The 144,179-nt window shown below is 42.3% G+C and overlaps 1 protein-coding gene across 1 annotated transcript; it reads left to right on the top strand.

Moving 5' to 3' along the window:
* Positions 1–45,223: 45,223 nt before the first annotated feature.
* On the top strand, positions 45,224–100,505 carry LOC310791996 (uncharacterized protein; the record flags this gene model as incomplete). Its single annotated transcript, XM_083653679.1, has 10 exons — positions 45,224–45,284; positions 73,972–75,911; positions 83,746–83,912; positions 84,036–84,246; positions 84,628–85,350; positions 85,441–85,556; positions 91,595–91,632; positions 92,817–92,910; positions 99,156–99,193; positions 100,378–100,505. 10 exons carry the CDS (start codon positions 45,224–45,226, stop codon positions 100,503–100,505), a joined length of 3,516 nt encoding a protein of 1,171 aa, XP_083509805.1.
* Positions 100,506–144,179: the final 43,674 nt, after the last annotated feature.

The following is a 144,179-nucleotide window of genomic DNA, read 5'->3' as shown; positions in this document are numbered from 1 at the left end:
GACACCAGAGAGGCTGAATACCGCACTGAGTCAATGCGGTCTTAGCCTCTCTGGTGTCAACACTCTGTCTGATTTTGGATTTTTTTTTTTTTTTTCCAAAATCAGACTTGACACCAGAGAGGCTGAATACCGCACTGAGTCAATGCGGTCTTAGCCTCTCTGGTGTCAACACTCTGTCTGATTTTGGATTTTTTTTTTTTTTTTCCAAAATCAGACTTGACACCAGAGAGGCTGAATACCGCACTGAGTCAATGCGGTCTTAGCCTCTCTGGTCTCAACACTCTGTCTGATTTTGGATTTTTTTTTTTTTTTATCCAAAATCAGACTTGACACCAGAGAGGCTGAATACCGCACTGAGTCAATGCGGTCTTAGCCTCTCTGGTGTCAACACTCTGTCTGATTTTGGATTTTTTTTTTTTTTTTCCAAAATCAGACTTGACACCAGAGAGGCTGAATACCGCACTGAGTCAATGCGGTCTTAGCCTCTCTGGTGTCAACACTCTGTCTGATTTTGGATTTTTTTTTTTTTTTTCAAAAATCAGACTTGACACCAGAGAGGCTGAATACCGCACTGAGTCAATGCGGTCTTAGCCTCTCTGGTCTCAACACTCTGTCTGATTTTGGATTTTTTTTTTTTTTTTTCCAAAATCAGACTTGACACCAGAGAGGCTGAATACCGCACTGAGTCAATGCGGTCTTAGCCTCTCTGGTCTCAACACTCTGTCTGATTTTGGATTTTTTTTTTTTTTTTTCTAAAATCAGACTTGACACCAGAGAGGCTGAATACCGCACTGAGTCAATGCGGTCTTAGCCTCTCTGGTGTCAACACTCTGTCTGATTTTGGATTTTTTTTTTTTTTTTCCAAAATCAGACTTGACACCAGAGAGGCTGAATACCGCACTGAGTCAATGCGGTCTTAGCCTCTCTGGTGTCAACACTCTGTCTGATTTTGGATTATTATTATTTTTTTTCCAAAATCAGACTTGACACCAGAGAGGCTGAATACCGCACTGAGTCAATGCGGTCTTAGCCTCTCTGGTCTCAACACTCTGTCTGATTTTGGATTTTTTTTTTTTTTATCCAAAATCAGACTTGACACCAGAGAGGCTGAATACCGCACTGAGTCAATGCGGTCTTAGCCTCTCTGGTGTCAACACTCTGTCTGATTTTGGATTTTTTTTTTTTTTTTCCAAAATCAGACTTGACACCAGAGAGGCTGAATACCGCACTGAGTCAATGCGGTCTTAGCCTCTCTGGTGTCAACACTCTGTCTGATTTTGGATTTTTTTTTTTTTTTTCCAAAATCAGACTTGACACCAGAGCGGCTGAATACCGCACTGAGTCAATGCGGTCTTAGCCTCTCTGGTGTCAACACTCTGTCTGATTTTGGATTTTTTTTTTTTTTTTTCAAAATCAGACTTGACACCAGAGAGGCTGAATACTGCACTGAGTCAATGCGGTCTTAGCCTCTCTGGTGTCAACACTCTGTCTGATTTTGGATTTTTTTTTTTTTTTTCAAAAATCAGACTTGACACCAGAGAGGCTGAATACCGCACTGAGTCAATGCGGTCTTAGCCTCTCTGGTCTCAACACTCTGTCTGATTTTGGATTTTTTTTTTTTTTTTTTTCCAAAATCAGACTTGACACCAGAGAGGCTGAATACCGCACTGAGTCAATGCGGTCTTAGCCTCTCTGGTGTCAACACTCTGTCTGATTTTGGATTTTTTTTTTTTTTTTTCCAAAATCAGACTTGACACCAGAGAGGCTGAATACCGCACTGAGTCAATGCGGTCTTAGCCTCTCTGGTGTCAACACTCTGTCTGATTTTGGATTTTTTTTTTTTTTTTCCAAAATCAGACTTGACACCAGAGAGGCTGAATACCGCACTGAGTCAATGCGGTCTTAGCCTCTCTGGTGTCAACACTCTGTCTGATTTTGGATTTTTTTTTTTTTTTTTCCAAAATCAGACTTGACACCAGAGAGGCTGAATACCGCACTGAGTCAATGCGGTCTTAGCCTCTCTGGTGTCAACACTCTGTCTGATTTTGGATTGTTTTTTTTTTTTTCAAAAATCAGACTTGACACCAGAGAGGCTGAATACCGCACTGAGTCAATGCGGTCTTAGCCTCTCTGGTCTCAACACTCTGTCTGATTTTGGATTTTTTTTTTTTTTTTTTCCAAAATCAGACTTGACACCAGAGAGGCTGAATACCGCACTGAGTCAATGCGGTCTTAGCCTCTCTGGTGTCAACACTCTGTCTGATTTTGGATTTTTTTTTTTTTTTTCCAAAATCAGACTTGACACCAGAGAGGCTGAATACTGCACTGAGGCAATGCGGTCTTAGCCTCTCTGGTCTCAACACTCTGTCTGATTTTGGATTTTTTTTTTTTTTTTCCCAAAATCAGACTTGACACCAGAGAGGCTGAATACCGCACTGAGTCAATGCGGTCTTAGCCTCTCTGGTGTCAACACTCTGTCTGATTTTGGATTTTTTTTTTTTTTTTCCAAAATCAGACTTGACACCAGAGAGGCTGAATACCGCACTGAGTCAATGCGGTCTTAGCCTCTCTGGTGTCAACACTCTGTCTGATTTTGGATTTTTTTTTTTTTTTTCCAAAATCAGACTTGACACCAGAGAGGCTGAATACCGCACTGAGTCAATGCGGTCTTAGCCTCTCTGGTCTCAACACTCTGTCTGATTTTGGATTTTTTTTTTTTTTTTCAAAAATCAGACTTGACACCAGAGAGGCTGAATACCGCACTGAGTCAATGCGGTCTTAGCCTCTCTGGTCTCAACACTCTGTCTGATTTTGGATTTTTTTTTTTTTTTTTTCCAAAATCAGACTTGACACCAGAGAGGCTGAATACCGCACTGAGTCAATGCGGTCTTAGCCTCTCTGGTGTCAACACTCTGTCTGATTTTGGATTTTTTTTTTTTTTTTCCAAAATCAGACTTGACACCAGAGAGGCTGAATACTGCACTGAGGCAATGCGGTCTTAGCCTCTCTGGTCTCAACACTCTGTCTGATTTTGGATTTTTTTTTTTTTTTTCCCAAAATCAGACTTGACACCAGAGAGGCTGAATACCGCACTGAGTCAATGCGGTCTTAGCCTCTCTGGTGTCAACACTCTGTCTGATTTTGGATTTTTTTTTTTTTTTTCCAAAATCAGACTTGACACCAGAGAGGCTGAATACCGCACTGAGTCAATGCGGTCTTAGCCTCTCTGGTGTCAACACTCTGTCTGATTTTGGATTTTTTTTTTTTTTTTCCAAAATCAGACTTGACACCAGAGAGGCTGAATACCGCACTGAGTCAATGCGGTCTTAGCCTCTCTGGTGTCAACACTCTGTCTGATTTTGGATATTTTTTTTTTTTTTTCCAAAATCAGACTTGACACCAGAGAGGCTGAATACCGCACTGAGTCAATGCGGTCTTAGCCTCTCTGGTCTCAACACTCTGTCTGATTTTGGATTTTTTTTTTTTTTTTCCAAAATCAGACTTGACACCAGAGAGGCTGAATACCGCACTGAGTCAATGCGGTCTTAGCCTCTCTGGTGTCAACACTCTGTCTGATTTTGGATTTTTTTTTTTTTTTTTCCAAAATCAGACTTGACACCAGAGAGGCTGAATACCGCACTGAGTCAATGCGGTCTTAGCCTCTCTGGTGTCAACACTCTGTCTGATTTTGGATTTTTTTTTTTTTTTTTTTTTTAATCAGACTTGACACCAGAGAGGCTGAATACCGCACTGAGTCAATGCGGTCTTAGCCTCTCTGGTCTCAACACTGTCTGATTTTGGATTTTTTTTTTTTTTTTTCCAAAATCAGACTTGACACCAGAGAGGCTGAATACTGCACTGAGTCAATGCGGTCTTAGCCTCTCTGGTGTCAACACTCTGTCTGATTTTGGATTTTTTTTTTTTTTTTTCCAAAATCAGACTTGACACCAGAGAGGCTGAATACCGCACTGAGTCAATGCGGTCTTAGCCTCTCTGGTGTCAACACTCTGTCTGATTTTGGATTTTTTTTTTTTTTTTTCAAAATCAGACTTGACACCAGAGAGGCTGAATACTGCACTGAGTCAATGCGGTCTTAGCCTCTCTGGTGTCAACACTCTGTCTGATTTTGGATTTTTTTTTTTTTTTTCCAAAATCAGACTTGACACCAGAGAGGCTGAATACTGCACTGAGTCAATGCAGTCTTAGCCTCTCTGGTCTCAACACTCTGTCTGATTTTGGATTTTTTTTTTTTTTTTTCCAAAATCAGACTTGACACCAGAGAGGCTGAATACCGCACTGAGTCAATGCGGTCTTAGCCTCTCTGGTGTCAACACTCTGTCTGATTTTGGATTTTTTTTTTTTTTTTCCAAAATCAGACTTGACACCAGAGAGGCTGAATACCGCACTGAGTCAATGCGGTCTTAGCCTCTCTGGTGTCAACACTCTGTCTGATTTTGGATTTTTTTTTTTTTTTTTCCAAAATCAGACTTGACACCAGAGAGGCTGAATACCGCACTGAGTCAATGCGGTCTTAGCCTCTCTGGTGTCAACACTCTGTCTGATTTTGGATTTTTTTTTTTTTTTTTCAAAATCAGACTTGACACCAGAGAGGCTGAATACTGCACTGAGTCAATGCGGTCTTAGCCTCTCTGGTGTCAACACTCTGTCTGATTTTGGATTTTTTTTTTTTTTTTCCAAAATCAGACTTGACACCAGAGAGGCTGAATACTGCACTGAGTCAATGCAGTCTTAGCCTCTCTGGTCTCAACACTCTGTCTGATTTTGGATTTTTTTTTTTTTTTTTCCAAAATCAGACTTGACACCAGAGAGGCTGAATACCGCACTGAGTCAATGCGGTCTTAGCCTCTCTGGTGTCAACACTCTGTCTGATTTTGGATTTTTTTTTTTTTTTTCCAAAATCAGACTTGACACCAGAGAGGCTGAATACCGCACTGAGTCAATGCGGTCTTAGCCTCTCTGGTGTCAACACTCTGTCTGATTTTGGATATTTTTTTTTTTTTTTCCAAAATCAGACTTGACACCAGAGAGGCTGAATACCGCACTGAGTCAATGCGGTCTTAGCCTCTCTGGTCTCAACACTCTGTCTGATTTTGGATTTTTTTTTTTTTTTCCAAAATCAGACTTGACACCAGAGAGGCTGAATACCGCACTGAGTCAATGCGGTCTTAGCCTCTCTGGTGTCAAGACTCTGTCTGATTTTGGATTTTTTTTTTTTTTTTTCCAAAATCAGACTTGACACCAGAGAGGCTGAATACCGCACTGAGTCAATGCGGTCTTAGCCTCTCTGGTGTCAACACTCTGTCTGATTTTGGATTTTTTTTTTTTTTTTTTTTTTAATCAGACTTGACACCAGAGAGGCTGAATACCGCACTGAGTCAATGCGGTCTTAGCCTCTCTGGTCTCAACACTGTCTGATTTTGGATTTTTTTTTTTTTTTTTCCAAAATCAGACTTGACACCAGAGAGGCTGAATACTGCACTGAGTCAATGCGGTCTTAGCCTCTCTGGTGTCAACACTCTGTCTGATTTTGGATTTTTTTTTTTTTTTTTCCAAAATCAGACTTGACACCAGAGAGGCTGAATACCGCACTGAGTCAATGCGGTCTTAGCCTCTCTGGTGTCAACACTCTGTCTGATTTTGGATTTTTTTTTTTTTTTTTCAAAATCAGACTTGACACCAGAGAGGCTGAATACTGCACTGAGTCAATGCGGTCTTAGCCTCTCTGGTGTCAACACTCTGTCTGATTTTGGATTTTTTTTCTTTTTTTTTTTTTAATCAGACTTGACACCAGAGAGGCTGAATACCGCACTGAGTCAATGCGGTCTTAGCCTCTCTGGTCTCAACACTGTCTGATTTTGGATTTTTTTTTTTTTTTTTCCAAAATCAGACTTGACACCAGAGAGGCTGAATACCGCACTGAGTCAATGCGGTCTTAGCCTCTCTGGTCTCAACACTCTGTCTGATTTTGGATTTTTTTTTTTTTTTTTCTAAAATCAGACTTGACACCAGAGAGGCTGAATACCGCACTGAGTCAATGCGGTCTTAGCCTCTCTGGTGTCAACACTCTGTCTGATTTTGGATTTTTTTTTTTTTTTTCCAAAATCAGACTTGACACCAGAGAGGCTGAATACCGCACTGAGTTAATGCGGTCTTAGCCTCTCTGGTCTCAACACTCTGTCTGATTTAGGATTTTTTTTTTTTTTTTTTTTCCAAAATCAGACTTGACACCAGAGAGGCTGAATTCCGCACTGAGTCAATGCCGTCTTAGCCTCTCTGGTGTCAACACTCTGTCTGATTTTGGATTTTTTTTTTTTTTCCAAAATCAGACTTGACACCAGAGAGGCTGAATACCGCACTGAGTCAATGCGGTCTTAGCCTCTCTGATCTCAACACTCTGTCTGATTTTGGATTTTTTTTTTTTTTTTCCAAAATCAGACTTGACACCAGAGAGGCTGAATACCGCAGTGAGTCAATGCGGTCTTAGCCTCTCTGGTGTCAACACTGTCTGATTTTGGATTTTTTTTTTTTTTTTTCCAAAATCAGACTTGACACCAGAGAGGCTGAATACTGCACTGAGTCAATGCGGTCTTAGCCTCTCTGGTCTCAACACTCTCTCTGATTTTGGATTTTTTTTTTTTTTTTTTCCAAAATCAGACTTGACACCAGAGAGGCTGAATACCGCACTGAGTCAATGCGGTCTTAGCCTCTCTGGTCTCAACACTCTGTCTGATTTTGGATTTTTTTTTTTTTTTTCCAAAATCAGACTTGACACCAGAGAGGCTGAATACCGCACTGAGTCAATGCGGTCTTAGCCTCTCTGGTCTCAACACTCTGTCTGATTTTGGATTATTATTATTTTTTTTCCAAAATCAGACTTGACACCAGAGAGGCTGAATACCGCACTGAGTCAATGCGGTCTTAGCCTCTCTGGTCTCAACACTCTGTCTGATTTTGGATTTTTTTTTTTTTTTATCCAAAATCAGACTTGACACCAGAGAGGCTGAATACCGCACTGAGTCAATGCGGTCTTAGCCTCTCTGGTGTCAACACTCTGTCTGATTTTGGATTTTTTTTTTTTTTTCCAAAATCAGACTTGACACCAGAGAGGCTGAGTACCGCACTGAGTCAATGCGGTCTTAGCCTCTCTGGTGTCAACACTCTGTCTGATTTTGGATTTTTTTTTTTTTTTTCCAAAATCAGACTTGACACCAGAGAGGCTGAATACCGCACTGAGTCAATGCGGTCTTAGCCTCTCTGGTCTCAACACTCTGTCTGATTTTGGATTTTTTTTTTTTTTTTTCCAAAATCAGACTTGACACCAGAGAGGCTGAATACCGCACTGAGTCAATGCGGTCTTAGCCTCTCTGGTGTCAACACTCTGTCTGATTTTGGATTTTTTTTTTTTTTTTCCAAAATCAGACTTGACACCAGAGAGGCTGAATACTGCACTGAGGCAATGCGGTCTTAGCCTCTCTGGTCTCAACACTCTGTCTGATTTTGGATTTTTTTTTTTTTTTTTTCCAAAATCAGACTTGACACCAGAGAGGCTGAATACCGCACTGAGTCAATGCGGTCTTAGCCTCTCTGGTGTCAACACTCTGTCTGATTTTGGATTTTTTTTTTTTTTTTCCAAAATCAGACTTGACACCAGAGAGGCTGAATACCGCACTGAGTCAATGCAGTCTTAGCCTCTCTGGTCTCAACACTCTGTCTGATTTTGCATTTTTTTTTTTTTTTTTTCCAAAATCAGACTTGACACCAGAGAGGCTGAATACCGCACTGAGTCAATGCGGTCTTAGCCTCTCTGGTGTCAACACTCTGTCTGATTTTGGATTTTTTTTTTTTCTTTTCCAAAATCAGACTTGAAACCAGAGAGGCTGAATACCGCACTGAGTCAATGCGGTCTTAGCCTCTCTGGTGTCAACACTCTGTCTGATTTTGGATTTTTTTTTTTTTTTTTCCAAAATCAGACTTGACACCAGAGAGGCTGAATACCGCACTGAGTCAATGCGGTCTTAGCCTCTCTGGTCTCAACACTCTGTCTGATTTTGGATTTTTTTTTTTTTTTTTTCCAAAATTTGACTTGACACCAGAGAGGCTGAATACCGCACTGAGTCAATGCGGTCTTAGCCTCTCTGGTGTCAACACTCTGTCTGATTTTGGATTTTTTTTTTTTTTTTCAAAAATCAGACTTGACACCAGAGAGGCTGAATACCGCACTGAGTCAATGCGGTCTTAGCCTCTCTGGTCTCAACACTCTGTCTGATTTTGGATTTTTTTTTTTTTTTTTTCCAAAATCAGACTTGACACCAGAGAGGCTGAATACCGCACTGAGTCAATGCGGTCTTAGCCTCTCTGGTCTCAACACTCTGTCTGATTTTGGATTTTGGATTTTTTTTTTTCCAAAATCAGAGTATTGACACCAGAGAGGCTGAATACCGCACTGAGTCAATGCGGTCTTAGCCTCTCTGGTCTCAAAACTCTGTCTGATTTTGGATTTTTTTTTTTTTTTTTCTAAAATCAGACTTGACACCAGAGAGGCTGAATACCGCACTGAGTCAATGCGGTCTTAGCCTCTCTGGTGTCAACACTCTGTCTGATTTTGGATTTTTTTTTTTTTTTTTCCAAAATCAGACTTGACACCAGAGAGGCTGAATACCGCACTGAGTCAATGCGGTCTTAGCCTCTCTGGTCTCAACACTCTGTCTGATTTTGGATTTTTTTTTTTTTTTTTCTAAAATCAGACTTGACACCAGAGAGGCTGAATACCGCACTGAGTCAATGCGGTCTTAGCCTCTCTGGTGTCAACACTCTGTCTGATTTTGGATTTTTTTTTTTTTTTTCCAAAATCAGACTTGACACCAGAGAGGCTGAATACCGCACTGAGTTAATGCGGTCTTAGCCTCTCTGGTCTCAACACTCTGTCTGATTTTGGATTTTTTTTTTTTTTTTTTTTCCAAAATCAGACTTGACACCAGAGAGGCTGAATTCCGCACGGAGTCAATGCCGTCTTAGCCTCTCTGGTGTCAACACTCTGTCTGATTTTGGATTTTTTTTTTTTTTCCAAAATCAGACTTGACACCAGAGAGGCTGAATACCGCACTGAGTCAATGCGGTCTTAGCCTCTCTGATCTCAACACTCTGTCTGATTTTGGATTTTTTTTTTTTTTTTCCAAAATCAGACTTGACACCAGAGAGGCTGAATACCGCACTGAGTCAATGCGGTCTTAGCCTCTCTGGTGTCAACACTGTCTGATTTTGGATTTTTTTTTTTTTTTTTCCAAAATCAGACTTGACACCAGAGAGGCTGAATACTGCACTGAGTCAATGCGGTCTTAGCCTCTCTGGTCTCAACACTCTCTCTGATTTTGGATTTTTTTTTTTTTTTTTTCCAAAATCAGACTTGACACCAGAGAGGCTGAATACCGCACTGAGTCAATGCGGTCTTAGCCTCTCTGGTGTCAACACTCTGTCTGATTTTGGATTTTTTTTTTTTTTTTCCAAAATCAGACTTGACACCAGAGAGGCTGAATACCGCACTGAGTTAATGCGGTCTTAGCCTCTCTGGTCTCAACACTCTGTCTGATTTAGGATTTTTTTTTTTTTTTTTTTCCAAAATCAGACTTGACACCAGAGAGGCTGAATTCCGCACTGAGTCAATGCCGTCTTAGCCTCTCTGGTGTCAACACTCTGTCTGATTTTGGATTTTTTTTTTTTTTCCAAAATCAGACTTGACACCAGAGAGGCTGAATACCGCACTGAGTCAATGCGGTCTTAGCCTCTCTGATCTCAACACTCTGTCTGATTTTGGATTTTTTTTTTTTTTTTTCCAAAATCAGACTTGACACCAGAGAGGCTGAATACCGCAGTGAGTCAATGCGGTCTTAGCCTCTCTGGTGTCAACACTGTCTGATTTTGGATTTTTTTTTTTTTTTTTTCCAAAATCAGACTTGACACCAGAGAGGCTGAATACTGCACTGAGTCAATGCGGTCTTAGCCTCTCTGGTCTCAACACTCTCTCTGATTTTGGATTTTTTTTTTTTTTTTTTCCAAAATCAGACTTGACACCAGAGAGGCTGAATACCGCACTGAGTCAATGCGGTCTTAGCCTCTCTGGTCTCAACACTCTGTCTGATTTTGGATTTTTTTTTTTTTTTTCCAAAATCAGACTTGACACCAGAGAGGCTGAATACCGCACTGAGTCAATGCGGTCTTAGCCTCTCTGGTCTCAACACTCTGTCTGATTTTGGATTATTATTATTTTTTTTCCAAAATCAGACTTGACACCAGAGAGGCTGAATACCGCACTGAGTCAATGCGGTCTTAGCCTCTCTGGTCTCAACACTCTGTCTGATTTTGGATTTTTTTTTTTTTTTATCCAAAATCAGACTTGACACCAGAGAGGCTGAATACCGCACTGAGTCAATGCGGTCTTAGCCTCTCTGGTGTCAACACTCTGTCTGATTTTGGATTTTTTTTTTTTTTTTCCAAAATCAGACTTGACACCAGAGAGGCTGAGTACCGCACTGAGTCAATGCGGTCTTAGCCTCTCTGGTGTCAACACTCTGTCTGATTTTGGATTTTTTTTTTTTTTTTCCAAAATCAGACTTGACACCAGAGAGGCTGAATACCGCACTGAGTCAATGCGGTCTTAGCCTCTCTGGTCTCAACACTCTGTCTGATTTTGGATTTTATTTATTTTTTTTCCAAAATCAGACTTGACACCAGAGAGGCTGAATACCGCACTGAGTCAATGCGGTCTTAGCCTCTCTGGTGTCAACACTCTGTCTGATTTTGGATTTTTTTTTTTTTTTTTCCAAAATCAGACTTGACACCAGAGAGGCTGAATACTGCACTGAGGCAATGCGGTCTTAGCCTCTCTGGTCTCAACACTCTGTCTGATTTTGGATTTTTTTTTTTTTTTTTTCCAAAATCAGACTTGACACCAGAGAGGCTGAATACCGCACTGAGTCAATGCGGTCTTAGCCTCTCTGGTGTCAACACTCTGTCTGATTTTGGATTTTTTTTTTTTTTTTCCAAAATCAGACTTGACACCAGAGAGGCTGAATACCGCACTGAGTCAATGCAGTCTTAGCCTCTCTGGTCTCAACACTCTGTCTGATTTTGCATTTTTTTTTTTTTTTTTTCCAAAATCAGACTTGACACCAGAGAGGCTGAATACCGCACTGAGTCAATGCGGTCTTAGCCTCTCTGGTGTCAACACTCTGTCTGATTTTGGATTTTTTTTTTTTCTTTTCCAAAATCAGACTTGAAACCAGAGAGGCTGAATACCGCACTGAGTCAATGCGGTCTTAGCCTCTCTGGTGTCAACACTCTGTCTGATTTTGGATTTTTTTTTTTTTTTTTCCAAAATCAGACTTGACACCAGAGAGGCTGAGTACCGCACTGAGTCAATGCGGTCTTAGCCTCTCTGGTCTCAACACTCTGTCTGATTTTGGATTTTTTTTTTTTTTTTTTCCAAAATTTGACTTGACACCAGAGAGGCTGAATACCGCACTGAGTCAATGCGGTCTTAGCCTCTCTGGTGTCAACACTCTGTCTGATTTTGGATTTTTTTTTTTTTTTTTCAAAAATCAGACTTGACACCAGAGAGGCTGAATACCGCACTGAGTCAATGCGGTCTTAGCCTCTCTGGTCTCAACACTCTGTCTGATTTTGGATTTTTTTTTTTTTTTTTTCCAAAATCAGACTTGACACCAGAGAGGCTGAATACCGCACTGAGTCAATGCGGTCTTAGCCTCTCTGGTCTCAACACTCTGTCTGATTTTGGATTTTGGATTTTTTTTTTTTTTCCAAAATCAGAGTATTGACACCAGAGAGGCTGAATACCGCACTGAGTCAATGCGGTCTTAGCCTCTCTGGTCTCAAAACTCTGTCTGATTTTGGATTTTTTTTTTTTTTTTTCTAAAATCAGACTTGACACCAGAGAGGCTGAATACCGCACTGAGTCAATGCGGTCTTAGCCTCTCTGGTGTCAACACTCTGTCTGATTTTGGATTTTTTTTTTTTTTTTTCCAAAATCAGACTTGACACCAGAGAGGCTGAATACCGCACTGAGTCAATGCGGTCTTAGCCTCTCTGGTCTCAACACTCTGTCTGATTTTGGATTTTTTTTTTTTTTTTTCTAAAATCAGACTTGACACCAGAGAGGCTGAATACCGCACTGAGTCAATGCGGTCTTAGCCTCTCTGGTGTCAACACTCTGTCTGATTTTGGATTTTTTTTTTTTTTTTCCAAAATCAGACTTGACACCAGAGAGGCTGAATACCGCACTGAGTTAATGCGGTCTTAGCCTCTCTGGTCTCAACACTCTGTCTGATTTTGGATTTTTTTTTTTTTTTTTTTTCCAAAATCAGACTTGACACCAGAGAGGCTGAATTCCGCACTGAGTCAATGCCGTCTTAGCCTCTCTGGTGTCAACACTCTGTCTGATTTTGGATTTTTTTTTTTTTTCCAAAATCAGACTTGACACCAGAGAGGCTGAATACCGCACTGAGTCAATGCGGTCTTAGCCTCTCTGATCTCAACACTCTGTCTGATTTTGGATTTTTTTTTTTTTTTTCCAAAATCAGACTTGACACCAGAGAGGCTGAATACCGCACTGAGTCAATGCGGTCTTAGCCTCTCTGGTGTCAACACTGTCTGATTTTGGATTTTTTTTTTTTTTTTTCCAAAATCAGACTTGACACCAGAGAGGCTGAATACTGCACTGAGTCAATGCGGTCTTAGCCTCTCTGGTCTCAACACTCTCTCTGATTTTGGATTTTTTTTTTTTTTTTTTCCAAAATCAGACTTGACACCAGAGAGGCTGAATACCGCACTGAGTCAATGCGGTCTTAGCCTCTCTGGTCTCAACACTCTGTCTGATTTTGGATTATTATTTTTTTTTTTCCAAAATCAGACTTGACACCAGAGAGGCTGAATACCGCACTGAGTCAATGCGGTCTTAGCCTCTCTGGTCTCAACACTCTGTCTGATTTTGGATTTTTTTTTTTTTTTTCCAAAATCAGACTTGACACCAGAGAGGCTGAATACCGCACTGAGTCAATGCGGTCTTAGCCTCTCTGGTCTCAACACTCTGTCTGATTTTGGATTATTATTATTTTTTTTCCAAAATCAGACTTGACACCAGAGAGGCTGAATACCGCACTGAGTCAATGCGGTCTTAGCCTCTCTGGTCTCAACACTCTGTCTGATTTTGGATTTTTTTTTTTTTTTATCCAAAATCAGACTTGACACCAGAGAGGCTGAATACCGCACTGAGTCAATGCGGTCTTAGCCTCTCTGGTGTCAACACTCTGTCTGATTTTGGATTTTTTTTTTTTTTTTCCAAAATCAGACTTGACACCAGAGAGGCTGAGTACCGCACTGAGTCAATGCGGTCTTAGCCTCTCTGGTGTCAACACTCTGTCTGATTTTGGATTTTTTTTTTTTTTTCCAAAATCAGACTTGACACCAGAGAGGCTGAATACCGCACTGAGTCAATGCGGTCTTAGCCTCTCTGGTCTCAACACTCTGTCTGATTTTGGATTTTTTTTTTTTTTTTTCCAAAATCAGACTTGACACCAGAGAGGCTGAATACCGCACTGAGTCAATGCGGTCTTAGCCTCTCTGGTGTCAACACTCTGTCTGATTTTGGATTTTTTTTTTTTTTTTTCCAAAATCAGACTTGACACCAGAGAGGCTGAATACTGCACTGAGGCAATGCGGTCTTAGCCTCTCTGGTCTCAACACTCTGTCTGATTTTGGATTTTTTTTTTTTTTTTTTCCAAAATCAGACTTGACACCAGAGAGGCTGAATACCGCACTGAGTCAATGCGGTCTTAGCCTCTCTGGTGTCAACACTCTGTCTGATTTTGGATTTTTTTTTTTTTTTTCCAAAATCAGACTTGACACCAGAGAGGCTGAATACCGCACTGAGTCAATGCAGTCTTAGCCTCTCTGGTCTCAACACTCTGTCTGATTTTGGATTTTTTTTTTTTTTTTTCCAAAATCAGACTTGACACCAGAGAGGCTGAATACCGCACTGAGTCAATGCGGTCTTAGCCTCTCTGGTGTCAACACTCTGTCTGATTTTGGATTTTTTTTTTTTCTTTTCCAAAATCAGACTTGAAACCAGAGAGGCTGAGTACCGCACTGAGTCAATGCGGTCTTAGCCTCTCTGGTGTCAACACTCTGTCTGATTTTGGATTTTTTTTTTTTTTTTTCCAAAATCAGACTTGACACCAGAGAGGCTGAATACCGCACTGAGTCAATGCGGTCTTAGCCTCTCTGGTCTCAACACTCTGTCTGATTTTGGATTTTTTTTTTTTTTTTTTCCAAAATTTGACTTGACACCAGAGAGGCTGAATACCGCACTGAGTCAATGCGGTCTTAGCCTCTCTGGTGTCAACACTCTGTCTGATTTTGGATTTTTTTTTTTTTTTTTCAAAAATCAGACTTGACACCAGAGAGGCTGAATACCGCACTGAGTCAATGCGGTCTTAGCCTCTCTGGTCTCAACACTCTGTCTGATTTTGGATTTTTTTTTTTTTTTTTTCCAAAATCAGACTTGACACCAGAGAGGCTGAATACCGCACTGAGTCAATGCGGTCTTAGCCTCTCTGGTCTCAACACTCTGTCTGATTTTGGATTTTGGATTTTTTTTTTTTTTCCAAAATCAGAGTATTGACACCAGAGAGGCTGAATACCGCACTGAGTCAATGCGGTCTTAGCCTCTCTGGTCTCAAAACTCTGTCTGATTTTGGATTTTTTTTTTTTTTTTTCTAAAATCAGACTTGACACCAGAGAGGCTGAATACTGCACTGAGTCAATGCGGTCTTAGCCTCTCTGGTGTCAACACTCTGTCTGATTTTGGATTTTTTTTTTTTTTTTTCCAAAATCAGACTTGACACCAGAGAGGCTGAATACCGCACTGAGTCAATGCGGTCTTAGCCTCTCTGGTCTCAACACTCTGTCTGATTTTGGATTTTTTTTTTTTTTTTTCTAAAATCAGACTTGACACCAGAGAGGCTGAATACCGCACTGAGTCAATGCGGTCTTAGCCTCTCTGGTGTCAACACTCTGTCTGATTTTGGATTTTTTTTTTTTTTTTCCAAAATCAGACTTGACACCAGAGAGGCTGAATACCGCACTGAGTTAATGCGGTCTTAGCCTCTCTGGTCTCAACACTCTGTCTGATTTTGGATTTTTTTTTTTTTTTTTTTTCCAAAATCAGACTTGACACCAGAGAGGCTGAATTCCGCACTGAGTCAATGCCGTCTTAGCCTCTCTGGTGTCAACACTCTGTCTGATTTTGGATTTTTTTTTTTTTTCCAAAATCAGACTTGACACCAGAGAGGCTGAATACCGCACTGAGTCAATGCGGTCTTAGCCTCTCTGATCTCAACACTCTGTCTGATTTTGGATTTTTTTTTTTTTTTTCCAAAATCAGACTTGACACCAGAGAGGCTGAATACCGCACTGAGTCAATGCGGTCTTAGCCTCTCTGGTGTCAACACTGTCTGATTTTGGATTTTTTTTTTTTTTTTTCCAAAATCAGACTTGACACCAGAGAGGCTGAATACCGCACTGAGTCAATGCGGTCTTAGCCTCTCTGGTCTCAACACTCTCTCTGATTTTGGATTTTTTTTTTTTTTTTTTCCAAAATCAGACTTGACACCAGAGAGGCTGAATACCGCACTGAGTCAATGCGGTCTTAGCCTCTCTGGTCTCAACACTCTGTCTGATTTTGGATTATTTTTATTTTTTTTCCAAAATCAGACTTGACACCAGAGAGGCTGAATACCGCACTGAGTCAATGCGGTCTTAGCCTCTCTGGTCTCAACACTCTGTCTGATTTTGGATTTTTTTTTTTTTTTATCCAAAATCAGACTTGACACCAGAGAGGCTGAATACCGCACTGAGTCAATGCGGTCTTAGCCTCTCTGGTGTCAACACTCTGTCTGATTTTGGATTTTTTTTTTTTTTTTCCAAAATCAGACTTGACACCAGAGAGGCTGAGTACCGCACTGAGTCAATGCGGTCTTAGCCTCTCTGGTGTCAACACTCTGTCTGATTTTGGATTTTTTTTTTTTTTTTCCAAAATCAGACTTGACACCAGAGAGGCTGAATACCGCACTGAGTCAATGCGGTCTTAGCCTCTCTGGTCTCAACACTCTGTCTGATTTTGGATTTTTTTTTTTTTTTTTTTCCAAAATCAGACTTGACACCAGAGAGGCTGAATACCGCACTGAGTCAATGCGGTCTTAGCCTCTCTGGTGTCAACACTCTGTCTGATTTTGGATTTTTTTTTTTTTTTTTCCAAAATCAGACTTGACACCAGAGAGGCTGAATACTGCACTGAGGCAATGCGGTCTTAGCCTCTCTGGTCTCAACACTCTGTCTGATTTTGGATTTTTTTTTTTTTTTTTTCCAAAATCAGACTTGACACCAGAGAGGCTGAATACCGCACTGAGTCAATGCGGTCTTAGCCTCTCTGGTGTCAACACTCTGTCTGATTTTGGATTTTTTTTTTTTTTTTCCAAAATCAGACTTGACACCAGAGAGGCTGAATACCGCACTGAGTCAATGCAGTCTTAGCCTCTCTGGTCTCAACACTCTGTCTGATTTTGGATTTTTTTTTTTTTTTTTTCCAAAATCAGACTTGACACCAGAGAGGCTGAATACCGCACTGAGTCAATGCGGTCTTAGCCTCTCTGGTGTCAACACTCTGTCTGATTTTGGATTTTTTTTTTTTCTTTTCCAAAATCAGACTTGAAACCAGAGAGGCTGAATACCGCACTGAGTCAATGCGGTCTTAGCCTCTCTGGTGTCAACACTCTGTCTGATTTTGGATTTTTTTTTTTTTTTTTTCCAAAATCAGACTTGACACCAGAGAGGCTGAATACCGCACTGAGTCAATGCGGTCTTAGCCTCTCTGGTCTCAACACTCTGTCTGATTTTGGATTTTTTTTTTTTTTTTTTCCAAAATCAGACTTGACACCAGAGAGGCTGAATACCGCACTGAGTCAATGCGGTCTTAGCCTCTCTGGTCTCAACACTCTGTCTGATTTTGGATTTTGGATTTTTTTTTTTTTTCCAAAATCAGAGTATTGACACCAGAGAGGCTGAATACAGCACTGAGTCAATGCGGTCTTAGCCTCTCTGGTCTCAACACTCTGTCTGATTTTGGATTTTTTTTTTTTTTTTTCCAAAATCAGACTTGACACCAGAGAGGCTGAATACCGCACTGAGTCAATGCGGTCTTAGCCTCTCTGGTGTCAACACTCTGTCTGATTTTGGATTTTTTTTTTTTTTTTTCCAAAATCAGACTTGACACCAGAGAGGCTGAATACCGCACTGAGTCAATGCGGTCTTAGCCTCTCTGGTGTCAACACTCTGTCTGATTTTGGATTTTTTTTTTTTTTTTTTTTTTAAATCAGACTTGACACCAGAGAGGCTGAATACCGCACTGAGTCAATGCGGTCTTAGCCTCTCTGGTCTCAACACTGTCTGATTTTGGATTTTTTTTTTTTTTTTTCCAAAATCAGACTTGACACCAGAGAGGCTGAATACTGCACTGAGTCAATGCGGTCTTAGCCTCTCTGGTGTCAACACTCTGTCTGATTTTGGATTTTTTTTTTTTTTTTTCCAAAATCAGACTTGACACCAGAGAGGCTGAATACCGCACTGAGTCAATGCGGTCTTAGCCTCTCTGGTGTCAACACTCTGTCTGATTTTGGATTTTTTTTTTTTTTTTTCAAAATCAGACTTGACACCAGAGAGGCTGAATACCGCACTGAGTCAATGCGGTCTTAGCCTCTCTGGTGTCAACACTCTGTCTGATTTTGGATTTTTTTTTTATTTTATCCAAAATCAGACTTGACACCAGAGAGGCTGAATACCGCACTGAGTCAATGCGGTCTTAGCCTCTCTGGTGTCAACACTCTGTCTGATTTTGGATTATTATTATTTTTTTCCAAAATCAGACTTGACACCAGAGAGGCTGAATACCGCACTGAGTCAATGCGGTCTTAGCCTCTCTGGTGTCAACACTCTGTCTGATTTTGGATTTTTTTTTTTTTTTTCAAAAATCAGACTTGACACCAGAGGCTGAATACCGCACTGAGTCAATGCGGTCTTAGCCTCTCTGGTGTCAACACTCTGTCTGATTTTGGATTTTTTTTTTTTTTTTTCAAAATCAGACTTGACACCAGAGAGGCTGAATACCGCACTGAGTCAATGCGGTCTTAGCCTCTCTGGTGTCAACACTCTGTCTGATTTTGGATTTTTTTTTTTTTTTTTCCAAAATCAGACTTGACACCAGAGAGGCTGAATACCGCACTGAGTCAATGCGGTCTTAGCCTCTCTGGTGTCAACACTCTGTCTGATTTTGGATTTTTTTTTTTTTTTTTCCAAAATCAGACTTGACACCAGAGAGGCTGAATACCGCACTGAGTCAATGTGGTCTTAGCCTCTCTGGTGTCAACACTCTGTCTGATTTTGGATTATTATTTATTTTTTTCCAAAATCAGACTTGACACCAGAGAGGCTGAATACCGCACTGAGTCAATGCGGTCTTAGCCTCTCTGGTCTCAACACTCTGTCTGATTTTGGATTTTTTTTTTTTTTATCCAAAATCAGACTTGACACCAGAGAGGCTGAATACCGCACTGAGTCAATGCGGTCTTAGCCTCTCTGGTGTCAACACTCTGTCTGATTTTGGATTTTTTTTTTTTTTTTCCAAAATCAGACTTGACACCAGAGAGGCTGAATACCGCACTGAGTCAATGCGGTCTTAGCCTCTCTGGTGTCAACACTCTGTCTGATTTTGGATTATTTATTTTTTTTCCAAAATCAGACTTGACACCAGAGAGGCTGAATACCGCACTGAGTCAATGCGGTCTTAGCCTCTCTGGTGTCAACACTCTGTCTGATTTTGGATTTTTTTTTTTTCTTTTCCAAAATCAGACTTGAAACCAGAGAGGCTGAATACCGCACTGAGTCAATGCGGTCTTAGCCTCTCTGGTGTCAACACTCTGTCTGATTTTGGATTTTTTTTTTTTTTTTTCCAAAATCAGACTTGACACCAGAGAGGCTGAATACCGCACTGAGTCAATGCGGTCTTAGCCTCTCTGGTCTCAACACTCTGTCTGATTTTGGATTTTTTTTTTTTTTTTTTCCAAAATTTGACTTGACACCAGAGAGGCTGAATACCGCACTGAGTCAATGCGGTCTTAGCCTCTCTGGTGTCAACACTCTGTCTGATTTTGGATTTTTTTTTTTTTTTTTCAAAAATCAGACTTGACACCAGAGAGGCTGAATACCGCACTGAGTCAATGCGGTCTTAGCCTCTCTGGTCTCAACACTCTGTCTGATTTTGGATTTTTTTTTTTTTTTTTTCCAAAATCAGACTTGACACCAGAGAGGCTGAATACCGCACTGAGTCAATGCGGTCTTAGCCTCTCTGGTCTCAACACTCTGTCTGATTTTGGATTTTGGATTTTTTTTTTTTTTCCAAAATCAGAGTATTGACACCAGAGAGGCTGAATACCGCACTGAGTCAATGCGGTCTTAGCCTCTCTGGTCTCAACACTCTGTCTGATTTTGGATTTTTTTTTTTTTTTTTCCAAAATCAGACTTGACACCAGAGAGGCTGAATACTGCACTGAGTCAATGCGGTCTTAGCCTCTCTGGTGTCAACACTCTGTCTGATTTTGGATTTTTTTTTTTTTTTTTCCAAAATCAGACTTGACACCAGAGAGGCTGAATACCGCACTGAGTCAATGCGGTCTTAGCCTCTCTGGTGTCAACACTCTGTCTGATTTTGGATTTTTTTTTTTTTTTTTTTTTTAAATCAGACTTGACACCAGAGAGGCTGAATACCGCACTGAGTCAATGCGGTCTTAGCCTCTCTGGTCTCAACACTGTCTGATTTTGGATTTTTTTTTTTTTTTTTCAAAAATCAGACTTGACACCAGAGAGGCTGAATACTGCACTGAGTCAATGCGGTCTTAGCCTCTCTGGTGTCAACACTCTGTCTGATTTTGGATTTTTTTTTTTTTTTTTCCAAAATCAGACTTGACACCAGAGAGGCTGAATACCGCACTGAGTCAATGCGGTCTTAGCCTCTCTGGTGTCAACACTCTGTCTGATTTTGGATTTTTTTTTTTTTTTTTCAAAATCAGACTTGACACCAGAGAGGCTGAATACCGCACTGAGTCAATGCGGTCTTAGCCTCTCTGGTGTCAACACTCTGTCTGATTTTGGATTTTTTTTTTATTTTATCCAAAATCAGACTTGACACCAGAGAGGCTGAATACCGCACTGAGTCAATGCGGTCTTAGCCTCTCTGGTGTCAACACTCTGTCTGATTTTGGATTATTATTATTTTTTTCCAAAATCAGACTTGACACCAGAGAGGCTGAATACCGCACTGAGTCAATGCGGTCTTAGCCTCTCTGGTGTCAACACTCTGTCTGATTTTGGATTTTTTTTTTTTTTTTCAAAAATCAGACTTGACACCAGAGAGGCTGAATACCGCACTGAGTCAATGCGGTCTTAGCCTCTCTGGTGTCAACACTCTGTCTGATTTTGGATTTTTTTTTTTTTTTTTCAAAATCAGACTTGACACCAGAGAGGCTGAATACCGCACTGAGTCAATGCGGTCTTAGCCTCTCTGGTGTCAACACTCTGTCTGATTTTGGATTTTTTTTTTTTTTTTTCCAAAATCAGACTTGACACCAGAGAGGCTGAATACCGCACTGAGTCAATGCGGTCTTAGCCTCTCTGGTGTCAACACTCTGTCTGATTTTGGATTTTTTTTTTTTTTTTTCCAAAATCAGACTTGACACCAGAGAGGCTGAATACCGCACTGAGTCAATGTGGTCTTAGCCTCTCTGGTGTCAACACTCTGTCTGATTTTGGATTATTATTTATTTTTTTCCAAAATCAGACTTGACACCAGAGAGGCTGAATACCGCACTGAGTCAATGCGGTCTTAGCCTCTCTGGTCTCAACACTCTGTCTGATTTTGGATTTTTTTTTTTTTTATCCAAAATCAGACTTGACACCAGAGAGGCTGAATACCGCACTGAGTCAATGCGGTCTTAGCCTCTCTGGTGTCAACACTCTGTCTGATTTTGGATTTTTTTTTTTTTTTTCCAAAATCAGACTTGACACCAGAGAGGCTGAATACCGCATTGAGTCAATGCGGTCTTAGCCTCTCTGGTGTCAACACTCTGTCTGATTTTGGATTATTTATTTTTTTTCCAAAATCAGACTTGACACCAGAGAGGCTGAATACCGCACTGAGTCAATGCGGTCTTAGCCTCTCTGGTCTCAACACTCTGTCTGATTTTGGATTTTTTTTTTTTTTTTTCCAAAATCAGACTTGACACCAGAGAGGCTGAATACCGCACTGAGTCAATGCGGTCTTAGCCTCTCTGGTCTCAACACTCTGTCTGATTTTGGATTTTTTTTTTTTTTTTTTCCAAAATCAGACTTGACACCAGAGAGGCTGAATACCGCACTGAGTCAATGCGGTCTTAGCCTCTCTGGTGTCAACACTCTGTCTGATTTTGGATTTTTTTTTTTTTTTTTTCAAAATCAGACTTGACACCAGAGGCTGAATACCGCACTGAGTCAATGCGGTCTTACCCTCTCTGGTCTCAACACTCTGTCTGATTTTGGATTTTTTTTTTTTTTTTTTTTAAATCAGAGTATTGACACCAGAGAGGCTGAATACCGCACTGAGTCAATGCGGTCTTAGCCTCTCTGGTCTCAACACTCTGTCTGATTTTGGATTTTTTTTTTTTTTTTTCCAAAATCAGACTTGACACCAGAGAGGCTGAATACCGCACTGAGTCAATGCGGTCTTAGCCTCTCTGGTGTCAACACTCTGTCTGATTTTGGATTTTTTTTTTTTTTTTCCAAAATCAGACTTGACACCAGAGAGGCTGAATACCGCACTGAGTCAATGCGGTCTTAGCCTCTCTGGTGTCAACACTCTGTCTGATTTTGGATTTTTTTTTTTTTTTTTTTTTAAATCAGACTTGACACCAGAGAGGCTGAATACCGCACTGAGTCAATGCGGTCTTAGCCTCTCTGGTCTCAACACTGTCTGATTTTGGATTTTTTTTTTTTTTTTTCCAAAATCAGACTTGACACCAGAGAGGCTGAATACTGCACTGAGTCAATGCGGTCTTAGCCTCTCTGGTGTCAACACTCTGTCTGATTTTGGATTTTTTTTTTTTTTTTTCCAAAATCAGACTTGACACCAGAGAGGCTGAATACCGCACTGAGTCAATGCGGTCTTAGCCTCTCTGGTGTCAACACTCTGTCTGATTTTGGATTTTTTTTTTTTTTTTCAAAATCAGACTTGACACCAGAGAGGCTGAATACCGCACTGAGTCAATGCGGTCTTAGCCTCTCTGGTGTCAACACTCTGTCTGATTTTGGATTTTTTTTTTATTTTATCCAAAATCAGACTTGACACCAGAGAGGCTGAATACCGCACTGAGTCAATGCGGTCTTAGCCTCTCTGGTGTCAACACTCTGTCTGATTTTGGATTATTATTATTTTTTTCCAAAATCAGACTTGACACCAGAGAGGCTGAATACCGCACTGAGTCAATGCGGTCTTAGCCTCTCTGGTGTCAACACTCTGTCTGATTTTGGATTTTTTTTTTTTTTTTCAAAAATCAGACTTGACACCAGAGGCTGAATACCGCACTGAGTCAATGCGGTCTTAGCCTCTCTGGTGTCAACACTCTGTCTGATTTTGGATTTTTTTTTTTTTTTTTCAAAATCAGACTTGACACCAGAGAGGCTGAATACCGCACTGAGTCAATGCGGTCTTAGCCTCTCTGGTGTCAACACTCTGTCTGATTTTGGATTTTTTTTTTTTTTTTTCCAAAATCAGACTTGACACCAGAGAGGCTGAATACCGCACTGAGTCAATGCGGTCTTAGCCTCTCTGGTGTCAACACTCTGTCTGATTTTGGATTTTTTTTTTTTTTTTTCCAAAATCAGACTTGACACCAGAGAGGCTGAATACCGCACTGAGTCAATGTGGTCTTAGCCTCTCTGGTGTCAACACTCTGTCTGATTTTGGATTATTATTTATTTTTTTCCAAAATCAGACTTGACACCAGAGAGGCTGAATACCGCACTGAGTCAATGCGGTCTTAGCCTCTCTGGTCTCAACACTCTGTCTGATTTTGGATTTTTTTTTTTTTTATCCAAAATCAGACTTGACACCAGAGAGGCTGAATACCGCACTGAGTCAATGCGGTCTTAGCCTCTCTGGTGTCAACACTCTGTCTGATTTTGGATTTTTTTTTTTTTTTTCCAAAATCAGACTTGACACCAGAGAGGCTGAATACCGCACTGAGTCAATGCGGTCTTAGCCTCTCTGGTGTCAACACTCTGTCTGATTTTGGATTATTTATTTTTTTTCCAAAATCAGACTTGACACCAGAGAGGCTGAATACCGCACTGAGTCAATGCGGTCTTAGCCTCTCTGGTGTCAACACTCTGTCTGATTTTGGATTTTTTTTTTTTCTTTTCCAAAATCAGACTTGAAACCAGAGAGGCTGAATACCGCACTGAGTCAATGCGGTCTTAGCCTCTCTGGTGTCAACACTCTGTCTGATTTTGGATTTTTTTTTTTTTTTTTCCAAAATCAGACTTGACACCAGAGAGGCTGAATACCGCACTGAGTCAATGCGGTCTTAGCCTCTCTGGTCTCAACACTCTGTCTGATTTTGGATTTTTTTTTTTTTTTTTTTCAAAATTTGACTTGACACCAGAGAGGCTGAATACCGCACTGAGTCAATGCGGTCTTAGCCTCTCTGGTGTCAACACTCTGTCTGATTTTGGATTTTTTTTTTTTTTTTTCAAAATCAGACTTGACACCAGAGAGGCTGAATACCGCACTGAGTCAATGCGGTCTTAGCCTCTCTGGTGTCAACACTCTGTCTGATTTTGGATTTTTTTTTTATTTTATCCAAAATCAGACTTGACACCAGAGAGGCTGAATACCGCACTGAGTCAATGCGGTCTTAGCCTCTCTGGTGTCAACACTCTGTCTGATTTTGGATTATTATTATTTTTTTCCAAAATCAGACTTGACACCAGAGAGGCTGAATACCGCACTGAGTCAATGCGGTCTTAGCCTCTCTGGTGTCAACACTCTGTCTGATTTTGGATTTTTTTTTTTTTTTTCAAAAATCAGACTTGACACCAGAGGCTGAATACCGCACTGAGTCAATGCGGTCTTAGCCTCTCTGGTGTCAACACTCTGTCTGATTTTGGATTTTTTTTTTTTTTTTTCAAAATCAGACTTGACACCAGAGAGGCTGAATACCGCACTGAGTCAATGCGGTCTTAGCCTCTCTGGTGTCAACACTCTGTCTGATTTTGGATTTTTTTTTTTTTTTTTCCAAAATCAGACTTGACACCAGAGAGGCTGAATACCGCACTGAGTCAATGCGGTCTTAGCCTCTCTGGTGTCAACACTCTGTCTGATTTTGGATTTTTTTTTTTTTTTTTCCAAAATCAGACTTGACACCAGAGAGGCTGAATACCGCACTGAGTCAATGTGGTCTTAGCCTCTCTGGTGTCAACACTCTGTCTGATTTTGGATTATTATTTATTTTTTTCCAAAATCAGACTTGACACCAGAGAGGCTGAATACCGCACTGAGTCAATGCGGTCTTAGCCTCTCTGGTCTCAACACTCTGTCTGATTTTGGATTTTTTTTTTTTTTATCCAAAATCAGACTTGACACCAGAGAGGCTGAATACCGCACTGAGTCAATGCGGTCTTAGCCTCTCTGGTGTCAACACTCTGTCTGATTTTGGATTTTTTTTTTTTTTTTCCAAAATCAGACTTGACACCAGAGAGGCTGAATACCGCACTGAGTCAATGCGGTCTTAGCCTCTCTGGTGTCAACACTCTGTCTGATTTTGGATTATTTATTTTTTTTCCAAAATCAGACTTGACACCAGAGAGGCTGAATACCGCACTGAGTCAATGCGGTCTTAGCCTCTCTGGTGTCAACACTCTGTCTGATTTTGGATTTTTTTTTTTTCTTTTCCAAAATCAGACTTGAAACCAGAGAGGCTGAATACCGCACTGAGTCAATGCGGTCTTAGCCTCTCTGGTGTCAACACTCTGTCTGATTTTGGATTTTTTTTTTTTTTTTTCCAAAATCAGACTTGACACCAGAGAGGCTGAATACCGCACTGAGTCAATGCGGTCTTAGCCTCTCTGGTCTCAACACTCTGTCTGATTTTGGATTTTTTTTTTTTTTTTTTCCAAAATTTGACTTGACACCAGAGAGGCTGAATACCGCACTGAGTCAATGCGGTCTTAGCCTCTCTGGTGTCAACACTCTGTCTGATTTTGGATTTTTTTTTTTTTTTTTCAAAAATCAGACTTGACACCAGAGAGGCTGAATACCGCACTGAGTCAATGCGGTCTTAGCCTCTCTGGTCTCAACACTCTGTCTGATTTTGGATTTTTTTTTTTTTTTTTTCCAAAATCAGACTTGACACCAGAGAGGCTGAATACCGCACTGAGTCAATGCGGTCTTAGCCTCTCTGGTCTCAACACTCTGTCTGATTTTGGATTTTGGATTTTTTTTTTTTTTCCAAAATCAGAGTATTGACACCAGAGAGGCTGAATACCGCACTGAGTCAATGCGGTCTTAGCCTCTCTGGTCTCAACACTCTGTCTGATTTTGGATTTTTTTTTTTTTTTTTCCAAAATCAGACTTGACACCAGAGAGGCTGAATACTGCACTGAGTCAATGCGGTCTTAGCCTCTCTGGTGTCAACACTCTGTCTGATTTTGGATTTTTTTTTTTTTTTTTCCAAAATCAGACTTGACACCAGAGAGGCTGAATACCGCACTGAGTCAATGCGGTCTTAGCCTCTCTGGTGTCAACACTCTGTCTGATTTTGGATTTTTTTTTTTTTTTTTTTTTAAATCAGACTTGACACCAGAGAGGCTGAATACCGCACTGAGTCAATGCGGTCTTAGCCTCTCTGGTCTCAACACTGTCTGATTTTGGATTTTTTTTTTTTTTTTTCCAAAATCAGACTTGACACCAGAGAGGCTGAATACTGCACTGAGTCAATGCGGTCTTAGCCTCTCTGGTGTCAACACTCTGTCTGATTTTGGATTTTTTTTTTTTTTTTTCCAAAATCAGACTTGACACCAGAGAGGCTGAATACCGCACTGAGTCAATGCGGTCTTAGCCTCTCTGGTGTCAACACTCTGTCTGATTTTGGATTTTTTTTTTTTTTTTTCAAAATCAGACTTGACACCAGAGAGGCTGAATACCGCACTGAGTCAATGCGGTCTTAGCCTCTCTGGTGTCAACACTCTGTCTGATTTTGGATTTTTTTTTTATTTTATCCAAAATCAGACTTGACACCAGAGAGGCTGAATACCGCACTGAGTCAATGCGGTCTTAGCCTCTCTGGTGTCAACACTCTGTCTGATTTTGGATTATTATTATTTTTTTCCAAAATCAGACTTGACACCAGAGAGGCTGAATACCGCACTGAGTCAATGCGGTCTTAGCCTCTCTGGTGTCAACACTCTGTCTGATTTTGGATTTTTTTTTTTTTTTTCAAAAATCAGACTTGACACCAGAGAGGCTGAATACCGCACTGAGTCAATGCGGTCTTAGCCTCTCTGGTGTCAACACTCTGTCTGATTTTGGATTTTTTTTTTTTTTTTTCAAAATCAGACTTGACACCAGAGAGGCTGAATACCGCACTGAGTCAATGCGGTCTTAGCCTCTCTGGTGTCAACACTCTGTCTGATTTTGGATTTTTTTTTTTTTTTTTCCAAAATCAGACTTGACACCAGAGAGGCTGAATACCGCACTGAGTCAATGCGGTCTTAGCCTCTCTGGTGTCAACACTCTGTCTGATTTTGGATTTTTTTTTTTTTTTTTCCAAAATCAGACTTGACACCAGAGAGGCTGAATACCGCACTGAGTCAATGCGGTCTTAGCCTCTCTGGTGTCAACACTCTGTCTGATTTTGGATTATTTATTTTTTTTCCAAAATCAGACTTGACACCAGAGAGGCTGAATACCGCACTGAGTCAATGCGGTCTTAGCCTCTCTGGTCTCAACACTCTGTCTGATTTTGGATTTTTTTTTTTTTTTTTCCAAAATCAGACTTGACACCAGAGAGGCTGAATACCGCACTGAGTCAATGCGGTCTTAGCCTCTCTGGTCTCAACACTCTGTCTGATTTTGGATTTTTTTTTTTTTTTTTTCCAAAATCAGACTTGACACCAGAGAGGCTGAATACCGCACTGAGTCAATGCGGTCTTAGCCTCTCTGGTGTCAACACTCTGTCTGATTTTGGATTTTTTTTTTTTTTTTTTCAAAATCAGACTTGACACCAGAGGCTGAATACCGCACTGAGTCAATGCGGTCTTACCCTCTCTGGTCTCAACACTCTGTCTGATTTTGGATTTTTTTTTTTTTTTTTTTTAAATCAGAGTATTGACACCAGAGAGGCTGAATACCGCACTGAGTCAATGCGGTCTTAGCCTCTCTGGTCTCAACACTCTGTCTGATTTTGGATTTTTTTTTTTTTTTTCCAAAATCAGACTTGACACCAGAGAGGCTGAATACCGCACTGAGTCAATGCGGTCTTAGCCTCTCTGGTGTCAACACTCTGTCTGATTTTGGATTTTTTTTTTTTTTTTCCAAAATCAGACTTGACACCAGAGAGGCTGAATACCGCACTGAGTCAATGCGGTCTTAGCCTCTCTGGTCTCAACACTCTGTCTGATTTTGGATTTTTTTTTTTTTTTTTCCAAAATCAGACTTGACACCAGAGAGGCTGAATACCGCACTGAGTCAATGCGGTCTTAGCCTCTCTGGTGTCAACACTCTGTCTGATTTTTGATTTTTGATTTTTTTTTTCCAAAATCAGACTTGACACCAGAGAGGCTGAATACCGCACTGAGTCAATGCGGTCTTAGCCTCTCTGGTGTCAACACTCTGTCTGATTTTGGATTTTTTTTTTTTTTTTTTTTAAATCAGACTTGACACCAGAGAGGCTGAATACCGCACTGAGTCAATGCGGTCTTAGCCTCTCTGGTCTCAACACTGTCTGATTTTTGATTTTTTTTTTTTTTTTTCCAAAATCAGACTTGACACCAGAGAGGCTGAATACCGCACTGAGTCAATGCGGTCTTAGCCTCTCTGGTCTCAACACTCTGTCTGATTTTGGATTTTTTTTTTTTTTTTCCAAAATCAGACTTGACACCAGAGAGGCTGAATACCGCACTGAGTCAATGCGGTCTTAGCCTCTCTGGTCTCAACACTCTGTCTGATTTTGGATTTTTTTTTTTTTTTTTCCAAAATCAGACTTAACACCAGAGAGGCTGAATACCGCACTGAGTCAATGCGGTCTTAGCCTCTCTGGTGTCAACACTCTGTCTGATTTTGGATATATATTTTTTTTTTTCCAAAATCAGACTTGACACCAGAGAGGCTGAATACCGCACTGAGTCAATGCGGTCTTAGCCTCTCTGGTCTCAACACTCTGTCTGATTTTGGATTTTTTTTTTTTTTTTTCCAAAATCAGACTTGACACCAGAGAGGCTGAATACCGCACTGAGTCAATGCGGTCTTAGCCTCTCTGGTGTCAACACTCTGTCTGATTTTTGATTTTTGATTTTTTTTTTCCAAAATCAGACTTGACACCAGAGAGGCTGAATACCGCACTGAGTCAATGCGGTCTTAGCCTCTCTGGTGTCAACACTCTGTCTGATTTTGGATTTTTTTTTTTTTTTTTTTTTAAATCAGACTTGACACCAGAGAGGCTGAATACCGCACTGAGTCAATGCGGTCTTAGCCTCTCTGGTCTCAACACTGTCTGATTTTTGATTTTTTTTTTTTTTTTTCCAAAATCAGACTTGACACCAGAGAGGCTGAATACTGCACTGAGTCAATGCGGTCTTAGCCTCTCTGGTGTCAACACTCTGTCTGATTTTGGATTTTTTTTTTTTTTTTTCCAAAATCAGACTTGACACCAGAGAGGCTGAATACCGCACTGAGTCAATGCGGTCTTAGCCTCTCTGGTGTCAACACTCTGTCTGATTTTGGATTTTTTTTTTTTTTTTTTCAAAATCAGACTTGACACCAGAGAGGCTGAATACCGCACTGAGTCAATGCGGTCTTAGCCTCTCTGGTGTCAACACTGTCTGATTTTGGATTTTTTTTTTATTTTATCCAAAATCAGACTTGACACCAGAGAGGCTGAATACCGCACTGAGTCAATGCGGTCTTAGCCTCTCTGGTGTCAACACTGATAGATTTCTCTCCCCAATCTCTATTTTTTTGATCAAACATTTCCTCCATAGGCCCAGTTTGGACTCAACAGAAGGTGGATACTCCAGCATGGCGGCCCTGCATGCTGATATGAAAAATATGCAATTACAGAGATGATCTTGTCATTTGTTAATTCAAATATATCTTTGATTCCTGAAGTATACTTGTAGGTCATCGGGTGAGCTGCCTCTCCTTCCTGCCAGGAGATATGGTGGCCGTAGGGATTAACCATTAGAAGGTTTAGTGCTGTTTATGGCCGGTCTGGGAAAACATTTAGGATAGGCTCAGTTAACCATAGAGGGCAGAGGTCACGGAGATCAGCCGACAAAAGGACATTCTATATGTCTCTGCTCAGTCACGTTTGGAAAACAACACAGGGTTTATGGCGTCTCTCTAAGATAAATGGTTACAAGTGCATCCACAGAAGTGGGGAAACATTCCACCAGATGCCCCAGCAAGCAGAAGCTATGTGGAAAGGAAGCGTTTCTCTCATGTTTGACTATTGTTGCTTATTATTCAATATATATCCTACTGATTGACTGACTGGTTTTGATATCTGATATGGAATAAAGATTAGACTATACATTCGATGTGCTAACCAGCACAGAGCAGAGGAGAGGAACCATGATTTGAATCTAAGACGGCCCGGCTGGGAATGTTGGATGATTTGTAGAATATATATTGGTTGTCATATGAGAATAGAATAGAGAGTGTTTAGATCAGTCTGATGTTGTATTTCTGTGTTTTGAATAACTTCAAACTTGCATTACTCGCTACACAATAAGGGAGCTATATCATATTTAGATAAATAATAGCCTATTGTTATTATTGTAAGCAAATGGAAAATAAAGGTATAGTCAAATTAGTTGATAAGTGGTAATTGATAAGAGTTTCTCATCCGGGTTAAACAGGGTGAGTTTTTCTCTGTTTTGATTGAAGAATACGCTCTCATTCTGGTTACATCCTTATAAGGGTGGTTACAGACCGAGAGACAGTAAGTCTGAACTGTAAGATGTTTAAATCCAGTTCAGACTGGGATTAACCCATGATTTAGCTGAATTTGATCTTATCCAGAATATAGTTTAAGTTTATCAAGTCTAACAATAACCTTACATAATGTTCTAAACTAGGACTTTAATAGGTAAATAGCTAAATTAGCTGACCCAAATTATAAGAATCAAAATAGGAATTTAAAGTAAATATATTAACAGTTGCTTTGGTAGATAGGAACCAATAGATAACTATTTCAAGGAGAAGGTTAGTACTGTGACCTCCAGTGGAAGCCAGGTCACAGGATGTGGACAGAGGAGGAGGAGAAAAACACGCCTGTCAAGTAGGTGGCCACCAATACCAGCACAGCAGTGAAGGATGACACTAGATGGAGGAGGAACCATACCGGAAGACAAACGCCCCCAAGGAAATGTACTTTAAAAGCACAGGCAAAAGAAAAGGGAGGGGTCGGTTTGCAGGGGTCTTCTTTTGACCTGCTACATATTTTGCTGTGAGGGAAAGACCACTGGAAATCCACCTCTGAGATCTCTGATGGGGTAATATAAATACTTGATCTGCTTTGTACTGAATATGCTAAATCCTCTATATAAAATAATGTTCTAAATATCAGAATTGCTTGTTGTATTGATTTTTCATATATCTGGAATAATTGGACACTGGAAAGGTATTAACATATGTCACACCTTCTGATTGGAGTGAGCTGTTTTTAATTAGGTTGAACGAGGTACAGAGAAATCCTTTCCATCAAATGGTGACCCTCGACGCGATTCCAGAGAAAAAAGTAAGCATTCTGATCAAGCATTTCAGGAAAACAGTGGTTTAACATCCCGGGAAAATATCAATATAGGGTTTACGGATTACCTTTTTCATAAAAATATCTGCATTGGCTATTCTAAATTATTGTTACACTAACTGGATTCCACAAATGCTGTAATTTATCAATCAAATTTAGGAACCTGTACAAAGCTGGTCAGACACGTGTTTTGATATTTTGGAAAGATTTGTAGGCGAGATGTACTTTAAAACATCTGCCAAAGGGACCGAGCGCGTGTGAGAGAAGTGATTAACCTCAAGACCATTGCCCATGAACGAGCGTATGTGAGCGGATAACAGTAATTTCCTCAAGACCATATAGCTCTCGAATGCATGTGAGGAATAACAGTAATTTTCCAAAATCATAGCAAAGATATGTATTTATACAGAACCGGCGAGTTCTGGAGAATTCCGCTTTGTACAGAGGGCATTAATGCTCAGGTTTTTGCATTTTATTGTAATATATCTTGAAGGTTTTGGTATAATATGAATTGTGAAAAAATCAGCTAACTAAGATCATAAAAGATTATTTAAAATGGGGAAGAAATAACACTGAATTGTCTAATAATAGTAATATCAATATCCATATTTTGAGTTGAATTTTAGATTCTTCCAATTTATGTTGCTATGTAAATTAGACACAAAGGTTTATGCTATAAATTCAAACAACAAGGTGAATTTAATGCAAGATTAGGTCATTTTGGGGTAGTATTCCTTTGTATTTTTGTGTTATACTGCTTTATGATCCATAACTTTGCTGTAAGTTTGAGAAGAGAATGAATGTAAATGATTTTTAAATTCACTGTGCAGGGACGCCTGTCACAGTGAAACGGTAATATGTAAGAGTATAGTATATAAATAGAATCAACCATATTTTGACGCTTATGAAAAAACTGTTTGTGGAAAAATACACCACAAGTTGATGCGCGCAGCTTCTAACCAAGGGTCCGGGTGCAGCCAAATGGCCGCGGGTGTAATTCTGCTGGCACTTTTACTGTCTGAGTGGGCTCTGGAATGTGGCAGGAGAAGTCTGTGAGGAAACGCCGCCCCGTCTGGCAGGCGGAGAATTGTAGATAGCCTAATATTGTTAATAAATGGCAAATTTGGTCATGGAATGTGACCTCCAAATTATTCAATTTATTGGAGAACAATTCGAGTATTAAGCGACGTTTGGCTATTTCACTGAGCATTAGGCTTGCCGTTACCAAATAGCCTATTAGATTATTGATTATATTTGGCTGCATGCGCGGGATCACTGAGGTAATGTTATTTTAAAATAAGAGCCTTTGGCAAGCAAATTCTGAGGAATCGATATTTGATCAAACTGCGTGAATAACATGTTTTTTGGCCAAAACGTGGGATCTTTTCCCTCGGTCTGGCCTACGCCCTGCACCCTAAATTTGCGGCTAGGCCGTCCTGCAACACGGGCGTCAGTAGGCCGTCGTGAAGTCAGCTCACACTTACAGTAAAACGACCATGGAGCCGGGATTAATATTGCATGAAATAAGTCACGCTATGCACAAAAGCGAGTCTGAAAATCAACACCGCAATATTGTAGTAATTATAGTAAACGATTGACTGTTAAATCAAAACAGACATCGACAACCTTTATTTAGTTTTTGTCTGCCTGTTAGTCTGTCTGTCTGTCTGTTTGTTTGTCTTTTATCTGTTGGTCGCAAGCAAAGCAAACTTCGCATCTCGATGGGCAGTGTGTGCCCTCAGTCTGGATTTGAGTGTGTGTGTGTTTGCTCATGTGTGGCGCTTCCATGTAGACAGATGATCAGGATCGCATCACATTTTTCGCATTTTTCTGAGTTTTGCCTCTCCTCCGTCCGTCTATGTGTTAACTCTGTAAAGCAGTAGCAGGCAGAATCGATTCACTTGTAGATTGGCTGAGCAGCATCACGTGTGATGAGATACAGTGTATGCATTGGTCTGTGAGCTTCCTGACAGATAAACCTGTAGTACCGTAAAGGCTAGAAAAGCCTGTGCCGGTTAGAATGAAGACGCTCCGTGAAAATGTAACTATTTAATGATTTGTTGGTTATAGGGCTCAGTCCGGATGGAACGGCGTCTAGGTCTGGATGTGGACCGCTTGGAAAAACGCTGTGTTTGTTGTTCTTGGGAGGGGGGTTTGAGGCGCTGTGTTGTTTGAGGTGAATGTGTGTGTCTGTATGCCTGTGCTGATAGGAGAATGGAGAGTGTGTGTGTGTGTGTGCGCGAAAAGGGGAGAGCATGTATGTACCGTATGTATGTTTGTGATTGAGTGTGTCTCGCGTTACTTTGGTAATGTACAGTTTGATCCAAGGGGGGCTGCTCGGGTAGTATAGGCTGCAAGGCATTACACCAGGAGGCTGCTCTAAGTGGCTGATTATCTAGGGATAAGTTCATGAATATTTGAGTTGATTTGAGTGTGATAATTACAGTCAGATAGGATTTGAGTGGGTTGGTATGTGTGATGAAGTTTGTGGAATGTGGGTTTTTATGTGGATGGTGGGGAATACAATGCTGATAGTATGGGGCGTGAACGTTCATTGTTTCTATGGAGAATGAAAGCATTGATTATAATATTTAGATTGGCGAAATGGTGCTGTGTTTTGTCGGTGTGGTTGTGATATGTGAAATGATGTCTGTTCAGTTTTGGAACATTCTTGATGACATCATTTGTGGTAGGGGTAGCCTACTGGAGTTTCAGTGTGGATTGATTGGCGGGGAGGGTTCATTAATGATTATTCGTATGAGGTGTCAATTGATCTGACTATATTGATAGTTGTGTGATTAATTTAGACCAAAGGGGGGTCCCCATACATTGTGGAATGCATGGTGAATGAATGCGTAGAATATAAAATGGACCCAGATGGAAGGTTAAATCTCAGCAAAAAACACACTGACTCAGATATAATAAATTATGAAAAATAAAATAGATTGGACTGGAAGTACAGAAGTGGGGAACACTGAATACTGCACATCATTATATAGTAATACGTACTGAATAGAAAGTTTGCAGTGACACATAAAAGAACAATAGTTATATGATGAGTTTGTTTAGTTGACAACTTTGCATAAATGAAGGGTTTGTTGATTAACTTGAAAATTCTCTCTGTCGTCCCTATAGAAGAACTAGCTCAGACCCAGGTAAGATACACTATCATTTTTCCGTTTGAGAAAAGCTACACATAGTTAAATTTATACTTAAAGTACGCTGGAGATGTTTTTAAAAGTATTTATAAATAAGTCAATGCCCTCTGAGGACAGACAGTCTTGAGTTTGCGTTTGGAGTATTTGTGAACAATGTTGGCCCTCACTGTTTTACCTAGTGGGGTTATGCCATCCCCAAAATTACTCAAGTGAACTGCCAGGGGTCTAGCCCGCCCCTCCCCCACTCACAGCACCTTCTGGGGTTACCCTCCGCCCCATTGTTTATTGCCACAAGTCTACAGGGTCAGTACATTGTCATTCTGTAAGCTGTGAATGTTCACTCAGGAGTCATCTTGTTTATGAGGATTCATTGCAATCAAATTATAAAGTAAACAATTGAATATGTACTCACAGAGTATCTCAAACATTATCTGCCATACAAGCGACTTGTTGTACTAATAAGAATACAAGAAATTATTTTGTTTAAAATACAGGCACATTGTGAAATCTGATGTTTACAGGTACAGTGGTACGTCACCAGAGGACCACACACCGGGACAATTCCAATATCGAAGATGTGGGTTTCATTTTTGCATAGTGGGATCTAAGCAAATCATCATGCACTCATTTGGTTACAAATGGAATCAAGGGGGTATGGGTGTAGCATGGGTCAAGGGGGCAACCATATTATGACGAATTTGGAAATGATTAGATGCACTAATGGGGTTAAGTTGTGTTTGTGCTGAGGTTTAATGTTGTCTAAGTGGGTTCCAGGAAAGATATGGGAACAGTTATGTTACTGAATGAACTGAATGTTGTCGTTGGGGGGTTTCAACTAGAGGTTTATGTTAGATTCAATAAGGAGCCAAGTTGAAGTGGGTAAGTTGAAGAATATGTTTAAAATAACTCAAATCACAGTGTTAATGTTGCAGGGAGGAATGGAACTGGAGTAATGAGACGAGCAGGTGGTTTCACACCTCTATTGGAGGTGTGAAAAGGGGGATTGATAGATTTCTCTCCCCAATCTCTATTTTTTTGATCAAACATTTCCTCCATAGGCCCAGTTTGGACTCAACAGAAGGTGGATACTCCAGCATGGCGGCCCTGCATGCTGATATGAAAAATATGCAATTACAGAGATGATCTTGTCATTTGTTAATTCAAATATATCTTTGATTCCTGAAGTATACTTGTAGGTCATCGGGTGAGCTGCCTCTCCTTCCTGCCAGGAGATATGGTGGCCGTAGGGATTAACCATTAGAAGGTTTAGTGCTGTTTATGGCCGGTCTGGGAAAACATTTAGGATAGGCTCAGTTAACCATAGAGGGCAGAGGTCACGGAGATCAGCCGACAAAAGGACATTCTATATGTCTCTGCTCAGTCACGTTTGGAAAACAACACAGGGTTTATGGCGTCTCTCTAAGATAAATGGTTACAAGTGCATCCACAGAAGTGGGGAAACATTCCACCAGATGCCCCAGCAAGCAGAAGCTATGTGGAAAGGAAGCGTTTCTCTCATGTTTGACTATTGTTGCTTATTATTCAATATATATCCTACTGATTGACTGACTGGTTTTGATATCTGATATGGAATAAAGATTAGACTATACATTCGATGTGCTAACCAGCACAGAGCAGAGGAGAGGAACCATGATTTGAATCTAAGACGGCCCGGCTGGGAATGTTGGATGATTTGTAGAATATATATTGGTTGTCATATGAGAATAGAGAGTGTTTAGATCAGTCTGATGTTGTATTTCTGTGTTTTGAATAACTTCAAACTTGCATTACTCGCTACACAATAAGGGAGCTATATCATATTTAGATAAATAATAGCCTATTGTTATTATTGTAAGCAAATGGAAAATAAAGGTATAGTCAAATTAGTTGATAAGTGGTAATTGATAAGAGTTTCTCATCCGGGTTAAACAGGGTGAGTTTTTCTCTGTTTTGATTGAAGAATACGCTCTCATTCTGGTTACATCCTTATAAGGGTGGTTACAGACCGAGAGACAGTAAGTCTGAACTGTAAGATGTTTAAATCCAGTTCAGACTGGGATTAACCCATGATTTAGCTGAATTTGATCTTATCCAGAATATAGTTTAAGTTTATCAAGTCTAACAATAACCTTACATAATGTTCTAAACTAGGACTTTAATAGGTAAATAGCTAAATTAGCTGACCCAAATTATAAGAATCAAAATAGGAATTTAAAGTAAATATATTAACAGTTGCTTTGGTAGATAGGAACCAATAGATAACTATTTCAAGGAGAAGGTTAGTACTGTGACCTCCAGTGGAAGCCAGGTCACAGGATGTGGACAGAGGAGGAGGAGAAAAACACGCCTGTCAAGTAGGTGGCCACCAATACCAGCACAGCAGTGAAGGATGACACTAGATGGAGGAGGAACCATACCGGAAGACAAACGCCCCCAAGGAAATGTACTTTAAAAGCACAGGCAAAAGAAAAGGGAGGGGTCGGTTTGCAGGGGTCTTCTTTTGACCTGCTACATATTTTGCTGTGAGGGAAAGACCACTGGAAATCCACCTCTGAGATCTCTGATGGGGTAATATAAATACTTGATCTGCTTTGTACTGAATATGCTAAATCCTCTATATAAAATAATGTTCTAAATATCAGAATTGCTTGTTGTATTGATTTTTCATATATCTGGAATAATTGGACACTGGAAAGGTATTAACATATGTCACACCTTCTGATTGGAGTGAGCTGTTTTTAATTAGGTTGAACGAGGTACAGAGAAATCCTTTCCATCAACACTCTGTCTGATTTTGGATTTTTTTTTTTTTTTTCCAAAATCAGACTTGACACCAGAGAGGCTGAATACCGCACTGAGTCAATGCGGTCTTAGCCTCTCTGGTGTCAACACTCTGTCTGATTTTGGATTTTTTTTTTTTTTTTCCAAAATCAGACTTGACACCAGAGAGGCTGAATACCGCACTGAGTCAATGCGGTCTTAGCCTCTCTGGTCTCAACACTCTGTCTGATTTTGGATTTTTTTTTTCTTTTTTTCTAAAATCAGACTTGACACCAGAGAGGCTGAATACCGCACTGAGTCAATGCAGTCTTAGCCTCTCTGGTGTCAACACTCTGTCTGATTTTGGATTTTTTTTTTTTTTTTCCAAAATCAGACTTGACACCAGAGAGGCTGAATACCGCACTGAGTATAGGCAGTGGATTACATGAATTTACAGTCGGAGTTAAATAAGAGTTTACATTGAATGTACATGAAATTTACAGGCTAAGTTAAATAGGCATTACATGTGCAGGGAATTTACATGAATTTACAGTCCCAGTTAAACAGGCATTAAATTAGATATGATTAGATATGAGTTCCAGGTTTATGGGGGGAGGGGGGGGGGTTCAGTTGAGTTTAGGAGGAGGTAGTGAGTTTGTGTGGCGGGGGGGGGGGGGGGGGGGGGTTGTTAGTGAGGTTCTTGGCGGAAGGGGTTTCCGGGCCTTGTTGGTGAGGCTGATGGCGGTTGGGAAGAAGCTGGTCTTGTGGCGGGTGGTTCTCAGTCTCTTGCCATGGGGGAGTGTCTTAAAGAGTTTGTGGCCAGGGTGGGAGGGGTCAGCCATGATCTTGCGAGACCGCTTCAGTGGCTGCATGCAGGTCCTGGAGGGATGGCAGGTTGCATCCAGTTATCTTCTCAGCGCAGCGGATGATGTGCTGAAGTCTGTTAGTGTCTTTGAGAGTGGCAGCAGCATACCAGACGGTGATGGAGGAGGTGAGGATGGACTCAACGATGGAGGTGTAGAAGTGCACCATCGTGGCCTTTGGCACTTTGAATTTCTTCAGCTGCCGCACAAAGTACACCCTCTGCTGTGCCTCTGCTTATTTACATTATATACAATAAGTGTTAGAATGTCCGCTATAAGCAGGAGTAAGATAAAGAAATAATTGTATATGTACAAATCATTGTATAGCTCACTGTAAAGACAACAAAAGTAGAGCTTGTTTGCTCTCTAAAGGGTGTTACTGCATGTACGCCATTTTGACACCTAGCAAAACCACACTTTTGACACTGACCAAACCTTGTGGGTAGACTGGAGGATCCTAGCAGCACTTAGGTCTGCTCAAAATGCATGCTGACATAAGTAATGTTAGCATTGCAGCATGATAACATAATTTCTACTATCCTATAATTTAATTCATATTGTAGGTCAATATTAGATGAATATAAATATGTTAATGTTCCAATTAAATACTTAGGCCTATAGATTCAAATGTTATTTCATAATGTTAGGAGTGTGAACTGGTCAAAATGAGCTCTGATAGTAAGAGTTTTACAGTGGTTTAAGCTTAATTTATACTTATTAGAAAGTGTCACTCAGCTCATGGTCGCAGCCAAAAAAGAAAGTGTCGCTCATGGTGTTGCATTTATACTTCAGCGAACGTTTGCCTCGCTCAACGGTCACATGACACTCGAACGCTATGGGCTCTATCTTCCCCCGTGGCCTTAGGCGCTAAACTGGCCTTAAACGCAAAAAAACACACTTTGCGCCTGCCTACCCGTGACTCGGGAAGATAGCGTCATGTTTTTACACCTCGAAATGCGCTTTACGCTGAAGAGGCATGGTGCAGTGCCAGAATAGGCCAGAATGGGGGTTTCGGCCTTAAATACCACCAGCCTAAGCTATCTTCCCAACTGGCATTCAATTTGCAGTTAGCCTCTTCAAAACCAGGCCTTATTCAGTGCACCGGCCCCGGCGGGGCACCCACGGCGTAATTCAATCACTCTTTCGGCCATCTCACTCTCTCCCCCCCTCTCTCTCTCTCTCCCTCTCTCTCTCTCCCCTCTCTCTCTCTCTCTCCCTCTCTCTCGCGTGTCAATTTCAGCCCCTATTCACCTCATGTTCAGACCTTACAGTGGGCCAAATTCTTCCGGGTCCTGTTAACACTTCCGGCGGCGCAAAATAAGAGAGTTGTTTTTGTAGCGGACAGTGCAGGGGGTAAAATAAAGAACGTAGCCTATTACTTTGAGCTCGGTACACAGCAAGCAAGCAAGCGAGTATCCACTGTTAGCCAGGTCAGATTACGTTATCGTCGACAATGACGAGCACTTTCTTGTAAAACATACCTGGACTCCAACAAAGAAAGCTTCAGATAGTTTTCTCTCCTCCGAGCGCTCGAGCCACTAACGTCAATAAGACCCGCAGACGTTAACATGATTCCCTGGAATGCGAGACTTAACGAGCCAGTTACATGGCGTTGCATTCTTAGACATTGCCGTTTGCTTTTATTTGGTATGTTACATACAATTGGCTAAATTATTAGTTAATTCAGAGTTAGATGATATTGGAGCAGCCAGCAATTTTATTTTAATTTTTTTTAGCCGGAAGTCGTCACACGACCACACAACCGGGTCAAATGGGCGTGGCTACATAAGGTGCAAGCATCAGATCTGAAATGTAGGCTACACCACAGAATGACAGAACCATCACTATTTTGGGGGAAAGTCCACTAATGTATAATAGGCACTAGGCAGGGACAATGACAGATGAAAAAAAAGTTGTTATACCTATACCGTAGTTTTGAGCCCCTGTCATTCAGAGGCTGTTGCATCATCCTAGTCGTACCTGATAAGTAATTTGTTTTTTGAATGCTGGAATATCTGCAGCCAGTATGCACTGGCTCTTCACTCACGACCACTCAGGAAGCTCTGTTGATATTCCTCTGTTCTTCATCTACAACATGTTTTCTTTTTATTTCTCATCTTCCTCGTCTTCTAGCCTACTTCCTCTCTGTGGTATCAGTATGTATGAGTCAATAAAATAACACAGGGTGTGTGTGTGTGTGTGTGTGTGTGTGTGTGTGTGTGTGTGTGTGTGTGTGTGTGCTTCCTACTTCACTGAGCTGTATTATGATCAGTTAGTGTCTGTTTGTTGAACACAGAAGTGCCACTCAACAAGTTCTCCCCTTCACGACGACGTCCTCTTCTGTGAGACTCTTTATCTTTTATATCTTAGTTTAGAGATTTAACAAACATTTGAAAGTTTACATTTAACTGAATGTAATATTATTTTGCAGACCGTGTTATTGGGTTAAGTTTTGTTGAATGACATGGTAATGAATGATTATAAAAGCAGTAGATTAGACAGAACATTGTCAGCTAAATATTAGAGGTGTGTTTTTGATGTGTCTAACTGATAGACTTCTCATGTTATGTTCAGGATCTTGCCTGCTGATGTGGTGGAACATCTGCTGACTGGACAGAGAGGAGAGGACCAACTATGAGTGTCACAGCAGCAGAGGGTGGATTTCTTCTCTTCCTTCTGTCTGTGTCAGGTATTGTATCATCATTACACTTTAAGCCACAACAATTTACACTGAGTGCACAATGGAATAAGCTTAACTAGTCGTGTCAGCTGTTCAGACAGATCAACGTTCATCAATATCTGTCAACCATAGCAGAAAGTGTTTGCAGGATGAGGTTAGGCGCGCTTCTACCCAGGCAGCCCAGCAAGCTGGTCCGGTGCTCTCAGAGAGCAATCTTAGAGACTGAGGCTTCAGATGAACATCCAAAAGGATCAAGTGTATACAGGTTCCTTTATTATTGACTAATGTTTCGACAGTGTGTCTTCATCAGAGTCATACAAAGCAATGACATTTTGCAATGACGGGCTTGTCCGTTACGAGAGAGTTTTACGAGAGCAATGACATTTTGTCTGTTAAATAACCTCCCCACAATTAAAGCTGATCCAGCCCAGGCTGGAAGAAGAGGGAAGAGGTGACAAATGGACATGATCGACATGATTATTGCAGAGAGGAATACATGTTTACAATTACAAGAAATTACAACAACAAAATTATACAAAAGATCATAAATGCAAAATCAAGCTTGTAAGTAGTCAATAATAAAGGAACCTGTATACACTTGATCCTTTTGGATCTTCATCTGATGGCAGAAAGTGTTATTTTGTCAAACAAGTTCTGAAGTTATGGACTTAAAAAAGTGCCACTATTTGTTTGATACTTTTTGCTGTCTTTTTTATGCTGGATTTCTCATGTTGTTTTTAAGGCATTTCGAGGACTACATATATATAGGGCTATATATATATATATATATCAATTGAAAGGTCTTGGTGAGATCTTTTCTGTGTCAACACAACAGAAATCATGACCCATAAGTTTTAATTACACAAGAGCAGAAAGCCGTAACAGTAAAAGTAGGGTTTTGTTTGCTGCTAAAAGAGCGTAACTGCACTTACAGTCATTTGACACGTACAGTACCAAAACCTCACTTTTGACACTGACCAAGCCTAAAGGGCAGAGGATTCTAACAGCATAGGTCAGCTCAACATACATGCTGACATAAGTAACACCTGGGTGATTCACGGCACCCAGTTTGTGCAGAAGGCTCACCACACATCAGCTACAGTGGACAGAGGACATGCATACTGACATAAGTAATACTAGCATGGCAGCATGAGCTCATCCACTCATCTCATACACCCTGATGTGTAGCAGCCATCTGGGTGATGCTGACACATGGTAACAGCAGCTGATCCAGATCAACATTTGTTTTGACTCTACTGTCAAATCTACTATAACACACTTAACCTGTGTGTTACCTCTGGCTCTGGCTCCAAGCCCTCAACCTGCTTCACTGGAGAGAGAGAGAGAGAGAGAGAGAGAGAGAGAGAGAGAGAGAGAGAGAGAGAGAGAGAGAGAGAGAGGGCAGAAATGGAGGGAGGAAAGAAAGAGAGAGGGTGAGGGTTACATGTGTAAAAGGTCCTGGGTTAGATTCAAACCCACAACCTCACAGACATTTTTAAAGCAAAGTCTCTTAACTCTGCTTTCTCATATCAACATGATGATGTTATTATTGTGTATCATACTAAACCTACCAGGTCACTTTATGATGCTCACACATTAGTGTGTCATCTCCATATATGGTGATGCTACAGGGCCTTTGAGTTATCTGGGTGTGATAGGTGTCACATGATCAGCATGTATTAATATGTAGTTGTGTTTGACACTGCGCTCACCACCATAACCACAGTGTGAAGAGAGAGGCTGCAAACATAGCAAAGGACAGACTCTATTGGCTCTTTTCACAGCAACCGTTTTGAGATGGTAAAGCATGAGGTAAAGCAGATGTAACCAATAACATTAATGGCACTGGAACAACTAAATGGAATGGAACCATCATTAATGTATTGTTACACCTGCCTACTTCCTACTTTACCACCTCAAAACAGCTACTGTGAAAAGGGTCTATTGTATTTTAGCATCTGGCCCTTTATGTTCTACCTTTTCTCCTGTTGAGTCAACCTGCCTCATGGTCCACTGGTCCAATGCAGTGTTGTCAGTTGTGCTGGAATGACTTTTGAGATCGAGAGATGTAGCGCAGCAGCGCTGAGCAGAGGCAGCAACTGTAGCATCTCTTCCTCGCCAAGCGCGAGGGGTGTGCGGCAAATATGACATCATCACGCTGGGCGCATCGCGGGGCGAGGCCTCCACAACCGCAGGCGCCTACCTGAAGATGTTTGTAGCAGCTCCGCAGCTCCCAGGGAGCACTGCATTTTGCATTCAGTAAAAACAAGTTTGGTGATTCTATTCATGTGCTGATATACGGTCGTTTGAGAGTGAAGCCACAGTACTGCAGATAATTGAGACTCTTCATGGGCCGTTTCTCACCTCACTCATCTGTACAATGTAAACAGTGGTGCTGTGAGCAGCACTGTGGTCATGAAAGCCTTGGTCCCAGCACAGAGTGCACCTGATCTGCAGAGGTCTGCCTCACTGTGGCTGAGCTCGCTCAACCATGTCTCAGTCTTTATTCTCCTCTCTTTTTGTCCACTGTCTCATGTTGTGAGGACAAATTGTCCCTTTGTCCCCCACATTCCAGCACGCGCTGTACTAATAAAAACAAAAACACGTCAAACACGTCATTGGCCCTCTGGGCTATTCCTGATAACACGTCAAAGACGTCTTTGGCCATGAATGAGTTAAGCAATGGGCTTTTGTTAACACGTTCACTGCCAATGGCGAGTTGACTCGTCAAACACAATCCAACCGTTCACTGCCAATGACGAGTTGAGACGTAAAAAAAAATCGTTTTTGTTTTTTTGATGGTGGGACGTTGATCTAACCCTTTTACGTCTCCTATACCAGAATTGGAGGTATTGAATGTGTATAATCTATTTTACCGACCCACTGAGTGGCGACATGTCTCTCCACAGTAGGAGAGGTGAGCCAAAACTATAGGGAAAAGCGCGAGGAAGCCGTTCTCATACAGTAAAATGGATGGCGAAAACGCTTTCACTTTCGCGCTGATGCACAGCGGTGGCAACGGTGGGGGGTTCCAAGAATAGATTGGATGCACACTTTGAAACACGCACCATAAATAAGCCCAGAATCGCAAGAGCTTCATCAGAGCTCTCAACCGGACCGCCAAGAAACCAGCGAAACCCATCCAGCGAGCCCCATGCAGACTGCCAGGCAGCAGCAGCAAAGCAGCAACTCGTTTGTCACAGACCCGCCGCAGAGCCAAGGAGAGCGGAGGAGAACGCCCACGGAGGGAGGAGTTGGAAGCAGAGGGGGTTTCCTGCTGTTATGGAGGAAATTACTGTTCAAAACTATTGTTTAGATGTCTGACGCCAAAAATGAATGGTTAAAGTGACTGTTCTATCGAATTTCACAAAAAGCCGAATAATAATTTTTCTGACGCTGAAACCATGCTGTATTCAACTGCTAATGCTTACATAACTACTAACTCTACAAACTAACTCTTTTAGACAGAGAAAGCACACATTCTATTAGTTGTTTTGAGATATTGTGTGTTCACAAAATCTTAGCAGAAAATAATCCTCGGGTCTTGAAAGATGAGCCAGAATCCTCAAAAAAACCCTCTGGCAGAACCTACCTACAGTAAAAAAAAAAACGGCTGGCAGTGAATGTGTTAAGAACAAAGAAAACATAAATAAAAAGACCCCTCTTTTACCGCTGTGGCAGCTGGCAGTACTGCAGCAACACTGAAACCAAATGAGCAACATCTGTATTGTCCATCAACACAAACAAAAGCTCGCAAACACGTCCCCCCCCAGGTCCCCAAAGAACACTGCTCATCCTATAGACCAGAGGTGACCAAATTCTTTCCTATGAAGGGCCAAAAGATTAAGGCAGATGCTATTTGCACCCGTGTATAAATACCTTATGTCACTATTCACACCCGCGTGTAAATAACCCATGTGGCGTTTTGTAGCGTGGGTGTAAATAGCTCATGTGGCTATTCACACCCCAATTCAGAAAGTGAGAATGTGTTTTATATTTTACATTTTAAATGTAAGTAAAAGTTTCTAGAGCACAGGGCCTAACATTTGAAAATAAATATGCTTCATGAAGGAATTACTCCAGGACAGCACTGCAATAAGTTCGATACTACTTTATTTAAATTGTATTGCCTGCACAATGTTTCTGGCCAGATGCCCTTCTTCAGTGTGCTTAGTGGAAAATCATCTAGGCTACATCCTCTATATATGTTATAGAATATAATATTATATATATGAATATATTAATATGTATCCACCTTATTTCTAGCTGCGCCTGTGGGCGCCTGGAGAGAGAGGCGACCAGCTGTGGAGCTCCGTGAACTTCGTAGAGGAATAGGTCTTTTTTTAGAGTAATTTCGTTTTATTTATAATTTTGTTGCTTCTATTCGCTTTGTAAATATCTAGTGTATATATCGGTGTCTTTTGTACAGTGTACATAGTAGCGTAAGTGCACTTTTTAGCAAAAGGGAAAACAACAACAACGTGGATTACAGCGTGGATTACCGCCGGGCTATCGCTCTATTGTTCCCACTGCGCCCCCCCCCCCAAAGGGACTGGGACAGCAATGGAAGACAACGACAACAGCAACTTTAACAACAACGACGGCACCAGCTGTACCACCGTACGTAGGTACAACAGGGGAGCGCTGCTAGACATCAGAAATGCGCAAAAACACCCCAAACAAAACTGGTCAGCTCCCGACCTCTCTGAATTCCCTGAACTTAAACGGCAAAAGAGAGGAAAACGAGGGGGCCTTCTCGCACGACAGAGAAGACGAGCGCATAAGCCACCACTGCCCAGCATTCTCCTGGCTAATGTGCAATCATTGGAAAATAAGTTATGTGAATTGAGAGCAAGGGCACAATTCCAAACGGACATAGCGAGATGTAACGTACTGTGTTTGACTGAGACCTGGCTTTCAGCCGACACTACGGATCAAGCCATCAAAATCCCCGGCTTCAGTACACACAGGGCTGATAGGGACAAGGAACGCTCTGGCAAAGCGAGAGGCGGCGGCGTCTGTCTGATGATAAACAAGAACTGGTGTACGAATATCAATAACATCGAAACGCACTGCACAGCGGACTTGGAATATGTTATGCTCCAATGTGTACCGCATTATAGTCCACGTGAATTCACGTCAGTCACTCTTGCTGCAGTGTACATTCCGCCCCAAGCCAATGAGACAAACACAGCCAAAGAACTCCACCGCGCGATCAGCGCACAGGAGCTGAAACAACCGGAAACAGCAATGATCCTGGCAGGCGACTTCAATAGAGTCAACCTGAGGAAGCGCTTGCCTACACTCTACCAGCACATCAACTTTCATAAAAGGGGAAAACGCACACTTGACCAGTGTTACACAAACATCAAACACTGCTACAAGGCGACCCCCCGCCCCCCCTTCGGCAGATCGGACCACGCCTCCATCCTGCTCATTCCCAGTTATCAACAACAGCTCAAGCGACACCCCCCGGCCTTCCGAACCACCCACTGCTGGTCAGACCAATCAGAGGACATTCTGAGAGACTGTTTCGACCAAACAGCATGGGAAGAGTTCAAGGCTGCAGGAGACCTGGACGAATATGCAGACACCGTAACAGGCTTCATTCAAAAATGCACAGAGGACATAATCCCCCAAAAAATAATCAAAATAATGCCAAACCAGAAACCCTGGATCAATAGTGACGTCCGGGCAGCCCTCCACGCCAGGACCACCGCCTTCAACTCTGGAACACCAGAGGAATACAAACAAACAAGATATGCCCTCCGAACCACTTTAAAAAGAGCACGGAGAGAATATGGCAGGCAGCTGGAAGCAAAACTGGACTCCAACAACCCCAAACACCTGTGGAGAGGCCTCCACGCTGCCACTGACTTCAAAGGGGAAAAACAGCAAAACAACAACGAGTCACCCACCCTGCCAGACGAACTCAACGCGTTCTACGCCAGGTTCGACCCCTCTGCCAGAGCGCCTCCCCTCCTCCCCCCCCTCCTCTCTCCTCCTCTCCTCCCCCCCATCACCACCCCCTCTCTCCTCCCCCCCACCACCCCCCCTCCCTCCTCCCCCCCACCACCCCCCCTCCCCCCTCCTGCTGGCAGGCGTATACACAGACATTTTCAACCAGTCTCTCTCCCTCCGACGAGTTCCCTCCTGCTTCAAAGCAGCGACAATCATCCCCATTCCCAAGCAGCAGAAAGTGACCAGCCTCAACGACTGGCGCCCAATAGCCCTCACGCCAATAGCCAGCAAGTGCTTTGAAAAGCTGGTCATATCAAAGATCCGCCCCACACTCCCCCCGGACCACGACCCGCTACAATTCGCATACCGCCCCAACAGGGGCACAGCGGATGCAGTAGCACACGTGCTCCACACCGCCCTGTCCCACCTGGAGGGGAAGGACACCTACGTAAGAATGCTGTTCGTGGACTACAGCTCAGCATTCAACACCATAGTACCCTCCAGGCTGGTATGCAAGCTCAAGGACCTGGGACTTAACACAGCAATGTGCGACTGGATCCTGGATTTCCTGACAGACCGCCGCCAGGTGGTGAGGGTGGGCAATCTCACCTCCTCCCCACTGACCATCAGCATAGGAGCGCCCCAGGGGTGCGTCTCCAGCCCCTTCTGGTACGACCTCTACACCCACGACTGCGTGGCGACTCAAACCTCTAACACCATCGTGAAGTTTGCAGACGACACAGCAGTCGTGGGGCTGATCTCGGGGAGCGACGAGACGGCCTACAGAGAGGAGGTGGGGGCCCTGGAACAATGGTGCCAGGACAACCACCTCTCTCTGAACGTCTCCAAGACCAAGGAGATCATTGTAGACTACAGGGGGGGGGGGGGGGGCGCACACCCCCCAATCACCATCAACGGCACAGTGGTGGAAAGGGTGGACAGCTTCAAGTACCTGGGAGTCAATATCCACCAGGACCTGACTTGGGCCGGCCACACCGCCACTGTTGTCAAAAAGGCCCAACAGCGAATACACGGACTCAAGCGCCTGAAGAAATTTGGGCTAAGGAAAGAAATCCTCAGGGACTTCTACAGAGGCACCATTGAAAGCCTGCTGACTGGCGGCTTCACCACCTGGTACGGGAACTGTACCACCATGGACCGCAGGGCGCTACGGAGGGTGAGGTGCGCGGCCCAGCACGTAACAGGATGTGAGTTGCCAGAACTGCATGAACTGTATAACCAGCGGTGCCTCAGGAGGTCCCTGAAGATCATCAAAGACACAAACCATCCCCACAACAACCTGTTCTCCCTGTTACCCTCAGGGAGGAGATACAGGGTTCCAAAAGCACGCACAAATCGCTTGAGGAACAGTTTCTTTCCGCAGGCCACGAGACTCCTTAACATACACAAATAGTGTAGTAGCCGTACCGTACCGCACTGCAGCTGCTACCATTACGTATGTCTAATGTTTAACTGTATGTCTAATATAGAGCTGTCACGATTCCTCGAGTACCTCGAATAACTCGAATAATTAAATTGATCGAGGCCAAAATGATTCGCCTCAACACGCATCTGAGTAATAGAAAGAGAGTGGGTAAAATAGAAATTCCGACGGAACCTTAAGGCAACACGCGAGAGCGCGTTACGTCAGTACGTTACTCTACCTGAAAACATCAACAAACGGGTCCACCCGAAAATGTGGCTACACTTTCCCAAGATAGACTCAGACAACACTGGTTGCAACATTTGTGATGTGAATTGCAAAGCTGGCCAGGGAAACACCTCAAACTTGAGGAAGCATGGTCAAACACAAGATATATTTACAGTAGCTAAATGCTGAAGACTGTAACGTATTACTAGATAGGCTGAGGGTGAATGAAGCAGGCAGCGCACCGCAGGTAACGTTAGCAGCACCTCCTCAGCTGTAACGTTGAGAGAGGCATCGACTACAACATCAGGTAACGTTATTTAATTAGCTAGCGTTAGCTGGATAAGTTGTTTCACTGCCGTTGTAGTTGTTAGATAACGGGGCTTTTCACTGTCTTCACAACGACTGCAAAACAGAGATCGTTAACGTTAGCGTTAACGCTAACGTTGCTGCAGTGATTGTCAAGGGTTTAACAGAACGTATTTCCTCAGCCTGTATAGTAGCTATCAACATGAAATAAAAAGCATTTGACAGCTTAAACCCGTGGCTTTTTATTTGGCAGGGTTACATTTGCTGTAATCTTTATTAACATTTCTTAAAATGCATTAGAATCTTTTTATTTTTATTTTTTTGGGTTAAAGATCTTTTTTTTTAAATTAACATTAGAGCAAATATAATACGAAAAGCCAAAGGGTTAAGCTCTCAAATGCTTTTTATTTTATGTTTCTATGTACTACAGAGCCTGAGATATGAAGGCTTTAGTGAATACCGACCGCTCTCTCTGAGAAGTTTGGACCGTTTTCTGTGAGAAATACAAAGCTCAACCTATTAACGTTAGCGGCTAATTTAACAGCGTTTTGTGTGTGTGTGTGTGTGTGTGTGTGTGTGTGTGTGTGTGTGTGTGTGTGATCACACTAGCCTGTTGGTGTGTGAGAGAGAAAAAGAGAGTGAGTGTGTGTGAGAGAGAAAGAGTGTGTGTGTCATGCAGCTGTAAGGTAAATGAAGGATGTAAACTAGCTAGTAAGCCATTCATTCATATTATTTAACGGTTGCTGTACACTGGAAGAACTCAAACGTCAGGTTGAAAAGATGAATGGTGCCACTGCCAGTTCTATGCAATTTAAAAATAAAAATGTTGTTTTTTCTAAGAAATAAACTAATGTAGTTGTTTATTTGAAGAGATTTATCTTATTTTTTGGTGTATATTTACGATAAGCCTTTGAAAACACAAAAAAGGGTTCTTATCCGATTACTCGATTAATCGATGGATTATTCGGTAGAATACTCGATTACTAAAAGAATCGATAGTTGCAGCTCTAGTCTAATAAGGTACATGCTATTTGCACCTGTATGTCAAATACGTTGAATTTAAAATGTCTAAGCACGTCTAATGTATGCACATGACATTGTGCAGTGAATAGGCCACTGTCTCGGACTTGTCTTATCACTATACTGCCTTATTGCTTATTGTTGCATATTGTGTAGAGAGAATTTAGATGTTGTTATACCCCTCCTAGCCATAGGGGGGCGCTAAGTGCATAAAGCTACTCTTTGTTGTGAGACTTCAGAAGAAGTCCATAAAAGGAAGTGGCTAACAGGAAGAAGAGGTCATTCCCCAGGAGCAGGGAGAGAGAGGGGGGTGAACCACAGTGCTGTGAGACTTTGATTTTGTAAATAAACCTTTTGTAATACTTTTACCTTCTAGTTGCATTGGTTTTCTAAACTTAGAGTTAAGTTCCTCACGACAGTTTGGTGTCCGAAACCCGGTTCGAGGAGGGATACTGGGAGATTTTAGTAGCTGGCTGGATGTCTTTTTCTTGTGGAAGTGCACAACGCAGGATGGACACCGCAGCAAAGCAGCAGAATTCAACAGAAGGCGAGTATTGTTCTGATTGTGTTTACAGAAGCAAAGTCTATCAAAACTAGTTTGTAAATATATAAAATATTCCTTAAGATGAGAGATTTTGTACAGGACTGTAGGCCGGAACAAAGGGCCAGTTTGCAGAGAGGGGGGGAGGAGAAAGGTGTGAAGGCCTCTCCTGTCTGTGTGAAAGGTGTGAAGGCCTTGTGTGAAGGCTCTCTGTGACCAGGCCTGGGTTTCGTAAATCAAAAACATTTGGGAAAACAAGTTAATTTAAAGTCTACGTTGTGTTCAAAAGTCAAATCTCTCAGCTTAATGTGTTTGGTTAAGTTTGTATTTTGTTAAATGTTGCTATGTTTTATAGGAAGGTGGTTTGGAAAAGTTAGACTGTATCTCTCTAGCAGCATGGCTGACAAAAGCGGAACTGTAGTCAGGCCGGTAGAGGCAGAGAGAGATATGCTGTTGGGTTATAGGTTTTCAGAGAACAATTTGTGTGTGATTGTTTTGTGTAATGTTGTGGTTTGTGGTTTGTATGTTTAAATCGTCACTTGAGGAATTGATCAAAGTTTAGTGGTAACAACAGGGCAGATAGCTGTAGGGAAGTGTATGTGTGTGTGTGAGAGAGCCTAGCGAACAAAAGGGACTCCCCACAGAGACAGAGAGAGGGGGGGGTTGACAGAGTTGAATGAGAACTTTTGGCTCACTACACTAAATACAAATGTAAATCTTTTTTAAAGGCGTAATTAAATGTAATTTGATTTTGTTTAGGTTCTACTTTTTAAGTCAATGTTTGGGTTAACTATTTCCAGGTAACTTGGTTGGGTTGTGTGGTTTGCTGTGAGCGAATGGAGAGTGGAGCAGAACAGGACTATTGTTCTCAATGTTCACATGTGGCTGCTATTGTTATGCCTGTAGGGTGTGATGGGACCTGAGGGCAGTTCTCTAGTTCAGATGATTTGTGAGTGAAATGGTTGGCTGCTTTTGTGTTGTGATTCAGAAGACACCACTACGTTAGGAAGCATTTAGAATGCAATGTCGACATAAAATCATTAGATGATAAATTAAATGCATTTAGAATGTAAGGCGCGTCAGATAAATTCCAGTTAGACTGATGGAAATATAAAATCTCACTAGGTGAGGCGTTTAGAACGTACCGTTAGACGAGACCGTTAGACGGGTTTTTTTTATCAAAAGCAGAATTATTCACAATGTGTGTGTGGATAAGACCTTAGAGGCCTGTAATGTTTATGCTCTAGTTAAAGACCTGAGACATTAGATGTTAGTAGAAAACCATTAGATGGAAATTAAAATAGTTTAGAACTAAACAGATTTAGAATCTATAGTAACTAGGTTACCTAACTAGACAGATTTATAATCTGCACGGATTTAGAATCGGACGTAACTAGGTTACTTATAACTCATAATTAATAATTAAAAAGCCGGCGGTGGAAGTTGATGAGTCACTTATCACAGATGGAGAAAAGAGCCAAGCCATTGTTCCATATATGAAATGCAGTCATTGTGGGGTCCTGTGTGGGGATAGCTTGCATTTTTGGTTGAGTAGCTGTTTCTGTGTGAGTGAGTTGTGAAGAAAAGCAAAATAGCTATTGAGTTAACATAAGGGGAAAATGTCTTAATTATTGAGTGTGTAATTCTGTTTGGCGCTGTGTCTATATACTGTACATGTAATGGATGAATAAAGGCTTATGTGAGTGTGAGAAGTCAGTTATAATGCATATCTGATAAATCTATAGTAAATAGTAACTTACATCATGGTGGTTGTTAAATGGGGAGACAGTCATTTTATCTAGGAGAAGTGTCAATGTGAGAAGTAATTAGCATTGGGGTAAAAGTAGGCCACTGCAAGACAGAGTAGCTTAGAACATGAAACCAAAAGTAAAGTGAGCTTTAAAAGTGGGACTTGATAGGAAGGAAGCGGTATTAAGTAGGATAAATGATAATAGCCCAACTTACTAAATATAATAGGAAAAATAAGAATGAAATGGCAGAGAGAAAGAGTTCAGAGAGCCATTAAAATAACAAAGGAGAAGCCAGAGGGCGGAATTCAAGGTGGTAAGAACAAACAATTTACATTCTATTCATTGAGAAGCCTTGTAGTGTCAGGAGTGAACAAATCTACTATTTAGTTTAAATCAACATATAGAAGAGAAAATATTTCTAATTTAGGAAAGATGTGTTCTGATGGAAATTGATAAAGCAATGGCATGTCTGACATTAACCTGAATTTTGTTTTTCTGTTTAAGAAGTAGGTCCTTGTGTTATGAGGAGAGGAGGAAGGCTTCCACATGAGGATAACAATTGTAAATGGAAAAGTGTAATGGAAAACATTTAATAGTACAGTTATCATAATTCAATGATAGCTTGGGTTTCAATGATACAAAATATTTGAACAGAGTAAAGAACATCCTAATTTGGAAATCTGAGAATGATTGTTAAGAAGTAAAAAGAGAGAGGGGGAACTATCTAATCTAAATGCTAATTTTCTTACAGGGGACTGTAGGCTGAGAGGTGATGTCATGTAAAACTCTGAGGTGAAGCATAACATTGCTTTTATTTGCAGGAAGAAAAACCAGTATTCCATTTCGGAATTGTAACTAATTTGATCTTTTACTATTACAAACATTTGGTCGGTGATAATTTAAAAGGAACTCATAAGACAACAGAATTTTGGTACTAATATTTTCCTTTCACAGAAAAGGAGTTGAAAAGAATTGGAAGTCATGCTGATCAAAGGCTTTTAGTGCAGCAAGCGTGATTGAAATGCTAATTTGAAGACAGAGGAGAGCCGTCTGCCTGTCATTGTAAACAGGGGTAAGATAACCTTTCTTTCAGGTAACTGAGGAACAAACTAAGTTAAAGCACTTGGAGGACGTGAACTTCACATGGGGTAAAATCCAACTACATCTAAGTGTATTGTTTAATTGATATTCAGTCTAATATAATATTTCGTCATAAGGAAGGGGAAGTAGTTGTGGAAGTTTGTGGGAAATAATGCTTTTTCATACGCAATGAATGACTAAATTGATGGAAAGTTCCTGACATACATGTGTATAATGTTCTGGTTGCAGATGGAGAAAATAATTTTGCTTTTAAAGCGGTAAAGCGCATCAATAATAATATAAATTGATTAAGGGGAAGATAATTCAATGATGTCGTATCATTTAATGTGATCTGGCAAATCAACATCCTGGGTAAAAGTCACTCTTATTTAGAAAAATGTACCTTATAGAGTAACGGTGAGATTAATCTTAACAGAAAGATGTTCCATTATTTGTGATTGCAATGACTAACTATAATTGTCTGCTTAAATCTGTTACAGAAGAGGAGTGGAGTAGAAACGGGAGAAAGCGTCCTGATTCAAAGGATACAGAGAAAGATGTTAAAATGAATTTCTGGGAAAATACAAACTCTAAATTTCAGATTTGCTTTGCTTTAGGAAAAATTGTCATTTTACTTAGAGAATGGAAAAGCTTTCATTCATTCATTTAGCTAGAGTTTTAAAAGGAGCAGAGGGGACTTTGTTGCCTGAATTGCATGTTTATATGCAAATTAACTGAATGGCTCATTCACTGCCTGAGGAGGTTAACTGCGTCCAGCAGGAACAACTGCAATCATTCTATACCATAGATTGAAAGTATCGTAGGTTAAAAGTAGTCTATTATAACGTTTCTATTACAAATGATCAGAGGAAGGTACAATAAAAGAAATATTAGAAGTCATGTCGGATGAATGTCATAATGGGCACGAGATGAATGCAGTGATTGGAAGTGAATCCCACTTACAAACATATGAAATGGGTTCTTATTAAATAATATCTGTGTATGGAATTTCTATTTGCAGAATGAAGAGAGTGAAACTTTAGATATAGATCTGTAGAAGTTTCAGAAGGGGGGATTGAAGGTATGATTTATTTCATTGTGATTTGTTGCAAGAAAATATTGTTGCAGATTGGAGAGACTTGAAGAGACTGGTGATACAGGGAAGTGAATGGTAAGAGGGAGGTATTCTGACTTAAGACTGCTGACTGGACTTGTTGGTTGACTTGACTCGAAATGAGCTCATGTAAATATGTACAATAATTATGAAAATGTTTGTTGGGTGAGGCAAACTTTAAATTCAAGTGTGTTTGGGGGCATGTGGTGATGACAAACTAATCACTAACTAATTAACATACTAATCATGAAATTACTGTGCCTATTGAATTGTGCATGAGAAAATAGTTGTGTTGTGGGAAACCTTTATATTTGAAACAGATTGACATGGACGAGACGGAGATCAAGCGGGATCAGGTTTCAGCGGCTGATTGACGAAATGGATGGGGATTTGGCAATATGTGAACATTTGGTTAAAATAGCGATAGATGGAATATATCTGAAATGTAGATATTGATATGGAGGTACTGGGAAAAGTAATAAACTATTAGCATAGTATTTGGTTAATGCAGGAATCCAAATTCAATTGTAATACGGAAATTAAATTGAGATATTGCCAACTCTCCCATACCAAAGTCCATATGAATCAGAAATGCAGACTAAGATAGCGGAATGACATCTATACAGTGCTATTGAAGAAATGGAGGAAGAAGACCTATGGAGGAGAATGGAAAATAAGCAGGTGTATCGCTATTTACTACTAAAAGTACATTTAGCCTTTTCAACCAAAAGATCCTTAGGCGGGAGAGATAAAGGGCAAAAGTATGATATAAATGATCAGTGTGGGAGCAGCTTTGAATGGGGCACTAGTAGGATGTAATGTGGACAAGATAGACTTCAAATTGAAAGTTGTGTCGGGGCCCACGGCTATAACGCGACATCCATATATTGGACATTAGACCCTTGGGGTTACTTTTGATATCACTCAGAATAGTGGACTGTGGGCTACAATGGCTGAGAGCTTGATGGTTGTTTAGCATAACTCATACTAAATAACTATCGTGGTTCTGCATTCCCTGGGAGGTTCTGATGGTACAATGATTCATCATACAAGTTAAGTTATCCAAATTAAATAGTCAATACAATTTAGAGTTCATCCCAAAGTAATTTGAATATAACCAGAGTTCTTGAAATCCCCTGAATATATCCTTTGTGTTAATAGCTAAAATAAATAATTGTCTATCTGGAAGTATGTGGCATTGATGATTTTCACATGTAAGGGGTTATATAGAGTGCAAAATAGTAAAACATATTGCTATAGAATAGAATACCACACTCAGATTATATGTCATTCACAGAGAGGAGACGGTGAACGAAGAGGGAAGATCGGAAGACCGGAGCAGAGGGGATGACAACGACTTGGAACATGGATTCAAGACTCCAGGAATGTCAAAATATGATTAGGAATATGAATGAATGAGTATCGACAGGATGTGAGGGTTTAAGATGGATGAGTGTGTGAACGAATGTGAGTGTGCAAGATGGAGGCGAGATACTGGAAGCCATCAAGAGGACACTTCACTAGCATCTGACCTGGGGAGGAGCCAATGGGAAAGCCATGATGACATCATTTGAATACACTCAAAAAAATGATTTGTAAGATTTACTTAATGAAATCTCTGCGACTATTTGCACGGCGATTTTCAAGTACATTTTAGTGCTGAAATACTAAGTACAACTCACTTGCCAGTATCAAGTAAGATCTACTTAAAACCTTTAAGTAAATGTTATTTAAAACTATCAAGTAAATCTTATTCATCTGTATTGTTCTCTGTTTGACATTTTAATTACTTAATAATTACTCACTATAATTAGACCCTTCTCAAGGGGGCCATTTTGTGTCGAAAAGGCAGGGTAAACACAGGTGTAAGCAAAACACTAATCAGGGTTTCCAACTTCCATGATTGGAATTTGGAAATCCTCATTAGTGTTTTGCTTGCACCTGTGTTTATTCTGCCTTTTCGACACAAAATGGCCCCCGTGAGAAGGGTCTATTATGTAAATGTTTTTACATGTTTTCCATAAATGTTACCAAATATTCACAAATCACAACTAAAATACCATTTAACAGTTTATTTTTTTCCCAACAATGAATCACCAACGTTCACATCACATGTGACATCTGGAAACATCTACTTAAGGTGCATTCCGTAAAACCTTCCAAATGGTTGAAACAACAAAACCGTGGAATTAGCTTGACCAGGGATGCAAACATGGATAATGAAAAAGGTGACATACCAGGGCAGACACAAGACCACTCAAAAATCATTCACTTAAAGGGATAGTTCGGTTTGTTTGAAGTGGGGTCCTATCAGCTAGTTCCATACACTAACTGAAATAGGTACAGTGTTCTGGACGCTGAGCACACCGTTTATCGAGACCCAGCACTCTGAAGCAGCAGCCTCCAGACCTCTGTCTCTCTAGTAGACGGGGCCAAGAACTAAAACGTAATTTAGCCACCTAAAACAACGGCCACCTAAACAAATCGATATATGTGTACATGTACGCTCTATTTTGACAATTTTCAGCGCTTTACTTTTCTGCCAAACAGCCTTCTGATTTGGTACTACTTTTTCTCCCAACCGTACACCTGCCGTATTCCTCCGCTAAATGCCTGCACAGACCCGCGGCGCTGGATTACTCCGCAGATCAGCTGTTATTTTGGGTTATTTCTCCCGGCTTGTTAGTGAAGACAACAAATAGAATAAAATATGAGTGATTTTGATAGCGAGGACGATATGCCATTCACCTTGGTGACAAATACAATTATGAACCAGAGAGACTAATATACAGAAGAGGAACTTTTGCAGAGAGAGAGTGAACAGGCAGAAAGAGAGATACGAGGAACTGCCATAATATGCTGCCTAAATGCCGGGGTGTCCTGCAGACCTTTTTCACCATTCCCAGGATGAATTGTGGAAAACGTCCCAGACGTGAGAGGCCAGGTGACTTGTTGTCTCTAAAGTAAGTCAGTGTTTTGTCTCTCTTCTAAGCCTTCCTGTTTTGTAAACCGTGGCTCTGTGTTCTGTGCAGGTGTTTAGCGGAGGAATACGGTAGTTCTACGGTTGGGAGGAAATAGTGCCGAATGAGAGGGCTGTTTGACGGTAAAGGAAAGTGCTGAAAATTGTCAAAATAGAGCTTGCATGTACACTGATATTGATTTGTTTAGGTGGGCATTGTTTTAGGTGGCTAAATTACGTTTTAGTTATTGGCCCCGTGTACTAGAGACAGAGCTGTGGAGGCTGTTGCTTGGAGTGCTGGGTCTCGATAGACGGTGCGCTCAGCGTCCAGAACACTGTACCTATTTCAGTTAGTGTATGCAACTAGCTGATAGGACCCCACTTCAAACAAACCAAACTATCCCTTTAAGTGCCTTAATCATAGCGACCATAAATGTTCTGACTCTCTAAAACAGTGATTCTCAAAGTGGGGTCCTGGGGACCCCCACGGGTCCTTAAGAAGATCCCCATCAAAAAGCGACAGACATTATTTTACTATAATTCCATCCAAAAGTAATACAATGACAGAATGTATGACTATTTTGGTCATGGATTTTCGTACACTTTCTGTAATATTGTATCAGATGGTGGACCCTGGGACAAAATCTTATCAAATGTGGTCCATGGTCTAATTTGTGTCATGTAGGGGTCCTTGATGTGAAAACGTTTGAAAACCACTGCTCTAAAAGACTTGTGTTGGATCTGGTCAAATATGTCCAGGACTTGACTTTGGAAACATTTTACAGAAAAGCAGACACTTGAATGAACATTCAGTTACAGCAAAAAAACAAGCATTCTATATCAGATGCATCTGTTATTGATTAATGTCTGTCATGACATTGGAAAGTCCACAAGCTGCTGTATGCGAGATGAGGGTCCAATGCAGGTGAATTGTTACAGTCTTTTGCAAGATGGAGAAGTGATTTGAGGCGTACCAGCAGCAGATTGTACAGTACTTGCCATGGCGACAGCAGTACTGTCGCATCCTGACATCTCCTTGCCCTCAAGAAGGACGGATACATCCACTGGCTCCTCTCGATCAGCACCATGGACGACCAGGATCTTGAGGATGTGTTGAGTGGCATCACTGCGGCTGTCCCCCTCATACAATTGACAAGAAAAAAGAAGACAATTCAGTTGAGAAACAAATACAAAATAGAGTGATTGAATCATTTGAAGTGATTACATTGTCAGGGCAGAATGAACACATACAGTAGTTTTAAAAATGACCTTTATTAAACATAGCTCAGATTATGTTAGATTGTGTCAAATCTACAGTAAGTTCACACTGTGATGCTTTTACAGTAAGCCAGCATTCATAAAATATTTGCAGAACATGCCACAAGATGGCTGCATTCCAGATTGTAGCCCCTGCATACATGTTGCTTTCAGCCAATCGTGTGCCTCTGCACCTTAATTGGCCTTTTACATTGTCACCTTTAGCTGTGTAAAGCCATGCCATGTCGAGCTGATTTCAGTTTCCATTACAATTTTTTTTATGTGCCAAGCCATGCCGAGCTGCGATCGAGATGGACCTTCTCTGGAATGGGACCAAAGCACAGACCCACCTCGAGCGGGTTGCAAAATTGCAAGCGAGCTGCAGCAACGCCTCAGTCAACCCTTGACGACCCCCCTCCTCCCCCTCAAACAAACAGCTGTGTTGCAGCATATGTTGTAATAGCAAACTCTCCTGTCTCTCTCCAGAGTGGAGAGAGCAGAGAGAAAGGTGTGTTTAAAAGCCTCTCAAGTGTTCTTTTGTAGCTTCTAATAATTCAATCTCTGTGGTTTGATGTTTAATTTGTCTCGTGTGTTTCGGTTTGTACTTTCAGATATCTGCTTCATTTTACTGTACCATTTCCTGATCACATGAGCCGTGCCTTTGGCCCCATGTCCATCTTGGGCAAGGCTCGGCGCATTTAAAGTGGTAAAGGAAACATAAATCAGGGTGACATGGTTTAGCTCAAGTGGCCAAAGGGGCCAATGGAAAAAGGCCCACCTATGGCTTTGTAACCGTAGAGCACGTTTAATTTTTTATGATTGTACTTGATTTGAATCATTGAAATTGAGTTTGTTCTTCCAGATGATACAGTATGATTTTTTTTTTTTTTTTATCTGCCATTTGGGCCATCGCTGAGTGTAATATCTCCATCCCTTCCCTCCATCCCTTCGTCTGCCTTCCTCTCTTACCGTTAATTTGCATTTTAAATTATAACAAATTAACATTTTAAAGTGTTAAAAAAATCATGCATTACCTGGCATTCGTCAAAAAGTTCCTCTTCTTTCTCGCCAAGGTACAGTACGAGGGTGCAGATAACAGCTTCATGTCTCATCTCAATGCTTTGGTTCTGTGAACAGAGCACAACAAATATTGTGTCAATACTGAACCATTATTCATACACGATGAACTGTCAAGAGAGAACACAACATGTGATTTGAGTGCACAGAGCAAGTAGCCTGACAAACCAGCCCGTCACGTGAACTCACATTTCATTTGGTTCTGTGTGACGGTCTGGCCCCGACGCCATGGGGGGGGTTTAGCAGGGGCGGGAGCATGGGCGGGCGTAGTTGCCTTGTCAGACAACTCCTTCAGCCAATCAGCGTCGGATCCAATCAAACCCAAATCCACTCGGGAGAATGGCAAAAACATATTTTCCGCCAAGAAACTCTGCGGTTGCGGCGATACTCCTGTACTTGTTTAATTGTTGTTATTGAGTCTATTTCTGCAATAACTGCACTTTATGCCTGTATAAACTAGACAAACGCTGACATTACTCCTCGAGACGATCAGGCAAGGAGGCGGCCATTACTGTTTTGTTAGTGCAGTGCTAGTGGCGTTCCTGATTGGCCAACTTGCGCTGTCAATCACAGCGGAGTTGCTGATTGGCTCTTCCGCTCTGCACCTTCTGCTAAACCCCCCCACTGGCGTCGGGGCCAGACCGTCACGCAGAACCAAATGAAATGTGAGTTCACGTGACGGGCTGGTTTACCAGGCTACGGAGCAAGAGCCTCGGGGTGGAACGATACATCGATCTGCATTGATGCATCGATTCAATGATCCGATACATTTTGTTTTTGCTCCAAGTTAAATGTTTTATGGTCACTCACAGTTCATTAGGTCACGAGTTGGCTTGGTTCCAGCCTTAAAACTTGTTATATAGGGATTTTTTTAAATGTCTATGGAAAAAATGAATGGGAAACTCACTTCCGGGGCAAGAGATGTCATGTGACTGTTCAGCTCCACAGCATCGATGGACAGTGAAAACATCAATATGAATTATTAGCGTACTCTTTCGCATACAAACAATGCGAGCACCATAGCAAGCACGCAAGAAAAAGAGGGAGAGGATATTCGCTCCCCTCTCGGATATAAATCAATGCATATAGTCTAATATCGATCGCAGCCGCTCAATCGAATCGTATAGAAATCGTGATATTGGCAAATATCGCATCATTGTCCAATGAATCCATATACATGTAGTATTGTATTGAGATCAAACGTGTGATTCCCACCCCTACAAGAGCCATGGGTGGAAAGATGGAGGATTTGTGCTGTGTATGGATTGGATTGGTGTGTCTTGCTGCATTTTTTTTTAAACAAGCACACCTGACTCAGTTTGTCCAGGAACGGCCTCAGTTGTCCCCACAACACCTCCCTTGGTGTTGGTGTGTCCTCCTCCCTCAACTGTCCACTCTCGACTCATCGTAAGAGTAAGGTCATCCTGTAACAGACACAATTGTGATATTAAAACAATGGTCTAAAACAGAGGTTTTCTAAGTGAGAGGCGGGCCTCCCCAGGGTGACTCCAAACAGTTTCAGGGAAGGCTCAGTGAATGGAAGTTAAAACATATATCATTATTTCATTAGTTATCAAAAGGAGATCACATAGAATAGCCTAAATGTATGTGATTTGGTTAAAGAGATAGTTCAGAGATCATTTACTATTTCCCCTCCAGTCAGAGAATAATACATGCCTTCAGACCAACCTTATTTTATGAATTTGGTGTAGTCTGATGTCAAACAGCAATATCAAGCTATCATTGCTCAATTATTGAGTGTCTACGGAATTTATGATCAATACAGGTATTGAGTGGCATTTTGTAGTAAATACGTAAACTAAGGGGGTGGGGGGATGCAGTCTCAGAGTTTAAAAGCCCCGATCTAAAACATTTAGCCACAATTTTATGTCACATTACACAGTGAAGGATAGGGGGAAATAATAACAGCAATATGATAGAATGTATTACATTTCTACTTGCCTGACTAATGTTGCAGTGTCACTCCAGTCTCATCCTGCAGCAGTGGTGCTGCCCTGTGTCCTGTTGACAGAGACATGTTTTTTTCCACAAACCAATGACAGTGAATTTCATGAATCACATTCACCTAATTGCAAAGAGACAGCACGAGAGAGAGAAAGAGAGAGAGAGAGAGAGAGAGAGAGAGACGCAGCTCACACATGTCCAGACATAACGTTACATTAAAGAAAGAGAGAGAGAGAGAGAGAGAGAGAGAGAGAGAGAGAGAGAGCCGAATGCAGCCGAACGCAGTTCACAGCACATGTCCAGACATAACGTTACATGAGAGAGAGAGAGAGAGAGAGAGAGAGAGAGAGAGAGAGAGAGAGAGAGAGAGAGAGAGAGAGAGAGAGCCGATCAGACATAACGTTACATTAAATTAGCTCTTCCGCAGCGCGGGACTGGCTATCCTGACCCGCCACGGTAGTGAACGGAGAGTGGGAGAGCGGACTGACAAAGAGTTCCTTCCACTCGACTACAGACGGCTAAACTGTGAATTGTTTAGGTCAAATACAAGGCTGTGGGTCCTGCCATGGCAGGCGGAAAACATGCTGACTGAGGGCTGCAGTAACATCAACGTGCATTTATGTGATTAAAATACAAACAGTAACATATCACCAAGTATCACAACGCACTATGCCCAATTATTATCGTCACAAACCTAATTAAACAGAAAGCCAAACTTACCTTGCAGCCACTCGAAAAATGTGAACAGTCACAAGCACATGTCCCTCCAACTGCAGGTGCATGAAACCGGATACCGGAAAGAGAACTGTCTCGTGCAAATGCGCATGCGTGGATTCAATAAAAATATGCTTGATTAAAATTTACCTACTGTTTTTAAGATTATGTATGTAAATATTATTATGTATTATGTAAGTAAATATTACGCAAACATTCTTACAAAAATGTACCCATTCCACACAGTTAATTTACTTACTGTTTTTAGGATTATGTATGTAAATATTATTATGTATTATGTAAGTAAATATTACGCAAACATTCTTACTAAAATGTACCCATCCCACACATTTAATGTATTTTCAAGAATAAAATGTGTACATATTACAAAATAATATTTAGAAATTATACTTCCTAATATTACTAAGTAGAAATTATGTCAGTTCTTTACTAAACATTACTACACCATGCAGTAAATTCTATAGTGTCTGAATTTTAATATCTGTTATAAATAAATGATAGAGCAAACTTGTATGGATGGAGCCAATGGAGACGACAAGATGACATCAATCACGTCAAATATTTGAACTGCTAATGAAATTATGTTGTATTGTATGTACTTTGTATATAATGTTGAAAAGTGAAGTGTATGATTGTAGTGCAATGTTTCATATGTTATAAGTCATGTATTGTGTCTAAGCTTAGCAATGATAGCATGCTATATTTGTAATGAGATCCAACAACTTTAAACTGGTAGATTAGGCCAATCTATCAGAAGTATATTATGTAAATAACTTGGATTAGTAAGGAGTCCATCATTACATGGAGTGATATAGCAGCAAGGCACATTTCAAATACAGGCTTTATTAAGTGATGTCCCAAAGAATGTATATATCAGCATGGGATGATGAATACAACTAAGAGTAAGTTGAAATGCAATATAACAACTTCTAAATAAAATAGTTTTACTATTAATAAGTAAAAAGAGGAGGGAAACTGTAGAGAGAATTTAGATGTTGTTATACCCCTCCTAGCCATAGGGGGGCGCTAAGTGCATAAAGCTACTCTTTGTTGTGAGACTTCAGAAGAAGTCCATAAAAGGAAGTGGCTAACAGGAAGAAGAGGTCATTCCCCAGGAGCAGGGAGAGAGAGGGGGGTGAACCACAGTGCTGTGAGACTTTGATTTTGTAAATAAACCTTTTGTAATACTTTTACCTTCTAGTTGCATTGGTTTTCTAAACTTAGAGTTAAGTTCCTCACGACAATTGCTTATTGCTTATTGCCTTATTGCTTATTGTTTTTGCACTCATATGCCTTGCTATATTTGTACTATGTTGTAAACTGAGTCCACAGCACAATAATTTCACACGTGATACTTGTACCATGGAGTGACAATAAAAATCTTGAATCTTGCCATGATGCCTTACGTGAAATATGGGTGCTTCTTCTGGTGTAATCCTCCGCCCCCTCCCACGGTTACGTTGCTGACACGGACACAACATAACCCGTCTGTAAACAATGTTTCAAAGCTGCAGGCAGAGGGAGCAAATCACATCCAGCTTGGCCAATAAATATCCCAAGTTGTTCAAAGAGCAACAGTTTAGCGGGTGTGATAGATAACATTATTACATTCCCTCAAATAAATCATCAAACGAGCGTTATTTCAAGTAACGTTAACAACCAGCTGCAACAATCAGTCATGTTCTAGACCAGACCTTGCACCCATAATCATTTTACAGCGGGACATTAAACAATAAGGTGGATATGAACATGTTAATTATAAACCTTTCTGTCGATACTTGCCTTTCTCTCTTGCCTTCCCCTGAAAACGGCTATAGCCTAATAACATAAGACATATATTTATAGATTTCTTTTTTATTGAAAAGTATAGTAGACTACTTTATAGCCTATTATATTAACTCAAAATAAGCAATTATAGACTCATGTGCATAGGGCATGAGACAACACCTAAACAACCCCGACTTTGGAACTCCCTCCCACAGACTGTCAGAGACTCACCCTCACTCTCCACTTTCAAATCCCGACTAAAAACCTACCTGTTCTCCCAAATTTATAACCTGTCCTCTTAACCCCCTCCTCCACCCTGGTCCCTCGCCACCTCCATCTCTCCTTCCCTCTCTCCCCTGTCCCTCTCTCATGCTCCATCCCCTCCCTCTGTTTTCCATTTATCCCTGACTAGACATCTTCATTGTTATTTGTATCTGTTGCCTGTTGCTTGTTTCTATTCTTCTTGTTTTCTGTCGACTCCTACTGGCGGCTTTGGGTCATTGAAAAGCGCTATATACAATAAATGAATCATTAATTTCAATCTCCTCTCTCTTCAATTCTCAATTAATTTAATTAATTTAAATGACCATAATCTCAAGATTGTTAATTCACAGATGATTCCCTTTAATTATTTTTATTTTACAGTGGCACATGGTTGCAGGAGAGAGAGACACATTGCAGTAACGTTAAATTATCGAGGATCAATTGATAGGCTTGATAGGCGGGCTATTAGGCTATAAGCATAATCAAGGCACAAAATCCAATTCAAACTAATTTAAAGTGAACAAAACAACCATAACCTGTTGCTTTCTGCAACTTTTTATAATCCTTTTGACTTGGACACTGCCAAGGACTGCATGTAGTGCACAATGCATCATGAACCTGAGCTCAATAAGATACAACAATCTGATCACGCAGATAGAGCGGGTCACATATAGCACAATGGAGCAGTGGTAAGCCAACAACTAGATGGCAGTCAGTTCAAGCCTGTGACACTAATTCGGACAATCCCCCGACAGCCTCACGTGGCGTCAACGTCACTACTCCCCCGCCCCTCTCCCCCCCTGTAATATTGGAGGCAGGCTATATGACGCGGTGTGTATAAGGTCACTTCCGTCCCGGGGGAATCTGCCTGTGTGCCGCCTTCCGTTTGAGAGATTCGTTTCAGACCCTCCCTCATTGGAAGCTTGATGACGTCGACGGTGGGTCTGACTACGTGAGACTGCCGCCTCAGTGAAAACAACAACGCTAACTACCTAGTAAGCTAACGGGAGAAACGTACACGCTAGCTCGTTGCTACACGGTGAAAATGGCAAGTTGGATTGTTGGAAACTATTTTCCAAGGGCACTGCCGCTAAGCGCCGCCCATTGCAATTCCACAATGGAGACCTGCGCCGCCAGACTCCTCTCACAGAAGGGCGGGGAGGCTGGCCAACGAGGCTATACGTTTGGTAAATCTGAACTTTTTTTTATGCATACGTTATTGAAAACATACAGCCTTATAAAAGATGAGACAAAATAAATGCATTTCGTTAACAGGCTGTATCATTGTTTTTGTTTCCTCTCAGTAAAACAATATAAAAAAAAGAATAAAAAAAAAAAAAAAAAAAATCTCATGCGACCCACCTGTGTGTCCAGTCAGAAACAGTGGGCTAAGCCCACATTGCTGTGTGTGAGTGACCTGATGAAGACGCTGTGCGTCGAAAGTTCCTTACTACTCACTGCACTTTATTAAAATAACGTTCCAGTGAATTGAGTGCTCCAGGATGCTCTTTATACTGTTGTTGTTATAGGACGAATCAGTGACGTCACTGCGACCCAAAAATGCATAACCCCGCAGCACATTAACTAGTATGAGTTGTGCCAAACAAATAATATCTCAAAAAGTATACATCACATTGCTTATATTTTGACATTCTGAGTGAGAGCAGAATTAGCTCAAGAGTTTGATGTATAATATATGCATGTTGTGTTAAAGTTGTGTGAACTGTCACAGTTTTTATGCCTCCGCCGGCGATAGCCAGGACCGAGGCATTATGGATCCGGGTTGTCCTTCCGTACGTATGTACGTATGTCCGTACATCCGTCCGATGTTCGTTAATGCGATATCTGAGGAACGCCTTGATGGCAGAGCCAGATTAACACCCCCAGGGGCCCCGGGGCACTGAAGCTCCCAGGGGCCCCCCTACCCATCGTCCGGATGTTTGGATGTTTTTTCGCCATATTTAGAGGAATATCTCATTTGAAATTGTCATTAGTATTATACTGTTATGTTATTATTCCGTTTCTGAGATTCAGTTTCTCACGATTCTAGGCTTTGCAAAGAGGTAGCACCAGCAGGATAAAGATATTAGTGTGACTGGGGGGTTTCTAGGGGGGGCTGTGCCCCCCCTGGACAAATAAATTTTGTACATTTTAAAGTAAAATGCATGAATCTGATGCACTCTGAGAGCAAAAGGAAGAGGCTAATCTTCACATTAATATCCTCTTCACTGTGCTGTGGCTTTACAATGATGAAAAAATAATTGACATTACATTTCCAATACAAAACAGCAGAGGGTGCCGCAGCACCACAAGCACCCCCACTTCCCGCGCCCCTGGTCACCACTTGCCCACAGGCATCCAATGAGACTAAATCATCAGACTTAATCTTCTTGGAAACACATTTTATTTTGTCCTGATTGGTCTTAGATTTGTGTCATAGTTCTGTGGAGCCCAACATGAGCCCGACCAAAAAAAAAAAAAAAAAAAAATTTTTTTTTTTTTTTTTTTTTTTGGAGGGCCCCTTCACCCCGAGGGCCCCGGGGCACCTGCCCCGGTTGCCCTATGGTTAATCCGGCCTTGCTTGATGGAATTTGATCAAATTTGCCTCAAACATCGACTTAGACTCAAGGATGATCTGATTAGATTTTGGTGGTCAAAGGTCCAGGGCCGCTGGAAGTCATTTTAACACATTGACTGCCAGCCGTTTTTTTCTTGCTGTAGGTAGCTTCTGCCAAGCCGTTTTTTGAGGATTGTGGCTCATTTTACAAGCGCCGAGGATTATTTTCTGCTTGGAGTTTGTGAACATACAATATCTCAAAAGTACTAATAGAATGTGTACTTTCTCTGTCTAAAAGAGTTAGTTTGTAGAGTTAGTAGTTATGTAAGCATTAGCAGTTGAATACAGCATGGTTTTAGCATCAGAAAAAATATTCAGAGATAAACGGCTTTTTGTGAAATTCGATAGAACTGTCACTTTAACCATTCATTTTTGGCTCTCTCTCTCTCTCTCTCTCTCTCCCTCCCCCTCTCGCTCTCTCTCTCTCTCTCTCTCTCTCCCTTCCCCTCGCTCTCCCTCCCTCTCTCTCTCTCTCTCTCTCCCTCCCTCTCGCTCTCCCTCCCTCTCTCTCTCTCTCCCTCCCTCTCGGGAGGGAGACGCACTAGGTTTAATCCTAGTGAGAGGGGGAGAGGGAGAGAGAGAGAGAGAGAGAGAGAGGGAGGGAGGGAGAGAGAGAGAGCGAGAGAGAGAGAGAGAGAGAGAGGGAGAGAGCGAGAGGCAGAGTTGCTTCAACTCCTCCCTCTTCTTGGCTGCAGCGGCCGTCACAGTCTCAGTGCTTTTGCTGCTGTCCTGTGCCTGTCTGCAGGCTGCTGTTTGAGGAAGTCGGCATGGACTCGCTCGCTTCTTGGGAGTTTTGGTTGAGAGAAGCTTTTGCGATTCTGGTCATATTTATGCTGCGTGTTTCAAAGTGTGTTCCACCTGTAATGTATTATGTAAATTTGCAATCCCGCATCGCCAGCAATCAGCGCGAAAACGAGAGCGTTTTCCCCCAACCATTTTCATGAGAATGTAATACTGTAAAATCGCCTCGCCATTTCCTTGAATGGCTTGCTCCCTTTTTCTTTGATTTCGCTCGTCTGGGGGAGCACTGTCAACACTTAGTGGGTCGGTAAAATAGATTATACACATTCAATACCTCCAATAATTGTATAGGAGACGTAAAAGGGATTGATCAACGCCCCACCGTCAAAAAAAAAAAAAACGATTTTTTTGACGTATCAATACGTCGCTGGCAGTCAACGGTTGGATTCTGCTTGACGTATCAATACGTTGTTGGCAATGAACGTGTTAAGCAGGGGGTGCTGGGAGTGGACGTTTTTTTTTTTTTACATTTTTTTGCCATATTTAGAGGAATATCTCATTTTAAATTAACATTAGGATACTGTTGTGATGTAATTATTCAGTATTTCCTCCTTTTCTCACTCATTCAGAGCAAAGAGGGAGATATATAGCATGATGATAATGCTCTATATCTCCCTATTTGCTCTGAATACACCAGTTAACATGACACAGACTTAACATGATTAACTTAATGACTAGACTAATTATTCTGATCTGAATGGCATATATCAATAAACATTGACTCCTCTCTTTGCTGTATAGTGGGAGGTGCATTTTTGAGTAGGCTATTAAAATAGCATGTCAAGTTCACATTTCTTTATTGCCAGATTAAACAATTCGTATTGGTTGTTGGTTGGTTCAACACAACATGTGCGTGCATGCGCGCTTCTTCTTCTTCTCTAGCCTACAAGCATGTAACTTCCTTGATTGTTATTGTTGATAATTCTATTTAAATAGGCTACATTTTCATTTCCCGAAACATTCTTAAACAAGAAAGGAACATAGTGCACTGCAAAATATTTTTAATTACATTTGTAAAAAAAAAAAAAAAAAAAATGGAAAAAAAATTGGAAAAAATCTAGGGGGTGCTGCAGCACCTGCAGCACCCCTACTTCCCGCAGCGCTGCAAAGGTCAGAGAACGCCATTTTAAAGCTTGTTAACGCGATGTCTCATGAATGCCTTGACGGAATTTCATGAAATTTGCCTCAAACATCGACTTGGACTCAAGGATGAACTGATTAGATTTTGGTGGTCAAAAGTCAAAGGCCAAGGTCACTATGACCTCTCGAACACCATTTTCAAACTTGTTAACGCGATATCTCAGGAATGCCTTGACGGAATTTCATCAAATTTGCCTCAAACATCACCTTGGACTCAAGGATGAACTGATTAGATTTTGGTGGTCAAAGGCCAATGTCATTGTGACCTTTTGAACGCCATTTTCAAGCTTGTTAACGCAATATCTCAGGAATGCCTTGACATTAACTTGGCCTCAAGGATGAACTGATTACATTTTAGTGGTCAAAGTTCAAGGTCACTGTGACCTCACGAACGCCATTTCGAAGTTCGTTAACGTGATATTTCAAGAACGGCTTGATGGAATTTCTTCTGATTTGGCTCAAACATAGACTTGCACTCAAGGATAAACTGATTAAACTTTGTTGGTTAAAGGTCAAAGTTCAAGGTCACTGTGACCTCACACACCCAATTTCCAAGCTAACTCCTAACGCAACATCTCAGGAGCGCCTTGACGGAATTTCTTCCAATTTGCCTCAAATGATGATTTGGACTCAAGAATGAACTAATGGCGCATAAATCCGCAGTGCGGTCGTTCTAGCTTTTATTTTGTATACACGGTCAGCCGGCTAGAGTCAGATGCTCAAACTCACACTCCAATAGGGTTCCATTGGTTTGTTTACCAAAATGCTGCTCGGCTGATCCCTTGTACCGACCTCCCTCTGTGGAGGGGTTGAAGCACAAGAGACTCCTTTTTCCTAAAATTGTATGCTTGATATATCTCCATGTGTATAAAAGAGATAAAAACAGGGTATTTTGCATAATTTCTGACATATTAATATGACAAAAATGCAGTTTACTTCTCGGTTTACACATTTTGGTTTATTGCACAGCCTTTATTGTTTTTGTGTAAAGTTGCATGTGATAGCCTGGACTGTGCAGCAAGCAAACCATCCTTGAAGTCCTTCAGAAGTTGGAGGATGTGCTTGTAATAAACAGGGTATATATTAATGAGGTCATTGTGGAACATAGAGCCATATTAAATCCGTTTTATTTTCCCCCAATTCCATTTCAATGTTTTCCCAAATTATGTTTTTCCGTTTTAACTGAATTATGTTTTGCTTTTTACACTCATTTTACCATTAGAAATAGTGTCTAATATGTGGGGATGAATAAATATCCACAATTTAATAAGATATAAGAATCAATTTACACAACAATGCATTATTTTTAACAAGTGATTCAAGTGAGAAATACAGTAGATGACTGTACAAAACATTTATATAAATTGTTTGTTTGTAAAGTGCTTTTAAGCTTCTCATTGTGTGCATCAAGTAAAGAAAAAACTGTAAACAAAACATTCACTTCTAACATCAGAAAATGCTTCAAATCCTATTTTATTTTGAAAGTTATAATAGGAAGTGGTGGTGTTTATCTTTGCTAACTTGAACGAGTCAATGTGAGTCTACTAGAGAAAGAAGAATTGTGTAAAAACGGCATGTGTCAACTGAATAAGAATACACAGCCACAATCATGTGCAAAAGTGGATATTTCGTCTTTCATTCCCTGTTGCCATCTATACTACGGTCGGAAGGCTTTGACTAGGAAGTCAATTAAGTAACATCAACAACAATGATACCTGCGTCTACAAAGTATTTAAACAGTCAATTGAGCTAATGTGATCAAGACCGTCTGCAAGTAGTTAGTGTTATGCTAACATTTTAAATTAACAACATACAGTAACATAATTAAATAGAATAGTGGTAGCTATAATAGCCAAGGTCTAATTATGACATCTCAGAAACAGAGGTAGGCAACAGCACTCGAATTAGAGTCAATCTTGTGGTTTTTTATTTATTAAGGGCAAAACAGACGCGTTTCAGCCTTAAGCCATCATCAGTGAAGGTTAAGGCTGATTTGCCCTTAATACATAAAAAACCTCAATATTTACTCTAATTCGAGTGCTGTTGCCTACCTCTGTTTCTGTCCTCTCCCTGCAACCTGCACCGATTGAGCCGCTTAAGACCTGGAGATGTGCGGGCTATTCCCTTGCTGCTAATGATGACATCTGACATCTAAGTTATAGGCTACTTCACGCACACTAGACAGGGTTATTGACATGTCAATATTATTGTCACTGCACATTGTCACCGACGTTAACTATAGTTACTACTGCAGATGAGTCCACTGTAAGGGCAGGCAGCTGCCTGCGTGTGGAAGAGAGGGAGAGAGTGTGTGTGATGTCACCTTATTAACATTATATATTGAATTTCAGCCCAATTATGGCAAATTCTGCAGTATTCCCCGTTTTACAGTAGATTCCATTTTTAGGTAACCCTTCCTTTTACAGTCTGGTAATCCGGTAAAAGTATTTACTAGTTAATTACCTGGTTACCCGGTAATTACTAGATATTTCCGTGACAACTACCAGGTATTCACATGGTAATTACCTGGTATTTACCCAGTAATTATAGATGACACATTGTTAACCTCCACTATCACCCATCAATTTGTCTAAATGTGACCGTGTTAGTGTGGCAATAACTCAGATATTTACAAGGTAATTACCAGGTATATAGTCGACAATGGACAGGTATTTACCCGGTAACTACCAGGTATTTACCTGGTAATTAGAAGTATTTACTGGATATTTACCTGGTAATTACCTGGTAGTTACCCGGTATTTACCTGGGATTTACCCGGTAACTGAGTATTGACCTGGTAATTAGCTAGTAATTAGAAACTTTTACCACGTACACTCCAAAACATTGTCAAGTACAACCTTGCAAGTTACCCTGTAAGTAAGGTGGAACTGTACTGTAAAAGGAAGCCTTGTTTGCTTTCACGCATGTTTGGAATTCAGGAGTTAGCTAGAGGCCATGCGGATGGCTGTCATGTGTGAACAGATTTTCATGGCTCATGCGCGCTCCCGCGGAGCCTCCTCCTAGACGGAGGGAAGTGTAGCCCCAGCCGTCAGCTCGTGAGTGCATGAGGACAGAGACATCGTGACAGATTATTATTATATAAATAGTCGATGTGAATGAGCGAGCAAAAAACACATCATGCCATTTCCATGGGTTTCCAAATGAAGCTCAAACCTGCTCCGTGTGCGACAGCCAACATGTTGCTGGATTGCTGGATTGAAAGGCTCATGGCTCTGATCTGATTTCATGTCTGCTTCGCACAGGCACAGCACACACATTTAATAAGCATTTTTGGACGCGAGGGTCGTCCCGCTTCCCAGTATTGGACATCGCTAGGTAGGGTATCTGGATCTGGTTGCATTCATGTCTTTGATTTAACGTTTACACAGCGTTTGTGAAGATTCAATGGCAGAACCGCAAATTCCAAGTAGCGTCAAGTCAGGCAGTATAAAACGAAAACTTCCGGGTATAACCTTCGCAATAATGGCAATTAAATAAAGTAAATGCACGTGTAATGTTTTTTGTGTGTGTTTCGAAAGATACAGAACAGAGATAAACTGGAAGAATATCTGCTCCCTTCGAAAAGTCAATTTTAACCCGTAGTGAGTCGACATTCTGATTTTTTGTTACTAAGTAATACAACATTTATTTTATTTTGAAGGTAAAAACGTCTAGCTTCCTGTATTCTGTATAATTCTAGTAGGTTTGATGCATTTTAGGACTGAACATAACAAAGACCTGGGCTGCGTTCCAATACCCATACTTGTACTTCTTTCTTGTAGTATGTACTGCCGCTGCCCTCACAAAGTATGGATTGTAGTGTGTAGCATGCATGCAAAATGCATACTATTGGGACACACTACATCTGTCGTCACGTGAGCTTCCTGAACTCCGACCTCTTGCTCACTTCCGCCGACGTCCGCAGCGCCACATTTGAGTTTTTTATTTATTTTTTATTTTTTATTCAATAAACAAAGTCTGGCAATAACAAACAGTACATTATACAAAAAATTCAGACTAAACATTTACAAAATTGGAACAGACAATCAAATAAACGAATTGCTGTTATATTGTTACAAAGTTACATGAGTAGCATAGCATAAATACTGTGATTAGGCCTCCGAGTAGAGTGTGCTGAACAACCCAGTTAGGGATGCATCAATATGAAAATTTTGACAATACCGATAAGAGATATTAATGTTGCTGTTATGGCTGATAACCGCAACAATAACATTTATTTACTCAAAAGGAATTTCAGCATTTCAGTTTAATGTGTTTCCAAACGCAGCTGCTTCTTTTAAGTAAATACTTCTTCACTACCCTGCTTAATTTGATGCTGCTTTTAACACTACTTTTAATCAATAGCACGTCCATCATGTGTCAATCAAATTGTCTCATCCCGCCCACCAGTAATGTAGTGTACACACTATGATCTGTGTACTCAGTGATCGACTGCACTTGACAGGTTTATGTTTGTGTCATCAAGTTAGCAACAAAGATGCTACATGTCTTTCTGTGGAGAGATGCAGGAACAGAGAGACAAGACGCTTCTCTTTTGGCCCAGCAAGTAGCTGGAGCCGCTTATTTCCTAGTACTCTACATATTCCATCACTGCTCACAGTCACTCTCAGGTCACAAGATAGATTGAATCACTAAGCCAGAACATGGCAATACCTCAACCCATATCCCATAGTCCTTTGCGGGCCATGTGACTGTGGCCCTCCTTGCGCAAACCTGTACTCATGATCTATGTCCCCTAGATGTCACCACAACTGATACTTTCCATTAATTCCATACTCTGCTTGCTAGCAACAAAAGATAGTTTAAACCTTTTTTAGTTGTTTTACTACCTTTATAAACTTTTCTAATCAGTCATAATTAATTGCCTTCATCTCCACAGAAAGAGGAAGACGAGTGATGACAGACGAAGACCTGGACTGCAGACATCCAGTCAAACCGGCATCGTACAAATTAAGACTTGGAGTGTATCTACTGTTGTCACCATTTCTAAAACCAGGACTTCTTGTGTTGGTACAGACACATTTTCTTTCTCATGCAACATATATACAGTGTGTGTATATGTGTATATATATACACACGCATGCACGAGGCCATGCACGCACACACACACACACACACACACACACACACACACACACACACACCCACACACACACACACACACACACACACCTACACACACACACACACACACACACACACACACACACACACACACATAAAATTCATGCCAGATACTATACAGTATTTGAGTAACCCTTATTTACTCCTTCATGTCTTCCAGTGGACGGTGCTCTGCAGGTGGTTTTAGATGAGCATAAGATCATTCTGATAAAGAGATGTGGGTTTGTGACAGAAGGAACTGAAGCAGGAACCGCTGAAGCAGGGATTGGAACCTCCTTTAACAGGATCTACACTCTGCTCTACATCACACTGGGACGAAGTGAAGACGTTAATACCCAACATGAGGTGTGGCAGCTGGAGACAGCGTCCAAGATGAAGACCCTCCATGATGCTCCACTCAAACACGAGACAGCGTCCAAGATGAAGACCCTCCATGATGCTACACTCAGGACACAGGAGACAGCATCCAAGATGGAGCCCATCCACGAAGCTCCGATCAAGTGCAACGACATCTTTAAACCCTTACCTGACCAAGAGAAAAAACAGAAAGAAAAAGAGAGAGAAATCAGAGTAGTTCTGACGCAGGGCATTGCTGGCATTGGAAAAACCTTCTCAGTGCAGAAGTTCACTCTGGACTGGGCAGAGGGCTTGGAAAATCGAGATGTCAGTCTTGTGATTCCACTTTCGTTCAGGGAGCTGAACTTGATTAAAGATGAGCCGTACAGTCTTCTCACGCTGCTCCATGTTTTCCATCCAACATTACAGGCAGTCACAGCAGAGCAGCTCTCTGTCTGGAAAGTTGTGTTCATCTTTGACGGCCTGGATGAAAGCAGACTTTCAATGGATTTCAAGAACACAGAGGTTGTGTCTGTCGTCACACAGACATCATCAGTAAATGTGCTGTTGACAAACCTCATCAAGGGGAATCTGCTTCCCTTGGCTCTCCTCTGGATAACTTCCAGACCTGCAGCAGCCAATCAAATCCCTCCTACATGTATTGACAGGGTAACAGAGGTACGAGGGTTCACTGACCCCCAGAAGGAGGAGTACTTCACAAGGAAATCCAGTGATAAGGAGCAGGCCAGCAGAATCATCTCCCACATCAAGGCATCCAGGACCCTCCACATCATGTGCCACATCCCAGTCTTCTGCTTCATCACTGCTACCGTTCTGGAGCACATGTTGACTACAGACCAGAGAGGAGAGCTACCCAAGACCCTGACTGAGATGTACTCACACTTCCTGCTGGTTCAGACAGAGAGGAAGAAGCAGAAGTATAATGAGAGACGTGAGATGAGTCAACAGGAGCTGACGAAGACTGACAGGGAAGCTCTTCTGAAGCTGGGGAGACTGGCGTTTGAACATCTGGAGACAGGCAACCTCATGTTCTACCAAGAAGACCTGGAGAAGTGTGGTCTTGATGTCAGAGAGGCATCAGTGTTCTCAGGAGTGTGCACAGAGATCTTCAAAAGAGAGTGTGTGCTCTTCCAGAAGACGGTCTACTGCTTTGTTCATCTGAGCATTCAGGAGTTTCTCGCTGCAGTCTACATGTTCCACTGCTACACAAACAGGGCTGAGAAAGTACTGGAAACATTCCTGGGAAAAGACTGGGATAAACATGATCAATCACTGGATGTCTTCCTGCAGAAAGCCATGCTCAAAGCCCTGCAGAGTAAAAATGGCCACTTGGACCTCTTTCTCCGCTTCCTTCATGGCCTCTCACTGAAGTCCAGCCAGCGTCTCTTAGGAGGCCTGCTGGGTCAGACAGACAGCAGACCAGAAAGCATCAAAAGAGCCATCAACAACCTGAAGGAGATGACCACTGATGATTGCTCTCCTGACAGAAGCATCAACATCTTCCACTGTTTGATGGAGATGAATGACCAATCAGTACATCAGGAGATCCAACAGTTCATGAAGTCAGGGAACAGATTAGATAAGGAACTCTCTTTGATCCACTGCTCAGCTCTGGCCTACATGCTGCAGATGTCAGAGGAGGTTCTAGATGTGTTGGACCTGAAGGCCTACAACACATCAGATGACGGACGGCGGAGACTGATCCCAGCTGTGAGGAACTGCAGGAAGGCTTGGTTAGTCCTGGTATCTTATTTCTTTATTTCTTTATTTATAAATAAGGATCCCCATTAACTGATGTCTATGGTACCAGCTAGTCTTCCTGGCGTCTGAATCCAGTACATCATATTCATACCACATCACATTTGTGTTATGTTCATCAAAAAAAAAGTTGATGAGTTTAAATACTTGGGCATTATTTTAGATCCCACTCTGTGCTTTAAAAGCATATAAGGAAGATGAGCCAAACACTGAAATATATTCTAGCCAATTTCAGACAAATCAGAAACTCGCTCACTACTGTGGCATCCAAGATCTTTTTAAACACAATTATATTTTCTCATTTCTCCTATTGTATGCTATGTTGGTCATAATACATCCCTAAAGCTGCTTGAGTCTCTTCATAAACAAGCCCTGACAATATTTGACAGGAAACCACAACAATATCACCACTGCCGTATAACCTCTCGATATAAAGTGTGAAATTTTTAAAATACAATCATGTATTCCAATATCCATAATACATAATGCTGCTCCCTTTGTCCAACTCAGCAGCAGAACAAAGGTTTTAAAGTAAACCATAGTTTATAGATATTGGCTCCGCCCTTTCAGAGGCTGTGCATGTTGGATAGTAATTCCTCACATCAGCGATGACTGAAGATTGTTTCTACTTGGTGTCACCAGCCATGGCCAAGCCCCCTTGCACATCGCTCCCCTTGAGGGCCGCATGTGGGGTATATAAAGGTCAAAGGTAACTTTATTGTCCCCTTGCAGGGAAATTGATTTGCAGCCAGGTAATATAAAACACACATATCATACGACATACAAACGTCAAAAAGAAAATAAAGGACAGAAACCTAAAAACAGGGCAATAGAGGCAGAGCGACTTTAAAAAGTACAACAGGTAGCAGCATCGGCAAAAGTGCATAAGTGGGCAGTCTGTGCAAAAGGGCAGAACCAGAGAAATAAAGTTCTATCTGCTGTTCATCAGCTGAATAGCAGCCAGGACAAAGGAGAGTTTGAAGCGCTTGGTCCTCATTGTGGGCACCCTCAGCCGACGACCTGAGGGCAACAGCTCAAACTCTAAACGAAGGGGGTGATCTGGGCCCTCCAGGAGGGAAGTGGCTTTCATCAGCACCTGCCTCTTATAGAGTACTATAAGCTGGGCTTGGGTACTCCCAGAAATCTTGCTGGCCACTCTGACGAGGCTACCTAGCCTGTTCTTATTAGACAGGGTCGTATTGCCAAACCAGGCCACAATACAGAACATAAGAACAGATTCAATCAATCTCCTGTAGAAAAGGGTCATCATTACAGAAGAGACATTAAAGGAACGCATTTTCCTCAGGAAAAAAAGACGCTGCTGGACTTTTTTTGAATTGGCAGAAACATGAGAATCAAAACACAGTTTGTTGTCAAGAACAACACCCAGGTATTTATAGCTGTCCACAAGCTCAATGTCTGTGCCTTTGATTCGAGTAGGAGTAGGAGGAGACTTTCTAAAGCTAATAATCATGTCTTTAGTTTTAGACACATTTAGCTCTAAGAAGGATTTGTCGCACCAAGTTATGAAGTCATCGACCACTGGTCCGTGCTGTGAATCATCCTTGTCAAGGAGGCTAACAATGACAGAATAATCTGCAAATTTGATGATATATGGGTTGGGGTGATAGCTACGACAGTCATTGGTGTATACGATGTAGAGTAATGAGGCAAGACAGCAGCCTTGGGGAGAACCAGTGGAAGAATGCAGCAAAAAAGAAAGGAAGTCATTCACCCTCACACACTGGGACCTATTTGTTAAAAAATGATGAATGAATGTATGAATCAGCTTTTCTGCTAAGAGGTGGATACGGATAGTATTAAAGGCTGAGGAAAAGTCAATAAACAGCAGCCTGGCATGAGTTGTTGTCCCCTCAAGGTGGCGATACAGGAAATGTAGTAGGGTGGTAGTAGCATCGTCAACACCTCTACCAGATCTGTACGCAAATTGCAGGGGATAAAGGAATTTCTCTGTCTGTTTTAAGATATCTTCTTTGACTAGTTTTTCTAGAGTTTTCATAATCAAAGAGGTCAAAGCAACAGGCCTGAAATCATTTAAGGTCTTAGGGGTCTTAAGTTTGGGGACTGGGACAATTGTGGACTGTTTCCATAACTTAGGGACCAGCTGTAGCTGAAGAGATAAATTAAAATGTGTCAGAGCTGTTCAGCACATGTTGCAAGAACCTTGCCTGCTGATATTATCTGGCCCAGGACTTTTTGACTTAGGTGTGTCTGAGGTGTTTTTCCACACTTTTGATATCAATGACTAAGGCTTTAAAGCGATGATATTATTGGTAAAATCACGATTGTCAAAGCTTAGGTAGAATTTATTTAGCTCATTGGCCAGCTGCTCATCTGAATTAAAACCAGGCATGGAGATGTGCTTATGGCCTTCATCATTAGACCCAGTCATAGATGTCATGCCGTTCCAAGCTTCCTTTAGGTTGTTGCTCCTCAGCTCAGCTTCAATTTTATATTTGTACCTGAGTTTGGCTTTTTTTATTTCAGAACTAATCTCCTTTTTAACGTCCCTAACCTGAGAGAAATTGCCTTCATTATAATTTTGTAGATTAAGCTCTTGAGGGCTGAAGATGCCCAGGGGTTGTTGTTAGGAAAAACCTTAACAATCTTAGTGGGAATAACATTATCTTCACAGAAGGATATATACCTAGACACAATGTCTGTTAGTTTATCAATATTATCAGAGGATTCTGTAAATACAGACCAATCCGTGCAATCAAAGCACAACTGCAGGGCAAGAGAGGAATCCTCGTTCCATATCTTCACGTTTCTTTTTCGCACCTTCTCCCTCCTGAACACAGTCTTGTAAATGGGTAGAAGATGCACAGTATTATGATCAGAAGATCCAAGGGCAGGGCCCGCCTCCGATTTATATGGTCCCCTTATGGAGCCATAACAGAGGTCCAGAGTTTTGTTTTGGCGCGTGTGGCAGTTGACATAATATAGAAACTGTTCAGAGTTCTCTTCAAGTTACAATGATTAAAATCTCCCATTACTAAATGGGGGGCATCGGGGGAGGTGGATTGCAGTGTCTGTACCACTCTGAAAATGGAATTGGCTGCGATACCCGCCTTGGCTTTTGGATGAATGTAGACAACGGTGATGAACACCTGGGGAAATTCCCTCGGGAGGTAAAAGGGTCGCACCGACACGGACAAGAGCTCTATATCGGGCGTGCATAACTGCTCTCGCACGGTAAAGCTATTGCACCATCTCCGATTAATATACAGGCACACACCTCCTCCCTGCGTTTTGTGTTACCTCGCTGTCCCGATCCAGCCGAATGGGTGCGCTGAAGCCATTTATATCCAGGGACGCGTCACAGGGGCGCCGGAAGCAGGGGGACATGGGGACATTTTGTCCCCCTTAAAATGTGGTCCCCCTAAAAAAAAAAAAAAAAAATCTGAGGGGGCAACTGCCCCTGACGCTTAGAGCCCACTTTACACTGTTAACACAGCCTGTGATGCTTGTTAAAGCCGTGATCGTTGTGGGATTATTACACCTGAGACAGACAGACCCGGGGATCAAGTTACAGAGAGCCCACTTTACACTGTTTACACAGCCTGTGACACTTGTTAAAGCCGTGATCATTATGGGATTATTACACCTGAGAGACAGACATACCCGGACTCTGTACTGCACTCACTGTCATTGGCTGCTGCTATAATCGTATACCGTTATTGTTATTTTATTTTTGTGTTGAGATGACAAGTTTTGCACTGTTTCGAAGTGATAATAATAATAATAATAATAAGTTCAGTGTTTCTGCCTGTGTTGCTGTCTGTTGTAGTGTAATTGTAAAATGACCTAAAGGGAGAGCAGGTCACCAAGTGAGTGAGAAAAGGAGAAAATACTGAATAATGACATCACTACAGTATAATCCTAATGTTAATTTAAAATTAGATATTCCTCTAAATATGGATAAAAATCATCCAGACGTTCAAAAAAACGTCAATTGTTCTTGCCGGCGCACAAAAAAATTGATAATAAAAAAATAAATTAAAAAAAAAGTTGAAAAAAATATATATATATCCCCCTAATTGCAAATTCGTTCCGGCGCCACTGACGCGTCAGAGTCAGAGGCTGTAAGCCAAGTTTCCGTGAATGCCATCAGACAGGCATCCCTATATTCACGCAGATGACAGACGTTCCCATGCAATTCATCCATTTTATTTCTCAGTGATTGGACGTTGGCCAGGATTAGGGAAGGTAGTGGGATGCAGTTGTTTTGCATTTGCTTCCATAAGCATTTACGTACGCCACCCTTCTTCCCTCTTTTCCTGATATAGTCTGATTTTCTATAGTCATTCCTTGCATCCACAGGATCTCCCACCAATTCCGGATTAATGTTAGAGATCTGTGAGGAATGTGTCGTATCCAGGCTCTGATGACTCCATTGTAGATTTAGAAGAAACTCCCGCGAGTACTGGATTGTTTGGGAGTGTTCGTGACTACAGGCAAAAGTCATCAAAAGCAACAAAAGCAATAACTTTAAAAGCTTCATCTCCAAACCTACTCATGAGCTGCAAATAGGACTTAATAAATACTCAAAACTGCACCCCTGATTGGACAAAACAAACATATAAAACAATAAAACTCTCAGGCACACTCTACACAAGAAACCTGCTGCTGGTCGCCACAAGAGCATCGCCCCTCTTTGCATAAGGCGGGTGCGCACATCGTTCTGCTCCCAAAATAGTCATTTTTCTTCACTATTCTGTAGAGCAGTATGCGCAGATCTAAAAGGGCTGCACCAATATCTATAAACTATGGTTTACTTCCAAACCTTTGTTTATATTCTATTGGCTCTGCCCTTTCAGAGGCTGGGGTGACCAGGCAGGGTATCCCCCTTTGGACCACCTAGCATCCTCACGGGCCGGGCCCGGGGAGCAGGTGTGGTTTTCAAAGGGGAAAACGAATTTAAGACATATGAATAGTAATAGGGAGAATAAGATTCTAGCCTATCCTTTCATGTCCATGAAGCACCATTTGCTCTCTACAGGAAAGTCCAGAGGAAATGTTATTCAAGGGAGAGAAATAGTCTCCTGGAGAAGGTACCCAGGGCAAGCATTTTGTGCCCTAATAACCTTTCCTTCAGGAGGAGAGACAGGGGAAGTTCCTCTTAGAGGAAGAAGACCCCTGTTAAGAAAACCCCACCATTTGTCTGGGTTTAGGGTTTGCACTATTTAGTGCTTGTAGAAGCATGGAAAGAGGTATTACCTTCTTTCTTGAGCTCCCAGTACTGAGTGGGTCAGATAGCTCTCTGAGACATCTCTCAGGTAAAAGCAGATGAAGGGACCAGCTGAGGCCCATGATGCCGCTGCACAGATGTCTGCCACAGACATACTCCTCAACAGGGCCATGGAGGAGGCCATGGCTCTGGTGGAATGTGCCCTGATGCCCTGTGGGGGCTCGGTTCCTGTCTCCATATAGGCCTCTGGGATAGCATCACAAAACCAATGGGAGAGCCGCTGTGTGGATAGGGCGGCCCCTGGCGACTGGACTCTGTAGTGGACAAACAGCTGTTGTGTCCACCTGGTTTTTGATGTGCGTAAAACATATTGTACCAGAGCGTGTATTGGGCACAGGCAGTGTGCCACCTCCTCAGAGGGGTCTCTGTGAGGAGAGGGACAGAAAGCCTCTAAGGAGATAGTTCTTGATGTGAATGAGCTATCCAGAGACTTGGGGATAAAGCAGGGATTTGGCAACAAGGTGGCCGATCCTCCATCTGCTCTGATAGACAGACACGATGGTGCTGATCCTCCATCTGCTCTGATAGACAGACACAATGGTGCCACTGACAGAGCGAGGTGGCTGATCCTTCATCTGCTCTGATAGACAGACACGATGGTGCCACTGACAGAGCAAGGTGGCTGATCCTTCATCTGCTCTGATAGACAGACACGATGGTGCCACTGACAGAGCACACAAGTCACTCACTCTTTTGGCTGAAGTGAGAGCCAATAAGAGGGCCATTTTTTATGAGAGCATTTTGAGCCATATTTTGTCTATCGGCTCAAAAGGAGGTTCTCCGAGGGCGCGCAGTACAGGTCCCACTGGGGGGCCAGTGAGCGCCCGACAGGTCTACTGCGTCTCAAACCTCTCAAGAATCTCCCAAGAAGGTTATGGGAGAAAACTCTTCTATCACCAAAACCTTCATGGCATGACGAAATTGCTGCTGCATAACCTTTATGGTTTCTACAGCCAGATTTCTGCAGCCAGGGACTGTAAATATGAGAGGATACTGGGGAGGGGACACGATGTGGGTTCCACTCCCTTTCCCTCACACCAGGCTTGGAACACAGCTTATTTTGCTGCATAACCCGTGGTAGTGGAAGGGGCTCTGGCATCCTGAATGGTGCGTACCCAGGGCCTGAAATTAATTTAGCAAAATAAGGGGGAATGTTCTTCAGATAGGGGGGATTTATAGACTTTGGGGGGATTTATAGACTTTGGGGGGATTTATAGACTTTGGGTGGGATTTATTCGGTCGCCGGCTAAAATTGTTGGTCGTTTGAAGCCAGTGATGTCATTATTCAGTCTTAGTATCAAAAGAAGTGAAGTCTGCACACTGCATCCACTTAACTCACAGTTTTATTTCTTAGAATGACGTTTCGGTCATGAGACCTTCATCAGAATGAAACACAAAATGACAGAGCACTCATATATACAAGTCAAACATCTCCTCCCACTAATGGGCATGGGGGAAAGACAAATCAGGTGAGAGCAATCAACCATTAAGGTGAACAAAATCATCACAGGGTGCATCTTGCTTCACATAAAAACATAATAATAATGGAGAAAGACATTCCCAAGACATAATACACAGAAAAAATACATTTTAAGATTGTATAGCCTAGTGTAGGAAGCAAAGTTGTTGGTACACTAGAAAATACAATAAACAAGGAACAAGAGGCAAGTCTAAAACAATCTGTAGAAAAACATTCTGTATAGAGAAACATCTAGAAAAGGGGGGCCAAGGCAGTTACGCTGCAAAGGGTAGGAGAAAGATACCCACACATAAATATTAAAATAGAAATAAGAAAATAAGGGAGGGATGACCACCAGGGCAGCTAGCAATGCTAATGGCAGACAGGATGTAGGCTGATCACAAATATCTAAGTGAGTCTGTACTCACAGATTAAGGTAAGTATAGAAGTCTATCAAAAGTTAATTTTTTTTTAAGGAATGGTCTAATATCAAATGACTCATTCAAGCCTCCTGCCCCTCTGCGTCCCATTCCTGCTGTCGCGGAGCCTTTTGAACATGTAATTGTGGATTGTGTTGGACCTCTGCCCAAGACAAGGTTTGGAAATCAGTTTCTCTTGACTGTCATGTGTGTTGCCACCCGTTTTCCAGAGGCCATTCCCCTGCGGAAAATCACAGCCCCAGCCGTCACTAAGGCTCTGACCAAATTCTTCACCACTTTTGGCCTCCCAAAAATTGTGCAGACTGGCCAAGGAAATAATTTCCTTTCTAAAACTTTTCCAGCAGACCCTTAGGTGTCTCTCAATCAGTGTCTAGTGCGTATCACCCAGAGTCACAAGGTGCACTCGAACACTGGCACCAAACTTTGAAGTCTATGCTGAGAAAGTACTGCCAGGATACAGGCAAAGACTGGGATGAGGGTGTTCCTTTTGTTCTTTTTGCTATACGTGATGCAAAGCAAGAATCCCTCAAGTTCAGTCCAGCTGAACTAGTGTTCGGTCATAATGTGCGTGGCCCGCTTAAAGTGTTAAAGGAGCAGTTCATGTGTCATTCCTCTCCATGAAATAATGTGTTGGCTTTTGTTTCCAAGTGCAAGGAGCGGTTACAGCATTCCTCTTCTCTGGCAAAGGAAGCTCTTGCCTCTTCCCAGAGGAGCATGAAGGAGCGGTTAGACAAGAAAGCAGTTGAACGGCAGTTCCAGCCCGGTGATAAAGTCCTGGTTCTACTGCCCATGCCTGGTTCTTCTCTCACTGCTCGGTTCTCAGGGCCATATGTGATCGACCATATAGTATCCGAAACAGACTATGTCATTCACACACGTGAGCGAAGGAGGAAGACACAATTGTGCCACATTAACATGCTAAAATCCTATCATTCCAGAGAAGCTGCCCAGGGGGAACAGGAAAAAACTCCAGAGACTGTCTCCCCTGACAAGACCGTTGCTTCCATGGTTTGTGTGGGTTCCCTGCCTGATGATGGTTTGACTGTGTTTGCTGAGGGCCAGCCATGTGGTAGACTGTCCAACTCGGAGTTCCTTTCTGCCATAGAGGCCCATCTGTCACACCTGCCTGAATGCCAGGGAGACGACATAGTAAAGTTACTGTACTCATGCCCTAGTCTGATGATGTGCCGTCACGAACCAATGTGTTGGAGCACGACATTGATGTTGGTACTGCAACTCCAATTAAGGAACATGCCTACAGGTGCCCTGTAGCCAAGAGGGAGATCATGAAGACAGAGGCGGCTTACCTGTTATCAAACGGCGTAGCTAAGCCCAGCCATAGTCCTTGGAGCTCCCCGTGTTTACTAGCTCCTAAGTCTGATGGCACTTTTCGTTTCTGTACAGACTTCCGTAAGGTTAGTGCAGTAACCGTACCAGACTAATTTCCATTGCCCCGTATGGAAGACTGTATTGACTGTATTGGTCCAGCTGTGTTCATCACAAAACTTGATCTTCAATTTCCTTTAACAGCCAGAGCTGCTGACATCTCTGCCTTTGTCACTCCAGATCACTTTTTTGCAGTACACTGTGATGGCCTTTGCAATGAGGAATGCACCCGCCACCTTCCAGCGCTTGATGCACCTCGTGCTGGGTGACGTCCCCCATTGCCAGGTCTACCTTGATGATGTGGTGGTGTACTCGGACAACTGGACTGATCACATTGCCAGCCTAGCTGTGGTGTTCCGGTGGCTGGGTGAAGCATCCTTGACTCTCAACCTTGCCAAGTGTGAGTTTGGCAAGGCCACTGTCACCTACCTGGGGAAGCAGGTTGGACTTGGACAGGTCCGTCCAGTCAAAGCTAAGGTCACTGCTGTCCTGACTACCCGGCTCCAACGACGCCGATTCCTGGGCATGGCCGGATACTACCGGTGCTTCTGTCGCAACTTTGCTGTGGTGGTTGCACCGCTCACCACCCTGTGCAGCGATGCTCTCCCGTTTGTGTGGGACGAAGATTGTCGACATGCCTTCACTGCTGCTAAGTCTCTTCTTTGCAGTGCTCCTGTCCTAGCTGCACCTAACCTCTATCTTCCCTTACATCTAGAGGTTGACGCTAGTGCTACTGGGGCCGGTGCTGTGCTGCTACAAGACAGAGCGGATGAGATGCGTCATCCTGTGTCCTACTTCTCTGCCAAGTTCAAACGGCATCAGTTGAACTACTCCACCATTGAGAAGGAGACCCTGGATATGCTCCTCGCCCTTCAGCACTTTTAAGTGTATGTTGGCTATACCTCCTCGCCAGTCACGGTGTACACTGACCACAACCCCCTCGTCTTCCTCGCCCAGATGTATAACCACAACCAGCGGTTGATGCGGTGGGCTCTGTTTGTGCAAGGCTACAACCTGGTGATACAGCACAAGAAGGGGGCCGACAACATTGTGGCTGATGCCCTGTCCCGTGGGTGAGACCTGAAAGTCTTGGCACATTCAATTATACATTCCAATTAGTCCAATAGTGATTTTGTGAATTTGTTTATGGTTCAAACTACATTTGCTCTTAAAGGATGGCTTTACCGTGGTGAATATGAAGTTCTACAACAGCATGAGTGAATACTGGATTCTGATTGGCTAGCAACAGTGGTAAATAGGCCAACAATCTACAGTTCGGCTCCAACCGCAGTATCACTCCGCTCCCTGATGAATGAAGAACACCTGTGCTGACTCCGCCCACTGTTAGTCTGTCAGTCTACAAATCTCTAACAAGGAAATGTCCGATTTCGTAGTAACGTTTGATTTACTGGGTGGATTGAGTTTTGAGCAGTGGTTAGATGAAGATGAAGGTGAAGTGAACAAAGAACGACATGGTGAAATTGGGGAGAGAGAACTGGCTGAGCTTGAGTTGTCACGGAGTGAACCTGGGACTGTCAATGGAACTATATTCTGTGGCGGAAGGATAAATGTATTCTGAAACCAGTAATGATTGTAAATAAATGAATTGAATGTTACAATTGTGTATTTTTTATATTATGTGGTAGCTATTGTAGAAAAGAAATTTACCACTCGAGGAAGGGGGTTGTGGCCACATTTACCACTGGTACAGGGTTTATGGCACTCGGCTTCGCCTCGTGCCACATCCCTGTACCAGTGGTAAATGTGGCCACAACCCCCTTCCTCGAGTGGTAAATTTCTTAAATCTATTAAATGTAACGCACCTATGGAGTTGGAATCCGTTGACATTTTTTGAATCGATGGTTCCAACTTCCTACACAGAGAAATCAAAGAAAATCCACTCTCTGGGGTGGGGTGGGGGTGGGAGGGGAGGGGCGGGTGTGAAGGGGCAGAAATACTCCACTTCCCACAATGCACTGGGCTTGTGGCCTTCTAATACGTCCACGCCCAGCCCGCAGGCACTGGGGGCGCTTGGCTAAAACATTATTCATGCAATCTTGCTATTACTCAACTTTACTTCGTTTGTTCAATAAACGATAATCGCAAGGGTCAAATGTGTAGGGACCTGCCAGTTTGCAGTAGTCATTTCAAAGAGGACTATCAACGTTATTTTCTAGCCACGGAGACAGCTTAGAGTCAGAAAAGACTGAATGCTTGATTTTACCTGTCTTGTTTTCAAGGTTATGGATATACTTGAATTTGAACAAACTCGAAAAGGGCTTGATTTTCAAGATAATCTGGTGTAACCCTTACAAATATATTTCTGGCTAAATTATCTGTATGTGACTACGTAGGATTTGCAGGGGTGCAAATATTCCCCTTTAGGTGACCGTCACCTTTTTCATCCGAAAATGTGAGGATTTCTGAGTGGTTTTATGAATGCCCTTACCTTTTCACTAGCCAGCCTCCCCTCCCTACCTACATTTTCAATTTCCAGGACTTGCATATATCATGTTCATGTCCCCAGAATTTCAATGTGTGTATTATAGTTGTGCTCTGGGATATAATCTTATCAAATGGGGGTCACTGGTCTAATTTGTTTCAGTTTATGTTAGGATGATGTCATCATTCCTACTGTGATATCATCATTCCTACTATGATGTCGTCATTCCTACTATGATGTCATGGATCACTGATGACGTCGCAGACGGTGATGATGTGATGATTCATAAGTGTCCCAATCATGCCTTTCGGCTGGTGATGTCATGACACAGGTGATGTCATATTCGGGTTCTATAAAGGCTCGTTTCTGCAGGTCCTCTCTAGTGGTTCATAAACTAATATCACGTCAACCTCTGCAACCGTTCCCAACCTCGAACAGTGCAGACCTAGCTATCAAGTTCCACAACTTCCCTACTCATCGAGACTTCAGTTACCGAGAGTGTCTTGGCCATCAACTACCCGCGAATAGATCCACATGTCTAACACCAACAGCAAGGGTAACACCAATCCTGACAGTCCCTACTTCTCAAGACTTACCAAGTTTGCCTTGGCCATCAACTATCCGCAAATAGATCCACATTTCCCTCAGCCATGCCTGCAGTTTAGGGGTCGTTGACATGAAAAAGTTTGAGAACCACTGTCTTAGAAAATGAAATCCTTTGGGGATTGTACGATGCAGTAGGATTTCTATTTCAAAATTATGTGAGATTTCTAATGGCACAAATTAAGACATTTGATAGTTTGGTGTGAAATATCTAGTTAAAATTTTAATAAAAGTACTGACAAAATGTAAACAAAATGTAAAATGAAAAGTGGATGTCCAAAAAGCGTAGTTCAAAGTTCACATAATTGTTCTAATGGCATTGTCCACGATGTAGGCTACACAAAATGAAAAATGTATGACTAATTATCAGAGTTCAAAGAGTTCTTCGATGTCATGGATTGTTTGCTGGAAGCCACGGTATTGTCCATCAGCTGAAGGGTACATGGCTCTTATCGCCTGCACAACACATGCAGGCAAAACAATACGACGATGCTTCCCCAGTCTCTCCCCTCGGAGAACCCATTCGAGGAAATGACGATAGGCTGTCAGGCGACACTGTCTGCAACAAACAAACAAACAAAAAACAATATTAGAATGGCAAGCCTATTTTCAGTGTAACGTTTGTTGGTTGACGTTACATACAAAATGTTCTGCTAAATAGTATTATGCAAAAAAGATTGGTTCTCATCATAATCTGCTGCTATATCGAGACTAACGTTAAAACACAAACACCAAAACAGTATAGTGATGTATTGTTACACGTATCGTTATATTGCTCTGAAAAACATCACATAATTATTTAATTTTTGCCCAGACGCCACTGTTCTATTCGGCATATATATATAATCCACAAAAATGTTTTGTGATACGAGTTTAGTTAGATATACGCTAAAGCCGTTTCCACTGATCTCTTCGCCTTTTCGTTTTTTTTATCGATAAACATCGACTGTCTTGAACTGGCATAATACAAAGGGTGTTATGTATTACAATACTTACTCGATGCTCAAACGTCCGTGTGCTCCTGCTGGCCATGCTGTCTCTTCCAGTTTATTTTCGGTCTTCTGAAGAAGGTGTCTAACACCCAACGATCCATATGTGGTCCAAAACTTTGATGCAACGTTACACATACCTCTCCTTCATTGGCATATTCAGCGACTTCTTCAAGAAGAAATTGGTCTCTGTGAAATTCGCTGCAGCATAGCGACTCCTCTTCTGTCTGCATCAGAGCACATTTTCGGCAGCGGCACCAGAAGTTTTCACCGGCACGGGGAGGCTCGGAGCCGGGGTCTGGTTCGCCTCCGTCGGCCTCCTCTACTGCTTCTTCTTCTTCCATACGGCGCAATTCCTCTGCACTGTATTCTGGCTCATATAAGTAGCCCTGAATGTCACTGTTTATTAGCACACTTTGAAAATCGTCTTCATCCATATCAAACTCTTCAATTTCATCGGGGATATTTCCTTCAGCCATGGTTCAGTCGTATTAGCTTTGCTTTAGCAGCTAAGGGAGCTAAGTTAGCTAGCAGGTGATGCGGGCAGAAAAGATGGCTGACGGAGTGTTTTGATTTTGGAGCTGTGGAGGGGCGTGGTGGACCCTTAGAGGCACGCACACACACAAAAGAGTTGTAGTTTTAAGCTACAGCTACAGCTCTTCAAGTGGTACATCGCTATGACGCGGTCGTGACGTAAAACGCATCAGAGCGGTGTACTAGAAATGTGAATGATAAGGGAGTAGGCTACAGTGAAAAAAGAATGATCTGCACACCAAAACAAGCTCCCGTTAGGTTTTTTTATTTAGCAAACAGCGTGACGTTTCGGGCCACACTGGCCCTTCCTCAAGACGCTTTCTGAAGTGGCAGAGAGACACTGTCTTAAATACCCGTATCAATATACATGACAGCTCACCAGGTGTTCATCAATTAGTAATTAGAAAAGTAATTCAAAAAGTTAAAAGTTGTACACACAAGAAACGTAGGTTATTATAGACACAAATGTACAGATTCTAACAGTATATATATATATATATATACAGTATAGACAAGTAGGACAAATATAATTATACATGCCCCCCAAAAAGGGAGTAGTTTGTGGGCTCTATTTTATAAGTAGTCAAGTAGAGTTTGGAAGAGGTGCAAAACAAATACAAATATAAATGCAAATGCAAATACATCCCTGGAGGCGACTCCATTAACCACAACATACTGCATTAGCAGAAATGGGGACCTAGTCTATTAGTCTATTACTTAACTCATTCTCTGCCAGGGTCATTTCGGTCTGTGTGCTCCCAGTGCCAGGATTTTGAGCATATTTCCTGATCTTCCAGGACCCACAGAATATTCTGTGCTAGGAATAAAATTACACAACATATCTCACAATAAAGCAGAGACTCTCTTCTTACCCCTTGTAAAAAACTGAAACTCTACCATGTTTCCTTGTTTAGTTACAAGCAGTGGAAGTTAGCTTGTTTTCACTAAAAATGCCCTCCTTGGGAGAGAAATAGGAGAAAAAGAGGTTTTTAGTGAAGGACACCGTTTCAAGCAGAACTCTATTTTGAGCCTTTTACTTTTTTGCCTCAGTGACACATCAGACATATACAGTATTTGTTTTCCCAAATAAATAAATAAAAAAAAAAAAATAAGAGAATGTATTTGAGGGAGCTGTGTCGGTCCATCACGCCCAGTGAGCGGCTACAGAGAGAGAGAGAGAGAGAGAGTCTGGCCCCTGGGGTTTCTTGACAGATGAGGCTTGGCCGCAGCCTCCTTGCTACAGTATTGTCAGTAAAATGGAAGAACCTCAGAATAAGTTGGAACCTATTTCGAGACATGGTCTTTCCGAAATAGGTGGTGTAGGACTACACACAGGACTGCTGGACTGCGCCTCCATCGACTCAGAGTCTGAAAACACAAAATATCAAAGTATGATAAATATGTGCACAAAATCAAATAAATAATTTACTTTTACAGTTGCCATGTGGATTTTTAGCTTAGCTTGATAAAAGCATAAACAAATGGAACGAACCCTTATGTGGTCACACTCACACACACTCTCTCTCTCTCTCACACTCACACACACACACACACACACACACACACACACACACACACAGGAATAACGAGTGCTGTAATGTTACCTGCTGTCACGTTACCTCTCATAACTAACGTTAGCACAGAAGATCACACAATAGCTACGTTAGTGCTGTAAACTTTGAAATGTTTATGTGACACAGACGGCTGTGTGTGATCATTTCATCTCAAACGCGATACAAAAATAGGCTACTTTTTACCATCGTCATCGCTCTCTCCAAGTGGCACCCATTTCTCCTCCTCCGATTCATCTGTGTCAGACGGATCAGAATGCTGTGAAGGGGAGCCTTCGTCGCCCTGGCGCTCCGTCGTGGAGCAACAACAAAAACGCCGGCGTCTTCCTCGCCATCGTCGCCATCCGAGAACTCTCTTTCGACCACAGGCTCCACCCATAAATACTAAACTAGCAGGTTCCTTTTATCAGTTTGACTTGAAACAATGTCACAGGCTGGGAAAGTGTCTGATGTAATGTAAACACCCAAAACATGAAAGTACGTCCGAGTACGTCTTTGGCACAGAACGCCATTGTTAAAAGTACGTCCGGGTACGTCTTTGGCAGAGAATGAGTTGAAATAAATAGCAAAAAGTTAAAAAAAAAATACAGAAGTACCACTTATGTATAAGAGATCACGAGAACAGTAGAGAGAGAAAGAGCATCACAATAGGGACATCCTAGTAACAGATTATAGGATTACATCACCCTCTATAGAAAAGGTCTCATATCGAATTCCTCATTTAGGCCTTTTGGGGCCAGAGTGCCCAATGTATATATCCAGAATAATTATCTTTGAAGTAGCAAGGTATTGATGTCACCCTTGATAAGGGAGTACAGCCAAGAGGGTTTACTGAGGGGAGGTAAAGGCTGTCCATCTACTCATACTACTGACATTGGAAGGATACAAATCTGGTTGAAAATCGGTAAACCCATCCTTTAAGGGGGGGAGTGTTACATGTTACGCGTCTTTGCTTAATTGCTCCTCTCCAGGCTCTTCCTTCCCCTCCCCCGCTGTGGCAGCTGTGCAGGTGTGCACTCACTCAACCTAATTGAGAGGTCACAGCACAAAACCCTGGAGAAGGCAGACAGACAGTCCGAGTGGGCCATCTGACAGCTTTGCTGTGTTTGGTTGCTACTGTACCTAAGGAGGGCCGATGTTAGTAAGTCTCACTATGGGTGCCAGGATGGTTTTGTTCTAGTGGTGGGAGGGTGAATTTCCAAAATAAAATAAAATAATACCTGGCCTTAATTTCAGACAATTCGTGCCAAAATTGTCCAAACGGCCGAGCACTTGTGGATCGGTTTCGGTCAAAGAAAGCTTTTCAACTCTTCTAGAGTGTGACTCTCAGTTTAAGAGTGGGGCACCTGTTGACTCTCCTTGAGAGCGTGGTTGGTTATTTGGGTTAACTTCAGCTTTTATGTTTATTAATCACTCTTCCTCTGTTTCAGGAAGCAGTGCTGTGGTCCGATTTGATCCTTTTTATTTAACTTTATTTTGGTAATAAAAAACCTGATTATTGTAACTTATCTCTTGTCTCCTTTGTCCCCCGGTTTAACTGGCTTGTTAAAACTCGCATTCCAGGAATATTTACGCAATAGCGATAATGGCGCGCGCCTGAGAGCCTGGTTGTCAGGGGTTGCCCTTCGGAGATTCCAGGCGGGCAGTCAGCACCCATGCATCGGATTGTCCGCTCTTTCCGGACAGAATCAGCTGGCTGCCTGGTACTTGGTCGGATCCCACTCGCGTACTGTAGCACGACAACATGCTGAATCTCAAAATTCAGTTACTGGTAAAAATGCTCCGGTTTCCTCCCACCATCAAATACATGTCTGTTAGGGTTAATACTCCTGTCAGTGCCCCTGACCAAGGCAATGGCAAACAGACTCCACTGCGGCTACCCACTGCCCTGACCAAGGCAATGGCAAAATAACTGCACTGCGGCTACCCACTGCTCCTAGTTCTAAGAAGGTTCCTAGTAGAGGATGGGTCAAATGCAGAGGATGAATTTCCCCATGGGGATAAATAAAGGATAACTTAACTTAAACTTATATTCATTCAGCATAAAGTTATTGGTATGCTTGTTCTCAGCTCTGTTTTGATAACTGATTTTACATTAAATCTGTCATCACAGACTCGTTGACTGTGGACTCTCACAGACTCACTGTGAAGTTGTGGCCTCGGCTCTGAAGTCCAACCCCTCCCACCTGACAGAGCTGGACCTGAGTAACAACTACCTGTATGATTCAGCAGTGGAGCTGCTGTCTGCTGGACTGCTGAGTCCACACTGTCGTCTGGAGACTCTGAGGTCAGACATGCTGTCAGTTATTTGTTCATTATAGATGCGATATGAATATCATGCTGACATTTAATTTAAAGAACACAGGAGCTGGAGATGAGCACCCAGAGACTTCAGGTGAGGTGCAGACTGTCTGAAGAAGGCGTCACGTGAAAAGATGGAGAATGGCATACTCTGTTATGCTTCTATATTTAAATCAAGTTGTGACTTTATGTTTCAACACACTGTGCCTTCTTTAAAGTCACAAAAAGTTTACAGCTATAACTTAAGAGATAAATAAGATAAATAAGGTTCAGCGGGTGCAACACTTACGGTCTCAACGAGGACTTTGAGCTCTCATTGTAGAAACTGTTAAGGGTGTAGTTTACAGGTGGAGCCTCAGCAAGTGGGACATCGATCAGAATGAGGAGGACTCAGAGGAACATTCAAGGGTTTTATTTAAACAAATCCCTTGGTGCTTGTGGATGTTGGTGGCAGATGATTTTGCCTAAACACAAAGAAGGTATTAACAAAGGTTTCACTCAAACAACAACAAGGGAAAACAACTTTAACTGTAAAGTAATGTAATACATCTAATTCAAATCAAATACTAATTAATCCATATACAATCAATATACAAAGGAAATAACCAACTATAACAACTAACACTACTGTCAATGATGCATCTGCACATGGGCAAACACCAAGGGAAGGACAAAAGCAGCCTCCTCCACTGCAGTCTGGAGCACACTGAGCTTCACCTAATCAGCCGTCCTTTATTGAGCCCAGGTGCGGCCCAATCAGGGCCCCAGGTGTGGCTGGTTAGGTGAGGCTGTCAGGAGGACTGAGCTGGTGGGGGGATTTTGTACAGCAGCCCCTCAAATATAGCATCATATTTGATAAATAAACTTAAGTCAGGGTTCGGGAAATCCAGGGTCAGCTCTAGGGGGAAAGGGCTGCCATACATCACCCAAGGGAGAGGGGCGTCCCGCCACCCCATGAAAAACAGGTTTAAGGTCGCCTTTGCCGGAGGTATCGTGGGTCACTGTGCGTTTGGGGTCAGGACAAAGCGATGCACTGCTCCTGGTTCCTCTGCCGATCTGAGTGGATAGGGCTGTTGATCTCTCTCTGGTTCACACGGTGAAGGATGCCTAGGTGTTTCCTGTTGCAATGGGGACATGGCTTCCTCAGATTGCAGTCCATAGCCATATGTGGCCTTGCCCACCTCCAGCACAGCCTGTCGTGCTGAATCCAAGCTATCACCTTCTCTGTTGGTAGATCCTTCAGCTCCTTGCATCTGATTATTGAGTGGTCATGTGAATCACAGTACGAGCATAGCTTGGGTCTCATTTGCCGCCCTGGTGAGGAAGAGGGAGAGAAGTTTGTGCTGGTACTGTGTAGGATGGTTGCCGTTGGAGGAGCCGGCCTTGAGGTTGACCTCCTGTTTTCCATAGCTGTGTCCATATTCAGATGTCTAACCTGTGCTGCCACAGATTGATACTCTGCCTCACCCTGGAGCCATGCAGCAAAGTGCACCAAGGTGTAGTGGGTCCCTGGCAGGGTTGACAGGGCATACCGCACGAAGTTGGCCACTGAATCCGCCGGCAGCTTGCTCAAGAGGTGTTGAACATGCGAGGGACAGTTGAGCTCTGCTGCTCCTGCAACATCCCGACTAGGATTGGACTCTTAACTGCAAAAGTATGAAACCTCTAGAATCAGCAGGAAGAACCTTTGGGAGATTAATTATGTTAGTGATTTATCTAACTGCTAGATGGTGGGGCTGTCCATACTGTTGGTCTAAAGCAGCTAAGGACCTGGTATAATGCTGTGGGTCATGAGCATAAGCTAATGCAATATGCCGGGCAGAGGGTACAACTTGGGTATGATACTTATAAATGTCTGGTTCCCAGGGGGGTATCAGATTGGTAAGGGCCATCTTAAGCATGATCTACTCATGGGGGTCTTCCTCATAAAGGCTAGGAAAAGTGGGTCCCACGACACGAGACCTGTACCCAGGTGGGGGGCCCGCATAGAGTGGGGGGTTATGCACTGAAGCTATGGGGGGCATTTGGGGAATATAATTACCATATTGATAGGCTGGGTGGTCAAAATATTGGGGGTGCATAACAGGAGCTGGCCAGCCTGGAGCAATAGGGCCTACCTGATGGGGAACAGTTGCAGGGGGCCAATAGGATGGAAAAGGCGCTATAGTGGAACCTGGAATGAAGGAGGCACCTGCACTCAGAAAAACATTACTGCACGTTACTAAATTGAAATGGTGTAACATTTTTACACTCAAGAATATTGAGTAGATGTGACAGATTTGAAATCAAGTAAACCAAACCTTCAATAATGAGTAGATGTAACCAATAGTTCAAAGTATGTCTAATCAATTTGCTTTAGCACAATTACCAAATAACTTGAGTAGATGTAACTGAAATACTGAGTACATAAATTTGAGTAGATATAATTGAATTTTTTTGTAGAATATACTCAAACCTTTACTAAAACAAATCTGTTGTATTAACTTAAGGTTTTTAACTTAATTTACTACATGCAATAGATGTTCTTAAATTATATTAATTGAACCTAAATGCATCAATATTATTACACACAAACAATATCTCAAATATAAAACTTTATTTTGAAAACTAAAGTAAAAAAACATACACCATTATTTTAGCCTCACTTTAAAAATAACGAGCTGCACTTAAAAAAATATCTCAATGGCATATGACTATCACTTCTTCCTAATATTGAACCATCAGTGCCAATCAATCCATCAACACATCACAAACAGCAGCATTTTTTCAACAGATAAGCAGATTTGAAGACATTTTGAGGACCCAAGAGTGCCCAAGAGTGCAAAAATCAAGTACAACAGTACAAGTCTCTTTTGGTGAAACTGCCTCTAAACTGGAATCTGGGGGGAAGGGAAAGCATATTAATGCAACCTGTTTTGCTGCAATGAACAAAGAAAATGCATATTAATGCAAGCCAAGGTACAAAAAAATGCAAGGTGCCATTCTACGTGCAATCTGGCTGAGACTTTGTGGAAGTATAAAGTGCACCTGTGCAAGCAGGATTTTTTGTATTAGGTAATTGCCCTAATTACCGAATGGTGTGATGTCATCAGTGATGTCATCAGTGATGATGTCATGTTCCAGACAGGGGCCTAATCGTGCATTCCTTTATAACTGGGAACTGGTAATATTACCGGTTCAAAGTTCATGAGACGTGACGTCACTAGAGCTGGTATTTCCCATTCCAAACTCGTAGGAGCCTCAGCAGCCCGACGTAAAAAATCCAAGATGGCTGATCCGCGCAACAACAGTAGTTATAATGGTATAAATGCTATTTAGCACTTCTGCCTTGTTTGTGTCTCATTAAATCAGCTGTACACACAGCACGGCCTACTTCTGTGTGGACATGAGGCTGCAGTGGATCTGACCAATGAACAGTGAACTTCCCAGCTCAACTTTTCTGCAAATGGAACGCTAACAAAACGGATGTGACGTCATTTAGCCTCCACATCCCAGTTCTTTTGCGATAAAGGAACGCACGATTACTCCCAGGGGGGTGCAATTCCCACAGGTTCACTAGTGTACACAAAAACATTGAAATCACATCGACACTGAGCCGTTTGCAAGCCAAGGTACAAAAAAGGCATATTAATGCAAGCTGCTATGCTGCAATAAACAAAGAAAATGCATATTAATGCAAGCCAAGGTACAAAAAAATGCATATTAATTAATGCAAGGTGCTATGCCATTCTAGTGCAATCGGGCTGAAACTTTGATTAAGTATAAAGAGCACTCGTGTGGGTGACCTTAGGTAATTGCCCTAATTACCTAATGATGTGATGTCATATGATGTCATCAGTGGTGATGTCATCAGTGATGTCACCAGTGATGATGTCAAGCCAGGGTACAAAAACATATTTTGGAATACCTCAAAGATGTACTATATACCTTTGGGGTATTGCAGGTTGAAGGCATAAATCAGTCCAAGCAGGTAGCAGCAGGCTCTGCTATCCCCAAGACGGCTGAGTACATTGACACCTTTGACTAGTCCACTTTGGTCTCGCACCAGGTACACAGCCATCACCACTTACGAGGTGTTCATCAATTAGTAATTAGAAAAGTAATTCAAAAAGTTAAAAGTTGTACACACAAGAAACGTAGGTTATTATAGACACAAATGTACAGATTCTAACAGTATATATATATATATATATACAGTATAGACAAGTAGGACAAATATAATTATACATGCCCCCCAAAAAGGGAGTAGTTTGTGGGCTCTATTTTATAAGTAGTCAAGTAGAGTTTGGAAGAGGTGCAAAACAAATACAAATATAAATGCAAATGCAAATACATCACTGGAGGCGACTCCATTAACCACAACATACTGCATTAGCAGAAATGGGGACCTAGTCTATTAGTCTATTACTTAACTCATTCTCTGCCAGGGTCATTTCGGTCTGTGTGCTCCCAGTGCCAGGATTTTGAGCATATTTCCTGATCTTCCAGGACCCACAGAATATTCTGTGCTAGGAATAAAATTACACAACATATCTCACAATAAAGCAGAGACTCTCTTCTTACCCCTTGTAAAAAACTGAAACCCTACCATGTTTCCTTGTTTAGTTACAAGCAGTGGAAGTTAGCTTGTTTTCACTAAAAATGCCCTCCTTGGGAGAGAAATAGGAGAAAAAGAGGTTTTTAGTGAAGGACACCGTTTCAAGCAGAACTCTATTTTGAGCCTTTTACTTTTTTGCCTCAGTGACACATCAGACATATACAGTATTTGTTTTCCCAAATAAATAAATAAAAAATAAAAAATAAGAGAATGTATTTGAGGGAGCTGTGTCGGTCCATCACGCCCAGTGAGCGGCTACAGAGAGAGAGAGAGAGAGAGAGTCTGGCCCCTGGGGTTTCTTGACAGATGAGGCTTGGCCGCAGCCTCCTTGCTACAGTATTGTCAGTAAAATGGAAGAACCTCAGAATAAGTTGGAACCTATTTCGAGACATGGTCTTTCCGAAATAGGTGGTGTAGGACTACACACAGGACTGCTGGACTGCGCCTCCATCGACTCAGAGTCTGAAAACACAAAATATCAAAGTATGATAAATATGTGCACAAAATCAAATAAATAATTTACTTTTACAGTTGCCATGTGGATTTTTAGCTTAGCTTGATAAAAGCATAAACAAATGGAACGAACCCTTATGTGGTCACACTCACACACACTCTCTCTCTCTCTCACACTCACACACACACACACACACACACACACACACACACACACAGGAATAACGAGTGCTGTAATGTTACCTGCTGTCACGTTACCTCTCATAACTAACGTTAGCACAGAAGATCACACAATAGCTACGTTAGTGCTGTAAACTTTGAAATGTTTATGTGACACAGACGGCTGTGTGTGATCATTTCATCTCAAACGCGATACAAAAATAGGCTACTTTTTACCATCGTCATCGCTCTCTCCAAGTGGCACCCATTTCTCCTCCTCCGATTCATCTGTGTCAGACGGATCAGAATGCTGTGAAGGGGAGCCTTCGTCGCCCTGGCGCTCCGTCGTGGAGCAACAACAAAAACGCCGGCGTCTTCCTCGCCATCGTCGCCATCCGAGAACTCTCTTTCGACCACAGGCTCCACCCATAAATACTAAACTAGCAGGTTCCTTTTATCAGTTTGACTTGAAACAATGTCACAGGCTGGGAAAGTGTCTGATGTAATGTAAACACCCAAAACATGAAAGTACGTCCGAGTACGTCTTTGGCACAGAACGCCATTGTTAAAAGTACGTCCGGGTACGTCTTTGGCAGAGAATGAGTTGAAATAAATAGCAAAAAGTTAAAAAAAAAATACAGAAGTACCACTTATGTATAAGAGATCACGAGAACAGTAGAGAGAGAAAGAGCATCACAATAGGGACATCCTAGTAACAGATTATAGGATTACATCACCCTCTATAGAAAAGGTCTCATATCGAATTCCTCATTTAGGCCTTTTGGGGCCAGAGTGCCCAATGTATATATCCAGAATAATTATCTTTGAAGTAGCAAGGTATTGATGTCACCCTTGATAAGGGAGTACAGCCAAGAGGGTTTACTGAGGGGAGGTAAAGGCTGTCCATCTACTCATACTACTGACATTGGAAGGATACAAATCTGGTTGAAAATCGGTAAACCCATCCTTTAAGGGGGGGAGTGTTACATGTTACGCGTCTTTGCTTAATTGCTCCTCTCCAGGCTCTTCCTTCCCCTCCCCCGCTGTGGCAGCTGTGCAGGTGTGCACTCACTCAACCTAATTGAGAGGTCACAGCACAAAACCCTGGAGAAGGCAGACAGACAGTCCGAGTGGGCCATCTGACAGCTTTGCTGTGTTTGGTTGCTACTGTACCTAAGGAGGGCCGATGTTAGTAAGTCTCACTATGGGTGCCAGGATGGTTTTGTTCTAGTGGTGGGAGGGTGAATTTCCAAAATAAAATAAAATAATACCTGGCCTTAATTTCAGACAATTCGTGCCAAAATTGTCCAAACGGCCGAGCACTTGTGGATCGGTTTCGGTCAAAGAAAGCTTTTCAACTCTTCTAGAGTGTGACTCTCAGTTTAAGAGTGGGGCACCTGTTGACTCTCCTTGAGAGCGTGGTTGGTTATTTGGGTTAACTTCAGCTTTTATGTTTATTAATCACTCTTCCTCTGTTTCAGGAAGCAGTGCTGTGGTCCGATTTGATCCTTTTTATTTAACTTTATTTTGGTAATAAAAAACCTGATTATTGTAACTTATCTCTTGTCTCCTTTGTCCCCCGGTTTAACTGGCTTGTTAAAACTCGCATTCCAGGAATATTTACGCAATAGCGATAATGGCGCGCGCCTGAGAGCCTGGTTGTCAGGGGTTGCCCTTCGGAGATTCCAGGCGGGCAGTCAGCACCCATGCATCGGATTGTCCGCTCTTTCCGGACAGAATCAGCTGGCTGCCTGGTACTTGGTCGGATCCCACTCGCGTACTGTAGCACGACAACATGCTGAATCTCAAAATTCAGTTACTGGTAAAAATGCTCCGGTTTCCTCCCACCATCAAATACATGTCTGTTAGGGTTAATACTCCTGTCAGTGCCCCTGACCAAGGCAATGGCAAACAGACTCCACTGCGGCTACCCACTGCCCTGACCAAGGCAATGGCAAAATAACTGCACTGCGGCTACCCACTGCTCCTAGTTCTAAGAAGGTTCCTAGTAGAGGATGGGTCAAATGCAGAGGATGAATTTCCCCATGGGGATAAATAAAGGATAACTTAACTTAAACTTATATTCATTCAGCATAAAGTTATTGGTATGCTTGTTCTCAGCTCTGTTTTGATAACTGATTTTACATTAAATCTGTCATCACAGACTCGTTGACTGTGGACTCTCACAGACTCACTGTGAAGTTGTGGCCTCGGCTCTGAAGTCCAACCCCTCCCACCTGACAGAGCTGGACCTGAGTAACAACTACCTGTATGATTCAGCAGTGGAGCTGCTGTCTGCTGGACTGCTGAGTCCACACTGTCGTCTGGAGACTCTGAGGTCAGACATGCTGTCAGTTATTTGTTCATTATAGATGCGATATGAATATCATGCTGACATTTAATTTAAAGAACACAGGAGCTGGAGATGAGCACCCAGAGACTTCAGGTGAGGTGCAGACTGTCTGAAGAAGGCGTCACGTGAAAAGATGGAGAATGGCATACTCTGTTATGCTTCTATATTTAAATCAAGTTGTGACTTTATGTTTCAACACACTGTGCCTTCTTTAAAGTCACAAAAAGTTTACAGCTATAACTTAAGAGATAAATAAGATAAATAAGGTTCAGCGGGTGCAACACTTACGGTCTCAACGAGGACTTTGAGCTCTCATTGTAGAAACTGTTAAGGGTGTAGTTTACAGGTGGAGCCTCAGCAAGTGGGACATCGATCAGAATGAGGAGGACTCAGAGGAACATTCAAGGGTTTTATTTAAACAAATCCCTTGGTGCTTGTGGATGTTGGTGGCAGATGATTTTGCCTAAACACAAAGAAGGTATTAACAAAGGTTTCACTCAAACAACAACAAGGGAAAACAACTTTAACTGTAAAGTAATGTAATACATCTAATTCAAATCAAATACTAATTAATCCATATACAATCAATATACAAAGGAAATAACCAACTATAACAACTAACACTACTGTCAATGATGCATCTGCACATGGGCAAACACCAAGGGAAGGACAAAAGCAGCCTCCTCCACTGCAGTCTGGAGCACACTGAGCTTCACCTAATCAGCCGTCCTTTATTGAGCCCAGGTGCGGCCCAATCAGGGCCCCAGGTGTGGCTGGTTAGGTGAGGCTGTCAGGAGGACTGAGCTGGTGGGGGGATTTTGTACAGCAGCCCCTCAAATATAGCATCATATTTGATAAATAAACTTAAGTCAGGGTTCGGGAAATCCAGGGTCAGCTCTAGGGGGAAAGGGCTGCCATACATCACCCAAGGGAGAGGGGCGTCCCGCCACCCCATGAAAAACAGGTTTAAGGTCGCCTTTGCCGGAGGTATCGTGGGTCACTGTGCGTTTGGGGTCAGGACAAAGCGATGCACTGCTCCTGGTTCCTCTGCCGATCTGAGTGGATAGGGCTGTTGATCTCTCTCTGGTTCACACGGTGAAGGATGCCTAGGTGTTTCCTGTTGCAATGGGGACATGGCTTCCTCAGATTGCAGTCCATAGCCATATGTGGCCTTGCCCACCTCCAGCACAGCCTGTCGTGCTGAATCCAAGCTATCACCTTCTCTGTTGGTAGATCCTTCAGCTCCTTGCATCTGATTATTGAGTGGTCATGTGAATCACAGTACGAGCATAGCTTGGGTCTCATTTGCCGCCCTGGTGAGGAAGAGGGAGAGAAGTTTGTGCTGGTACTGTGTAGGATGGTTGCCGTTGGAGGAGCCGGCCTTGAGGTTGACCTCCTGTTTTCCATAGCTGTGTCCATATTCAGATGTCTAACCTGTGCTGCCACAGATTGATACTCTGCCTCACCCTGGAGCCATGCAGCAAAGTGCACCAAGGTGTAGTGGGTCCCTGGCAGGGTTGACAGGGCATACCGCACGAAGTTGGCCACTGAATCCGCCGGCAGCTTGCTCAAGAGGTGTTGAACATGCGAGGGACAGTTGAGCTCTGCTGCTCCTGCAACATCCCGACTAGGATTGGACTCTTAACTGCAAAAGTATGAAACCTCTAGAATCAGCAGGAAGAACCTTTGGGAGATTAATTATGTTAGTGATTTATCTAACTGCTAGATGGTGGGGCTGTCCATACTGTTGGTCTAAAGCAGCTAAGGACCTGGTATAATGCTGTGGGTCATGAGCATAAGCTAATGCAATATGCCGGGCAGAGGGTACAACTTGGGTATGATACTTATAAATGTCTGGTTCCCAGGGGGGTATCAGATTGGTAAGGGCCATCTTAAGCATGATCTACTCATGGGGGTCTTCCTCATAAAGGCTAGGAAAAGTGGGTCCCACGACACGAGACCTGTACCCAGGTGGGGGGCCCGCATAGAGTGGGGGGTTATGCACTGAAGCTATGGGGGGCATTTGGGGAATATAATTACCATATTGATAGGCTGGGTGGTCAAAATATTGGGGGTGCATAACAGGAGCTGGCCAGCCTGGAGCAATAGGGCCTACCTGATGGGGAACAGTTGCAGGGGGCCAATAGGATGGAAAAGGCGCTATAGTGGAACCTGGAATGAAGGAGGCACCTGCACTCAGAAAAACATTACTGCACGTTACTAAATTGAAATGGTGTAACATTTTTACACTCAAGAATATTGAGTAGATGTGACAGATTTGAAATCAAGTAAACCAAACCTTCAATAATGAGTAGATGTAACCAATAGTTCAAAGTATGTCTAATCAATTTGCTTTAGCACAATTACCAAATAACTTGAGTAGATGTAACTGAAATACTGAGTACATAAATTTGAGTAGATATAATTGAATTTTTTTGTAGAATATACTCAAACCTTTACTAAAACAAATCTGTTGTATTAACTTAAGGTTTTTAACTTAATTTACTACATGCAATAGATGTTCTTAAATTATATTAATTGAACCTAAATGCATCAATATTATTACACACAAACAATATCTCAAATATAAAACTTTATTTTGAAAACTAAAGTAAAAAAACATACACCATTATTTTAGCCTCACTTTAAAAATAACGAGCTGCACTTAAAAAAATATCTCAATGGCATATGACTATCACTTCTTCCTAATATTGAACCATCAGTGCCAATCAATCCATCAACACATCACAAACAGCAGCATTTTTTCAACAGATAAGCAGATTTGAAGACATTTTGAGGACCCAAGAGTGCCCAAGAGTGCAAAAATCAAGTACAACAGTACAAGTCTCTTTTGGTGAAACTGCCTCTAAACTGGAATCTGGGGGGAAGGGAAAGCATATTAATGCAACCTGTTTTGCTGCAATGAACAAAGAAAATGCATATTAATGCAAGCCAAGGTACAAAAAAATGCAAGGTGCCATTCTACGTGCAATCTGGCTGAGACTTTGTGGAAGTATAAAGTGCACCTGTGCAAGCAGGATTTTTTGTATTAGGTAATTGCCCTAATTACCGAATGGTGTGATGTCATCAGTGATGTCATCAGTGATGATGTCATGTTCCAGACAGGGGCCTAATCGTGCATTCCTTTATAACTGGGAACTGGTAATATTACCGGTTCAAAGTTCATGAGACGTGACGTCACTAGAGCTGGTATTTCCCATTCCAAACTCGTAGGAGCCTCAGCAGCCCGACGTAAAAAATCCAAGATGGCTGATCCGCGCAACAACAGTAGTTATAATGGTATAAATGCTATTTAGCACTTCTGCCTTGTTTGTGTCTCATTAAATCAGCTGTACACACAGCACGGCCTACTTCTGTGTGGACATGAGGCTGCAGTGGATCTGACCAATGAACAGTGAACTTCCCAGCTCAACTTTTCTGCAAATGGAACGCTAACAAAACGGATGTGACGTCATTTAGCCTCCACATCCCAGTTCTTTTGCGATAAAGGAACGCACGATTACTCCCAGGGGGGTGCAATTCCCACAGGTTCACTAGTGTACACAAAAACATTGAAATCACATCGACACTGAGCCGTTTGCAAGCCAAGGTACAAAAAAGGCATATTAATGCAAGCTGCTATGCTGCAATAAACAAAGAAAATGCATATTAATGCAAGCCAAGGTACAAAAAAATGCATATTAATTAATGCAAGGTGCTATGCCATTCTAGTGCAATCGGGCTGAAACTTTGATTAAGTATAAAGAGCACTCGTGTGGGTGACCTTAGGTAATTGCCCTAATTACCTAATGATGTGATGTCATATGATGTCATCAGTGGTGATGTCATCAGTGATGTCACCAGTGATGATGTCAAGCCAGGGTACAAAAACATATTTTGGAATACCTCAAAGATGTACTATATACCTTTGGGGTATTGCAGGTTGAAGGCATAAATCAGTCCAAGCAGGTAGCAGCAGGCTCTGCTATCCCCAAGACGGCTGAGTACATTGACACCTTTGACTAGTCCACTTTGGTCTCGCACCAGGTACACAGCCATCACCACTTCTTTCAGCTCTTCCTCCACATTGACAGCTGAAACACCGTCACTCTGCAGACACTGGTTACAGCAGGCGGGCAGGATGGCAGGCAGGCAGGGAGGTGGGTGGCAGGCAGGTGGGATGGCAGGCAGGCAGGCGGGATGGCAGGCAGGCAGGGAGGTGGGTGGCAGGCAGAGCGGCAGGCAGGCAAACAGACACACACACACAAAGAGACAGACAGGATTTATGCATTAGATTATAAATAATGGTGTCTTGTACAGTAAGCCCATGTGGAACATCTTTTGATGCATGTCCAGGGTCCAACATTAACTTTCTTGTCCATCAGCCAAATGGGTAATGAATGCCCAAATTTTACCTGCCACTCAATAGATTCTCATTATTTTTTGCTGGGGAGACAAGCAAATCTACCAGCCAATTGCATATTTTACCTAAATCAATCGGTAGTACAAGCATTGTATATAGTAAGTTGTGTTTGTTTATTTGTTTATTAAAAAGGATCCCCATTAGCTGATACCTAGGTATCAGCTAGTTTTCCTGGGGTCCAGGACAACAAAGTATTCATTTAAAGCAAAGGTGCCCAAATCCTTTCGTTTGAAGGGCCAGAATCAAAGCTTCATTCAGCCATGTTTTTGTGTTAAAATAAGTGTTAAATGGCTATATTCTGACAGCAATCACTGAAATAGAGTTTGGTCAGTAACTTGGAACCCCCACCCCCCCGCTGTCCTCTCTCACCTGTAGTTTTGCATGCAGGGCGGACATATCTTTGCAACCATAACTCGTAGAGACTCACGGATGGCAGTGTTGGATTCGGGGTGAACAAATCCATATTGCTGTACACGCATCGCGATCTGACCTTCCATTTCCCAGAAACATTAACATTTCTCTGATTGGATACTGGGAGGTCGACGCCAATTTGTATCCAATCACAGAATTGTTGACATTTTCTGGGAAACGGAAGGTCAGATCGTGATGCCTCTAAAAAGATATATGTATTTTTTCTACATATGTATCTTTTGATGCATGACACATATATGTCATATATGTATTTTTTCACCCCGAATCCACCACTGCCATCCGTGAGTCTCTATGAGTTGTGGTTGCAGAGATATGTCCACCCTGCCTTCAGGACTATGGGGGGGAGGGGTTTAACTTGGGGGTTCCAAGTTACTGACCAAACACTATTTCAGTGATTGCTGTCAGAATATAGAGCCATTTAACACTTAAAGTGCCAAATAGTAGCTTCCATAGTTGTCTATTCAGTGGAAGGACTAATTTCAAATGTAGAGATTGTAGGGAGAACCCTGAAAGCCATGTATTGCACTCACTTTTATCTCCTTGATCAATGCAGTGACATCTTCACCCAGGTGATCAATTAGACATCTGATTATGACTTCTCTCCTTTGTTGGATGGGGCAGTCACTCTGTTAAGGAGAAAATGTATTTTAACACGTTAACTGCCAGCGACGTATGCATACGTAAAAAAAAATCCAGCGCTTCACTGCCAAGGACGTATGGATACGTCAAAAAAATCGTTTTTTTTTTTTTGACGGTGGGGCGTTGATCAATCCCTTTTACGTCTCCTGTACAATTATTGGAGGTATTGAATGTGTATAATCTATTTTACCGACCCACTAAGTGTTGACAGTGCTCCCCCAGACGAGCGAAATCAAAGAAAAAGGGAGCAAGCCATTCAAGGAAATGGCTAGGCGATTTTACAGTATTACATTCTCATGAAAATGGTTGGGGGAAAACGCTCTCGTTTTCACGCTGATTGCTGGCGATGCGGGATTGCAAATTTACATAATACATTACAGGTGGAACACACTTTGAAACACGCAGCATAAATATGACCAGAATCGCAAAAGCTTCTCTCAACCAAAACTCCCAAGAAGCGAGCGAGTCCATGCCGACTTCCTCAAACAGCAGCCTGCAGACAGGCACAGGAGAGCAGCAAAAGCACTGAGACTGTGACGGCCGCTGCACCCAAGAAGAGGGAGGAGTTGAAGCAACTCTGCCTCTCGCTCTCTCCCTCTCTCTCTCTCTCTCTCTCTCTCGCTCTCTCTCTCTCCCTCCCTCCCTCTCTCTCTCTCTCTCTCTCTCTCCCTCTCCCCCTCTCACTAGGATTAAACCTAGTGCGTCTCCCTCCCGAGAGGGAGGGAGAGAGAGAGAGAGGGAGGGAGAGCGAGAGGGAGGGAGAGAGAGAGAGAGAGAGAGAGAGAGGGAGGGAGAGCGAGGGGAAGGGAGAGAGAGAGAGAGAGAGAGAGCGAGAGGGGGAGGGAGAGAGAGAGAGAGAGAGAGACAAAAATGAATGGTTAAAGTGACAGCTCTATCGAATTTCACAAAAAAGCCGTTTATCTCTGAATATTTGTTCTGATGCTAAAACCATGCTGTATTCAACTGATAATGCTTACATAACTACTAACTCTACAAACTAACTCTTTTAGACAGAGAAAGTACACATTCTATTAGTACTTTTGAGATATTGTATGTTCACAAACTCCAAGCAGAAAATAATCCTCGGCGCTTGTAAAATGAGCCACAATCCTCAAAAAAACGGCTTGGCAGAAGCTACCTACAGCAAGAAAAAAACGGCTGGCAGTCAATGTGTTAATAGCTGACAAGATGCAATACTCACTCTAGATCTCTAGAGGTTTTCAAAGTGGGAGGGGGGCCTATTATTAGGTTATTATTAGCGTACTCATCAAAAGGAGATCACATAAAATAGCCTAAATGTGTGTTTTGGTGAAAGATATGTCAAGTCAAGTCAAGTTTATTTATATAGCCCTAATTCACAAGCATGTCTCAGAGGGCTTCACAGAAAGTATGTCTAGCTAATTCTAGCTGACACAACAGTAACAAGAATATACAGAATAAAGATAACATTTGAACAATTGATAATATAGAAAATATAGGAATGAGGGGAGAGCAGAGGAGAGAGCAGGAGAAGGGAGAAGAGCAGGGGGAATGTGAGAGAGTGATGGGGTGGGGAGGGAATGGGAGATGCTGGAGGGTATAGGAGGTGGGGAAGGAGCAAGAGGAGAGAGCAGGAGGGGGGAAGGGAGGGGAGGTGTGGAGGAGAAGAGAGCAGGGGGAGGGAGGAGGTGGGGAGAGAATGAGCAATATAGACGGAGGAGAGGGGGGAGGTGGGGAGAAAATAGGAAATGTGGAGGAGGAGAGAACAGAGAAGGAGAGATGAGGGTGCAGGGGAGGGAGAGCCAGGGTAGAGAAGCAGGGGGAGTGTGAGGGAGGGAGGAGGCGGGGAGAAAACGGGAAACGCGGAGGAGGAGGGAACAGAGAAGGAGAGACGCAGGGGGAAATGCGGAGGAGGAGGGAACAGAGAAGGAGAGACGGGAGGGTGCAGGGGAGGGAGAGCCAGGGTAGAGGTAGGGTCTAGGGTTGGGGGGGGAGGGAGTAGGATACGCGCCCGGATTAGGGCGAGGGTGGGGAGAAAATGGGAAATGTGGAGGAGGAGAGAACAGAGAAGGAGAGGCGGGAGGGTGCAGGGGAAGGAGAGCAGGGGGAATGTGAGAGAGGGGAGAGCAGGAAGTGGCAGGGATTTGGGAAAGTAAAGAGGAGAAGGAGGAGGAGCAGAGGGAGGGAGAAGGAGGTGGGGAGAGAATGGGAAATGTGGAGGAGGAGAGAACAGAGAAGGAGAGATGGGAGGGTGCAGGGAAGGGAGAGCGGGGGGAACGCGAGAGGGAGGAGGCGGGGGAGGGAACAGACCTCTCCGCCCCCTTCTCCCCCATCCCCCCCCCAGAGAGGACAGAGAGGAGGAGAGAACAGAGAAGGAGAGGTGGGAGGGTGCAGGGGAAGGAGTGCAGGGGGAATGTGAGAGAGGGGAGAGGACAGAGAGGAGGAGAGAACAGAGAAGGAGAGGTGGGAGGGTGCAGGGGAGGGAGAGCAGGGGGAACGCGGGAGGAGGAGGCGGGGGAGGGAACAGACCTCTCCGCCCCCTCCTCCTCCACACCCCCCCCCCCCCCCCCCCCCCCCCCCAGAGAGGACAGAGAAGGAGAGGTGGGAGGGTGCAGGGGGAGGAGTGCAGGGGGAATGTGAGAGAGGGGAGAGGACAGAGAGGAGGAGAGAACAGAGAAGGAGAGGTGGGAGGGTGCAGGGGAGGGAGAGCAGGGGGAACGCGAGAGGAGGAGGCGGGGGAGGGAACAGACCTCTCTGTTCCCTCCTCCCCCACACACACCCCCCCCCCCCAGAGAGGACAGAGAGGAGGAGAGAACAGAGAAGGAGAGGTGGGAGGGTGCAGGGGAAGGAGTGCAGGGGGAATGTGAGAGAGGGGAAAGGACAGAGAGGAGGAGAGAACAGAGAAGGAGAGGTGGGAGGGTGCAGGGGAGGGAAGCAGGGGGAACGAGAGAGGAGGAGGCGGGGGAGGGAACAGACCTCTCTGCTCCCTCCTCCTCCACATCCCCCCCCCCCCCCCAGAGAGGACAGAGAGGAGGAGAGAACAGAGAAGGAGAGGTGGGAGGGTGCAGGGGAAGGAGTGCAGGGGGAATGTGAGAGAGGGGAGAGGACAGAGAGGAGGAGAGAACAGAGAAGGAGAGGTGGGAGGGTGCAGGGGAGGGAGAGCAGGGGGAACACGGGAGGAGGAGGCGGGGGAGGGAACAGACCTCTCCGCCCCCTCCTCCTCCACATCCCCCCCCCCCCAGAGGGGACAGAGAAGGAGAGGTGGGAGGGTGCAGGGGGAGGAGTGCAGGGGGAATGTGAGAGAGGGGAGAGGACAGAGAGGAGGAGAGAACAGAGAAGGAGAGGTGGGAGGGTGCAGGGGAGGGAGAGCAGGGGGAACGCGAGAGGAGGAGGCGGGGGAGGGAACAGACCTCTCTGCTCCCTCCTCCCCCACATCCCCCCCCCCCCCCCCCCCCCCCAGAGAGGACAGAGAAGAGGAGAGAACAGAGAAGGAGAGGTGGGAGGGTGCAGGGGAAGGAGTGCAGGGGGAATGTGAGAGAGGGGAGAGGACAGAGAGGAGGAGAGAACAGAGAAGGAGAGGTGGGAGGGTGCAGGGGAGGGAGAGCAGGGGGAACGCGAGAGGAGGAGGCGGGGGAGGGAACAGACCTCTCTGCTCCCTCCTCCCCCACATCCCCCCCCCCCCCCCCAGAGAGGACAGAGAAGAGGAGAGAACAGAGAAGGAGAGGTGGGAGGGTGCAGGGGAGGGAGAGCAGGGGGAACGCGAGAGGGAGGAGGCGGGGAGAAAACGGGAAACGCGGAGGAGGAGGGAACAGAGAAGGAGAGGCGGGAGGGCGCAGGGGAGGGAGAGCAGGGGGAACGCGAGAGGAGGAGGCGGGGGAGGGAACAGACCTCTCTGCCCCCCCCCCCCCACAGAGAAGCAGGGGGAATGTGAGAGGGAGGAGGCGGGGAGAAAACGGGAAACACGAAGGAGGAGGGAACAGAGAAGGAGAGACGCAGGGGGAAATGCGGAGGAGGGAACAGAGAAGGAGAGACGGGAGGGTGCAGGGGAGGGAGAGCCAGGGTAGAGGTAGGGTCTAGGGTTGGGGGGGGGGGGAGGGGGTAGGATACGGGCCCGGATTAGGGCGAGGGTGGGGAGAAGATGGGAAATGTGGAGGAGGAGAGAACAGAGAAGGAGAGGTGGGAGGGTGCAGGGGAAGGAGAGCAGGGGGAATCTGAGAGAGGGGAGAGCAGTAAGTGGCAGGGATTCGAAAAAAATAGGGGAGAAGAGGAGAAGGAGAAGGAGCAGAGGGGGGGGAGAAGGAGGCGGAGGGAAAACGCGGAGGAGGAGAGAACAGAGAAGGAGAGGCGGGAGGGTGCAGGGGAAGGAGAGCAGGGGGAATGTGAGAGAGGGGAGAGGACAGAGAGGAGGAGAGAACAGAGAAGGAGAGGTGGGAGGGTGCAGGGGAAGGAGAGCAGGGGGAATGTGAGAGAGGGGAGAGGACAGAGAGGAGGAGAGAACAGAGAAGGAGAGGTGGGAGGGTGCAGGGGAAGGAGAGCAGGGGGAATGTGAGAGAGGGGAGAGGACAGAGAGGAGGAGGGAACAGAGAAGGAGGGGCGGGAGGGTGCAGGGGAAGGAGAGCAGAGGGAATGTGAGAGAGGGGAGAGGACAGAGAGGAGGAGAGAACAGAGTGGGAGGGTGCAGGGGAAGGAGAGCAGGGGGAATGTGAGAGATGGGAGAGGACAGAGAGGAGGAGAGAACAGAGAAGGAGAGGTGGGAGGGTGCAGGGGAAGGAGAGCAGGGGGAATGTGAGAGAGGGGAGAGGACAGAGAGGAGGAGAGAACAGAGAAGGAGAGGTGGGAGGGTGCAGGGGAAGGAGAGCAGGGGGAATGTGAGAGAGGGGAGAGGACAGAGAGGAGGAGGGAACAGAGAAGGAGGGGCGGGAGGGTGCAGGGGAAGGAGAGCAGAGGGAATGTGAGAGAGGGGAGAGGACAGAGAGGAGGAGAGAACAGAGTGGGAGGGTGCAGGGGAAGGAGAGCAGGGGGAATGTGAGAGAGGGGAGAGGACAGAGAGGAGGAGAGAACAGAGAAGGAGAGGTGGGAGGGTGCAGGGGAAGGAGAGCAGGGGGAATGTGAGAGAGGGGAGAGGACAAAGAGGGGGAGAGAACAGAAAAGGAGAGGTGGGAGGGTGCAGGAAGTGGCAGGGGTTCGGGAAAATAGGGGAGAAGAGGAGAAGGAGCAGAGGGGGGGAGAAGGAGGAGAGAGCAGGAGAAGGGAGGGGGGGTGGGATGTGGGGGAGGAAAGAGCATGGAAAGAGAGGAGGCGGGGGGGGGGAGTGGGAAGTGTGGGAGAGGGGAGAACAGGAAGGGGGAAGAAGGGAAAGGAGCGGGGGAAAGAGAAAGAGAGGGGGGGGGGAGATCAGACAACTGACTACTCTAAGCATTAACCAGAGCTAACTGGGACATAGTATCTAGCTAATCTACAGCCTAATCTGGTCTATCCTACTCTGCTCTAGTCTGATATTTGCCTGAACACTATAACAGGTCAGCCTTCGGCTGTAGCTAATCTATCGCCTACCTAAACTGTTCTAAACCAACCGGCAGCCCTCGACCAGTGATGAAGAGTACCGATGTCCGGGGGTGTACGTCAGGCCAATGAAGGACACCTGAGGGGGAGAGAGAGAAGAGAGCGGGGGAATCTGCGCAGAGGTGGAACTAACTCTATAGACAACAATAAAATTAGGTCAAAACAAAATTTATTAGGATTATTTAGGATGACTAATACTATACTGCTAATTCAGGTCTAGGTAGTCTAGGTCTAAGTTTAGACTGATACTGCTGGCTTGTGATAGCCCGCTCAGCAGTTCAGGACTAAGTTTATTCACCAGCTATTTGATTTTATATCTGAGCTACTGGATCGGCTGATGCCATATTATTAAATTAGGTCAAGTCTAAGTTTATACTGATACTGCTGGCTTGTGATAGCCCGCTCAGCAGTTCAGGACTAAGTTTATTCACCAGCTATTTGATTTTATATCTGAGCTACTGGATCGGCTGATGCCATATTATTAAATTAGGTCAAGTCTAAGTTTATACTGATACTGCTGGCTTGAGATAGCCCGCTCAGCAGTTCAGGACTAAGTTTATTCACCAGCTATTTGATTTTATATCTGAGCTACTGGATCGGCTGATGCCATATTATTAAATTAGGTCAAGTCTAAGTTTATACTGATACTGCTGGCTTGTGATAGCCCGCTCAGCAGTTCAGGACTAAGTTTATTCACCAGCTATTTGATTTTATATCTGAGCTACTGGATCGGCTGATGCCATATTATTAAATTAGGTCAAGTCTAAGTTTATACTGATACTGCTGGCTTGAGATAGCCCGCTCTGCAGTTCAGGACTAAGTTTATTCACCAGCTATTAGATTTTCTATCTAAGCTACTGGGTCGACTGATGCCATATTATTAAATTAGGTCAAGTCTAAGTTTATACTGATACTGCTGGCTTGTGATAGCCCGCTCAGCAGTTCAGGACTAAGTTTATTCACCAGTTAATATATTTTCTATCTAGGCTACTGGGTCGACTGATGCCATATTATTAAATTAGGTCAGTCTAAATTTATACTGATATTGCTGGCTTGAGACAGCCCGCTCAGCAATTCAGGATTGTATGTACTCAAGAGCTAATAAATATTTCTAGAGAATGACATCATCAAACATAACCATCAAGCACAGCCAAATGATTGGGAGAATAAATGGGTTTTGAGTCTAGTTTTGAAGATTTCAATGGAGCCAGCTTCCCTAACTGACAGAGGAAGCTGGTTCCAGAGATGTGGAGCACGGTAAGAAAATGCTCTGCTACCTGCTGATTTTTTCTTAATTTTAGGGACGGTAAGATAATTACCGTCCTGTGAGCGGAGAGTAAGCGTGGGAACATAAGGAATGATTAGCTCAGATAAGTACGGAGGTGCGAGCCCGTGCAAATATTTATAGGTTAACAGAAGCACCTTAAAGTCTGATCTGGCCTGAATTGGGAGCCAGTGGAGGGAGATTAAGACCGGAGTTATATGATCAAACTTCTTAGTTCTAGTTAGAATTCTAGCAGCGGCGTTTTGCACGAGTTGTAATTTATTTGTGCTACAAAGTGGAAGGCCAGAGAATAAGACATTACAGTAGTCGAGTCTAGATGAAACAAAGGCGTGTATTAAGGTTTCGGCATCCGTTGCATTTAGCAAGGGACGGATCTTTGAGATATTGCGAAGATGAAAGAAAGCTATTTTAGTGATATCCTTAATGTGAGCATCGAATGACAGAGTAGGATCAAAGGTAACACCTAGGTTTTTCACCTTTGAGTTTGGAGTAATTACGCAGTTCTCAATGTTCAGACTAAGATCAGTGAGAAATGGAAGTTGGGTTTTTGGGCCAACAACTAGTAGTTCAGTTTTGTTGGCGTTTAGTCGTAAGAAATTATTTGACATCCAATCTGTAACAGCGATTAAGCAGGATTCCAAATTAGCGAGTTTAGAGCGATCGTCTGGTCTAATTGGTATATAAATTTGGGTATCATCGGCATAACAGTGGAAGTTAATGCCATATCTACGGAAAATTTCGCCAAGAGGCAGTAAGTAAACTCCAAAGAGTAAGGGACCCAGGACTGATCCCTGCGGTACACCAAACTTCACTGAGGAGAAAGTGGACATAATATTTTTAGATGAGACACAGTGTGTCCTATCAGACAAATATGACTTTAGCCAGGATAGGGCAGTGCCCCGGATACCTACGTAGTTAGATAAGCGGTCTAGGAGGATCTTATGATCGATTGTATCGAAGGCTACGCTTAAGTCTAATAAAATGAGAAGAGAGGAGAAATTAGAGTCGGACGCGAGGAGAAGGTCATTGGTTACTTTTGTAAGAGCAGTTTCAGTACTATGGAGTGATCTAAAACCAGATTGAAAGGGATCGAGAAGTTTATTATGCGAGAGGTAGTCAGTTAATTGTGTCGAGACTACTTTTTCAAGAACTTTAGAGAGGAAGGGGAGATTTGAGATTGGCCTGAAGTTGTTAAGAACCTCAGAATCAAGGTTTGGCTTTTTAAGTAGAGGTTTGATTACAGCAGATTTGAAGGAGGCAGGGACAATGCCAGAGGAGAGGGAGCTATTGATAATGTTAAGTAAGGGGGGGCCTAGTATTGGAAGGAGTTCCTTAATCAACTTTGCAGGGAGAGGGTCGAATAAACAGGTTGTGGATTTAGATGAAAGTACAATTTTTGAAAGTGCATTTAGAGAGATAGTCTCAAAATTCGAGAGTATAGTACTCTCGTCTAAGGTTCTAAGGACAGGGCTAGGAGAGGGGTTAGCACCCTTTGGGAGTAATAGAGAGTTGCTAATTTCATCTCTAATACAGATAATTTTACGGTTAAAGAAGTCAAGGAAGTCATTAGCTGTAAATGGAGAGTTTGTATTGGGGGAGGGTTTGCAAGTAAGATTTGCGACCGTGTCAAATAGAAATTTAGGATTATTTTTATTAGTGTTAATAAGATCTGATAGGTAGGAGGCTCTTGCAGCGGAGAGCATACATTTGTATTTTAATAGGCTATCACTCCAAGCTAGTCGATAGACTTCAAGCTTGGATGATCGCCATTTACGTTCTAGTTTTCTGCATATTAGTTTTTATGCGCGTGTATCGTCAGTATACCAAGGCGAGGGTTTTTTAGGGCGACGGATTTTAGTACGTAGAGGTGCGATAGAATCAAGCGAGGCGAGTAGGATTGAATTAAATTGATTTGTGAATTCATTAATGGAGTCGATCCGCTCTGGGAGAGAGGAAAGCAGCCCCGATAACAAATCAGCGAGTTCAGTGGGAGTAGAACTATCGATACGCCGGGCGGTGTAGGTATCGGCTAGGTTTGATTGCCGGAGGGGCAGGTCTATTTTAAATTTAATGAGATAATGATCTGACAGTGCTGGAGGGTATATCATGACTGACAGATCTGAGACGTTAATCCCACGAGCGAGGACGAGATCAAGCGTGTTGCCGTTAGAATGCGTTTGTTCATGAACCAGCTGAGCAAAGCCAAGGGTGTCGACTAAAGATAGAAAGGCTTTGCAGAGTGGGTCAGCTTTACAGTTAACATGAATATTGAAATCGCCAATGATAAGGATACTATCCGTGCGGGTTACGAGGTCAGAGAGAAAATTGGAAAATTCATCAGGAAAAGATGAATAGGGCCCAGGTGGGCGGTAGAGCATAACTAGGTAGAAGGCTCCGAGGCCAGCTATATTAGAGTGTCTCATAGTAAGTATCTCACAAGATAGGAGCTTATACTTTTGATCCTGCAAAAGACCTAGATTTGAGTTATAAATTAGGCAAACGCCCCCACCATTTCTTGACATTCTGGCAACATGCAAATTGTCAAAGTTAGGGGGGGAGGCTTCAATGAGTGGAAGAACAATGTCCGGTTTTAGCCAGGTTTCGCATAATCCCATAACGTATTATGTTCAATGATTAAGTCATTGACCAGGAGGGCTTTATTGTGATTGATCTGATATTAATGAATCCAAATCGAATAGATTTATCATCAATGTTAGTTAATTTAGAGCATTCGATACCAAGAGTAGATTTAATCTCAATGAGGTTGGTGTTTAACGTTTTGAGGGGTGGAGGATAGCGGCGTGAGGGGACGGAGCGACGAAGAGAAACTGTGTTAATTTGAGAGATCGTGGTATAATACGGAGACGGAGCGGCGGTGGTAACAATTGGATTAATAACAATAAGGTTTGGGTTAGGATATTGCAGAACGTTTATGGGTCGGTTACTAGTAATAGTGCGGCGCGGACGGAGCACAGTCTGTATTGGATAGACTAAGTTAATTAAACTAGCAGACTCCATAACCGCACAAGTAGAACTAACAGGCTGTCTAGCAGCCTGTGGCCCTGCATGTTGTGGGTGAAACTGTCAATCAAGGATAGTAGTCTGGGTTTGCCGTAGGCAACTATCCAGGTTTTTTGATAAAGTGCTGGCGCCCAATGGGGTAGGGTGGATGCCATCCATCTTAAGCATGCCAGTCATGCCTCTAAAGGAGGGCCAGTTATCTAAGAATAGGTAGCCCTTATCAGCACAGTGTTTGGCCAGCCAGTTGTTGAGCCAAAATGGTTCAGAGATACAGTAGTCTGTCGGGATTTTACCATTTTCCCAATTGTTCCAGAGTCAGAAACTAAGAAAGAGAGAGAGAGAGTTAGATTGCAATTCCATTGAATGAATTTGAATGATTGGGATGCATTTACTATTTTTGGTTTAATCGACATGCTTGTTCAAGTGACACATAAAAGCCTGTCAATGATATTCAGGCCTACCATTACTTTTCTGTGAATTAATACACAAGATGAATTGGTCATGTAAACATAGCTACATGACCAATGAATCTTGTTTATTAATTCTTGTTAGTGTCTCTCCTAAAGATCAATATATCAGCTTCAGGTCTTCTAAGGTCAAACCTTTTGCTTGTTTTATTAAAGAATCAGCATCTTTGCAGAGAAGTTGACTCAATGTGAAGCAAGAATAACTCTAAACAGCTTTCATGTGTAATTTGGATAGGCCTATCTCCATTGACTGTATATATTTTCCCTATCTCACAACACCATCACATCATATACCTGTAAAAACATCTGTGATTTGTTGCAATTTGGGTTATTTTGTTGACTGGAAATAAACGTGTTTGCAGTGGGGAAACGGGGGTGGGGGGGGGGACAAAAGAAAAGATGGGAGGAGGATTTACAGTGGACTCAATTAAAACTCTGCGAAACAGTGGGATCTGCCGTGCCAGCAGAGAGAGATGGAGAGCTTGTCAACAGATCGTCTGTGGTGCCCCAACGACCCTCCGGGTTATGGGATAGGTGAAGGTGCAAGTAGGCTACAATGTCCAAGTTTCCTCAATTAACTTGCCATTAACCCCTCTTTGCGATGTGATAAAAGTTTCTCAGTGAATTATAGTTGATTGCCTCACTGAATAATCTGCTGCTTACCCAATTTTAGCAGCAGCATTTGATGTCCTGGCGTGGCACGTCCATGCGTTATGACGTATCCAAAATTAATTCCTCTACACTGCGCTGTGCAGCACAGAGATTATGGTGCGCTCAAGCGCAGTGGGGTATTTTAAGAGATGCTTTTCAAAGCTCTTAGCAAAGTAATTGTGTGCATGCTGACGATGGAGCATGCCATCTGTGTCCCCGCATTTTGCGCGGCACGCCTGGTTTGGCATGTGGAACACCTACCCCATGCATGTCCAGTACAATTCTAACAGGCATACAGGTAATAGCGGGGCAGGGAGAATACAAACACGCTTGTGCACGCCCCTAATTTACATTGTAGTGGCGTTAAACAAGCATAAAACCAGCACTAATGCAAAATTACCGCTTTTGAGATGATAGGACCCTAGGTCTCTAGTGATTGGTTAGAGAAAAACAAACCCTCCTCCCCCATGGAATTCGTTGAAGAATGGAGGCAATGTCAGACTAGAAGATGGAAATGGAGTATAACTAGTTGACATTTCATTCTGAGAGATTTTTTTTTTAAATAAACTACTACACAAAGGAGTAACCTGAAATACCTGGAGTAGAGGATTCATTTCTACACAATGTCTCTCCCCGAAAGCACCTTTCTTGGCTTGGAAGATGAACAGCAGTTTGTTGGAATAGTGGTCCAACATGGACATGAATTTGGGCTCAAGATTCACGGTGGTGATTCTTTGAAACTCTGCGCTTACCTGGGGAAAAAAATACAAAAAAGGACTGGGCACTTTTTTGAAATTCAAACTTTGATTTGAGCAATACAATATCACAATGTTCTCTGGCTAAGATGTAACTGTCTTGTAGAACATCTGTGCTGGAGCAATGCCACCTATACTCACCTGTGACACAAACAAGGCAGGCCACCTCTGCGTGAACACTTCGACCCTCATCCTGCTGACAACATCTTGTCTTCTATATGCGTGAGATCCCTAGTAAAATAAATAACCAAAATTATGGGGCGGGGGGGGGGGGATTGTTTGGGCTGTAGGGCCACCGGATGGGATTCAAACATCCCCCCTGGGACCCCACCACCGCTACTGAAAAAAATCCTAAAGGAACCACTGGAGTGTGATTGCTTTGAATACACCCTACAATTCTAAAACTGTGCTGACCTTGTACTGATGGTCCTGGCTTCCTCAACGCCTCCTCGACATCAGGGTTTCCTCCAAAGCAAAGAAGGTTCAGAGCTGGGGAGTAACAGAATACATGTATTTAAAATACAAAATATGACTGTATTCCATTACAGTTAAAGTTTAAATTGGTGTGTATTCTGAATACAGTTACTGTGTCTTTAAAGAGTATTACTTTGTTTTGTTTTATTTGGTCTAATGTTCATATCTGCCAAGCATTTCCTATAAACATATTTGAAAAAATGTTTGCATGTGCAGTGCACCAGCCACACACAGCCTCCTGGCTGGGTAAATGTGCATTTGTTTTTGCAAAGAGTGAATGAACCACACACTCAATATTCCATTTGATATGAATAAAAGACAGACATTTTCATTTTCTGACAATAAAAATACAATTAATTGTGCAGCCCTACTATAAACTCTTGATTTACAGTCTAAATGTGTGTGCTGCATATAGCCAAAATGCCTAACTTTGGAGCATTGTAAACCCCACTTCCTGACAAGCTTGGTTGACAAGCTTGACCACATTGGATGTGGGTCTTACAGTTTCATGTGGTATAAGGCTCCTCACTAGAGCTTCAAAAATGAGTCCGCTACAGCCTTTGAAAGACAGTAATATCGGCTGCGGTATTCGGTTGTCTACACTTCAACGCTCAGAGGCCTCTGGAGGTTTGGGGCTACCTGATTTTAAATTATATTATTGGTCATTCCAGATAAAGTCACTGACAACTTGGTGTGACGAGGATGCGGTTACACCTTGGTGCCAGATAGAGCAGGAACTGGTAAAACCACACATTGGGGGATGTACTGCTCTGTGGAGTGAAACCTAGATCAGCAAGCAGACTGTTTGGTCCAATTATAGGTAACTCTTTGCAAACTTGGTTTGATGTGCAGAAATATATGGGTTGTAATGTCAAACTCTGTGTTCGTTCCCCAATTTGGTACAACTATAATCTACTTCAGAATTTCGGTCCACACTTCAAAGATAGCTGGGCCTCTATAAGGGATCCACAGCCTTCAGGATCTGTATGATGAGAATGGACTACTCTCATTCCAAAAACTCAAAGAGACTTATTCTCTTCCTGGATTTTCCTGGTTCCTGTACCTGCAACTGAAATCAGCAATTCGTGCCCATGGAGTGCCGTGGAATGCACCTTTACCCTCTCATCCATTGAACACCTGGATTAGCCCTCAAACATCCTCCACTGGGCTGGTGTCCAAGATCTATAATGATTTCATCTCTAAAAACTGCACAACTCTGGGGGTGATTACCTCCTGGAATCGGGACCTCGAGGGACAGCACCCTCCGCTTGATTGGAACAACATTTGGACAAACATCTTCATCTCATCAAAAAACCCGGCACATCAGCTCATTCATTACAAATGTGTTCATACATTTTATGCTACACCATACAGGCGCTTCAAGATGAAGCTTATAGATAGCCCACACTCCATGTAACCAGAACACTGTTGGAATTATCTTCATGTTTTTTGGGAATGTCCTTCTGTTTGTAACCTTTGGTCCAAGGTGGCGGAGAGCCTTGAGGATATTCTGAAATTCCCAATTCCTAAACAACCTATGCTATTTATTTTCAATGGCGATTCTACTCTTAGTGATAACACCACGTTAGCCTTTAGGAAAATTATGTTTGCAGGCTTAACTGCCGCCAAAAAGACCATAATTCACTCATGGTTCACCCCGACCCTCCATCAGCAAAAGAAGGGTTGAATCATTTAAGGGACATTGCCCTCATACAAAGATCGTTAGCTGTAACTCATAAAGCGCGGGCATCAACTGTAGAGGCATGGGACATCCGTATTGGTTCTCTTTCAAACCCAGACTCTCTTGTTCAGATCTAAGGTGTCACTCTGATCTACACATATACACATCTCCATATTTTTACTGTACTTGTACTTTTTTTCTTATTGTTTTGTCTTGTTTGTCTGCTTCCCTCATGTTTCTTTTTTTGGGGCCGGTGTGCAGTGCACAGCAGGGCCCTTACATTCGACTCTGTCGCTGCATTTGAGCACGGATCCAGGCCGAGTAAATGTCTTTCCAGTCCGGTAGGTGGCGGTAATGCACCTCTGGCTAATAAACACATCGTTGCCTTGAACCAATGGTGACTGGTGAAAAGTGAAAAAAGCTCTCTCTGACTCTGTCTGCTTCATGTGTGGGCGTGCCGACTCCCGACACACAGGAGGACAGACACAGCGAAAATGGCAGCGGCTTCTAGGGATGGGCATTTTAAGCAATTTAAATAGTCTATTATGAACGAGTGCTCGAGCACTCGCGCGGGGGGCGCGGGCTGTGTGATTACTATGGTAATGTCTGAGCAGGGGTAATCTGCTGTGTATGGGGCTGTTCACACATAACGTTTGCATTTTTGCATGGAAAAAGCGCTACCTGGAGCATTTTTTTGTCAGGAGAGGGACTGACTGTGATGATATTAGGTGACGCTAAGCTAACATCATTCTAAAGCCTATACCTTTAGACAGTATCTCCGGTTGGAGTAGCGCTTTGGAGCAGACAAGTTGTGAAACAAGCGAAGGCATTTGATTTCCAATACATGTCCATTGTTGCTGAATAGTGATCATCATGATGCGATTGTCTCCCAAAAAGTGATTATTTCGCCACATTTCTTGTGACTAACGTTATGGGAAACGACAGTGTAGTTAGTAAACTAGTGCAACGTTTTGAATGAGTTTTATCGGGCGTGCACTATGAAGAAGCGTGCTTCTCATTCGGGAGAATATCTCCAGGCAGCTTTTTTCGGGAAGAGCTGGAACACTTCCGGTTAAAACTTTCAAAATAATGTTACTTAAACAAAAGTAAATAGCTTATTGATGCACGTTGGAGGAGAAAAGGTATTTCAATGAATGAAGCAGCAAACCTTGTATCAAAATACTCGTTGTGATGTTATATGGCGTGAAACTGTGGCTGTAACGCATTACTCAAAATAAATAAGGTTACAATAAGCGTTTTATTTTGAAAGCAACAAAGCGGATGACGTACTAGTACATTCTGGCTGACTTGACGCCCGGCCGTGCAGTTGCTCCTGAAGTAAAAGGTGCTTCAACGCGACCAAAGCGAAAGGCTCAAACACATCGAACCTGGCTAAACATCTTGCCGACAGGCACCCCGACCTGTTCAAAGAGTTTAAAGACCGACAGGTTAGCGAACGTGAACGATAAACATACATGCCCTCAAATAAGTCCAACGAGTATTGTGTGACAAGCGAACTTGTTTCACTGAAAAAGTTCGCTTGTCATAATAGCCTACTCGTTTACAGTGAAACACGAGGCAATGTGCTCGAGCACAGATCTCTGCCAAGGAAGGAGCAAGTCATGACATGTAACGTTTAGGGGAGGGAACATCAGATGACTGCATACCATGTACAATATTTAATAACACTATGGGCCATAGTGTTATATTTGAATTTTGGGCCATAGTCTATGGCCCTCAATTCCAGTGTTATTAAAGCTTTTACATGGTAAGCAGTCATCTGATCTCACCTATCCTAATATTTACAATAATCCCAATTATTAATGATATACGAATTCATTGTAAAAAAAACACCTAGCCTACACGTATGGGGGGGGGGGGGAGGCTGGGAATACACCACATAATAAGCCTACATTTCAATAGCCTACATTTATGTGTGAAAATAATATATATTACTAGATTAACCATAAATCTGGCACTTCATGTTAATGAAGCTTAAACCCAGGATTATTAACCCACATAGGCTACACTACAGCACAGGCACACTACACAAATGACTCAATACAGCTTGGCAGAGTTCTGCACTTTACTGAGCACACCGGCCCTATGCCAGGTTTCGACCTGGCCTTGTTTTCTTTTCACTCCTAACATTTATTTAAAAAAATTTCTTTGCAAGGCAATGGTGATATGAATATAGCCCGTCAATTGCTGTTTGTATGCATATGACTCCTTGTACTATTTATGGTACCACTGTTATGATCTTCATTTGACAAAATTTAATAAAAATTGGATTAAAAAAAATAAAAAATCTTTCATCCATGTTTTTATTTGTTTGATCATATCTCCTTCACGTCTGTCTGTGGGTTTTACACAACTTAACCAGTGGAAAAGCATTAAAACCATCTTGTGAGCAAGTCTCCTAACTCCATTGGTCCTCAAACGGTCACGCAAACCTCAAAGCTCCTCCCCTACAAGCCCCCCAGCCAGGAGTATTATACCCGGAAAACAGACACACTGACCAAACCGGACAGCGCCATTCGTTTTGTTTATTTCTGGCTTCATCTGATGTAAATCAATCAGTATTTTAAGAACACAGTTTTGTTTTTTGTTCTTCCTAAAAAATGCTGTTTTGGAGATGAGGTTTCCGCCTGACAGCGACGATGACGATAACCATATTTAGATGTTCCAATCCAGACTATCGGCCTGTTGAACACCACCTGTCTCAGCTTTCTTTTTTGTATGGTGAATTTGAAAAGTACCAACAAATACATGCAAATGCAAATAAAGGTTGAAATTGCTGCCATAAATGTTTTTCAGCTTTCATGCTATGTTGTTATGGTACATACTTTAAGCTCTCTCTCTCTCTCTCTCTCTCTCTCTCTCTCTCTCTCTCTCTCTCTCTCTCTCTCTCTCTCTTGCTCTCTGCTGGTGAGTAATCACACAGAGGAAAGACAGAGATCCAGGTCGTGACCTTTAGTTAAAAAATAAATAAAATAAAACTGGTAAATAGAAACGTATTTGGCACAGGGAGTTGACGTGCCTGAAATTCTGATTACAGGGACACAAACATATTTTTGCAAGTAGGCTACAATGTCCAAGTTCAGCTCTGTGTGTTGAGCTGAGTGATGCCACTCTTTCAAGTGGAAGTTTGTTCCACCAGCCACACATTTACATTCTCAGCTTTTTTTATTTGTTTCTGCTGATTTATTTTATAGTGAAGAAAAGCCTCCACTCTCTAAGTCACTCTTCAGTCTCTGCTTGTTTATTGAAGCAGCAGCATGTTGTCATTAATATTAATGAGTGCTGCTTTGTCCTTGTTATGTCATTTTTGAACCTTGCAGCCTGGGCTTCAGCTGCTTTCAGTTGACTTCACCATTTTAGAAAACTGTATATTTAAAGCCTCCACAGCTCTGAGTGGATTATGAAACATGGTTTCAATCAGATTTCTATACAGGAATGTTTTATTTTATATCTACATGTTTTATTCTTTATTCAGATTGAGGTCCTGCAGCTTGTCAGAGAGCAGCTGTGCTTCTCTGGTCTTGGCTCTGAAGTCCAACCCCTCCTCCCATCTGAGAAAGCTGGAACTGAAGCTGGAGGAGTCAGCAGTGAAGCTGCTGTCTGATCTTCTGGAGAGTCCACACTGCAGCCTGGAGACTCTGAGGTCAGACAGCATTTTTTAATGATGTGCTGACATGAATAGTATATGATTATTGTGGTGAATCTTAATTTGAGGACTCACATTGTCTTCCTATTGTTCTCACACATTCCTGGTCTCTTCAAATTAATGAAGATGACTTTGGTGATGATATTCTCCATCGTTTTAATGACACAGGGCTCCAAATGGTTCCAAAATGGCCTCCATCATCTATGGAGGACAAACTTTGATGTGAGAGTGTTGGAGGCAACGAAGGAATTTAAGTAAGGGTTAATGCACAACGAGGTGTCCATTATCACTTTTTAAGGGACGATGCGAGAAGCGTGAACCGGTCCGAGGCGCTAGCCGAGGACCGGTTGCTTCCGCAAAGTCCCTTAAAAAGTCATAATGGACACCTCGAAGTGCATTAACTCGCTTATACCATGGTCACTTGCCAAAGAAACAAAACAAGACCATTCATTTATATTTCCATGCATTTTGCAATCAAAATGTAGTTTTCATAACCTTGAATATGAATTGAGAACCGGCGAGACAAAATAGTCTGGGTCGTTTAAACTCGCATAATTGCGTTAACGGCTGCGGGTCTTATAAGACGTAAATGGCGCGAGGCAGGAGTAGACTGAAAACTATCTGCTTTCAGTATGTTGGAGTCCAGGTATGTTTTGTAGAAGGACGTCTCTCAGTGTGTTGCTGTTAACTCCCCATTTTGTTGTTTTCTTTTTGTTGATCTCGTCTTTTTCCTCTTTGACTTGATTTGTATCAGTGATAAGAGGCAGCACACGCTCTCCCAGAGCGCCTGGCTGCTGGTTGCTGCAAGTTGTAAACAGAGGGTTTGACAGTTGACAGCTGAGAGCCCAGCTTCTGTCAGCTGACCAGAACGAAAATCGGATTTCTAAATAGCCGTTATTTTAATAAACTGAGCACTCAGGGGTTATCTAAATAGTTACTTTGACCGACTAAATTTTCTTCTAAACTTATAAAAGTGCCATATTAAGCGTTAATGGTGGTATAAAGCTCAAATGGCCGGGCTCGCCCCCGCAGGGCGCAGCTCACCCCCGCTCAGCTTGCAGAGGCATGCGCGTCACCTAATGGCTCAGACCCGACTTCTGTCAGGAGAGGGAAATCTCCGAAACGAAAATCAAAATTGTAAATAAGAGTTATTTTTGATAAACTGAGCACACAGGGGTGATTTAAATACTTGACCGACTCCTTTTTTTTCTCAACTAACAAAACTGCCATATTAACCGTTAACAGGGGTATAGAGCTCAAACTGCTCTCTTGATAACACTGTTGAAACTATGGCGCATTATATGAATGGTGAACAGACCATTTGGCTGGACGACTTTACCAACTGTACATTATCACTTTTTAATGGACACCCTGCAGCCAATCAGAATCGAGTATTCACCCAGACCATGGTATAAAATATGATAATGAATGTGTTAATTACACAGAACGTTCAGAGCACATAATATGACACATACTATGTTGCAGTGGAACCAGTGGCGTGCCTGACCAAGTTGGTGCCCTAGGCAAGATTTTTGCTGGTGCCCCCCCCCCCCCCCCCCCCAAAGAAAATATAATAAAAATTATATCGCAGCTAATTCCACCACTGCAGTGCAGGCTCAGAATCGCCCTTCTCCAGTGGCGCTGGAAGTACTTTTAGGTAGGGGGTGCTCTCGGTGCTGCCTGCAAGGAAAATTTGACGTTTTTTGGACTTTCATTCATATTTAGAAGAATATTTAATTTTAAATTAACATTAGGATTATACTGTTGTGATGTCATTATTCAGTATCTTCTCCTTTTCTCACTCACTTTAATGTAAGCACCTGCTCTCTCTTTAGTCGTTTTACACTACAACAGACAGCAACACAGGCATAAACACTGAACTTATTATTATTATTATGATGGAAAACCAGATTATGATGAAAATCAAACACTTTTGAAGAGAGAGCGTATGAAATAAGATTAGAGCTGGGAAGCATAAACTGTTTTTTAATGCTTTTGCTGGTGGTATAAACACAAGACAGCCAAATCCAACAATTTCGAAAATCCCATTTCTTGCCACCAGGGGGTGCTGCAGTACCCTCAGCACCCACCTTCCAGCTCTGTTGCGGCCTTCCCCCACTCTGGGAAAAAGCTCCGAGCAGGTAGAAGGGGGCGTGGCCGCGCAGGGGGTGGGGTGGTATGGATTAGGGACCATGGTGAAAGTGCTGCAGCCCAGGCAGCCAGAAAGCCAGAATTAGAAAAATGAGTTCACTATTATTTAAAGACTTAAGACGTTGTGCTTATTTTTTGTCTACTATTGTAAAATAATAGTAGGCCTATTATCATGAAAAAGTATTTGTAATTTCTTTTTTTTTTTTTTTTTTTACCCTCTCTGGCGCCCCTAACGGCTCAAGCGCCCCTAGCATTTGCCTAGTTCGCCTAATGGACGGCACGCCACTGAGTGGAACAAGCTATTAGCCTTTGGTTCTTCTCAATGTCAGTTCTTTGGTCAAATCAGATGAGGTGTGACTATACGAGATAGATATTCGAAGGTTTTCATAGAACACCAATGCTTCTACAGGCAGGAAAACTGACTGGAGGAGCCTTTAATCCTCAACCACATAATAGCTACTTTTCTCACTGATGGTGGTGGATAGCAGCAAGGTGGCGCTGTTGCCTCACAGCAAGAAGATCATAGGTTCATTCCACCAGCCACCGTGTGTGTGTGCGTGCTTCTGTGTGTGTGTGTGTGTGTGTGTGTGTGTGCGCGTGCGTGCGTGTGTGCATGTGTGTGTGTGTGTGTGTGTGTGCTGTGATTGGGTGTGTGTGTATGAATGTCCAAACGACTCAATAAACATGCGCAGCTATCGACTGAACGTGTCACACACGCATGCTTTGACGCCTGTGTAGCAAAGCAACACTTGACGTGTCATGTAGTTTCCCCATTGACTTGTAATGGTTACGCGTGTACGCGCACGCTTACGCGCTCTGACTGCTGCACCCCGCGTACATTTATGCGTACATTTACGCATAAAATTACGCGTAAATTTAGGTAATGTTTATGCGTTTTTCGCGAACGCATGCATAAACGCATGCGATAATAGAAAAAAAATTTCACACGCGCACTACAAGCAAACTACATGACAACAAGCTGCGTAGCGTAGCTACTTACAGCGTGTACACGTGTGGCCAATGCAACGCAGTTTTTGATACTATGCCACCGGAAGTGTATCTGCATCGCGCACAACATAGCGCGTACATGAACGCCTTGCATAGTTAGCTTCTATCTTATTCTATTTCCATGTTTTATTTTCATCCAGTTCATGCCAGTGACCAAAATATCACCCACAAGCCCATGGCCTACATTTTAGAACATAATTCGCCCATTAATCCTCATAAACAGAATTGAAAAGTGTAATAATGGATATGAGTGGGTAAAACAGTTGTTCGTGCTGTCAGGACTGTACTGTTGACCAACTTGCTTCTACCATCCAGCCGCAAGGGGTCAGTTAAACCTAACTCGGCAATCACATCACAACCTATTTATACTAGCCTACAGCTGTTGGGTCTGCCTCTGTAACATGGTGTCATTCATTCACCAAATAAAATAAAAATAAAACAACTACAAAAACAGTTTTACCGACTCATGTCATTATTACACGTTTTAAATGCTGTTGATGAAGATTATGGGCGATGTATGTTGTAATGTGGGCCCAAGGGATTGTGGGTAAGGGACAATCCGTTATTTATGAGAGGGGGGGGGGGTATGGTGCAGGGGCGACTTTGTTTTAGTTTTTTTCCTTCACCCTCCCCAGATCTATAAATATTTTTCCATGTCCCCCCCCGACTGACTGTAGCTAAATGCATGACCCTCCCTCCACCATAAATAACCACACTTTATCATATTCACACCAAAGGTAGTAGGCTACTGAAGAAAATATTACCTTTTCCGATGATTTGGCTACGTTTGATAGCGCCCTATGACATTGGGGGAGAGAGGGGGCGGGGGGCATATAACGTTTAGTACCCAGCCCAATAACGGCCTCATCTCCTAGTTATAAAGCCGATCACCGCTCAGTCCCGCTCCAGTTTCAATCACAACATGTTCGAAACAGAATGCATCGGTGCGTGGCTAATTGAGCCACATGTGAAATCTCCCAGCATGCATTGAGGGTAATACATTGACAAGAAATAGCAACCAAATCAGCCTGAATAGGCTAAGTGGTAGATGTTAGCACAACATGCAATTGTAGAACATTTCAATATTGGACAAAATAAAACAATAAAAATCAAAACACAACCCTATGTGAAACATGTATGTAATCCAGGTGCTATATATATCCCTTGCAGATTTAACGTTATTTGGATGAGTGACACTGATGCACTATGATGTCCGCTCCAGCCTCCAATAAGACTTGGCTTACTTCATGTGCATGCCCACTATTTTCTTGCCAGCTGCTGCGAGAGAGAAGGAAGAGAAACGAGCATGCAGCCGACTCTGCTGAGCTCATGTTATTTGTAGTGAGCAATGCCCATTGCCCAGGCGTTTAAATGCAAATTAAAACACCCTGGCCTTTTTATCTCTTTTATTCTTTTGAGCGGAGCGGTGAGTGCGAGCGGGTGAAATCTGTATCGAGCGGCGAGCGGTCTGGAGCGGAGTCCAGTCACCATACAGGTAAACCATAGATATAAATAGGGGAGTAAACACAAATTTTGGAACGAAAAAACGCATTTAAAAATATATACAAAATACAAAAAATGAAAGTTGTATAACCCTCTCTAAAGCCAAAATAAAAAACACAAGTCCCTCCCCAGTACTCAAAAACATATTTGATACCCCTCCCCCTTTCTGCACCATACCCCCCCTCTCATAAATAACGAACAGTCCCTAATCTATGGTACTGACCACAGAATAGTCTGCTAGCGCCAGCGACATGCTGGATCAACTGGTTGGTTTGGTCACTGGCACCATCTACTGGATGAAAATGGAACAGAGAAAGAAATAGAATAAAACAGAACAGAACTACGTGACGCGTTCATGTACTCGCTCTGTTGTGCGCGATGCAGATACACTTCCGGTGGCGTAGCATCAAAAACTGCGAACGAGCGTGTGTGTGAACGCGTAACGAAATTTCTCCAACATTAGCCACACGTGTACACGCTGTACGCATGTTGTTGTCACGCATGATGTAGTTTGCGCACGTCATAGTGCGCGTGTGTGTGCGCGCGTGACAAAATTGTCTATGTTAAGTCACGCAGGCACACACGTTGCTGCGCGTGTGTCCTTGAATATTGACTTTGATAGGGCCCCATAGTGTGTGTGTGTGTGTGTGTGTGCTTGCGTGCGTGCGTGCGTGCGTGCTGTGGTGGACTTAGTGTTTTGGGGGCCTAAGGTGAACACAGGCATGATGGGGTCCTGCACATCCGTTGTTCTCCCCTGGTACCTGAAGCCTCATCCATGCTTTTATTTGTTTGAACATAATTAGATGTTATGGGTATGTTCCAAACTGCCTGTCTCTATCACTTTCTTTTTTCTATGGTGAATTTGAAAAGTATACCAGACCAACAAATACATGCAAATGCAAATATAGGTTGAAATTGCTGCATAAATGTTTTTCAGCGTTCATGCTATGTTGTTGTGGGTACATGCTTTAATCCTTTTCCCGGCTCTCTCTCTCTCCTGCTCTCCTGCTTGATTTTTTCTGGGGAGGTTATCACTAGATCCCACAAAGTCTTCTGTATTTACCAAGGGAGGAGGTTGGTCAAGAGCTAATACACCTGCCCAGTAGAACAGCAGCTTTTAGACTCCAGTGGATCCAGAAATGACTTTATGTGAAAGGCTGGGCGGTATGGGGCAGGTTGCAGAGACACTCTTAAAACAGGTGGGAGGTCTGGGCTTGTCCCTTTTCTTTGTAAATCCTAACGCACTGTCACTCAATGATGTTGCCCCCATTTATAGAGGTCTGCTAAGAGTATGGGGACTGATGAAGGTGCTGAGAGCGGCACCTCTCAGCTCGGTGGAGTGGCTGCTGGAGGAGCCTCTGGTTTTTGGGGCGAGGATGAACATCACCACAGCAGCCACACCACAACTTTCTGGGACCCTAAAGGCAGCCAAGGTGGTTACCCTGGGGCACCTGGTGGGCCTTGCAGGGAAAGACATCATTGAGGCCGGGGCGGTGGCTGAGCGGCTGGGCGTGAGATCAATGTGAGTCGCTGGACTGATGCTTGGTCGGTACAGGAGTGCCCTGACTGCAGAGGACTGGAGGCTGTTGCAGGAGGGGGACAGAGGGGACACAGGGTTTTGTATTATCACAGGAGGACAGAGGGGACGCTGGGTTTGGATTATCATAGGTAGAGGTTTCATTAAAGGCTTGTTACAACTCAAACTCTCCTGCTCTCTGCTGGTGAGTAATTACGTTGAGGAAAGACAGAGATCTGGGTCGTGACCTTTGGTTAAAAATAAAATATAAATAAAACTGGTAAATAGAAATGTGTTTGACACGCGGAATTGACGGGCCTGAAACTCTGATTACAGGGACACAAACATATTTTTGCAAGTAGGCTACAATGTCCAAGTTTAGCTCTGTGTGTTGAGCTGACTGATGCCACTCTTTCAAGTGGAAGTTTGTTCCACCAGCCACAAATTTACATTCTCATCTTTTTTTATTTGTTTCTGCTGATTTATATTTATAGTGAAGAAAAGCCTCCACTCACTAACTCACTCTTCAGTCTCTGCTTGTTTATTGAAGCAGCAGCATGTTGTCATTCATATGAATGAGTGCTGGTTTGTCCTTGTTATGTCTTTTTGAACCTGGCAGCCTGTTGACTTCAGCTGCTTACAGTTGACTTCACCATTTTAGAAACGTGTATATTTAAAACCTCCACAGCTCTGAGTGGATTATGAAACATGGTTTCAATCAGGTTTTCGATACAGGAATGTTTTTATTTTATATCTACATGTTTTATTCTTTATTCAGATTGTGGCACTGCAGCTTGTCAGAGAGCAGCTGTGCTTCTCTGGCCTCAGCTCTGAAGTCCAACCCCTCCTCCCATCTGAGAGAGCTGGACCTGATTGACGAGCTGGAGGATTCAGCAGTGAAGCACCTGTCTGATCTTCTGGAGAGTCCACACTGCAGACTGGAGACTCTCAGGTCAGACAGCATTTTTTTATGATGTGCTGACATGACAATATTGTGGTGAATCTTAATTTGAGGATGTCTATATTGAGTAATTTCATCTGAAATCAGGCTTAGGACTCACATTGTCTCGCTATTGTTTTCACACATTCCTGGTCTCTTCAAATGATTGAAGATGCACTTTAGTGATGATATTCTCCATCGTTTTAACGACACAGGGGTCCAAATGGCTCCAAAATGGCCTCCATCATCTATGGAGGACAAACTTTGATCTGAGAGTGTTGCAGGGAACGAAGGAATTTAAAATATGACACCGTCCTAACCGGACCGAGCCATCGACCATATTATAACATCCAAGATGGCTGCCGTGGACTGAGTGTGTGTAACAAGCTGAGGTCTGCTGGCTCAATTATTTGCTCACTAAGGTCCCTGTGAGACACATTTCTTACCATGAATCGGTGGCAATGATCAATACTGCTGTGGAGATTCGGATAATGCAAGTTGAGTAACTTTTTTCTGCCTTTAAACACACAAGTTACTGGATCAAACTTTTCCCCCCACTGTGAGAGGGAAAAGGCTGCAAGGCTGCAAGTCCTCACAATGACTGATGCAATCACTCTCCAAACAATCTGGGGTGGCATGCAGCAATTATTTGCTCACTAAGGTCCTTGTGTGACACATTTCTTACCATGAATCGGTGGCAATGATCAATACTGTTGTGGAGATTCGGATAATGCAAGTTGAGTAACTTTTTTCTGCCTTTAAACACACAAGTTTCACACATTCCTAGTGTCTATGTGGGTGTCTGAAAACAGGCTGAAGTTAAACATCTCAAAAACCAAGAGTCTAATATTGGGATCCAAGCATGCTTTGAGAAAAGAAGAGAAGCTAAGTATATCTCTAGACGGAACCATTATTGAGCAAGTTAGAGAGGCAAAGCTATTGGGTGTCACACTTGATGGAACTCACACCAACAATGTGGTTGCCAAAATGAGCAGAGGTATTTCAATCATCAGAAGGTGTAGTTCTCTTCTAACTGATCTGATACTGAAACAAGTGATACAATCATTAGTTCTCTCCCACCTTGATTACTGTCCAGCTGTCTGGTCTAATGCCTCAAAACAAGAGCTCAATAAGATCCAGCTCACTCAGAACAGAGCGGCACGGCTGGCCCTGAACTGCTCAATGAGAAACAGTGTGGAAGGGATGCATACCAAGCTGTCGTGGTTGAAGGTGGAAGACAGACTGGATTGCAGCCTGATCTTGTTTCTTAGGAATATCTATATCTCAAGAGAACCTATCTGTTTGTATTCACAACTAACATGCACTTATGATCGACACAATTATAATACTAGACATGCCTGTGGTGAAAATTTCATACTGCCATTACCAAAAACAAATGCAGCGAAGAAAACTGTGTTATATAGAGCCATGTCACATTGGAACAAATTGCCAGTACATCTAACACAGATTACCAGTAAGATAAGTTTTAAAAAGAAATTGAAAACAGCATTAAGACAAAAAGAAATAAGTTTACATTAAAATATAGATAGGCCTACTGTAATGTACACTAAGGATATGACTGTTTGAGAATTTAATTCCTTTTATTGTATTTTTGTGATTTGATAGTGATACTATGTTAGTGCATTGAATGTATTTTTATATGCGATGTTATGTATGTATGTATGTATTGTTTTTGTTGTGTGTGGACCCCAGGAAGACTAGTTGTTGCTGCGGTGATGACTAATGGGGATCCGTAATAAAGATAAAGATAAAGATAAAGTTACTGGATCAAACTTTTCCGTCCATTGTGAGAGGGAAAAGGCTGCAAGTTCTCACAATGACTGATGCAATCACCCTCCAAACAATCTGGGATGGCATGCAGCAAATGAAGCATGAGATGATATCACATCTGGACTCTAAACTTGAGATTATTAATGTGAGCCTTATTAAAATTGAGGGCTCATTATCCACTCTTGGCGACCAAGTTAATGAGCTGGAGCAGAGAGTTGGCACCAATGAGAATGATGTGCATGACCTGATCCAACGCGTTAAAACGCTTGAAAAGGACAATTCTTACTTGAAAGAACGAGCTGAGGAGGCGGAGAATCGAAGCCGGGCTTCTAACCTGCGCTTCATTTCGATTCCGGAGAAAGCCGAAGGCACGGATATCCTTGGCTTCATGTATCGTCTGATCCCGAAGCTCCTGGGTGAAGTTAACTTCTCTACTCCCCCTGTTATCGAACGCTGTCATCGCACTCCATCCTTCGTCAAGCAAGACTCCAGACCCGGACCAAGACCGATCTTGGTTAAATTCCTCCATTTCCAGGACAAACTCAAGATCATGAAACTCTCAAGGGAAAAGAGGGAGCTTGTGTACAACGGTACACGAGTTCATATCTACCCGGATTTCAGCGCTGGTCTTGCCCAGAAACGCCGGCTCTTTGACCCACTTAAGAAGAAGCTTCGAGAGCTGGATCATAAATACTCCATGATCTTCCCCTGCACATTGAAAGTGGTCCACAATGGTAAAATCAAACTTTTCCGCTCCCCAGAGGAGGCTGAGGTTTTTCTGGGTGAGCTTGTTGACTAGCCGAAATCACCGTCCAGATTGACGATCATTCTCGCACTTTCCTGTTATCCTCCTGCTGACCGTCTCTTTTGAAGACTTATGTGAATTATGCTCCTTGTTGTAATAATTTTCACTGGCCGTACTATGTTGTGTTTTGCAACCAGGTCATTGTTTTTGTTTCAAGCCCGGTCACTTGGGTTATATTACTGCCATGGCTGATGATGACGTCACTCTGTTTGCCGTAAACGATGTCATAAAATCAAGGAGCTGAAGCTGTCGCAAGAAGTAATATACGGTAGGAGGGTAAAATAAAATAAATGGTGAATGAAACATAATTATGTGTAATGTTAATTACTATGAACTAAATGATAGGTCCTATATATATATATACATTAAAGAGGGGAGAAGAAGAAAAAAAGAAAAGAAAAAATGCATCTACATTTATTTGGTTTGGTTTTATTTGTCTGATTATTATTCTTTTTTTGTTTTTCCCTCCCTTCTTCATGAGCTATGCAGACTGAGCTGTGCTTTTGTTTTATGATGCAGCCTGAATGTGTGCTGCTGTTCTGTTCTGTTCTCTGTGTGTGTGTGTGTGTGTGTGTGTGTGTGTGTGTGTGTGTGTGTGTGTGTGTGTGTGTGTGTGTGTGTGTGTGTGTGTGTGTGTGTGTGTGTGTGTGCGCGCTATGGCTCTCCTGCCTTACTCACCCAGGCCTTTCCCCTGCCCCACTCTACCCTGCTATCATTCATATCCTCTCTGATTTATAATTGATACTGCGAAAGGATTAAAAATAGTGCACTTGAATATAAGGAGCCTCCTCCCTAAAATTGATTTAATCAAAGTCTGGGTTGCTCAGTATAAACCTGATATACTTACTTTCTCTGAAACATGGTTGCACTGTAAAATGTGTGATAATGAGATCAAACTTGATAATTATGTATTATACAGGGCTGACAGGGGTACAAGAGGAGGAGGCGTGGCTATATATGTCTCATCTCATTTTATATCTGAACTTGCCATACCTAAAGTACTCCCTTTGTTTTTTGAATGTCTCTTTGTTAGGCTAAAACTTCATGAAAATAAACATATCATTGTTGGTAGTATTTATAGGCCTCCACCTGTTCATCCTAATTCATCTAAATGTATAATATCTACCCTCACTTCATTTGAACACCCATGTGAAATTATTATTTTAGGTGACTTTAACAGTAATTGGCTTGATCGCTCCTCTTCAAATGACAAAAATCTGTTAAAAAGTATACATTTAACTCAGTTGATCAAAGAGCCTACCAGAGTTAATGACAGATCTAACTCATTATTAGACTGGGTTCTTGTCACCCATCCAGACAGAATAATAAAATCAGGCGTTCTATCGGACTGCTTTAGTGATCATTCCGCTATCTTTTGTGTTTGGAAAATCAAATTTATTAACCTTCCTCCAAAATGCATTCGAGTTAGACAATGCAAGAACATAAATTATGATAATTTTATAAATGATTTAATTGGCATAAACTGGGACAGATTTCAACTTATCCCATATGTTGAAGAAGCTTGGAATTACTTTTACTCTGAAGTCACAAGAATTATTGATAACCACGCCCCCTGGAGGGAAATTAAAGTCAAAGGTAGTCATTTGCCCTGGATCAGTTCTGACCTCATCAATCTTTTTAAACAGCGCGACAAAGTTTGGAAGACCTACAGGGAAACTAAGGATCCTGCTGTTAAGGAGAAATATAAATCTTTAAGGAACTTATGTAAGTCAAAAACACGCAATGCTAAATCTAGCTTTTACAAAAAACATCTCTCTGAAGATCTGCACAACCCAAAACAGTTCTGGAAAAGAATAAATAATATCCTCAATAAGTCAAATAAAAACACCAATACTCATATTCAAGTCAACAACAACATAATTCATGACCCATTCATCATTTCAAATGTCCTTAATCAGCATTTCTCCTCAATAGGTAGTTCCTTAGTGTTTGACTCGCCTATGGCATGTGACTCTCTCAGCAACCCTACAAGTTCATTTTCTTTTCGAAAAATATTACCTGTTGAAGTTGAATATGTAATTAATAATTTAAGGGATGACTGTGGATCTGGACCAGATGGCATTGAAATTAAGTTCATTAAGCTAGCTGCACATATCCTCATGTATCCACTTTGTGACCTATTTAATTTGTCATTATCATCTTGTGCACTCCCTTCCAGTTGGAAATGTGCTGTAGTGACTCCACTTCATAAGGGTGGTGACTCCCATGATATCAACAACTACCGTCCAATTTCTATAATCAACTCTGTAGCTAAAATCTTTGAGAAATTAATCTTCAATCAATTATCACGCTATGTTACGGATCACAATATTTTATCTCCCTGCCAGTCTGGTTTCAGACCGAACTACTCAACAACCACAGCTCTTGTCAAATTTACCAATGATGTGTTCACTGCTTCTGAGAGTGGCAAACTCACTGGCGCAATTTTCCTTGACTTAACCAAGGCGTTCGACATTGTCGACCACTATTTACTTCTCGATAAACTCTATGCCATCGGTGCTTCTCAAAACACTTTACTTTGGTTTAACTCTTATCTCCACAATAGACGCTCATGTGTCAGTTTCAATGGAAGCCAATCAGACTATTTAATTGTTGAGAAGGGAGTGCCACAGGGTTCGTCTCTTGGACCACTCCTCTTTTCTATTTTTATTAATGATCTTCATAAAATCTGCTCTGAGTGTCAAGTACAATTATATGCTGATGACACAGTCATTTACACATCTGGTGTTAACAGGTCGCTTATCGAAGCATCATTGCAACTTGAGTTTGCCTCTATCCAAAGATGGTTCTCATCTAACAAATTACTGTTGAACAAAAAAAAATCATGTAGCATGCTGTTCGGTATCAGACCACCTGATTCACCAGATCTGGTTGTTTCCTTTATTGATGGATCACCCCTCGAACATGTGAACGCTTTCAAATACCTTGGTATCTGGCTTGATCCATTGCTTTCTTTTAAAGATCATATTCAATCTACGATAAACAAACTAAGTCGTAACTTGGGTATACTGTATCGCTCTATAAACTGTTTTACTTTTCAGATGAGGAAAATAATTGTTATGCAATTGTTACTGCCTATACTTGATTATGTTGATATTGTCTATCAGAATACATTTGAAACATATTTGCAACCTCTCAATGTTATTTACAATAGCCTCTGTAGATTTATTTTAAGGTGTCCATTTCGAACTCACCACTGTTCCATGTACGAATCTTTAAACTGGTTACCCCTCTCAGCTAGAAGACAGTACCATTGGCTTCAATTCATTTTTAAATGCATTCACTTCAATTATCCCTCCTACTTAAAACAACACCTAATTCCATACACTTCTTCATATTCCCTTAGACATACGCATCAACCTTTCTTTTTTATCCCTAGAACTAATAAAGAAATTGGCAGACGTGCATTTAAATTCAAAGCTCCTTCTGATTGGAACAACCTGCCCAATACCCTTAGAACAATCAACTCATTTCACCTCTTCAAAAACTCACTAGTACCATTCCTCAAAACACCATGCTGCTGCTTTTAATGGTATTGTCTTCTTGCCCCTTATTACTGCTTGTTTGGTCACTCTGTTTGAATCGTTAGTGCATTGTGCAATGTTTGTATAATATCTATGAGTATGTGTGTATGGTATATATGTATATACATGCATGTGTAAATATGTACATACGGTATATGTGTATGTGCGTGGATATATACGGATATATATAATATAATATGATATGGTATATATAGTAATATATAATATAATATATATAGTACAGTATGTGATAGAGAATAGAATTCTATACATCCGCTTAAATGTATATGTAAATGTATATCACAGCTTATCTAATACCAAATAAATTGAAACCAATGAGTCCAGGAAGATTTACCATAAAAGTATATTTAATAGCTTACATTCTCTGCAATATGCATATATTGACAGAGGGCATGAATCTCAATGTACACATGTATCGATGTACAGAGTCAAATATTCAGCCGCGATGTCACAATTTGACATACGCTTTATAGGCAAATGAAGGCAGAGAGAAACAGAGAGAGGAGGGGAGAGGAATGTATGTGCGTCGTGCAGTCCTGACAATGAAACTGTTATCAGTTGTTATGGCACTCGACGCACTGACCAAGGTCTCAGCAAAAGGAGAAGTCCTCATGTCATGGTAACTCATAGCATCAATTATACATATGCAATTATTAGGCAACTATTAACTTATTGAATAGGAAATGGCATGGAACTTATATTTTCTCCAACAATCCACCCAATTGTTATGTTTATCAACTATAACAAAACAATAATTAAATGTAAGTTCACTATTCAATATGCTTGTATCTGTACTTAATGTGGCCAGGGCTGGGCAGGGGGGGGTTTGAAAACATAGGAAACATTAAACACTTGAAAGAACACAGAATTTTTGATCAATATGCAGTCCAGCGCAGTCTCAGCTCATATCACAGCATCTCCATTATCTATTGGAAAGAGAAAACAGATTTTAGTGATATAATGATAAAATTACATCACCACTGCGGCTATAATAATATAGGAGTGGGCCTTAATGTTAACTCTATATGGTTCAATGCAAACAGTCTAAATAATGCATTGAACTTAATATTCAGTGTGTTCCAAATCACACTTAAATCTTTTCCACTTTTGTAAAAGAAGCTTCTTACATACAGTATAATTTCACTTTATTCAACGCTCGAGTCCTTCGGACCTTCCTCTAAAAGGAATCATGTTAAGTATTCACAACAGGAACAATATTTTCAAAGTATTCACAACAACAACAATATTTCTCATCTTATGTGATGACTCTAGTTCATTCATTTATTTGTTTGTTCCTGGTGCTGTTGTTATTGTTGTTATTAAACTATTTAATAGCCCAACTCCATGCAGTGGTTTAATTTCTTTTTGGGAACTATTTTATTAGAATAAAATTCTATTTCTAGTTTACTTTAATATTGGTTTGTTTGGAATAGGAACTGAAACTTTCTAAAATGCAAAACATTCATAACATTGATTAATCATATTCATTAAAACATAATCACAGTATCATATAACTGATTATTCTTAAAATGATACTTTAAAACACTTCATTTGCAATATTGAAAATAGAAAGAATTTTCTTTACTCTAGTGAGCACAGTTAAACGTACTCTCTCTAGTAGTTTACTAGGGAGCACAGTACTCAAAGTACAGACTTTAGTGCTGGTGTGAAGGTTTTCTGTGACGTACAACCTGCTAATGTAAACATTATATTTCACAATGTGCCTGTATTTTAGACAAAATAACTTCATTACAAGTTATTAGTACAACAAGTACGTACGGTAGATAATGTTTTGAGATACTCTGTGAGTACATATTCAATTGTTTACTTTATAATTTGTTTGCAATGGACCTCGTAAACAAGATGACTCCTGAGTGGGCATTCACAGCTTACAGAGTGGCAATGAATTGACCTTGTGGACTTGTGGCAATGTGCAATGGGGCGGAGGGTGACCCCAGAAAGTGCTGTTGGTGAGGGCTTTACATGGGGGGGGCGGGCTAGACCCCAGGCAGTTCACTTGAGTGATTTTGGGGATGGCAAGACCCCACTAGATAAAACAGTGAGGGCCAACATTGTTCACATGCTCCAAACGCAAACTCAGGACTGTCTGTCCTCCGAGGTCATTGTCTTATCTATAGATACTTTTGAAAACATCTCACCCGTACTTAAGTGTAAATTTTGCTTATGTGTTGAAAACATACCAAAAGTTAAATGTTGGTATGCCCACTTAATTTTATTTCTAATCTTATCCACCCAATTGGTGGTTCAATAAATGTATATTTTTCTGTTTAAGAAAATACTTCAGATTCAGATTATCTTACACAGGAACTCTTCACCCTTCACAACACATTCTATTAGGATTTATTTTCAAAATAATAATCAACAGTCTATTTATTACTATTCAAATTTGCTTACTGCACTTTAAATAATGCAGAGCTTACTTCACTCTATTGATTCATAACAAACAAAACTTTCATTCAATCACATACTGTGGGGTTTGAACCTGGGGCTTGTTTCAACATTCAATTTCATAATGTGTAATACTGTGGGGTTTGAACCTGTGATACAGGGCTTATCTCTCTGACCTAGAAAAATGCGGTGGCTGGCTCACTGTTTGCTCAAAGGTTTTGGGGATCCAATTGTTTCTGGCTAAGTTTAACCTTGTTGGAAGACTGACTGTTCCAAGGAAACATAAACAAATTATTTCAGCCTGCTATGTTCCATCACATTGGGCCAGCTATAGGGGAAGATTGACCCTCGTGTTGCTGAATCAACAAGATGGCTGTTTGTCCACTGGCTGCTCCCGTTTTTTCTTATTCCGACATCTATTGGCCCAGTGTCCGAGCTTACCACAAATATGACATTTGTCCGTGCTAGGTGAGGGCTTTTGAGGTGCTTTTTCTGCGGTGTTTACATTGGGGAAAATCACAGCAATAGTTATTGGGTTTGGCGCTGTGGCTAATTGTGGGGGCCCAACCAAATGCTCATATTGTTTAATAACAATCCCAAGCTGTCCGATAATTTCTCTGGCTCTCTGACACTCTGGCCGCAGACAACGGCCAGCCTTTTCAGTGTCCATTCTCAGAGAGCAGACAGTGTCTTATCTGTTTGTTTTATTTACACACAACTCGGTGCAGAGCCGTTGTTTTGATCTATTCTGTAGCGTGTCTCTCTCTCTCGTAATCACTCCCTTTGGCAAAAGGCAAAGCACTGATTCCTCTATTTACTGTGAATGTCGCATTCATATTAATGTCTCATTGATTCACATTCAACTCTTTATATTTCAGTCTTGCATTACGCACCAAGGGTATTAAAACCTGTATTAAAAGAGAGAGAGAGCTACTGTTTTTGTTTATCACTTACTTGTGATCTTGAGGTGTCCGTGTGTGTGTAAAGTAATTTTCAACACCTTACCTTTTAGTCGATGTGGGGTGGTGACAGAGGGACGGTTGTTCTCCTGTTGACCAGTTCCGTCCGTGTGTGGGGTATCTGGAATTTACAAATTTGGTGACAGATCAATTTGTTCGATGGACAATTGATTCTGTATTTTGGGATTGGCTAAAATACACTTTTTGCAAACTTCCTGTTCAACTCCTTTAAAATAGGCTTCCTAAGAAATTGTGTTGTTTTACAATGAAACAGCTGCTTATTTTTGGTTGTTTGTTTGTTACATGCTTGTTACACATTGTGAGAATCTCAAAAAACTTATCAACCATATTGCTATACAACTATGATTGCTTCCCAGTCTCGCTCGGTGCTCAATATCTCTGGCCGATCCTAGCCAGCGCGCCATGGGGCTACACCCCGCCGAGTGAGTGGCAGGTTATGGGGGATCTTACAAAAGCATCAACTTGGTCCTGCATTTGGACCTGTTGCTGGACTTGTTATGTCCTCTTAATAGCCTCAACTAAGTCCTGCTATCGGACCTGTTGCTGGACCTGTTTCACAAAAGCCTCAACTAGGTCCTGTTTGCTTGGACCTGTTGCTGGACCTCATTCAAAAGGAGATCCATAATGAAAAGACCCATTTGTTCAAAAGCATCAACTTGGTCCTGCTTCCTTGGACCTGTTGCTGGACCTACAGTATTTATAGATCCATATCACAAAAGCCTTTTGATAAACCCACAACATGCAAATATTTCAGATTCTTTTAAATATCAGATGACAGCTCAGTAATGAATTATGAAATTAATTCAGACTTACCCGCTCTGTCATAGATATCCTGTTCGTGACACGCCAATTGATAGAGAATAGAATTCTATACATCCGCTTAAATGTATATGTAAATGTATATCACAGCTTATCTAATACCAAATAAATTGAAACCAATGAGTCCAGGAAGATTTACCATAAAAGTATATTTAATAGCTTACATTCTCTGCAATATGCATATATTGACAGAGGGCATGAATCTCAATGTACACATGTATCGATGTACAGAGTCAAATATTCAGCCGCGATGTCACAATTTGACATACGCTTTATAGGCAAATGAAGGCAGAGAGAAACAGAGAGAGGAGGGGAGAGGAATGTATGTGCGTCGTGCAGTCCTGACAATGAAACTGTTATCAGTTGTTATGGCACTCGACGCACTGACCAAGGTCTCAGCAAAAGGAGAAGTCCTCATGTCATGGTAACTCATAGCATCAATTATACATATGCAATTATTAGGCAACTATTAACTTATTGAATAGGAAATGGCATGGAACTTATATTTTCTCCAACAGTATGTGTGTATTGTATATATATGTGTATAATATGCATAATACTATCTCGCTCTATCAACTTCTTACTTTTTTTTTTTGTAGGTTGTTGTGGGTTACGGGAGTGTGTGGGTGGGTCGGTGAATGGAGCCTCCGTGTGCTGTGTGTTGTATGTTTGTTCATGTTGCATTGTTCTGTTTTTGTGTTGGACCCCCTTGAAAACGAGATGGTGCATCTCAAGGGGCTATCCATTAAATAAATTTCTCTGAAATATGATAATGAATGTGTTAATTACACAGAACGTTTAGAGCACATAATATTACCCATAATATGTTGCAGTGGAACAAGCTGTTAGCCTTTGGTTCTTCTCAATGTCAGTTATTTGGTTACATCAGATGAGGTGTGATGAGACAGATATTAGAAGGTTTTCATAGAACACCAACGCTTCTACAGGCAGGAAAACTGACTGGAGGAGCCTTTAATCCTCAACCACATCAATGGCTACTTTTCTCACTGATGGTGTGGAGGGCAGCAAGGTGGCGCTGTCGCCTCACAGCAAGAATATCCTATAGGTTAATTCCACCAGCTACCATGTGTGGTGAGGACTATAACTCTAAGTTTAGAAAACCAATGAAACTAGAAGGTAAAAGTATTACAAAAGGTTTATTTACAAAAACAAAGTCTCACAGCACTGTGGACCAGCCCCATCTCCTCTCTCTGGGGACTGAACCCCTCTTCCTGTTAGTCACTTGCTTTTATAGACTTCTTCTGAAGTCCCACAACAAAGAGTAGCTTTATGCACTTAGCGCCCCCCTACGGCTAGGAGGGGTATTACAACAACATCTAAATTCTCTCTACAGTTTCCCTCCTCTTTTTACTTATTAACAGTAAAACTATTTTATTTAGAAGTTGTTATATTGCATTTCAACTTACTCTTAGTTGTATTCATCATCCCATGCCGATATATACATTCTTGTTAAAAGAAGTACACTTTACTTTGCCATATCCCGAGTCCAACTGTGTACTCCTCTCTTTAGAATGCATAGGCTTATAAATATTTCAAATACATGCAGATTATAAACTCTGTCTGTGTACAGTCCAGAGAAGTCCTCTGCGACCCCCTCTCTTGGCTTTTGGGACATCACTTAATAAAGCATGTATTTGAAATGTGCCTTGCTGCTATATCATTCCATGTAATGATGTACTCCTTACTAATCCAAGTTATTTACATAATATACTTCTGATAGATTGGCCTAATCTACCAGCTTAAAGTTGTTGGATCTCATTACAACTATAGCATGCTATCATTGCTAAGCTTAGACACTAAACATGACTTATAACATATGAAACATTGCACTACAATCATACACTTCACTTTTCAACATAATATACAAAGTACAGAACAATACAACATAAATTTCATTAGCAGTTCAAATATTTGACGTGATTGATGTCATGTCGTCTCCATTGGCTCCATCCCATCCAAGTTTGCTCTATCATTTATTTATAACAGATATTAAGAATTCAGACACTATTCAAATGATTCCTAACATGTTGACCTTCTTGGAGTCCTGAATCCACGCTCCAAGTCGTTGTCATCCCCTCTGCTCCGGTCTTCCGATCTTCCCTCTTCATTCACCGTCTCCTCTTTGTGAATGACATATAATCTGAGTGTGGTATTCTATTCTATAGCAATATGTTTTTAATATTTTTCACTCTATATAACCCCTTACATGTGGAAATCAACAATGCCACATACTTCTAGATCATACATGGGCAAATTACGGCCCGCGGGCCGGATGCGGCCCGCGGGCGCCACCTGTGTGGCCCGCCATGGAATTGCAAAAAAAAAAAAAAAAAAAAAAAAAAAAAAAAAAAAAAATTACACAGTGCATCTGAACGCAACATGCAAGATACCCGCTGAATAAATGTCCAAATGTTCATGTCATTCTGGCCAATACTCCACTTCTGTTATAGCATTTCAGTTTGGAATATGGAATATCTTTCAATAATCTTTATGACTAAAAGGCTACATTGAATTAGAAATTTAAATAATTAACTCATTGGTTTTGGATTTATTTAGCTTCAAGACTGCATTTTTGTTCGTGTGACCCTCAACACAGGCTTTGATTATCCCGGGCCACTTACTGATACTTATGCTTAAATTAACCCACTCATATTTTGATTTATTTCAAGAAAAACATTTTGGCTAGTGGAAATTCTAATTGGCTGGTAACTAATCGTCTATCTAGAATCTAGATAGACGATTATTTATTTTAGCTAGTAACACAAAGGATATATTCAGGGGATTTCAGGAACTCTGGTTATATTCAAATTAATTTGGGATGAACTCCTAATTGTATTGACTATTTAATTTGGATAATTTAACTTGTATGATGAATCAGTGTACCATCAGAACCTCCCACACTGACCCTTTATATCACACTTTTACCCTTTATCTTTCCCCCCTAAGGATCTTTGGTTGAAAAGGCTAAATGTACTTTTAGTAGTAAATAGCGATACACCTGCTTATTTTCCATTTTTGTCCACAGGTCTTCTTCCTCCATTTCTTCAATAGCACTCTATAGATGTCAGTCCTCCATCTTAGTCAGCATTTCTGATTCATATGGACTTTGGTATGGGAGAGTTGGCAATATCTCAATAAAATTTCCGCA

The sequence above is a fragment of the Poromitra crassiceps genome (assembly GCF_964638095.1).
Source record: "Poromitra crassiceps genome assembly, chromosome: 17".
Lineage (NCBI taxonomy): Eukaryota > Metazoa > Chordata > Actinopteri > Beryciformes > Melamphaidae > Poromitra > Poromitra crassiceps.
This window is presented reverse-complemented; position numbering and strand designations above follow the sequence as displayed.